The 141,647-nt window shown below is 53.3% G+C and overlaps 1 protein-coding gene across 2 annotated transcripts; it reads left to right on the top strand.

Annotated features, from left to right (window-relative positions):
* The first annotated feature begins 35,286 nt into the window (after positions 1–35,286).
* LMX1B (LIM homeobox transcription factor 1 beta) lies at positions 35,287–122,000 on the top strand. 2 transcript variants are annotated; one of them, XM_050760559.1, is made up of 8 exons: positions 35,287–35,425; positions 36,201–36,387; positions 112,146–112,378; positions 114,271–114,452; positions 114,653–114,730; positions 114,877–114,943; positions 117,219–117,362; positions 117,675–122,000. In XM_050760559.1, the coding sequence occupies exons 1-8, from the start codon at positions 35,287–35,289 to the stop codon at positions 117,830–117,832; spliced, it is 1,188 nt and encodes a 395-aa protein (XP_050616516.1). In that variant the 3' UTR covers positions 117,833–122,000. The 2 variants fall into 2 exon arrangements, with proteins under 2 accessions (XP_050616516.1, XP_050616515.1); XM_050760558.1 differs by having other exon boundaries at positions 117,219–117,383.
* Positions 122,001–141,647: the final 19,647 nt, after the last annotated feature.

The raw sequence follows: 141,647 nt of genomic DNA, 5'->3' as shown, positions 1-141,647 counted from the left end.
AACATGGTGAAGCCACATCTCTACTAAAAATACAAAAAAAAAAAAAAAATTATCCAGGCATGGTGGCATGTGCCTATAATCCCAGCTACTCGGAAGGCTGAGGCAGGAGAATCGCTTGAACCCGAGAGATAGAGGTTGCAGTGAGCCGAGATCGTGCCACTGCACTACAACCTGGGCTACAGAGCAAGACTCCATCTAAAAAGAAAAATAATAAATAATACAACTAGGATGTTACCGTTTGGGATCCACCCAGGTGGAAGCTTGCCCTTAAAGGTGGTGAAGGCGAACAGAGAAGCACGTATTGAAGTCCACCAGTCACCGAGCAGTATGAGCAATCCAGAAGCAGATCTTCCTCCCCAGGAACTTGGATTGCCTTGAACGTTTTAATCAACGGGGCAATCCCAGGAAGGATTCCCAGGCCCCAGGAGCAGGTTGGGGGTGTTGAGGACATGGGCTTTCCTTTGCAAAATGGAAAACGCTTTCCTTTGCAAAGTGCCTCTCAGGCACTAAGCAGGTGCTGAGCTTCCATGATCTCATTCACCAGCCCCACACTGTGGGTCCCTCTGGGGTTGGGGCAGGGATTAAATAAGATACTGCAAGTAGAGTGCCCGGCACGTACATTATCATCACCATCATCTTCATTATTGTTGCCGTCTGCGACCCTGAACCTTCATTGTCAGACCAAAGAGGCAAGCTCTGGTCCTCCTACACAGACCACATCTGCTCCAGGAAGAGTGGGCCTAGAATAGCAGCTACCAACCCAGGGCAGCGTTAGCCCCCAAGGTACATCTGGCAATGTCTGGAGGCACTTTGGGTTGTCACAACTGGAGGGAGGGTGCCACTGGCATGTAATGGGTAGAGGCCAGGGACACTTAATCATAAATGCACAGGATAGCCCTTCACAAGAAAGAATTAATCAGTCCCAAATGCCAACAGAAACCCTGGTTTAGAGGGTGCAGAATATGTAAGAAATGTGCCCTCAGTCCCCAAGGGTGTTGTCAGGGCAGTGTGGTGAGGGACCCCAGTAGGCCTAAGCATGAATCCTAGACCCCCTTACTGTGGCTGTATATCCCAGACAAGTGAAATTTCACCTCTGAGCCTCAACTGCTTGACTATAAAATGGGGCCGATGACACCCGCCTCTTCAGGGTGTGAGAGGATTAAATGAAGTCATATGTATAAGGGATTTAACTTGGTTCTTTGCAGTCAGAGCTCAAGCAATGGGAAATGTACTGGGTTGAACAGCATCTCCCCAAAACACATCCACCTGGAATCTCAGAATGTGACTTGATTTGGAAATAGGGTCTTTGGCAGATGTAATTAGTTAAGCTAAAATGAGGTCATACTGGATTAGGGTGGGCCCCAAATTCAAAAACTCATGTCTTTATAAGAGAAAGGAGGAGATTCAGACATAGAGACACACACACATGGAGCGCAGCACGTGACCACAGAGGCGGAGATTGGAGTGATAAGGCCACAAGCCGAGAAACACCAAAGGCTGCCAGCAACTCCCAGCAACTGGGAGAAAGGCATGGAACTGATTCTGTCTTGGAGCCTTAGAAGCAACCAACCCTGCTGTCCCTTTTATTTTGGACTTCTGGCCACCAGGAACGGAGAGTAAGTTCTATTGTCTTAAGCCACCCAGTTTGTGGTACTTTCCATGGCTGTCCTAACAAACTATGATGAGGGCTGTAGCCATAAGGTGACTGTCATTACAGTGATCTGTGGCATACCCAGTGGGCATCTCTAGGGCACACAGAGGTCTCCGTACCCTGAGAGTACTGGCCGGTGTTTGCCCTCCCACATGCTGCACAGAACCCTAACACCCATGGTGTACCTGGACCTCAAGACTTTCTCCACGGATATTGGAGAATGGCTACATCTCCAGGCACCTGGTTGATGTTTACTGACATTCTCTGGAGCTCACGGGGTACCCCTAGTGCCTATGAGATTTGCCTGTGATAAGCCACCCGTACTACCTGTATCTGCCACCCTTCGACGTGTCCAGGGTGCCAGCAGCACAGAGAGCGTACCCACACACTGCCAGTGTACCAACAACAGCTCCCCAAGTATGTCTAAGGAAAGAAGGACTCACACACAGCACACAGCAAGTCTGCACACCCTGTAGATATCAAGAGAACACTGGGGGTGACCCCATGGAAGCTACCAGTGTCCCACAAACCTCATCATTGGGAAGCAGATGGTGTTTAGAGCACGGGGTGAACCTGTGGAGGGCAGGTCGTGTCTACAGCACACGGTGGCTGTCTGCAGCCCCAGATCGCACCCGTGGCCCAGGGAGGATGTCCGCCCCACAGAAATGGCTCTCCGGAACTCCAAGTAGCTATGGCACATGGAAAGCAGAGAAGGAGGAAAATCCATTTGGGGCCAAGAGCTCTGTCTGAACTTTGTCCTTTTCTCAAGCAAAAGAAAATATTATTTCACCCTCTAAAGAGCCACACATAATAACAGGCGAAATGTCAAGACCAATGTTGATATAAACCCCCAAGGAAAACAAACATCTCCGTACCTTCTCCGCCGCCTCCCCACCTCACCCTGCTCGGCTAGTTTAAACAGATCCAGCGGTGGGCAGAGGGGAGGCGGGGAAGCGGGGAAGCCTGCCTGGCTCCCAGAGCTGTGAGAGAGGCCGCTCTGAGTTCAGGACGCTCCGAGTTCACCTAAACCGGGAATGCGTAGGTGAGCCTGGCCTGGGAAGGACACACAGAGTAGACCTATGGTTAAGAGATTGGCTCAATTCAAATCCCAGCATCACTCACTGGCTGTGTGACCTTGGGTAAAAAGCCTGATCTCTCTGAACCCGAGTGTCCTCATCAGCAATTACCTCTGGCCAGCCAGATCTCCCTGGGGGTGGTGAAAGGCCAGGGGGTGGGCCGTGCAGGGAGGCACTGAGGCTGTGGGACCATATGAATGAGCAATTCCTGAGCACCCACGAGGTGCCCCCTGTGGGTCAGCTACTCCACGGAACCTACCTCATTGAATCCACACAGCTCTGCAGGCGTAAATTATCATTCTTAAGTTGCAAGAGGAAAAACAGGTTCAGAGAAGTGAAGAAACTTATTCAAGGCCACACAGCTGGGAAGAAGAGCTGATTTTTTTTTTTTTTTTTTTTTTTTTTTTTTCCTGAGGCAGGATCTCGCAGTATAGCCGAGGCTGGAGTGCAGTGGTGCAATCATAGCTCACTGCAGACTTGAACTCCTGGGCTCAAGTGATCCTCCTGCCTCAGCCTCCTGAGTAGAGATTTAAAGCCAGTCCTGTCTGGCTCCAAAAGCCTCAGGTAAGGTTGACCTCAATTCATCCAGGACACTGGAAGCTGGGTTCTAGTTCCAGAGTTCGCAGAACTCTGCACCCCAGGATGTGTGTTGAAGAGGAGGATGTTGAGTGATACTGCCCAGGAGATCCCAAGTTTGTCTCTGGTTTGAAGCCTCAACTGACCAGCCCTTGGCTATTCGTCCTTCCAGCCCACTCAGGGGGCCCTTCAAACTTTCAGTTCAGTTCTCGGTCACCTCAACGTCTGCTCCCGGGTTCAAGCGATTCTTCTGCCTCAGCCTCCCAAGTAGCTGGGACTACAGGTGTGTGCCACCATGCCTGGCTAATTTTTTAAATTTTAGTAGAGACGGGGTTTTGCCATGTTGGCAAGACTGGTCTCAAACTTCTGACCTCAGGTGATCCACCTGCCTCCAGCTCCCAAAGTGCTGGAACTACAGGCATGAGCCACCGCACCCGGCTCCCCCGCCTTTTTTTTTTTTTTTTTTTTTTTTTTTTCTGAATTGAAGGCAATTCTACAAATATTTTTTGAGCCTTTCCTCCATGCCAACCCCTGAGCTGAGCACAAAAAGACCCAGAAGGAAATCCTCCCTGAGTCCTACCTTCCAGAAACTTCCAGTTCAGTGGGGGGAAGGGGCAGCAGACAGATATGACAAGACTGTTACAATATCATAAATACTCACTTTAATGGGTGCCTGTATAAGCTCTGAAAGGACTGCAGGAGAAGGGGCCCTAAGTCTTCCAGGGGGAATCAAGGGCAGGTGGTATTTGCATGAAGACTTGAGGAGGGACAGCAGTCAGCCTGGAAGGCCAGAGAGGAAGGGTATTGGAGACAGAAGGAGAGGCTCACATAAAAGCACTAGGCATGAAGGCCAGGTGCGGTGGCTTACGCCTGTAATCCCAGCACTTTGGGAAGCCGAGGTGTGGATCACTTAAGGTCAGGAGTTCGAGATCAGCCTGGCCAATATGGTTAAAACCCATCTCTACTAAAAATGCAAAAATCAGCGGGCATGGTGGTGCATGCCTGTAAACCTGGCTACTCAGGAGGCTGAGGCAGGAGAATCACTTGAACCCAAGAGGTGGAGGCTGCACTAAGCTGAGATTGCACCACTGTACTCCAGCCAGAGCAACAGAGCAAGACTCTGTCAAAAAATTTAAAAAAAAAAAAAAAGCAGCAGGCATGAAAGCCTGGAGTGCCAGTAGCTCATTCTGCTCTAGAGCATCAGAGACCGGCAAGAGAGGTTAATGAACCAATCCAAGATGCCACAGTGAGACAGTAGGACTGAGAAGTGGCAGGGACCAGATTACAATGGGCTTTATTGAGGTGGGTTTTTTCATGAGAGTGACAAGGAGCCACAGAAGGGACGTGCCAAGATCACACTTGCTTTTGAGAAAGGTCACTCTGTGCCCAGCAGGGAGCAGAACTTGGAAGGGGGGTGGTTAGAGATGGGAGACCAGAGAGGAGTAAGAGAATATGGCAGCCAGAATGGGGGTGCCGACGAGGGGAGTCCCGAGATACACAGGTAGAATGGACAGGACTTGGCACCGGACTTGCAGGAGGAGGAGTGGAGAATGAGAAGAGGAAGTCTGCAGCACGACTGGGCGTCACACCTGGCTGGTGGCTGACGGTGATGCCTCCCAGGGAGATGGGGCCCATGAGGAGACCTGATGGGGAGAAGGCCGCTGGGGTCTGGGGAGTGTCCCAGTGAGGACACCAGGAGGCAGCTGACCATGGAGGTTGGGTTGGAATGCTGGGGTACACCAGTATGGGGACACAGAAAAGAAGAAATGCCAAAATGTAGCTGGAGAAGGAGGAGCCAGGGGGTAGGTGGTGAGCCAGGGAAGAGGAACGTTAAGGGTATAGGATGAAGCCAAAAAGCCTGGCAAAGGGACCAGACAACCCACAGGGTGGGGGCAGCCGAGCCAGCCGCCGTTTCAGGTGAGAGATGGTAGCAAGCTGCTGAGAGGTGGGGGTGGTGAGGAAGTGGACAAGTGCAGGGGCCACACACCCGTCTTTTAAAGGCTTGCCAGGAAATGGAAAGAGAGATGGAAGACGGTAACCAGCAGGAGGCTTGGGGTCCAGGGAGGGTTTTCATTTCAAAATGGGAGACGTGAAGAGCTGCTGTGATTCAGAAGTTCAAGTCTGAGTCAGATTACCGGAGGCAGGGAGGACATCGGGTTGAGGTCTGAAGGCCACTGGGGATGCTGGAGCTTCCACATTGAGACTGAAGGGCAGAAGTGATGAGCGAGAGGGTCAACCCAGACAAGGCAGAGGGAGGCATGATGTGAAGTGAGGCCGGGGGACATCAGTCCCAGGTCGTGGGGGATCCCCAAGGGCAGGCTGAGGCATCTGGCCAGGCAGCAGATAGGTGGAAGGCGGATGAGCTTCAGATCCAGACCAACCTGGGTTTGCATCCCACTCGCCAGCTGTGTGACCCTGAACGGTGTCCCCACCTCGCCATTCCCTCATCCCTGACACCGGGAGGGCAGTGGTCCCTGCCCCACGGGAACAAACACACGAAAGGCATTCAGCGAAGGATCCAGCGAGCAGAGGACCTCGATAAATGTTAGTGAATAAGAATAATAAATACTGAGGGGCTATTGAAGGGTTTTTGAAGCCGGGAAGTGACAAGGTCAAATCTGTATTTTAGAAAGACCCCGCTGGAGGAGGAGGTAGCCTTGGGGAGAAACTAAAAGGTCGTGCCCTTCTTGAGGTATTTCTCTGAAGTCTGTGGGAAGTTTGTAGTGTCAGGTTAAGGATTTTATTGGTTCCATGTTTGGGTTTTGATTCGGCCGTTTCCTTGGGTCCTCCTGCATAGACACTGGTCTCACTGGCGTGTTCATCATTGACCTGGCAAGTCCAGCTTAGTGAGTTGGATGCAGTGGGGCTTCGAGGTATATTTCAGACATGAAATAAACTGATGGGAAAAGCAAATCCAGAAAAATCAATAAAAAACATGGAGGGTGGATTTTGGGGGAGGACTGGGACCAGGGCTGGCAGGGCTCAGAGTGAGGGGCAGTAGGCCTCCAAGGAGGGCTGGGGTGATTCTTTGCCCCGGGGATGTTCCTCAGGGGCAGCCAGCAGCAGTGATTCAGACACGACCGGCCCTCCTCTCCCATCCCTCACGGATTCAGCAGAAAAAGCTTCCACTCGGAAAGGCACTGATGGATCTTATTGGAGACTCCTGGGGCCCACGATGAGCCCAAGGGCTTGGGACTGGGTGAAATAGAAGAATGGCAGTAATAACAATAACATCAGCAACAGTAATAATAATATTAGCAACAGTAATAATAATAACATTAGCACTGGTTATCGTTCAGTTCTTACTGTATGCCAGCCCTGTGATGAAACAAATACTATTAATAGCCCCGTTTCACAGAGGAGTCTGTGGCTCAGAGAATTACACTGTTTGCCCAAGGCCTCAGCTTAGGTTAGAGCCTCTGTCTTGGAAGAGCCGCCTATGCTCTGGTCCATCCTGCTCCAGGAACCCTGACCCATTTGGAGCTCTGGGCAGCACTTTCTCCATGAAGCCTCAGGGAGAGTGCATTACTCTGCTTGTAACTCAGGCACAAAGTAGGAAGACCCCCAGGAGCAGGTAGCCTCCCCTTCCAGCTCTCTGCTAACCTGCTGTGTGACCCTGGGCAAGTGGCTTCCCTTCTCTGAACCTTGGCTGCCTCTTTTTCAGGCAAGTACGGCACAGCATCTAGTCCCCAGGACTGTCTTGTAGATTCCACTGGCTTCTGTCTGTCTTCGGCCTAGCACGTAGTAGGCACTCCACGGAGGCCAAAGCCTGCTTCCCAGGGCTTCCCTGTCCGGGCCGATTATCTCCATGGAATCCACACTGTGAAAATAAACATGAACTCAAGTGGCCCCGGTCTCCGTGGCAGCCAAGGGGAAGCTCGGTCCCCAGCCCATGTCTGTTCTAGGCAAGAACAAAAGTTTCCCTGTGAAGTTGCCCCCACCCCTGCTTCCCTTCTGGAACCAGCTGGGATGGGGGTGGGGGACGGAGGGGGCCGGGCCTGGAGCGTGGTGAGCTCAGCTGCCTGTCAAAACCCAGCCCCAGACCAACACCGCCCTGCTGAGGCAGGTGGAGGGCTCCAGGCTCAGGAGCCTTGGGGGCAGGAAGCTGGGCCTGGGGGCAGCATTTTCAGGCTCTCGGGTGGCACTAGGGATGGAGGATGCATGGATTAAAGGCCAGGGATGCGGAGAGGGGTTATCCTTGCACAAAGTACCACAGGGCGCATTCATCCATCTCACACCCCTTTGCCCACCAGCCTCCCCATGCAAAGTCTGACAGATCCCAGATTTTGGGAGCTGGCGGGAAGTGAGCTGGCCCTGGAGGACATGGCAGAACCAGCATGAAACTTGGCATATCAGGGAGGAATGGGTTCAAACTCCAGCTCCGTCATTATTTGCTGGGGCCTTGGACAGGTCGGGGCCCCCTGAGTCTCCATTTCTGCATCTGTCAGGGAATGGACGATCTGGTCAAGGACTGGGCAGCCTACTGGGGTCAAACGTGAGGCACAACAACAGGGGGCTCAGATACGTGCCAGCCTAGGAGGACAAGAGAGCTGGGTGACAAGGCAGGGTTCTGAGGAGGAGCAGAAAGCCCCTGAGAAAGGATCTACCCCAGGAGAACAGAGCCAGCAACAGCGAGTTGGGCTCAGCCCAGGCTGGGGAGCTGAGGGCAGTGTGGACACAAGGTGGTGCTCTGGGGGACAGATGGCAGTCTTGACAGCAGTGTGGACACAGGTCTCCTGACAGTGTGGAGAGAAGAGGGGCTGTGCAGAAGGAAGCCCCGTTTCTCTAAACTCTAGCCCTTCGTGTGCCCAAGCCATCTTGCTGTGGGGCCCCTAACCAAGTGTGAGCCAGTGGCCTTGCCGTTTCCTCCAAGGTCATCAGAGCACAGGAAGTCCACAGGGAGGAGCAGCTCCACGTGGACAGCAGGCCAAGTGGAGCCATGTGGATTAGTGGCAGCCATCATGACAGAAGCAGCATTGCTTGTCCCTAAGAGGCCAAGGAGGCTCAGAGGCAGTCAGAAGCTGCGAGTTCTGGCATGACCAGTGGTCGTGGTGGTGAACTTTGTCTGGCAGTGCAACGGCAGCATGGATGAGGGAGGAAAGAGGGGGTGTAAAATGTAACCAGAACTTATATGAAAACCTCAATCACACTGTTTAAAAAAACTGAATTAATGATGGTTCATCACCAGAAGATAGAAATACGGTTGATTTTTGTATATTGATCCTGTATCTGGCAACCTCACTAAACCTGCCTATTAGTTCTAGTTGCTTTTCTGTAGGTTACGATGGATTTTCTACCTAGATAAGCATGTCATTTGGAAATAAATGCAATTTTACTTTTTCCTTTCAAAATCAAGAGGCAACCAGGACTCATCTATGGGTGCATGTTGTCTTACCACTGGGATCGCCCTGAAACACCTAGAAGAATGAGGCTCTGCAAGGAGCTAGGTCTCCTGAGAGGAGAGGCAGATGTTCAGAGCGAGCCACATCCAGCTTGGTGTCCTCACAGGCTGTTGATGTCAGCGTTCTGGCAATCACAGCCCCTCCTGTGCTGGGTGGTCACACACAATATTCATGACGTCAGAACTGTGAAAGTGTCTGAAGTGGAACAAGATTTAAAGCCCACAGGGCGGGGCTCCCCACTTTCTGGGAAAGACATTTAAATCCTTAATAATGTACTTTATTCAAATATTAAACATTTCAATAAAAATTACAATGTAGGTTTTTCCATCTTTAAAACTTCCAGATTCGGCCCTCCTACCCTTAGAAACTTATCATTAGACAATTATAAAATCTGGCAAGCAGTGGTTCACATCTGTAATCCCAGCACTCTGGGAGACTGAGATTGGAGGATCACTTGAGCTCAGGAGTTCGAGACCAGCCTGGACAACACAGTGAGACCTCATCTCCACAAAAAAATTAAAAAAATTAAAAATTTTAAAATTACAGAAAAAAATTTAAAAATTACCTGAGCGTAGTGGCATGCACCGGTAGTCCTAGTTACTCAGGAGGCTGAGGCAGGAGGATTGCTTGAGACCAGGAGTTCAAGTTGCAGTCGGCCGCGATCGCACCACTGTACTCCAGCCTGGGCAACAGAGTGAGACTGTCTCCAAAAAAAAAAAAAGTATATATATATATATTCCACAAAGATATAGATTGATGATGAGAATGCCATCACAAAGTTATTTGTACAAAAATAATTTAGAGATCATCTGAAGAGCCAACAAAAACATGGAATGCTATGCAACCATTATGAATGGCTGTGCTGTGCAGATATATCTTTATAATGTGCTTGATTTATATCCAAGTGAAACAGGCTACAGAACAGTATTACAGAGCAATCCTATTTTGGCACTTATATAAATACACATATATAGGAAAATGTCCGGAATAAAAATATTTCAAAATATTTACCTACCTCTAAAAGGTGAGATTAAGAATAGCCTGGGCCAGGCATGGTGGCTCACACCTGTAATCCCACAACTTTGGGAGACCAAGACATGAAGATTGTTTGAGACCAGCCTGGGCAATATAGTGAGGCCTTGTCTCTACAAAAAATAATAATTAAAAAAAGTCAGACATGATGGTGCGTGCCTGTGGTCTCAGCCACTTGGGAGGCTGAGATGGGAAGATCACTTGAGCCTGGGAGTTCAAGGCTGCAGTGAGCCTCACGCCACTGCACTCTAGCCTGGGTGACAGAGCAAGACCCTGTCTCAAAAAAAAAAAAAGCAATGTTTTTCCTGATTGTCTTTTTGTTTTACCTGTACTTTCTTGTTTTTCTACAGTTAAATTTATAACAACGAATATAAACAACTCCCATTTATTAAGCACTTACTTTGTGCCAAGGGCATTGTGTACCAAGGGCTTTAGATTTATATGTTTCCTTGTCTACTTCTTTTAACTCTAGGAAATACATACTATTGTTTTATTAGCCAGGACTGTTTCAGCTGAAAGTGACAGAATACCCAATTCAAATTGGCTTAAGCAAAGAAAGAAAATTAATCAGCTTGTATCAATAGAAAATCATGATCAGTTTCATGCAGGAGCTCAAAAGTTATGCACATACTGTGGGCTCTCTTGGTTCTACCTCCTCTATTGCAGCTCCATTCTCAGACAACCAGTCCCACTTGGAAGCAAGATGGCTTTCTAGCAGCAGCTCTAACACCCTCAGACCAGCAAGGCCATAGAAAAGAAGTGTTTCAAGCAAAAGCCTGGAGATTCCTCCTATTGGACTGGCTTGAGTCACATGACCACCCACAGACGAATCTCTGCGGTCAGATGCTCGAGTGTTCTGATTGGCTTAAGCCTGGGTCACATGCCCCACTCAGAGCCCAGGATTGAATCACGGTTCAGGGTGGGAGAGAATTGGTTCTCCCAAAGGAAAAGCAAAATCATGGTAATGGATGCTAGATGGGGGAAAATAAAGCCATTCACAATTATGATCTCCAACTTACTGATGAGGAAACTGATAAGCTCAGAGATGGGAAATTGTTCAAAGTCAAATAAATAGCTTGGTGCAGTGGCTCACGTCTGTAATACCAGCACTTTGGGAGGCTGAGGCTGGTGGATCACTTCAGCTCTGGAGTTCGAGACCAGCCTGGGCATTATGACGAGACACTGCCTCTACCAGAAATACAAAAAAACTAGCCGAGCGTGGTGGCACATGCCATCTGTGGTCCCAGCTACTTGGGAGGCTGAGATGGGAGGATGGCTTAAGCCTGGGAAGTCAAGGCTGCAGTGAGCCATGATCCACTACACTCCAACCTGGGCAACACAGTGAGACTCTGTGTTGCAAAAAAAAAAATTAAGTAAGAGGGCTGGGATTTGAACCCATATTGTCTAACTCCAAAGACCATAAACTTATTTATGACATGATCTTGCCTCCCCTGATTATATATATAGTAATCATCATAATGAATGTAATCATGTCATAAATGAACTTGTTAACAAATAAAATAAAATCATAAGCCTCTGTCTGTGGAATTGTGGTGCGTGGCTGCTTAAGGTGCAGGTGGGGTCAGAGCATGCTTGAGATGCCCATGCCCAGTGCCTCCAGGCAAGATGATGGCAGTCATCCAGGTACTTCATAAGGCCTGGATTATCTTCCCATCAAGACAAGCTGCCAAGAGCAGCCCTGACACCAGCGAATGGCAAGCGCAGCTCAGAAAATAAGAGCAGAAGCTCCAAACACACAAGTTGTCATAACAATAGCTGATATTTATGGGTGGCTTATGTGTTAGGCACTGTGCTATTGATTCCTCATGACTCCCTGAAGAGGTGGGTACAGTAGCTGCCCTGAGTTACAGATGAGGAATCTGGAGTCCACAGAGTGAAGTCCCTTGCCAAGGTCACACAACCATCTCAGGTGGAGCAGGACTTAGGTGGAGGTCCCACTCCAGAGCCAGCCCTTAATCACATGCTCTAATGACTGTATGATAGTTCCTCTCTGCAGCCAAGAGGAAATTTTAGTGGTACCTGCAAAGTTCGGAACTGCAGAAAGCAGTTGTGCTGATAATACAACTCATAATATTAAAGGGGCCAAGGAAGACTGATCCCCCCGGCGGATGTCTTCGTCGAATTTCCCTGGCGTTTGCTGGGGAAGGACTGTGTAATTGAGACTGAAGCACAGCGTGCAGCCTCAAAGCCTGCTATTCTTTCCATTGTGATTTCAGCCTTAATCTTGAGTTCATAAGTATTTTATGTGGGGAAGGATGTCATCACTGGCAAAAAATAAATCCAATCTCTAAGTAGACGCTTAGCTTTAATGGGATATTTGCTTAGGAAAATGGTCATGATGCATTGTTACAGATTTTTCTCATTGCAAACAACAGAGCTATGTAGATGGTATGATCCAAATTTTTTTCTTAAAGGATGTTTCTACAGAAAAAAGACCAAAATAAGTCCAGGCACAGTGGCTCACACCTGTAATCTCAGCACTTTGGGAGGCAGAAGTGGGTTGATCACTTAAGGTCAGGAGTTCGAGAACAGCCTGGCCAACATAGTGAAGCCCCATCTCTATTAAAAATACAAAAAATTTGCCAGGCATGGTGGTGTTTCCCTGTAATCCCAGCTACTCAGGAGGCTGAGGCAGGAGAATCGCTTGAACCTGGGAGACAGAGGTTGCAGTGAGCTGAGATTGCGCCATTGCACTCCAGCCTGGGTGACAGAGTAAGACTCTGTCTCAAAATAAATAAATAAATATTAAAAAAATAAAAGCCCGGCATGGTGGCTCAAGCCTGTAATCCCAGCACTTTGGGAGGCCAAGGCAGGCGGATCACGAGGTCAGGAGTTTGAGACCAGCCTGTCCAATATGGTGAAACCTTGTCTCTACTAAAAACACAAAAATAGCTGGACGTGGTGGTGGGCGCCTGTAATCCCAGGTACTTGGGAGGCTGAGGCAGGAGAACTGCTTGAACCCGGGAGGCGGAGGTTGTATTGAGCCAGAGATGGCGCCATTGCACTCCAACCTGGGTGACAGAGTGAGACTCCAACTCAAAAAAAAAAAAAAAAAAAAAAAAAAAAAAAAGCTAATTCTGAGGGCTGGTATTATGGATTATTTTTATTTTCTCATTTGTGCTTTTCTATGCTTTCCAATTTTTCTATAATAAAGTATATTATATTCATAATTTAAATGTTATTAAAACTTTTTACAAAAGTTTGCTAGTTTCAGAGGCACCACACTTCAATTAACAACTTCAAGCTTTGTGGGTTTTTTTTTTAACTTTATTTATTTACTTATTCATTCAACAAACATCTGCTGATTTTAGCTGTGCTGGGCTCTCGCCCAGAGTGGATCAGATGCAGATTCCTTTGAGGAGCTGCCTCGCAGGAGGTGGGCAGATGGACAGTCCCATACCACAGTTGTCTGCTCAGACATGATGACCCCACTAGATGTGAGCTCCAGGAGGACAGGACCCTCTGTGGGTCATTTCTGTATCCTAGTACCTAGGATGGGGTCTGAAACAGGTGCTGCAGAAATATTTATGAACAAGTAAGTGAAATCAGGGAGACACTTGTTCAAATCTCAGCTCATTGAGCCCCAGTTTCCTCTTCTACAAAAACCAGAGATAATACCTATCCCATTGGGGTTGTTTGAAAGCTCAATTAACAATGCCTTGGCCAGGCACGGTGGCTCACGCCTGAAATCCCAGCACTTTAGGAGGCCGAGGCAGGCAGATCACTTGAGGTCAGCAGTGTGATACCAGCCTGACCAACAGGGTAGAATCCTGTCTCTACCAAAAAATACAAAAATTAGCTGGGTGTGGTGGCACACTCCTGTAATCCCAGCTACTTGGGAGGCTGAGGCACAAGAATCGCTTGAGCCCAGGAGGGGGAGGTGGCAGTGAGCTGAGACTGTGCCACTGCGCTGCAGCCTGGGCAACAGAGAGAAACTCTTGTCTCCAAACAGAACAGAACAGAACAAAACAAAACAAAAGCAATGCCTAGAAATAGTAATAGACCCTTGACAAAAAGCAGAAATAACTTGTTTCAAATTGGGTAGATGATGATGATGTGCAACGTCTGAGGTCAGGCCTTCCTCTGTAAGCATCGGGAGCTTGACTTGAAAAAATGTGGTTTATAATTTGGGAGAAGACTATGTAACTTATACTCCCATTTATCTAAGAAAAGTAGAGGCATTAAATTTGAAAATGGAGAGACAAAACAAAAACTTGAAGCAGCAACATTTCTCTAAAGGGAGAGAAGGAAGGAAACAGGGTGGAGGGGGAGACAGACCTTTCATAATATTTCTTGCTTTGTAGACCTGACTTGGAAACCAGGCAAATATTTAATATAATCATTAAATAATGTGAAATACTTGGAAAAGAAACTTCAAATATCAAAAGCAAAACAAACCCAAAAAGCTAACTTACGGCAAGTTGGTGACATCACCACACAGAGAATTACCCCAGGTCACTAAAACGCAGTCATTTTGACTGTCCCTCCCTAATAAGACATTCCCTAAAGAAAAAGCAAAAATAAAGACATAAACTACAAAAGAAAAAAAATAATAATCATAGTGTTGGGGTGCTGTGGTCTGAATGTGTCACCCCAAAATTTTCTATGTGGGGCCTTTAGGAGGTGATGAGGTCATAAGGACTCTGCCCTCATGAATCAGATTAGTGCCCTTCTGGGGGGAGCTTGTTCGTCCCTTTGCCCTTACACCATGTGAGGACACAGCTAGAAGGCGCCATCTTTGTTTTTCGCTTTTGTTTTTGTTTTTTTGAGACAAGACCTCACTCTGTTGCCCAGGGTGGAGTGCAGTGGCGCAATGTCAGTTCACTAGAACCTCCACCTCCCGGGCTCAAGCAATTCTCGTGCCTCAGACTCCTGAGTAGCTGGGATTGCAGGTGCGCACCACCATGCTGGGCTAATTTTTGTGTGTGTGTGTGTGTGTTTTTTTTTTTTTTAAACTAGAGATGGGGTTTCACCATGTTGCCCAGGCTGGTCTCAAATTCCTGACCTCAAGTGACCCACCTGCTTCAGCCTCCCAAAGCGCTGGGATTACAGGCATGAGCCAAGGTGCCCAGCTGAAGGTGCCATCTTTGAAGCAGAGAGCAAACCCTCACCAGATACCAAATCTGCTGGGCCTTGATCTTGAACTTCCAGCGTCCACAACTGTGAGCAATAAGTTTTTGTTGTTTATAAATTATCCAGTCTAAGGTATTTCGTTACAGCAACCCAGATGGACTAAGACATGATGGTACTGGCATTCTTATCTGAGTGGGTGAAGTTCAAATGAGACTCAACAGATGAGTTTATCTTTCACTGGGAACTGAAAAGAAAGGGTGTTTCTCATGGGAGAAAGAACAGACGAGGCTAAGTAAAAACATGGTAAACCTGAATTTCAATTAGAAATGTCAATATGAACTCATGATTTTTTAAGTACATTAGTAGACTTTATTTTTTTTAGCAGTTTTAGGTTTACAGAAAATTTCAGCAGAAAATAGAGAGTTCCCTTCATCTCCCCCACCCCCTCCCAGTTTCCCCTATTGTGAACATCTGTCAGTAATGGCGTGCTCTTTTTTAAAAATCAGACCAGTGACATTGCATAATGGCATACATTTGTTACAACTGATACATCAATAATGAGATGTTGACTAAAGTCCATAGTTTACATTCAAGTTCACTCTTAATTTACATTCTATGGGTTTGAACAAATGTATAATGACATATATCTACTATTATAATATCATACAGAGCAGTTTCACTACTCTAAAGAAATCCCCTGTGTTCCCCCTCTCCAGCCCTCCCTCCCCCAAACACGGGGAATCCATGGATTTTTTTTTTTTTTTTTTTTTTTTTTTTTTTGAGACGGAGTCTTGCTTTGTTGCCCAGGCTGGAGTGCAGTGGCGTGATCTCGGCTCACTGCAAGTTCCGCCTCCCAGGCTCACGCCATTCTTCTGCCTCAGCCTCCTGAGTAGCTGGAACTACAGGCACCAGCCACCATGCCCGGCTAAATTTTTTGTATTTTTTTAGGAGAGATGGGGTTTCACCATGTTAGCCAGGATGGTCTTAATCTACTGACCTCGTGATCTGCCCTCCTTGGCCTCCCACGGTGCTGGGATTACAGGCGTGAGCCACCGTGCCTGGCCCCATGGATCTTTTACTGTCTTGATAGTGTTGGTTTTTCGTATAGTTGGAATCATCTTTGTAGCCTTTACAGACTGGCTTCTTCCACCTAACATTTAAGGTTCTCCTGTGTCTTTTCATGGCTTGGTAACTCTTCCTTTTTAGTGCTGCATAATATTCCATGGTCTGGCTGTACCACAGTTTGTTTACCCAGTCACCTGTTGAAGGACATCTTGGCTGCTTCCAAGTTTGGGTAAGCATAATTTATGACGCATTTTACCTTTTAAAAAATGTATTTCTGAGCTCTATTCACTCAAAATGCCCAGAAACAATGACCAACCCAATAGTAATAGGCATTGCATAAAACAAGATTGTGCTTTCTAAATAATGTTCCTCACTGAAAGGAACCAGGACTCCTTAGAGAGACGGCTCATTCCAGGTTTGGGGTAGAAAATGTACAAGATGAGTCTGGGGGAACTTGCTGTTCCAGAAAACAAGGAAGCCAACAAAGCCAGCTGGGGTCAAAGACATCAAGAACCAATCCAAAGAGGTTCTCTCTGGCTGAATAGGATCATTTGAGCACCAATAAGAATAAGAATCACAGGGGGCTGAAACACATCAAATAACATTAAGTCCCTTTATTCATAATGACACTCTTTTTTTGAGAGAGTTGGGCGTGGGTCTTATTCTGTTGCCCAGGCTTGACCTCTGTGCTCAAGTAATCCTCCTACCTCAGCTCCCAAAGTAGCTGGGACTACAGGCATGCACTCCATGGCTAATTTTTGTATTTTCTGTAGAGACAGGGTCTTGCCATGTTGTCCAGGCTGGTCCCGAACTTCTGGGCTTAAGTGATCCTCCCGACTCAACCTCCCGAAGTGCTGGGATTACAAGTGTAAATCACCAAGCTCGGCCCCATAATGATATTTTTTAAAAAATCAATTTAAAAAAGCCTCTTAGGATGCTAGGAAACAAACTCATTATTTGAAAACCATTAAAGAACTAAGTCTTTCATTGTTTATAGTGTATATACTGGAAGAGAGCATACTGTGCCTTGGGGTAACTAAAGAGCTAACGAGGAGACGCCCTTTTTCAAGTATTCCAGCTAATAAATGAAGAAGGAAGATAGGATTAGAACATCAAATTAGCTGGGTGTGGTGGCACATGCCTGTAGTCCCAGCTACTTGGGAGGCTGAGGTGAGAGGATCACTTGAGCCCAGGAGATTAAGGTTGCAGTGAGCCAAGATCGCACCACTGCATTCCAGCCAAGGCAACAGAACAAAACCCCGTCTCAAAAAAAAAAAAGCATCATCATTTTGCAATCCTTAATGAAATAATGAATCTAGGCAGTGAACATCCACAACTACAAACTTCACCCAAAAACAGAGATCACAAGACATTAAGGGTCTCCTGACAAAAGGACACAGCACAATACCTCCTATGAAGTATTGCTGCCAAAAATTGAACCTGAATCTGATCAAGCCTCTAGATCTAATTACAGGAAATTCCGAAGACAGAGAAACATGTTAAAGGACCCCACAGGAATACAAGCAGCAGAATCCAGATTGGGAGAAACGCTGCTGGACAAACAATGGGTTTCTTCCACAAATATTAATAAATGGCAAGGGTGGAGAGGTGGAGAGAGAGACAGAGATGTGGGGAGAGAGAAACTATAGATTAGAGACTTAAACTAATCTAGAGTTAGTTTCTGGGTATCTAGAAACTATAGATTAGAGACTTAAAACACAACATGTATGAGACAATCAGGGAAATTGTAGATGCTGACTAGATCAATTTGATGACAATTTCTCTAGGAGTGATAATGGTATTATGGCTATTATTACCTCTTAAAGACTCCCTTATCTTTTAGAAATATATACCAAAATAGTCATGGTTGAAACGTTATGGTGCCTAGGATTTGCTTTTTTTTTTTTTTTTTGAGACAGAGCCTCGCTCTGTCGCCCAGGCTGGAGTGCAGTGGCCGGATCTCAGCTCACTGCAAGCTCCGCCTCCCGGGTTTGCGCCATTCTCCTGCCTCAGCCTCCCGAGTAGCTGGGACTACAGGCGCCCGCCACCTCGCCCGGCTAGTTTTTTGTATTTTTTTTTAGTAGAGACGGGGTTTCACCGCATTAGCCAGGATGGTCTCGATCTCCTGACCTCGTGATCCGCCCGCCTCGGCCTCCCAAAGTGCTGGGATTACAGGCTTGAGCCACCGCGCCCGGCCAGGATTTGCTTTAAAATAACCCAATGAGATAAGGGTATCGGGGTGGGAAGTAGAGGAAACAAGACTGGGCTTGAGTTGTCACTCTGAGGCTGAGTAACCAGTGCATTATTCTACTGTTATATATGTTTGAAATATTCCATGATTTAAAAAAAAAAAAAAAAAAAAAAAGCTTACCAGAAGTAAACATTTTGGAAAGCTCCTTTTCCAAAACAAAGCCAGAGGCAACCAGGATCTCTTGTGCCTCGGATGTTTTTATGTTGTCATCGCTGTGTGTAACATGTGGCCAGAGTGAGTGGCAGCTTTCTTCCCAGTATTCTTTCCTTCCTTCCAAGTGTGTTGGTGAGTTAGTTCCAAGCTGCCTGAGAAGGGGTGAGGAGGAGCCACATGGGATGTGCCTTCATTGGATCAGCCTGCATCCCAGGAAGGACCAGCAACCATGGGGCAGAGGGAACAAGGCTGGGTCTGGGCCCCAGCACTGCAGCTGACTTGGCAGGTTCAAGGTAGGAGCACTGCAAACCCAGCTACCTGGGCAGGCTTCTCTCTGGGGCATGTGTGGTGCTAGGGCACTCACGGCAGGCATAAATCTTATAGATAAAGGCAGAGTCATGTGATGATTAAGAGCTTGCTACTTGGGAGGCTTAGGCGAGAAGATCACTTGAGCCCAGGAATTCAAGGCCAGCCTGGGCAACATAGCAAGACTCCATGTCTATAAACATAAATAAATAAATAGGCTGGGCACAGTGGCTCATGCCTGTAATCCTAGCACTTTGGGAGGCTGAGGCGGACGGATCACCTGAGGTCAGGAGTTCAAGATCAGCCTGGCCAACAAGGTAAAACCCCATCTCTACTAAAAATACAAAATTATCCAGGCATGGTGGTGGGCACCTGTAATCCCAGCTACACGGGAGGCTGAGGCAGGAGAATCGCTTGAACCTGGGAGGCAGAGGTTGTAGTGAGCCAAGATCACACTACTGTACTCCAGCCTAGGTGACAGAGCAAGACTCTGTCTCAAAAATAAACAAACAAACAAACAAACAAACAAGAGCCTGGTCTCTGAGAAACATGGGTTCAAATTCCAGATCTACCCATCAGTACTTGCGTGGCTGGTGGGCACGTGCCTTTTACCTGCCTGAGCCTCAATTTCCCCATTTGTAGGTTGGGAACAATATGAGTGTATTAGTCTGTTTTCACACTGCTATAAAGAAATACCTGAGACTTGATCATTTATAAACAAAAGAAGTTTAACTGACTCACAGTTTCTTATGACTGAGAAGGCCTCAGGAAACACAATCATGGTGGAAGGCGAAGGGGAGGCAGGCACCTTCACCACAAGGCGGCAGGAGTGAGAAGAGTGAGGGAGGAACTTCCAAACACTATAAAACCATCAGATCTCCTGAGAACTCACTCACTGTCAGAAGAACAGCATGAGGGAAACTTCCCCCATGATCCAATCACCTCCCTCCCTCGACATATAGGGATTACAGGCCCCTCACTCGACCCATGGGGATTACAACTGGAGATGAGATTTGGGAGAGGACAGAGAGCCAAACCATATCAATGAGAATCTTCCTCATCAGGCTGTTTTGTGGATTCAGTGTAAGAGTATGTGTGAAGCGGTGAGCTCAGTGCCAGGCTGCAGTGATATCCAACATATGGTGGTTATTTCTATTGCTGTTATTGTTACGGTTATTAGAGCCTAGACAGAATATAAAGTAGGGCTTTTCTCCAAAAATTATTCCTTAGATTTGACTGCTTAGAGAGTATGCTGTATTATGGGACACATTCCCAATTACTTCATTTTGACCAATAGAATGCTATTTGGGAAAGATGCATTAGTCTGAAATGGCCTCACTAGATGCTCAATTTGGATGTTAATGGCAGTAACCTGACAAATGGGCTAAAAGAAAGATAAAGTAATTTTGTTGTAGCTTTAGAATTTCTCCAGGGAGTGTGGTCTCGTGCACACAGGGGATGGATATTGTTGCAAACAAGCCTTTTACTGCCCATTGTATAACACAATAAAAAAGGTGTGCAGATTATGAATTTATAACTACCAGAAGAATAAAAGTAACCTAGTAGCCTAATGTTCAGCAAACAGTTATTTTTGGCTTGGGATAATTTTAGCACCCTGTAAGAAGTTGTAACAAACAACCTAGAGAACTGGAGATAGGTGCGCTAGAAAATGATGGACATCTCAAAAAGTGGCCTGGTAATGACAAAGGACACAGATTCAAAAATGCAGATAGAGGCCAGGCAAGGTGAGTCACACCTGTAATCCCAGCGCTTTGGGAGGATGAAGCCGTTAGATTGCTTGAGCCCAGAAGTTCAAGACCAGCCTGGGCAACATGACAAAACTCTGTCTCGACTAAAAATACAAAAATTAGCCAGTGTGGTGGCACTCACCTGTAGTCCCAGCTACTCTGGAGACTGAGATGGGATGATTGCTTGAGCCCAGGAGTTCAAGGCTGCAGTGAGGCAAGATCATACCCCTGTACTCAAGCCTGGGAGACAGAGTAAGACCCTGTCCCTCTCTCTCTCTCTCTCTCTCTCTCACACACACACACACACACACACACACACACACACAAACACACACACAGAGCAGGTAGAGCACAAGCAACAAATGAAAAAATAAATTGAACTTTGTCAAAATGTAAAATTTCTGTGCATCAAAAGATACAATCAACAAAGTGAAATGGTAACCCATGAAATGGGAGAAAATATTGGCAAACCATATACCTGATAAGGAGTTAATATCCAGAATATATAAAGAACTCCTACAACTCAACCACAAAAAAACCAAACAACCCAATTAAAGAATGGAGAAAGGGGGCTGGGCATGGTGGTTCATGCCTGTAATCGCAGCGCTTTGGGAGGCTGAGGTGGGCAGATCACCTGAGGTCAGGAGTTCGAGACCAGCCTGGCCAACATGGTGAAACCCCATCTCTACTAAAAATACAAAAATTAGCTGGACGTGGTGGTGCACAGTTATAATCCCAGCTACTCCGGAGGCTGAGGCAGGAGAATTCGCCTGAACCTGGGAGGCAGAGGTTGCAGTGAGCTGAGATCATGCCACTGCCCTCCAGTCTGGGCAACAGAGCAGGGCTCCATCTCAAAATAAATAAAGAGTAAAGAATAGGGAAAGGGCTTGGATAGATATCCTCCAAAGAAGATATACAAATGGCCAATAAGAACATAAAAAAGATGTTCAACTTCACTAATCATTAGGGAAATGCAAATCAAAACCACAATGCAATACTACCTCACACCTACTAGGATGGCTACTATTTAAAACAAACAAACAAACAAACAAACAAAAAAACAGAATGTGGAGAAATTGGAACCCTGTGCACTATTGAAAGGAATATAAAATGGTGCAACCACTATGGAAAATAGTACAGCAGTTACTTAAAAAACTTAAAAATAGAATTACTATAGGTCTAGCAAACCACTGCTGGGTATATACACAAGATAACTGAAGGCAGGGACTCAAAGAGATATTTGCACACCCACGTTCACTGCAGCATTATTCACAATAATGAAGCAACAGAAGCAACTCAAGGGTCCACTGGCAGATGAATAAACAAAATCTGAGATATATACACATAATAAACTATTCAGCCTTAAAAAGGAGGGAAATTCTGATACATGCTACAACATGGATGACCCTTGAAGACATTATGTTAGGTGAAATAAGCCAGTCACACATGCACAAATATATACAATTCCACCTCCATGAGGTACCTAAGAGTAGTCAAATGCAGAGACAGAAAAAGCAGAATGGTAGCTGCCAGGGACTAGGGTCAGGGCAGCTGGGAAGTTATTCTTTAATGCATACAGTTCGTTTTACAAAATGAAAAGAGTACGGGAGATAAATGGTGGTGATGGTTGTATAACAATGGGAATGCACTTACTGTCATTGAACAGTACACATACAAATGGTGATGATGGTAAATTTCATGTTATGTATACTTCACCAAGATTAACAAAAAAAATGCAGGTGAAGGGTTTGAAATTAAATTGTTTCAGAAACTACAGGAAAAGGCAATATTCAAGGCTGGGCGCGGTGGCTCACACCTGTAATTCCAGCATTTTGGGAGGTTGAGGCGAGCGGATCGCTTGAGACCAGGAGTTCGAGATCAGCCTAGACAACATGGTGAAACCCTGTCTCTACTAAAAATACAAAATATTAGCCAGGCATGGTGGTGGGTGCCTGTAATCCCTGCTACTCTGGAGGCTGAGGCAGAAGAACTGCTTGAACCCAGGAGGCAGAGGTTGCAGTGAGCCGAGATCATGCCGCTGCACTCCTGCCTGGGCGACAGAGTAAGACTGTCTCAAAAAAAAAAAAAAAAAAAAAAGAAAAGAAAAGAAAAGAAAAACCAATGTTTATTTATATGATCTTATTTTAAGCCTATTTTTCAGGTTATTGCTATAAACATCCAAAATTACAATAAAAATTGTAATTTTGCAGGTAGTAGCAAACTCGTAAATGTAGTTTTTAAGTAGGTATGTGACAGTTTCATTGTCTTGAGTTTGTGAGGGTTTTTTATATACTTAAATTGGCCAAAAAATACTTGGGTTTTTTTGTTTTGTTTTGTTTCCAGAGACAAGGTCTGGCTCTGTTGCCCAGCCTGGAGTGCAGTGGTAACCTCAAACTCCTGGCCTCAAGCAATCCTCCCACTTCAGCCTCTTGAGTAGCTAGGACTATACATACATGCCCCCATGCCTGGCTAACTTTTAAATTTTTGTAGAGATGAGGTCTTTCTATGTTTCCCAGGCTGGTCTCAAACTTCTGGCCTCAAGCTATCCTCCTAGCTCCGTCTTTCAAAGTGCTGGATTACAGACCTGAGCCACTGTGCCCAGTCCTGGGGCGGGTATCTTTTAATTAGGAAAATATAAAGGTACCTCTCATTGCTCTTAGCATGTTTCGAGCATGTATGGAATCATCTCCCATCACCACCAGGCTCTCCCCCAGACACCCTTGGCTCTCTCAGAAAGTCCTGGACTGTTCCGGGCTCCATATAGACAAGTATCCAGAGCTCAGGGCTCCAAGATTCTCACAAAGCCTTCTCTCCTCTCCAACAGGGCACTTCCTAAATGCAGAGAGTATTTACTGTTTAAAAAGCTTGTATTTTGTTGCCCCCTACACACACATACTTTCTTTTTTTTTTTTTTCCAGAGACAGAGTCTCTCCATGTTGCCCAGGCTGGCCTCGAACTGCATTCAAAAGATCCTCCCACCTCAGCCTCCTGAGTAGCTGGGACGACAGGCCCAAGTCATCATGCCAGGCTCTGTTGCACCTGTTAATATTCTTTTATTTAAAAGTTAAGAGATGGCGGGGTGCAATGACTCAAGCCTGTAATCCCAGACTTTGGGAGGCCGAGGCGGACAGATTACTTGAGGTCAGGAGTTCGAGACCAGCCTGGCCACGATGACAAAACCCCATGTCTACTACGTGGTGGCACATGCCTGCAGTCCCAGCTACTCGGGAGGCCCAGGTACAAAAATCACTTGAGCCCAGGAGGCGGAGGTTGCAGTGAGCTGAGATGGCGCCCCTGCACTCCAGCCTGGGCGACAGATGGAGGCTGTCTCTAAATAAATAAATAAATGGGAAGAGCTGCTCAAACAAATGGTAGAAAACATATTTTTTAAAAAGCTCTTGTACCCCCATATCCTGAAAATGCAGGTTTCCTTTTGCAGAGTCCCCTCGGGACTGTCACCTCACAATTGCCCCCACAATGGGTCCCAGTGGGAAGCTGGCCTGTTGCTTTTTGCCTTGAGTCTTTGGCTGATCTACATGGGAAAGGTATATCCCCAACTACAGAACCAGCACAACGTGGACTATGTAATATACAAGGGTACATGTCCCTTCTCTGTCTCATAGATCCCCTTCCACTGCTTTGACACTGAAGGGCAACCTCCCCATCACTCCTTTCTCATCGTTCCTGGGTTTTTCTCTGAGACTGCGAGGGCATAGAATGAGGAATGAAAAAGACATGCAGGCCGGGCGTGGTGGCTCACGCCTGTAATCCCAGCACTTTGGGAGGCGGAGGCGGGCGGATCACGAGGTCAGGAGATCGAGACCATCCTGGCTAACATAGTGAAACCCTGTCTCTACTAAAAAATACAAAAAATTAGCCAGGCATGGTGGTGGGTGCCTGTAGTCCCAGCTACTCTAGAGGCTGAGGCAGAAGAATGGCATGAACCCAGGAGGCGGAGCTTGCAGTGAGCCAAGATTGTGCCACAGCACTCCAGCCTGAGAAACAGAGTGAGACTCCATCTCAAAAAAAAAAAGAAAGAAAGAAAGAAAAGAAAGAATATGACATGCAACCCCATCTCACCATGGAAAATCACAGTCACAGGTTGCTGAGAAAATGCAAGAGGTAGCTTTAAGCTAGCCTGGGAGGTAAAGGAAGGCTTCCAGGAGGAGGTGACCTTTACATTGAGACAGAAAGGATGAATAGGAGTAAGCTAGGAAGAGGGAGTGAAGAGGGCTTTCCAGGTGAAGGGAATGACCCATTGAAAGGCTGGAGGCAGGACAGAGTATGAGCAGCTTGAGAAACAGAACCAGGCCGATGCGCTCGGCACTCAGTGTAGCGTGGAGAGCCAAGGGGAGGGAGGAAGAGACAAGGCCAGGGAGAGGCCACAGGGAGGATTCTAGACTTGGAGGCTCTTGCTGGGTTTGGAAAAGCCCAAATTGCCGAGCTCTTCCAGGGAGAATAACTCAACTGGGCAGATTGTGTGAGCTGGAGCGGAGGTGGAGGTCAGGACGCCAAGATGGAATTTTCTGGCTTTTCTGCACACTGGGGACAGTTGCAGGGCTGTCTAGATCCCACAGAGCTCAACAATATGCCTGACTCACCACCCCTCTGAGGCTGCCCAGCCCACAGGTGACAGTGTCAGGGCTGCGGCCACCCGCCTTGTTCTGCCACTCAGCAACCTTGGACAAGGCACTCCTTCCCACAAGTCTCTTTATCCATACAATGGTAATGACAGCTATGTCCCAGGCTTACTCTAGGATTCCATGAGATCATTCTAGGTCAGAGGCTTTATCAATAAAGGTTACTATTATTACTATTACTGTTGTTGTTGATGTTTGCAGCCTGGCCCAACTCCTGGGCACTGCTTTGTCCGCTGGTTGCTGGTCTGTTTCAGGGACAGACACTAGCAAGGCGCAGGGCCGGCATGTTCGCTTTTTTGCATACATGCGAATCTTGCACTCAGAAGAGCCCCTCCTTCCACAGAGGGTCCAGCGGGGTTGCTTGGGGGACACATTCCAGAAAGAATAACTCTGTGTAACATGAAACCCTGAATCTGGAAACGCAGCCTCTATGGGAAATTGGAGGATAAGGTCTGGTCTGTGGACCGCCCAACCTCATTCCATACAAAAGGGATATTGAAACCCAAAGGCCTCATCCCTTGGCCTCCAGGACCTCTCACCGCTCACCTCTCAGCCTCTCACCGCTCACCGCGGCCTGAGAGATCTTCCTAAAAACCAAACTTGACCGGGACACTGCCTTGTTTCAACTCTTCCATGGCTCCTACTCAGGTTCCCCTGAGGTTTAGGTCCACACCCCTCATTGTGACCTACAGTGCTCTGTGGTCAGGCCACTGTCCACACCTACAGCCACACCAGAGCCTGCTCTGACCCAGCCACATGGGCCTCCAGCGGATCAAGTTCTTTCCTGCTCTAGGACCTCTGCACATCCGTGAGCCCTCTTCCCACTCTAACAGACCACTGCTAATTCTTCCAGATTCAAAAGTCCACAGACTTTGTTAAACCTCCAAATAATAATAGAAAGTAGGCCGGGCATGGTGGCTCACGTCTGTAATCCCAGCACTTTGGGAGGCTGAGCCAGATGGATCACCTGAGATCAGGAGTTCAAGACCAGCCTGGCCAATATGGCGAAACCCCGTCTCTACTAAAAATACAAAAATTAGCCAGGTGTGATGGCAGGCACCTGTAATCTCAGCTAATGAAGAGGCTGAGGCAGGAGAATGGCTTGAATCTGGGAGGTGGAGGTTGCAGTGAGCCGAGATCATGCCACTGCACTCCAGCCTAGATAACAGAGTGAGACTCTGTCTCAAAAACCTAAATAAATAGATAAATAAATAAATAATAGAAAGCAGTAATATTATCCCCACTTTCCAGATGAGCAGACTGAGGCCATCCACCTCAGGCCTGGAGTCTGGCTGGCCTGGCTTGAGGTTTAGTTGCAGGAGCCACTTGGTGATTTTGCAAGTGGCTCCTGCAATTAAACCTCAAGCCAGGCCAGTCAGACTCTAGAATCTTTAAGCACCCAAGGTGAAGCACCTGGTCACAGCTTCACGACCACAGGAGAGTGGAGGTCACTCGAGAAGAGAGGCAGGCCAAGGAGAAGAACAGGGCCAGGGTAGCACAGTGTCAGGGTAGCACAGTGTCATGACATGGAAGCCATTCTCAATGCATTCAAACCCAGTTCAGCCACTCAGACGCTGTGGTCTAAGGCAGGACATTCAACCTCTCTGAACCTCAGTTTTCTCATCTGTAAAATGGGGCTAAATAATAATACAAACCTCACAGGTACATTGTGAGTATTGGGGAATGACAGATGAAGTGCCTGGCCCATGGTGGACACTCAGGGCATGGCATGATGCCACCTTCCCTTGACGCATCTGGGGAGGCTGCACCAGTCCAGACCAGCCTAGCCCAGACTAGACTTGCATCACCCAAGGTTAGGCAGCCAGGGCCTGGGAACCATCCCTGCCCTGTTTTCTGTTTGGGGCTTTGTGTTTCCCAGCGTTTCCTTTGGAAAAAGTCCAGCTTCCTCCCCACTGGAAGGAGGCAGGAGGGGACTGTTCACGCCTGGGTCTGGATGCCCGAGGGAGCCTTGTGGGGAGATGACAAGAGCCTGGGGTTTGGAGTCAGGCCAGTCGGGTTTGAATCCAGGATCTGACCTTTACAACACTGTGTGGCCCTGGGCAAGTGACTTCACCTCTCTGAGGTGCCAATTTCCTCGCCTGATCTCTGCCTCAGAGGGTACTGGATGCAGATGGAGGGGTGGGGTGAGAGAAGGTTCTGGATGCAGTTCCCCAGTGTACATCCAGTGATCCCTTTTGGGGATGGGCTGAAGACCAGGGGAGAAGCCGAAGAACGTTGACAGAGTGACCAAGACAAATGCTCCCTGGCAAACGGAATCCAGTGGGTGTCCTGCCTGGGATGGAGGTGGGAGGGACAAATTTAGGTCCAGCTTGTCAGCATGCTGCTGGAATGAGGGTCCAAAGCGATCAGACCTCCTCTGATTATTCAGGAGAAAAATCCATGCAAAACTGTCATGTAAAATCTCATGATTAAAGTATGGTAAGAAGTATATAGGATGATTCCATTTATATAAAACTCAAAACTGGCAAAACCAAGATAGTGGTTTCCTTGGAGGGAGGTGGGTGGTGCCTGGGAGGGGACATGAAGGATTTCAGGAAGCCAGCAACATTCTCTCTCTTAATCTGGGTGTTGGTAGCATGGGAATGTCCTCTTTGTAATCCTATGCTTTGTGCACTTTTCTACAATAAAAATGCTAGAATAAACGCCGGGCGCGGTGGCTCAAGCCTGTAATCCCAGCACTTTGGGAGGCCAAGACAGGCAGATCGCGAGGTCAGGAGATGGAGATCATCCTGGCTAACACGGTGAAACCCCGTCTCTACTAAAAATACAAAAAACTAGCCGGGCGAGGTGGCGGGCGCCTGTAGTCCCAGCTACTCGGGAGGCTGAGGCAGGAGAATGGCGTAAACCCGGGAGGCGGAGCTTGCAGTGAGCTGAGATCTGGCCACTGTACTCCAGCCTGCGTGGCAGAGCGAGACTGTCTCAAAAAAAAAAAAAAATGCTAGAATAATTTTAAAACAAATCAAGGCTGCAGTGCTAGGAGGAAAGACTACCTACGGGGGCCAAGCTCAACACACCTGCAGGCTGCCTTCTGACTCTGGGCTGGAGACATGAGGCAGGCACAGGTGCTCTTGGCCCCTGACCCCCTTAGCGGGCAGGTACTTCCTCAGCCACACAGGAGGAACGCCCATCCTGCCCCACCCTGCTGCCTTGTCCAGAGCGGGCTGGACAGCCACAGTTCCTCTCGGCCAGATCTGCTGAGCTCACATTCTAGAGAAACAGACAAGCTCTGTCACTTAAATGATAAAGTCCCCCTAAAACTCACCCTTATTATACATTTTACTTTACCAAGAATGCCCAGAGGACAGTAATCAAAAGGCAGACTCAGGCTGGGTGTGGTGGCTCACGCCTGTAATCCCAGCACTTTGGGAGGCCAAGGCAAGTGGATCACCTAAGGTTGGGAGTTTGAGACCAGCCTGGCCAATATGGTGAGGCTGAGGCAAGTGGATCACCTGAGGTTGGGAGTTTGAGACCAGCCTGGCCAATATGGTGAAACCCCGTCTCTACTAAAAATACAAAAAAAAATTATCCAGGCATGGTGGCGTGTGCCTGTAATCCCAGCTACTTGGGAGACTGAGGTGGGAGAATCGCTTGAACTTGGGAGGAGGAAGCTGCAGTGAGCCAAGATCACACCACTGCACTCCAGCCTGGTTGACTGAGCAAGACTCTGTCTTTAACGAAAAAAAAAAGCAACAGGCAGACCCAGTTATATTTCCAAAAAAGGCTTCCTAGAATCTGGGTTTCACCAAGCCCACCTGCCAGCCCTGATCACCCCCACGAGGCTACAAACTCAACTGGTAGTGTCACTGGTGCCCAAGAGCCCCTGACATCACAGGGGTTGTGGTTGGCAGTGGAATTGCCCCAGCTCCATCCCTCTGCCTGGTCCAAAGTCTTGGTTTTATTTTTCTTTTCTTTTCTGAGGGCCAACAGGAGATGAACACACCTCCTAACATAAAGTGGTACTAACCAAAACAAATGCTCATCCAATGCATGCATTTGCACACTCATAAAAACATTACTAGACACCAAATCATTACAGGAAGGGGCGAACCTTCAATCCGCCGAGCCACAGCATTTTGAAGTGGATTTAAGATAAAGATAAAATAGGATGGGCACTGGCCCCAGCCCCACATTGGGTCCCCGTCCCCAGCCACGAGTGTATGAGAGAGAGACCAAGGAACTTTCTGGGTTTGTGACTCTGTGTCCAATTTATAGAAAATGCCTTTCTGCGAGTTATTCTTAGTGTCTTATGTGGCTTTTATGGTTTCAAATAATACAATCCTGGGCCTTCTCTGCTCTCACTCCAGTCCTCAGCTGGGGAAGCCCCCGGTTCCAGACAGGCTGCAGAAATAATCCAGCCCATCCATTTGGCAAGAAAGCCAAATATTCTTGAAGAAAATACATTTTAAAAATAAGTGACACCTTGAGAATCCCACATGGTTGCTTTTGATGTAATGGTCTAACGCCCCTAATTCTGTGTGCCTGCAAGGGTCCAGCTCTGAGCAGCTACTTGCAGGCCCAGGCTTTAGAGCAGGGCCAGTGGTGAAGGCTGTGCCAGGCCTCTGGGCACTGCCTGGAGGTCTCCCATGCCCAGCACACAGTTGCCTGGAGCTGAGCATCACCTGCCCTGAGCCCAAGGGGTCTGTTTGCCCTCAAGCCCTGGTTGGAGGAGGAGGAGGGAGCTGTGATTTCCCCAAGTCTTGGTAGCAAGGCCCCTCTTCCATCCAATTATTATTATTACTTAAGACAGAGTCTTGCTCTGTCACCCAGGCTGGAGTGCAGTGGTGCAATTTCAGCTCACTGCAACCTCTGCCTCCCGGATTCAAGCAATTCTCCTGCCTCAGCTTCCCAAGTAGCTGGAATTACAGACACGTGCCACCATGCCCAGCTAATTTTTGTATTTTCACCAGAGATGGGGTTTCACCATGTTGTCCAGGCTGATCTTGAACTCCTGACCTCATGATCCACCCACCTCAGCCTCCCAAAGTGTCCATCCAATTATTTACCAAATATGTATAGAGGCCTGGTAGGTGCTGGGTGCTGTGGTGACCACTTACATTTCAGCCTCTCCACAACCCTGTAGGACAGATGAGGAAGCTGAAGTGCGGAGAGTAGGACAGGACCTTCCTGAAGTCCCACGGCCAGATCCTGAACCAGATCTGGGTGGCTCCCCAAGACCTGCTCTTGACCACTCCTAGCCACTGCCAGACCTCAGCCCTGGGCCACCCAGCCAGGGCACCGTCTCCCTCAGAGCTCCAATCCTGAGAGCTGATAGCAGCCTGGGCTCTAAGGGAGCCCAGTCTCCTGACCCACGGTGGAGGAATCCCATGACTAACGACCCAGATCTTGTGCTGGAAAGTCATGGGTCTGTGGCCAGAACCCCTACCCACTGAAGGGGAAGCTGCAGGAAGGACTTAGGAGCTTTTCTGGGGCTGGCTGTCTCCCGGCTGCGCGCGCGCACACACACACACTTGTGTGCAGCCTCAGAGCCCGAGCTCTGCCTCACCAGCAAATTCTGCCACAAATCTTGTCTCCCTGCAGCCCCTCTCCCATCAGGCTGGAAAACCCCAATGGGAGGGAGAACCAGTTCCCAGTCCTGACTCAAAGGACCCCAGCTGAGCCCCATCCCCTCACTCTTCTGTGTGGGCCTCCACCTGGGTTCAAGGTCGCTGTGAGGTCTCCCACCGGCACAGCAAGACCACAGACACTTGCACCGCGCTGCGGCAAGGTGGCCCTGTTACTCTGTGACGATCACACATGGCCATCTCTAGCTGAGAAGGGGCCTGACCCTTTGGCCCAAGTGCTCTGGGGGTCCAGCCACGCTGGGGTCCAAAAAGCATAACATGGTCACTGCTGGCTGGAAAGTTTCCAGCGCTGTTTCTGGGTGTTCCCGCTCCACTTCCGGAGTCAGTGTGGTTCTCCCTGGACCCTAGACCCGGGGCCACCTCCCAGGAATATCAGCCCCCAACCCGGCCCACTGCTTGGGACGGCTCTGGTCCACCCAGTCTGATCGCCTCTCGAGGATCTGAGGCTCGACAGGGCTGATGGCGCCGGAGCAGCGTGGGACGACCCAGGCTTTCTGCAGCCCTGCCTCTCCGGGCAGAGTGGAGAGACACTCGCAGCTCCTGGTCCTTGTCTTCCTACTCCTCCGAACCTGGCCAGGACTGCACCCTGCGCTGCCCCAGATCCGTGCCTCCACCTGGGATGGTAAACTGGGAGGGGGCAGTGTGGCTTTGGCTCTGGTCAGAAGCACAAAACAGTCCAGACAGCCCGGGGCGGGATGGACAGGGCTGGGTGGGGTGGGGGAGGGCAAATCCTAGAGCCGTGCCCGAGGGAAGAGGGTAGCGCAGAGGAGAGGGGCTAGGGCACGGCTCAATGGAGCCGGGGCGTCCGCAGACTGGAAGGAGCCGGGACCCCCGGCCCAGAGCCTCCTTTTCCATTCTGGCTTCTTCCAGTGATTCGGAGCCTCCGACTCAGTCTTTCCCCAGGTGGAGAGAATCCGAGGCTCTTTCTGCCGCTGAAATCCGAGCGGGAGAGCATCCCGGAGCCGCCTGCGCGGAGCCAGCGGCCCCCGCGTCGTAGGCCGGAGGCGCCCGGGAGAATCTGCGGGTCCCAGGTCGCACCCGCGGTAGCCTGGCGGAGCAAGGTGCCGTTCGCCGCCTGCGGGCAGGAGCCGGCTCTGGGCCTCGGCCCCTGCTGTGCCGTCCGGTCGGCCGCTTCTTCGGCAACGAAAGCCGTGAAGAGGCGCAGGAGCCCCGATTGTGCTGGAGAGACCTGGGGCCTCTGCGCGTCTGCGTGCGAAGGACCCGAGACTGGCCAACTCAGCAGGGAGAACGGGACATGAGGAGTGACAAAGGGCAAGGAACGGGGCCTATAGGGAGGGTGTGTGTGTGTGTGTGTGTGTGTGTGTGTGTGTGTGTGTGTGTGTGTGTAGGGGGAATGAATGGACAGCGGGGAACGCATGGAGAGGGGCCCAAGGGGTGTGGACTCAGCAGCCCCACCCGGGATCAGAGAAGGCAGCCAGGCTCTGGCGTCCATCCAGCCAGCACCCCTACCTGGGCGCGGGCCGCAACGCGGCAGACCGCCCTATATCCGCCTTGGTGGCGTGGGATATGACTGGCAGGAGCGCGGGAGAGGCGCTGAGAATCCATGCGCCCCAGGACAGACCAGACGCGGCACGGAGTGGGACTGCCCACAAGTCCTCCTGCCGTGAGATCAGGACTTCGAGTTGCCGGGGGAATGCGCCTCTAGGCACAGTCAGCGGCCCCGGATCGGCACTGGACGCCAACACAAGGGTTAGAGAAGCCTGGGAGGCCAGGTCGCAGGGGCCCTCATTCAGCCAAGGAGGGGGAAAGGAGAGCTGTAGGGTAGGAGAGGCCAGTCACACGGAAGGTGAGGAGGGGATGGAACCCTGCGCCAGGAGTTGGGGGTGCAGGGCCTGTGACTGGAGAGGATTCCCATGTGCACCCTAAAGCAGAGGGAGAGGGTCTGGGCCTGGAACGAGGACTGTCGCCTGGAGGTGGTCGCCCAGCCCCGGTTGCAGGGACTGACCGCGGCCAGCAGAGGGCAGAAAGTGCCTGGTCCGCCAGCCGGCCCCGAGCCGGGCTCGGCGCTTCGGGGCTCTGGCTCTGAGCGCCGAAGCCTTGCCCGCCCGGCTTCTCCCTGCAGCAGCCGCGCCCGCGCCCCAGATGCCCGGAGAAGACGGCCCAGGCCCAGGCCCAACTTCGCGGGTCCAGGCCTGGGGTTTCTAGGTTAAGCAAAGAGGAGACCAAGATGTGGGAGAGAAACTCCACATTTACTCGTCCACTCTCCCCGACCTAGACACACAAAGGCGCCCAGAAACACAAGAAGGCACAAAGCCCCCCACCCCGCCCCCCCCACACACACGCTGGGAGACACGTTAGCACACAGAAGCATTCAGAACCCCAGAGATACGCACAGATACGCAAAGGTGACAGAGACACCCCTACAGAAAAGGATCGCAGACACAATACAGAGGTTGAGACACGCACAAAGACTTAGGCCCCTGCACGGACTGATGCAGACACACACACCAGACACAGGCACGAAGGACCCACACATTCACACACACACACGGGTGCAGGGAACTCAGACAAAGATCCACAGATTCACCCCCTGGGAGTCTGGAAGGTTGCGGGGACACACATACCGTGTGTGCAGAGCCAAGGTGCACACGGAGGCAAGAGCCGCAGGGGCGGGGGCCCGACACGCACAGACACACACAGATACCCACCGACACACACGCAGGTAGGGTGGGGCGGGAGCCTCTAATCCTCCACAAAGCCGGGCCCCTCCGCGGGGCCCCGCGGCGCAGGGAGCCACTTCTGACCCAAGCCTCCCGCAGGTTCCAAATCCGATCCGCCCTTTCGCCTCCAGCGAGGTCAGGGGACCCGCCCCCCCATGCCCTCCGCCCCCGCCCGGCTCCGCGCCGCTGCCTTGCTCCGGGAGGGGCCGGGGCCGCCCCGCAGCGAATCGCGGGGGTCAGTTCGCTGCTACCCCGGGCCGCACTCGCCCCCCTGCTCCCCGGTGAGACGCGCGTCGGTGGGGACCACGGGCCGCAGACAGCCGGTCCGACGCAGTGGCCTCTCGCACCGGACGCGGGTGCCAGGCCCGGCTGGCGCGGGAGTCGGCAGCTCCATCTCGCCGGCCTTTAGCGTCCAGTTGCCGAGGCCCACTTTGCCCAGGCTGGTCAGGGCACTGTCCTTGATCCGCGCGTCCCAGCGACCCCTGGCCGGGCACCCGGGCCACCAAAGGACGCCGATCTTGGCAGCCAACCTAATCTCTTTAGAGCCGCTACCCTGGGGCCACCACTCCCTCCCAGCGCCCCTCACTGCAAACCCTAGGAAGCCCGGGTCTTGCCCATGTCTCCCGCCCCTGCCCGGGGACCCCTTTTCCAGCCTTAGTTGTCCTCTAAACTCTCGGTCGCCTGAACCCAGGCCTGACCTTCCTTGTCGGCCCAGTGTCCCCCATTCTCGATCCCGGGGCCCCAACCTCCCATCGGCTCAGTCCTCCACCCAATCTCTGCCAGGCCCGGAGCTTTTCCAGACCCCTCACCCACACTCTGGGCCCACTCCCCGTTCCTGGGCCTGAGGCCCCCTTGGACGAGTTCAGGACCAGCCGTCCTCACCTTCTGCCAGCCCCCATCCTTCGTTCCCGGGAGCCGGCCCGCTCCGCGGATCAAGCCGCCCCGAGCAGGCGCCGCCGCCCGGGGGACGCCGACTCAGCCCCCGCGACTTACCTCGGCCGACAGTCGGGGGTCCCCGAGTGTCCACTCCGGGCCGGCGCCGTCCCCTGGCGGAGCCGCCGCGCTCCCCGCCGTCCGTGCAGTCTGGCCTCGCTCGGGGCCACTTCTCGTAGCGCTGGAGCTTTACAAAATATTAATAATAAAGAAGGCAGGGGAGAAAAAAGAAAGCCTTCGCTCCCAAACTCCCAAATCAATTTTTCAAGGGGGTGGAGCAGAGGGATTTGTTTCGAAGGCGATCAAAACTTCTGCGAGGGGCCCACGGGGCAGCCGGCCGGGCCAGGGCGCCGGGGCCTGCGCTTGGGGCCGGGCGCTGCGCTGGGCGCGGGCCGGGGGCGCGGAGCCCCAGGGAGCGCGGGGGGGGGCGGGACGGCACTATTTGACGTGGAGCCGGCGGCGCATCCCGGCGCAGGGATACGGGCCGCGGGGTTCAAATGTCAGGAAGTTTCGGGAGGTGAGGCGGCCCGTATCCCTCCGCCGCCAGCCCCAGCTCTAAACCCGGCGGCTCCGCGGGCGCACCATGGCACTGGAGTAGCGCGGGGAGCGCGCCCGGAGCCCCGCGGCCCGCTGCGCCCCGCCCGGGACCCCGCTGCGCCGCGCGCGCCCCCTCCCCCGCCCGCGGGGCCGCCCCTGCACCCCCACCCCCTCCCCCGCCCGCCGCCGCCGCCACCGCCACCGCCACCGCCGCCGCCGCCTACTCCCCGCGGCTGGGTCTGCAGCCGCCGCCGCCGCCGGGCTCCGGGACTGACAAGCAGGTGACAGAGAAGCCGGCGCGCGTGGCTGCAAGTGTCCCGGAGAGTGCGGCGCGGGCTGCAGCCGCCCCGGCCCGCCCGCACGACGCCGGGGCCCGGGGCCAGCGCGTCGCCGCTCCGCGATCGCCGGGAGCCGGCGCAACCCCTGCCCTGCGGGGGCCGCGCCTCCCCGGCTCCAGGGCCGCGGCGGCGGAGAGCGGGTGGACGGGCCGGCGGGCGAGCAGCCCGGCCGGCGTGGTCCGCAGCGCGCCCCGCGTCCCATGGATATAGCAACAGGTCCCGAGTCGCTGGAGAGGTGCTTCCCTCGCGGGCAGACGGACTGCGCCAAGATGTTGGACGGCATCAAGATGGAGGAGCACGCCTTGCGCCCCGGGCCCGCCACTCTGGGGGTGCTGCTGGGTGAGTGCGGGGTCGGAACGCCCGAATGGTCTCGGGCGTGGGACAGGGGCGTCCGGGCCAACAGATAAAGGAAATGGGTTTACAGGACATGGGGAGGGGGCAGAAAGACAGGACTACTGGAGTGATCACCAGAGGGCCGCAAGCACGCCTCCGGCAGGGGTCCTGAGGGGACAGGACAGCTGCAGTCGCCACCCACCATCCTTTACAGGCCTAGGTTCTAGAGCTGCCACTCCGGTGTGGTAGGTGGCGGGTGGCAGGGGTGATGGAGGACCTAGCAATCACCTTGGTGAGCTTGGGAGAGGCGCCAGGTCACCTGGGGTGGGGGAGATTCTAAGAGGAAAAACGTCTCCCTGGTCACTGGAACCACAGATTTGGGGGAGATCGGGGACAGAAGACCACGAACGCCACCGTGGGGCGTGTCAGCCAGCGAGCGTCCCAGCCTCACCTCGCCTGTCTTGGTCCCAGCCGGCCACCCTGCGCCGTGCCGTGCTCCTCATTTGTCTTAACACGGAGCGCGGATTCTCCGGAGAAGGGGAGAGCGCAGCGCCGAGCCAAGGCTCGAGGCCCGCGGCCTCCACGCCGGAGCCCGCGGACCGGGGCGGACTAGCCGGGGCCTCCCGGCCCCTGGCGCGGCAGTCCGGGGAGCGCAGGCGGCAGGAGGTGATCCCGGGCGGCCCGAGCCCTCGGGGCCGGGGGCTGTGGGCCCCGTGCGACCGGGACGCCGGGGCTGGGCCGGGCGGCGCTGACGGCCGGGCTTTCGCCCTGTGCGCTGCAGGCTCCGACTGCCCGCATCCCGCCGTCTGCGAGGGCTGCCAGCGGCCCATCTCCGACCGCTTCCTGATGCGAGTCAACGAGTCGTCCTGGCACGAGGAGTGTTTGCAGTGCGCGGCGTGTCAGCAAGCCCTCACCACCAGCTGCTACTTCCGGGATCGGAAACTGTACTGCAAACAAGACTACCAACAGTAAGCGCTTCTCGTCCTCCTTCCCCGCCACCGCCCGGCACTCGAGCCCGGTCAGCCCCCTGCCGGGCCCGGCCCTGGCCCGCTCTGCCGCCGGCTCTGTGCGCGACTGGGCCAGGCAGTTCCAAGGGTTCCGAGAGCTGCGCGTCTTGGGGCTGGTGCGGACCAACCCAGCCCAGCCGGCACTGATGGGGTCCTGGGAGCCTCCGGACGGCCCGCAGTTGCCATCGGTTGTCCCGGAATCCTGCGCTGGGCCGGCTGAGGGATTTGGTGCCTGGGTCCTGGGATGTAGGGTCTGGCCCTACGGAGGCCTGAATTGGGAACCCAAAATTTATTTCCAGAGGAAAACAGTGCTTTAGGGAGCCAGGCCTGGCAGACTGCTTCAAGGGCCTGGTGTGTGGGGGTTTGGGATTCCTGGAGCCTGGAGCCAGGAACCAGGAGCCAGGAGGTGGAGCGCTGGGCACTGAACGGCCTGAGCCGCAAGGGAGGCCCCCTTTCTGTCAGGCTCCCTGCTGCACTTTTAGTCCCTGATGGAGAGAAAAGAATGTCCATATTCCCCAAACCGTTCCATGCGGGAATTTTGCACTTGGCAATTTTCGTTGGTTGGAGAAGCATTCTAGGAAGAGGACCTCAAAAGGTGGCAAGTTACAATCTGGGGCTCCCAATGGGAGTGAGGAGCGGACCCAGTCAGCCCTCCCTAGAAGGCCTCCTTTCTGGTAGTGTGTATTAGGAGGGGGTTGGCCCGCTCTGCCCTGGTACAACCCAAACCTCAGGGCTGAGGCCAGAGATGTGGGTTGAGCCTTTCTTGCTAACTAGTTCTTAGCTGAGACTGGATTTGTATGGCCGGGGTTGGGGACAGATAACAGTACATGCAGGCTTTTTCTTTTGACCTGCTGGGTTTTCTGCCTGGCAATGCAATTGGGACGGAGGCAGTGAGAAGGCACAACTGAAAGAGGGGTGTGGGGATCCCCAAAGCCCTGTTGCAGACACAGTGGGTGCCTGCAAAAGTTTTTAATGATGGCAGAAAACCGTCCTGGATGAGGCTGCAGAGCCGGTAGGCTGCTTAGGTGGTTTGGTGCTCAGAGAGGGCTCTGTATGCCCAAGCCTCCAGGGAAAGAAAAGCTGGGCTGCCGGCGCCTCCTGGTGAGTGCAACCTACGTGCTCTGCCCAGGGATTGTCCCCAAATCCAGGGCCTAGTGGAAAGCAGCTCAGCCCAACTGTTAAACTGAGGCCTGGAAATAGTGCAGGCCAGAGCCCTCGAGAGTGCGTCGGATTTTACCCCAAAAGGTTCTGGCTGTGCCTGGTGGTCTGGGGGCTGAGCCTGAGCTGCTTTTTGCACCTAGCTCTTTCTTCCAGCTGAGGGATCTTTGGGTAGAGATTGGAGTCCATTCAGAGGGTCTGCTGTTTTGCTGGTCCCAGAGTGCAGCTGAGGCCTTCCTCTCAGTAGGAAGCACCCCAGATTTAGGCACACTGCCGTCAGTCGGCTTTGTGCTGTGCTCTGGACTAATATGATTCTAGTTCCCGGAGAGGGAGAGGCGGCCAGTAGGTTCAGCCACAGCCCAAGCATAGAGCAGCACAAATTGAATGGGGAAAATAGTTTGGGGTAGATGTGGCTGTGGGCTCTGGGCCGGCTAGAGGAGCCCCTCTGCCGGGTGCACCAGCCTCCAACCCCCTCCCCACCACGCCCTGCACCCCTGGCCACACTCTGCTTGCCTGACCCCGAGCTCTGGCAGTGCCACTTACACCCAGCTCAGCCACCAGCCTGGACGACAACACGGGGGAAAGGGGGCCCAGGAAACTAGAAACAGGCCTCCAAATCATTTGCACGGCTTAAGAGAAAAAAAAAAAACAAAATATGTTGAAAAGACTTTCCAATCGCTTGTACGTAGTCTGCCCTCCCCCCACTCGCCATAATTATTTATGGAGCTTCTATTTTTAAAAAAGAAAGGATACCCCCTGGTTCTTCAGGCACAGAATGGTAAAGTCATGAAATTTCAGCTGGATGTTACCTTAGAGATGAGCGGCTCACCACCTCATCTTACAAAACAATTAAACGTTAAACATTTGTGACTGCTTTGTCCAAAGTATATTTGTTTTAAAAAGAAAAAGAAAGTCACCTAAGAGCCGGCTTCTTCAGTGCAGTCCGGTGTGTTGGGAATGGTTTTTGGCACAGGGCAAATCTCAGGTCGGCAGACCTCACTCAGTCTGGATCCTGTGGGGCTGAAGCCTGGGGTGGGGAGTGCATTATTCTAGCTGTGGACAGTTCACTCCTCCTCCCTCATTCCGTTTTTTCCAATAATGCCAATTAGGTATCTGTGTTAGGCCGGCCGGCAGGATGTGCTGGGGGTGGGGTTGTGGGGTGGTTGTTATCAAGACAATCTTGGGGACAAATACCCAGTGAGTCGTTTCACAGGGAGATGGAGCGCCGCTCCAGGCAGGCAGCAGCTCACTGGAAAGGGATGTTCTTTGCACAATAAAAATTTTTTTATTTACATTTCTTTTTTTCTTTGAGAATTGCAGATGCATATTTATTTCATTTGTGTGTAAATGCTTTTCAGACAAGAATCCAGGCAAGCGGGCACAGAAACGTGCCTTCTTGATTTTGTCGAGTCTGTGCGTCAGCGGTATTGGGAAATTAACAACCCCCCAACCAAACACAACTTCTGAAAAATGTGTCCTCAACCCTAGTTGAGTTGCAGGGTTCCATCCTTAAAAAGAGGTTGCCGTTTTTAGTAAGTGTCTCTTCCTCCTTTCGATTTGTTCTCAAAGATCCCAGACTCCCAGAAGTGCCAAGTTCTTTTACGCACCACGGGGGTAATTAATTGACACTGGGGCACATTGAGCTGAATTTGATAAAAATCCTTTTGTACATCCTTGGCGGGCAGAAGAGAGCGCCGGCCGTGGAGTTTGGGCATTTTCACTCTTAACTCCAAAAGTCTGCTTTTTCCCCATGAGTGATTTTTGGGGGATCCTTCAACAACAACAACAACAAAAAAGCAGTCTTTTCGGACAGAAAACCGGTTAGGAAACGGAGAGGAAACGCAGCCTCCCCCAAATCAGGAACACCTCTCACCGTCCTCCACCGGAGAACAAATGAAAAATAAGGCACGTTCTCCCCTCCCATGTTTTTTTTCTTGGCGGCTTGGCCAAATAGAATTATGTAACTCTCTTTTCTTGCCGTCTGTCGCTCGTCTGGAAAGGGTTTTTATCCTGAAGAGGTGGAGAATTCCTGGAGGAGGCTCCGGAAGGGGGGAGGGTCGGTGGGAGAGTCCAAAAATCTGTCACAAAATGGAGTCTAATCGCTTGTAAGACAGCTCCCAGGTTTGGCGACCCTGGGGTGCAAGCGGGCGCCTTTGTGCACGGCGAGACGCGGGGCTGCGGCCCGGGCCGCACTCCTACCTCGGCGGCGGGGCCGCGGCGCCCTTCCGCCCGCAGGGCCTGCCCGGGCGGCCGAGCCTCTCGGCGGCACAGACTTCCAGGGCTCCGCCGGGCCCGCCGGGGGCCCTTTGGGCTCGCCTGCCCAGGTAGGATGTGCCCAGCTTGTCAGAAGGGGAGCATCCAGGCTTTGATTGAGTTTCACAAAAAGCCCTCTTGAGTCCTGGGGTGAGTTTTTAAAAAATTTCCCCCAGCTGGCTGTGGCTCCAGTGGCCCAACCGCTCTGCCCTGCACATTCCTTTCCTTGGAAGTGTTTAGCCCGGGAAAGACCTTCCTGGGAGGCTCACCTCTCCCCCCACACTCCCCATCCAACTCCCGCGTTCGGGTGTGGCCCAGGGGGAGAGCAGTCAGCCTCTGGCCTTCTCTGGCTACTTCTCCCAGCCTGGAAGGCCTCCCATAGGCTCCCCTGCAGGGTGCCACTTCAAGCAGCACCCCTTCCTCCGTGTGTACCCCAACCAGCGAGCCCCCCTGCCCCAACCATCAAACTCACTCAGGGCTGCAGAGCGCCTGTCCTGGAAACTGTCTGCTTGGGAGGAGGAGCCAGGACTTTGCCTTACAAAAAGGCTTCTATGGTGCTGTCTCTGGGGGCCGAGGCCCAAAGGGCCCACCCTGGCAGCCCAAGTCTGGGGACTCTCTGGCCCTTTGGAGGGTACCTCTCCATTTAACCCCAGCACCTTGGCTGTGTGCAATGGGGTAAGCACAGGCCTTCCTGGGGCTGCAGTCCCCTGCTGCTGAACGGAGACATTATTCACAGTGACTCCTGGCTCACCCTCAACTCCCCGGGCGCTGGGCTGGTGTGGCCTCATTTGTTTGCCCTATTTTTCTTGAGTGGGGTAAGTAGGCTGGGAGGATCTCCTCTGGGGTATGTGATTGGTGACTGTCAGCTCTCTCCTGCCCTGTCCATTGGAGCCAGACTTAAGAGACCACATGGCCCTGGCACCTACCTGATCCTCCTCTGAAATGGGGACTTAATCTGCTGGGGGCACGTATTCTTATAAGGACTTGAGATAAGGTACCCCAAAGGACTTGGCATCTTGCCTGGCTTGTTATTAATACTCTGGAAGTTATTGCTGTTACTGTTCTCACCATGAGCATGGCAGGGAATACCTTGTCTCCGAGGACACACACCACACTGCCAACAGGTTCTATACCCAGGTTCCATGGTACACAAGGTTTACCCTGAGCCTCTCCATTCAGGAAGGATGAGGAGCACCCTGGGGAAGCCATTGCCTTTCCTTTCATAGGACACTGTGAAAGTCTTGTCTTCTTCAGCCATGAAAAGAGCTTTAGACTCCGAGTCAGACCTGAGTTCACCTCCCAGCCCCAAATCTTAGCAGCTGTGTGATCTTCGCTAAGTGGTTGCCCATCTCTGAGCCAGGGCTTCATCAACAAACTGGGGATGATGATGTGACTTTGCGGGGTGGTTATGAGGATTACACAGGCACCTGGTGGAACTCCAATAAATATTCCATTCTCTGGGGGATCCGTTATCCTCTCCTGCACCTCATTCTCTGGGGAATCCATTATCCTCTCCTGCACCTCAAGAGAGGTAGAAAACCTGATTGCGTGGGTGTGCACAGATGCCAACTGCATTATCAGAAAGGGCTGCAACAGGGTGGCCGGGTGTGCTGGGCTCTTTCTCCTTGGGGGACAGACAGGGTGGTCCAGAGCAACAGTATTTCCACCAGGAAACAATTGGCATCTCCAGGGCCTGCATATAGCTTGGAAAAGCTTAATAATTCACATTTGAAGAACTGTTTGTACTTATTGTTTTGTGATTGAAGCCACAGAAAATAAAGCTCAGCCAGTGGAGAAGGGGGTAGGTGGGGGAGAGATCCGGGGATTTGTGTATTTCTCAGAAGGAAGATGAGGTTTAAAATGTGGAGAAACACCATTCCAGGAGCTCAGAAGTCCCCTCAGCTCAGGCTCTGTGGCCTTGTGAGGTTTCCACCCATGGGTGGCTGGCGATGCTTCTCCAAGGAGCCGCCTTTGTCCTGCGGCTCTGAAGTTTCTAAAAAATAAAGAAAAGGAAGGGGAAAAAAACCAGTCCTACTTTGGCATCAGTTAGGCTGAAGGATGGAGGATACTCTCACCAACATGAGTTATAACTTCCAATTTGTTGGACACCACAATCAAGCCTCAGCCAGGGGAGGGAGGAAGGGAGGGATAGTCCACTCATACAAGGAGCCGCATGTGAGCTGTCAGTCACTTGGGGGTGCCCGAGGACCCTGGCTCTCTGGCTGACCCAGCCGGAAGTTCCTCTGGCCCTCTCCAACCAGATTCTGTGCTGATGGCAGCAAAGAGCAAAACCAAAATTATATATATTTATTGCCACTGCAGTCAGAAGTGGAGAGACGGTGGTAGTGAGAGAGGGCTAAGGCTGAAAACCATATTTGAAAAAGTTGATTCACGAAGGTAGAGGAAGCAAAGTGGCAGACGTTTGCCATTTCATCAATCGGCTGGTGTTCTCCATTCATGTCATAAATGTCTCCTGTCATTTGATGCCAAAAGCAACATGATTTGGTTCCCCGGTGGCCTATAGGGTTTTTCTCTCTCGCTCTCTCTTTTTTTTTTTTTTTTTGCAGTAAATGTTTATTTGTTAATAATATACTTTAAACAGCCTAGCCTTGACCTCAAGTCTCCTGAAGCATCCATCTTCTCTCAGAAAAATGTTTCAAAGTTTGTGTAATTTTGGGGGGAAGGTGTAACTGACGGAGCAGTGAAGGGCCTGTGTTTGCTTTAACTACTGCTGCGGTGGGGAGTGGTGGGGCATAAGGGGCCACTGTGCTCGCAATGGCAACTTTCTTGGGTTTCAGGCCGGCTGACAGCACTTCCTCTCTGCCCTTTACCTTTGCTTCGCCTGATCAGTACAAATAAATTTCCACGTGGGCCCTTCCTTTGTTATTCCCTGGATAATACTGTATCCATTTCTGCTCAGCATCTTGACTGGCAGCCGCTGGACCTGCCCTGCTGACCTTAGGGCCCCAAAGGGAGGATGAGGGGCTGGGGATCTGGGGATGTGTGGGTACATTTGTAGGGAGGCTTTGTCTCAATTGGGAGCCTGGCTCAGACCAACCCTGGACGAATGTCCTGGCTGATGGCAGAGCACCTGGCTGGCCTTGGCACTTGGTGAACTGGGGGGAAGTGTTGCTGAAGGAAAAACCCGGTTCCTGGAGCCCGGTTCCAGAAGAAACAAAGATGTTTGCTTCCTGGCCAGGCCAGTGCGGTGAGAGAGGCTTTCCTGGGAACTGTGGGGAGGTGGCTAGCTGGGGAAGGTTGTAACGGCCACCCAGAGCAAGAGCGATGCCCACTGGGTCTGGCAGGAATGAGGAGGCCACCGAGCTGCTGGGTAGCTGAAGATGAGCTGAGCATGCTTGGACACAGGGCCGCCAGGGGTCCCTCCCCCAAGCACCTCCTGAGGAGCTTCAGCAGCAGTGACAGGAGGGGAGGAGCAGCACTGGGTTGGGACGGGACAAGTTGGGTGTGACTGCTCTTCCCCCTTCTCCCGCCTCCTGCCTTCCGAGGGGACTCTCTGACTCTTGTCATGTGACTCCTGGATTGCTATAGTTACTGGGCTGTTGGGTGTGGGCACCGGACCAGGACTGAGCTGCCCAGGCCTTTGGGGTTCCAGAGGATCAAGGTGCTCTGGGGTGACCTCCTCCAAATGGAGGGGTCCTGCAGTGGGGCACACTTTCTCAAAGGAAGAGCAAGCTTGTTGGCAGTTACAGAATGGGGATCCAGAATGTCTCCATCTTCTAGTGACAAAGGCCAAGGGCCTTTAGGGAAGGACTGACAGCTCTTCCTCAGCCTCAGTTCCCTTCTCTGTGAAAAGGGGATGGTAATTCCAATCTTACAGGGTTGCTCTGAGAATAAAGTGGAACAAACCCAGATGCCAGCCGGTGTTGGGCATGCAGTCAATGTATGTTTTCTTCCTTCCTGCTGGGAAATGAGCCCAAGGCAGCCCCGTCTGGCAGGAATGCATTGTCTGTCCTGTGTGGGAGGCCCAGAAAGTGCAGCCTCCTGAACAGGCCTCCCAGAGGGGTCTTGCCCACCCTTCTGCTCCTCACCCAGGTTGGGGGCCTGTGTTTTTATTTATTTATTTTTTTTACCTTGAAAAGGGAATGGGGCCCGTCTGGATGCCAGGGGCTGCTCCTCGGAGCCAAGGCCAGCCTGTGGATGGCCCCTCATTACTACTGAGACACGTAGGTCCCATTTTTTCCAAGAGGCTCCTGAGCATGGTCAGTGTAGATGTGAATTTGCAGGAGCACAGCCTTACTGAACAGGGAGGCAGGACGCAGTCGTGTATCTAGAAGGGCAAGGCATTGGCGTTTGTTGAGCCCCTGTGAAATTCACTGACTGTACCGTCCCAGCTCTGTGCGGGGAGGAAACTGAGGCTGAGCAGCTTGAACAACTTCCCCCAGGCCCAGAGTTACTCTGTAGCAGATTTTTCCCGGCCCAGAGTTACCCTGTAGCAGATTTCCCCCCAGGCGGGTCCAACTCCCAAAGCCGGATGGGTTCTCTAAGTCCTCCTATGCCGACCTTCCGGAAGGTGCAGGCTCTACACTGTTGCCAATCTCCCCCAGAACGCCCAGCCTGGCAAGGGTGGGGAGGAGGAGTCGCTACCCCAGGGCTGGGAGGCAGAGTGTCACTGACCTTCTCCGTGCGGATTGCCCCCTGTAGGGCCAGCCCTGGTCAGAGGAAGAAAAAGGTTAGAATAATTGCCTTCCCCTGGGCGGGAGAGCTTCCTTCGACGTCCGGACACGCGGATGGGGCGGCTTTCAGCGGCCTCCACCCGCCCATCCCTCCAGGCCCAACTCTCGGCGGTTCGTGCACCACGTTCTCCTTTCCTGGGAGTGGGATGACACCAAGCATAGGCTCCTGGGCTCCGCAGCCGAGTCGCGGGCGCCAGCGGCGGTTGATGAATTTCGGTGTCACCAAGGGTTTAGCCCGGATTTGGGAACCGCGCGCTCTAATACACGCACACGGTCCTGTCCTTTCTAAAGCGTAGCCCTTTCACCCGGCCGCTGATTTATGGAGGAATCCGATCCTGAGACTGGCTGGGCTGGAGCCTGGAGTCCGGGGCCCTACAGCAGCCTTCGGGCTCCTCAGCGTTTCGGGGACCCTTGGTGGCTTGGGGACTCACCTGGGCTGGGCTCGGGGTGCCCTACCGGGTGGGGCCTTCCGCGGTCCAGAAGGAGCCAGTGATTCTCCTAGGAGCCACTGCAGGCTCCCGCTGGAGGGAATAAGGCTGGCGGGGAGAGTTGGCATTTTCATTTCTTGTTGAGCACAGCCCTCGCCCCTCCCCAAGCCCTCCCGCCGACCCCCTCGGGCTGGCCGAAAGCAGCAAGTTAGGGAGGTTTGTTTATTGAGAGAACAGAAAATTAGGGGTTGCGGGGGAGAATCTAAGACCCTTTTCCCGCCTGAGAAATGTGCAAAGTCCCTCAGCTCCTGGAGGCAACCAGGCGGCCCGAAAGCTGAGTTCCTGAGTTCCCGGCGTGGACGCTAGGGCAGACCCCAGCCCCCTCCCTCCTGCGCCCCAGCCCGAGGGCGGCGAGCGGCGGGTTTTTTTTTTTTTTTTTTGGATTTGGTTTGCAGGGGGGAAATGTGGTTGTATCAATCCACAAATATTTACTCTTAACAGACTTGTATCTGTGGAGATTTCGAACAAAGACAGTTTAGGGGGATTACAAAAACCCTAAACCCCGTTTTTCTCCCGGACTTGGTGCTTTAAATGCCAATTATAGGCGAGCCATATCCAACAGCAACGGGGAAAGGCGAGCAGGCTCCGGGGAGGGAGGTGGGGGGCGAGTCCGGCCATTAAATGTAACTTTTCATTATGAAAAGGATTTCGCCGGTTTTATCTTCTAATAAGATTATGTCACGAACACAAGTACCTAGGATGGTGCTGAGTGACAGGGCTCTGTCGTTTAATCAGAGGCTGTGCCGCTCAAACCGCGGGGCCCTTTGTCCCACGGAGTGAACGACGGAAACTTGCAGTCCTAATCCCCTTATTCATGTCAAGCACAGAAAAGAAGCCGAGCACCTTACAACCGTGTCCCCTCCACCCCTTCCGAGGGCCGCGGGAAGAGGGGGCTCCGGCCCTGTAGCCCACTGACGCTTTCCGTTTCCGAGTGCGCTTGGGCCTCAGGAGCCGGAGCGTTGCTGCGGGGGCGGGGGAAGGGGTGGTTTTGCGGGTGCCTTAATTGGCAGCGTCTGGAAAATGGGGACAATGACCCCACGACTAGATGATGAATGGGGGGAGGGTTAGTGGGATGTTTTTGCCTTCTCTGACCGAGAGCACGGGTCCTGCTCTGTCCCCTTTTCCCAGGAAAGGTGGCACTCTGGGTGCACACCCACCACACCCCCATTAAAGCGGGATTGACCAGAAGAGAGGCCGAATGGAGATGCCAGGCTGGGGCCCTCAGCGGGGCAGATTTCGTTGGATCCCTGGGACTAATGTCGCAGCGCTCGCACTCCTGCAGGTCTCCAGGGTTGGCCATTCCCGGCTGCATGCTCGGCCCCTTTCTTCCGAGGGCGAATTCCTTTGTTCGACCCCCGCGGAAACCCGCTTCTCCGCCAGGCCCGTGGCGCCTTTCTCGCCACCTCCGCCGCCGCCGCCACCACCTTCGTCCCACCGTTTGCAGGGCTTTCCTGCGGCGCCCTGGCCGCGGAGACCCAGCCCCGTCTGCCGACTGGCCCTTCGACGTCGCCGCCGTGCCTGAGCCCCGCTGCCTGCTCGGACAAGCAGAACTCCGGCAGGCGCAGCGGGCGCCGAGGCTCGGGCTTTAGCCGCGGCGCTCGCCTCTGGGCGCAGTGGGGAGCCGCGGGCGTCGGAGAAGCGGCCGCGCTGTTCCGGGTCGCTGCACCGGCTGAAAAAACCAAAAGCAAAACCAACACCCAGCAAACGAAGCCTGCGTGCCCCCGGGGGCTCCGTTTTGCTCCCCTCATGGACACAGGGGTGGGGAGCTCCTGGGGTTTCAGCCCAAAGGCTCCAGTCAGCGGAACCAGAGGGGGGACTTCGGAGGAATTTGTCTCTGATGTCCCCGCTCCTTGGCCTCCTATTAGAGCTCGTAGAGGATCCGCTCTTGAGTCCCCGTGCGCCCTGGCAGCGGTCGGGGACGCCAGAGTGCACGCAGTCTCCTGCGCGCCCAGCCCAGACTCCGGGCGCAGGGAGGATCGGGCTGAGAGCAGGGTGTCACCTCATAAAAGCGACAGGCAAGGGCTGTTTTATAGGGAGGGAGAAGGAGCAGGAAGTGATGCTTCCATCTCTGACAGCGTAGGGACAGGGAGCTCCGATGGAGGAAACCCTTTCTGGGCAGGACGACTAGAGGGATAGGGCAGGGCCGGAGACCATGAGATTCGCTGCCATTAAGTATGGGACGGGCAGGCGACAGCAGGGAAGGGGACCGACGGAGCCAGAAGCCCCGAGCTCACCTCCCGCCTGTCCTCTCCTGGAGACCCCTCTGCAATCCCGGCTCATTCGGCAACCAGCCCTTCCTTCCAGGTCAGGGGTGGGGGAGAGACTTTCTCCCTCAAAACACTTGATACCAACTTTGTTTTTTTGGCAAGAAAAATAAGCCTTGTTTGGAAAGGGGGGGTTGGGGGGGCGTCGAGCGAGAGAGGGAAGGAGCGAGGAGGCGGCGGCGGAGCAAACTCTGCGGATTAGGTTTCAGCGCCTCCGCCCCACCCCCAGCCCCGCGGCGGTGATTTGTGTGCGGGGGTCTGTGACCCTGCGAGCATCAAACGGCCCGCGGGAACCGGCCGAGTTCAGAGGGACAGTGGGCCGAAGGGCGGCCTAAGACAACGCAGATGGTTCCTATCAGCCCGACCGGGACCGCAGCGTCCGCCCGTCCGTCCGGGCTCCTCCGCAGGGAAGAGGCCTTGGTCTTGGGGGAGGCCCCCGCCTGAGCGTTGATTAGGGTCTGGACGCAACAGTCCACGCCCAGTCGGCCCCAGTGGAAAGGAGGCCTCGGAGACTAGTGTCAGAGGGTTCCTCGGCCAGGTCGTCCTGATCTTACTGGGCTCAGGAGGAGCCTGATGTGCCTGGTCTCCAGAGTGACCTCTGAGCAGGGACCAGCAGGAGAGAGACCCTCTAGCCTCCTCCCAGTGGCCAGGTTACCCTGTCCCTGCCCTGCAGGCAGCTGAGGCTCATCCACGATATAGTGCCCCTCCCCTAGGTACCGTTCTTCCCTTTTTTACTCAGAGAGGTGCCCTGCCCTGCCCTCAGCCTGCTTACTTCTGACTTCATTGATTCTAGATAGAATGAATGCCCTGCTTCTTCCTGGCAGCTGGAGCCCTTCTGCTTGGCTTGAGCTAACTTTGAGGGACTCTTCTATTTTCTCCCTCCTGTCCCCAAGGGAAAGCAGAGAAGGAGGCTCACTCATGCCTTGGCCCAGAGCCTTGCCTTGGTGCTGAGAGCCCTGCTTGGTCAGGGTGGGAGGGGCTCTTCCCTGACCAGCCCTGGCCTCTGAGCCTGCTCCCCTTCTTTCCCCAGAGCTGGAGCAGGGCTGTCAACCTCAGCAGGCCCAGGCCTCCCTGGCCTGATTTCCAGGGCCTGGCCTCCTGCGTGACCTCCAGTGACCTCAGTTGAGTACAGCAGGGCCACACTCACAGGGACCTTGGGCTGCTTTAGGATATCCCAGCTGAAGGGCTCTTCAAGATCCCAGTAGAAAGGGGAAGACCAAGGTCCAAGTGCAGCCACGACTTGTCCTGTGGTAGCAGAAAAGAGGCGGAAATCCCAACCTGCATGCTACCAGGCTTGGGGGCTGTGTGGCAACTCCACAGTCCTTTCGAGAACCCTCTCCCAGACTCTGGCTTTAACACTGGCCTACTCTGTCTTCCCTGGGCCCAGGTCTCAGGGACGGGAAGGTTCTTCAATCCCAGCTCTTTAAGAGGGGGTGACAAGTGGACCTGGACAATGAAAGTATTTTGAGAGTTTTCTGGATAACATGGGGTCACGTGACTTGGGAATTCTGTCTACTAAACTGGGACCTTGGGGGACAAAAACCAGGTGAGGACAGTGCCACATCCCACCATCTTTCTTGTCTCTGACTCCCAGACACCCTGGGCTTGGCCCTTTCTCTCTATAGTGGGTCATGGGAAGGCCAGAGGCCTGGCTGGGTACTCAGAGGGCCAGTGGACTGCTGGGACCTCTTGAGACTCCGTCTCCCAGGGTCCCTGCCTCGGGGGAGCAGCCGGCTGGGTCATCTGTGCACGGAAGACACATCTGCCCTCCACATGTTGCAGGCCAAGCAGAGGACATGTGGTTTGGGTCGTGTTATCTTAATCATATTTATTAGCCAATCCTGGGGGAAAAAAGAGTTTGATATTGTTATGATTCGGAAAAGGTCCCCAAATCTACAAGGCGACAGATCAGGAGAGGCCACCAGCAACAGCCAGGTCTCAGCTGGGTTCAGGACATGGCTTTGGAAGTTCTTTGGGTTGTTCTAGTGCGATGGAATCCCTATGCTGCGAAACAACACTTACCGCTTTCATTTTCCCAAACAGAGATCTGAAGCGAAATTAATTACCCCGCCTTGACTGATAGTTGTTCTGTTGGAGTATGGTTCTAATCCTTATTAACATTCTCTAAAGTCAGGCATGAAATATGACTTTTACACCACACTCTTTGGCATATGTTTTTCTTTTCCAGGATATTTTTCAGGCTATCTCTAAGCCTCACTGCTGTTCATTATTTTTGCCATAGGTCTAAAGTTGCCATCCCCAAAGCCAGTCCCGCACAGAGCACAGCCAAGCGGGGAGGGGGGTGTGGGAGGAATGACACATCTCTGCTAGCGACGCAAATTGCTTCTGATTATTGAGCTTTGAATATTTTTCTCCATCGTGTTTTTATTAAAAACTCCAGCGTATTTACACTTGATAGTATCTTCAATTAGGTTAAAGAAAAAAAAAAAAGCAGGGGTTCCCCTTTCTATAGCAGTATGTAAGGAAAATAGTTGTTATGACCACAAAATTACCATCCAAACCTGGTTCTAGTAAAGCCAGCCCTGCTTTGACAAGCCCAGCAGGCTGGGTGCTTTTTTTCCAAGCGTTCCAGCTGCTAGGGAAACAGACCAGAGAGGAAGCCCACAGAAGCCTCCATTCTGCAGGGTACTTGGGGCACCTCTCAGGAGCTAACACTTCCCAAGTTTGTGAGCCGCAGAAGGAAGCCCAGCTGCACGATGCTTTCTGAAGGGCAGGGAAGACCTGGAGCGTGCACAACAGCAGCAGCAATAATAACCCCAGCTGATGCTTGTTTAGCACTTGTGATCCATCAGGCAGTGCTCTCAGCACTTTGCATTCTTTAATGACACTACGACATGGCTTCCGTTATTATTTTCATTTACAGGTAAGACAACCAAGGCACAGAGAAGTTAAGTAACTTGCCCGAGGCCACACAGCTGATAAATGGAACCCAGGCACTGTGTCATGAGAAAACTTTCAGCAGCCTTTTGGGAGGGTGGAGTCTGGCCTCTGACTGGGATTGGTGCCCCGGTGGTGGCCTGGTATTGCAACTCAATGTTGTTTGTTGAAGAAATGGCTCCTAATGAATGGCCGGTGTTCATTTCATGCTGCTTGTGGTAAGGCTTAGATGGGGATTCGCTCACTGAATCTTCTTACTGCTCTAGGGGCAGGTTTTATTAATATTATTTCCCATTTTGCCAACATCGAAGCTTGACTTGGGTGCAGTGATTTCCCCAATGGCAAGCTGATCATTGCCAGCTTCAGATGGCACCCTAGATCTTGATGAGACTTCCTAAAAGCACTATTGTTGGCCGGGCGCAGTGGCTCACGCCTGTAATCCCAGCACTTTGGGAGACCGAGGCAGCCGGATCACGAGGTCAGGAGATCAAGATCATCCTGGTTAACACGATGAAACCCCGTCTCCACTAAAAATACAAAAAAAAATTAGCAGGCATGGTGGCAGGCGCCTGTAGTCCCAGCTACTCGGGAGGCTGAGGCAGGAGAATGGCGTGAACCCGGGAGGCGGAGCTTGCAGTGAGCCGAGATTGCGCCACTGCACTCCAACCTGGGCGACAGAGCGAGACTCCGTCTCAACAACAACAACAACAAAAAAAAGCACTCTTGTTTGCCTGGGTTTCCAGGTGACAGAATTGGGGCTCAGAGGGGTGAAGCCACACACCTAGGGCCACACAGCCAGTGGGGGTCTATGCAGCACAGAGTTAGCATCTACGGGTGCCACAACCTGCCCTTGGAACCACTTCTCAGCTCCCGGGAACCCAGGCTTGAGGGAGCACCTGCACTGAGCCTTCTCAGTGGGTCTGACTTGGCCTGACCAACTCTCCTGGCAGTAGGCAGGGCACATTTCAGCCCTGGGGAAAGGGTTGTTATCTGTGACCTGTCTGGTGCCAAACAGGCATGGCATCATCCCTTCCGAGCCCCGTTTTACAGAAGAGGAAACTAAAGCACAGAGAACCTAAGTGTCTCGCCCTAGGTCACACAGCTAGTGAGCAGCTGATGGGAACCACACTCAGGTGGCCTGTCTTTGGGGCGGTGCCTCTCAGAGAGAGGCTGTGAATCATCATCTTCGTCATCAGTGTTGTCAGCTTTATGCATGACCACCCCTGAGTGCCTTCTCAGTACTTTGCCAATACATAGTGAAAGCAGCGAGATTCAGAGAGGGAAGGTGATTTTCCAAGGATTACACCACAGGATGGGGCCGGTCAGGGTCTGCCCTCCTGCCCAGGATAGTGGAAGTCCATCCCATGGATGGGAGCGTGGCCAGCCCTCACAGGGCCACCTTTACCCCTGCAGTGCTTTCCTGGCTCCGGGCTGCCGGTGCAGCAATTCAGGGCAGGCGTTGTCTGGCCTTTGAAGGGACGGCTGCCTGAATGTGTCACTTTGAACTGCAAAGGGGCCTGTGGTGAGGGCTCAGCCCCCTCCCACGTGCCCCCGCCTGCCCACCCCTCCAGCTCTGGTTCCAGTCGGCAGGCGTGGAGCGGAAGGGGCAGGCAGGGCAGTGGCCCCCCTGTGGGATGTCAGCCTGATAAGTGAGCAGCGACAGACCCCTGGAGGAGGATGGAGCTGGCCGCCCACTGGTTGGGCTGTCCCACGTGGCAAGAGTTCAGGCCAGTCCCCGAGGTGCCATCCTCCCACAGACATGCCCTTACGGCTGCAGAGAAACATCTGCCTGAACGTCAAAAGATTTAAATTAAAATAACAGTAATGATAGTACTAATAATGATTTGTAAAAGGAAACATCTTGCCTTGGGGCACAGGGAGTATCAGGGACCCAACCCTGTGCTCTGCTTGGGGAGTGCTCGTGGCTGGAGGTCAGGAAGAAGAAGAGGTATTAGGTAAGAGACCTAATGTCTATTAGGTCTGGGTTGCTGATTCCCAGGAGTCCAGCTGGGAGGCCTTTTGAGTTGCTCAGCTTCCTAGCCAGGTGCTCGCTCAGCTAGGCCAGGATGGGGCAGGCCTACCCTGCCCTCAGAGAGCTCCTAGGCTACCTGGATGGGTGGGGTGAGTTGGGGATGGGGGCGAGGGCAGAGTTGAGCAGAAATCAGGCCAGCACACTCTTGTGTGCCTGCAGATATTGGCTCTTGGATTTTGTGACCCCAGAACTGATTTCCTTGGGAGGCCGAGAACTTAACCAGATTTTTCACCAGTGCGTTGGAACCTCAGGTTTTACCACTTGCCGCTGTGTGACCTTAGGTTAGAGGCTTTAACTTCTCTGTGCCTCCGTTTCTTCAAAGTTTACTGAGGATCAGACCCCTGCCTCCGGGTAAGGATGATTCACAGAGGGAGCAGTTGCCAGTCCTCGTTAGGTGAGTGGTTCCTGCTGATTTTGTTACTGATGTTCCCACAGTCCTTTGTGCCGGGCCTCAAAGGGGGCCGCCTTTGACCATATGTATCGAGTCTCAGCTAGAACAGGGAACGGTAGGTGCTCAGTTCATACTGAAAGAAAGTATAAGGGTCAGGAGCTGGGCTGGACTCTGGGCTTGGCCTCTTTCTAGCTGTGTGACCTTTGACGAATTCCTTAGCTTCTCAGAGTCTCCACTCCCTCGCAAGCAAAATGCACAAAAAGAACCTACCTTCCAGGTTGTGGGAAGAGTGAGATGAGATGCTGTGTTCAAAGAGCCATACCAGTCCATTGGAGCCGTTTTTCTTAGAGGGAAGGGTTGTGGGCAGGGGCCTCATTAGTCACACAAGAAGGCAGCAAGAGTGTGTGCCAGCTTACCACGGGCAGGTGCCCGTAAGATGGGAGGCTGCAGCTTGGGAGGATTTGGGGAGGGCATTCCAGGAGGGGGCCCTGGCAGCGGGAATATTGGGGGTTAAATGGGTGGGCTGGGACAGTGAGTCTGGTGGAGGGGCTTCTGGGACTGGAGGCTGCAGAGCAGGGCAGGAGCCCGCAGCTATGCTCTGGCATTTGGATTTTATCCTGTGGGCAGGAGGGAGCCATTGAAGGTTATTGGACAGGGGAGTGACAGGAACTGGAGAGGCACTTTATGGAGCTGATGCTGACAACATGTGCCTGGGATTAGATCGGTAGGAGGAGGCTGTTGCCACCTTGGAGGTGAGGGTAGTTGCGGGAATCGGAGAGGGAACAGGGCACAGGGAAGGTCACAGAGGCCTGGGGCTTGGAGCTGGGGTGGCTGGAACCCAGGTACTCGGCTGCCTGGTTAAGGCCTTGGGGTCCTAAGCACTCTGGTCTGGTCCCAGCAGGGGTGACCTGGTCTGGTCCTTAGCTGGGTCCCTGGAAGAGCCGGCTTGACCTGTGCAGCCCCATTGGGCCCCACACCCAGAAGGGCCCTTAGCTTGGTTTAATGCTCTGCTCTCACACTCTTGAAATTTTTAATTTTTGAACAAGTGGCCCTGCCCCTGCCTTTTCATTCTGTGCTGAGCCCTGCAGGCAAGCCCCCAGCTCACCTGCCGTTCCTGCATGTCTCAGACACTTGCCCACATCAAGGTCTTGCTCAGGCTGTGGTGGTTGCCCAGGAGGCATCCCCTGGCCCATCATCCTTTCTTCTGGAAAACTCTCCCTACTCCCAAGGCCTGGCACAAGAGTCACCGGTTTCATGGAGTCTCTCTGGCTGTGAGCCCCACCCCTGTCCTCCAGGCTTGGGTCTGTCCTGCAGCACGTGTTAAACATGCAGAATCCTAGGTCTGTGAAAGAACTCCAACCCTCGAGGTGAAGCCCATGAATCTGCATTCCCAGATGGCCCCTGGGGGAAGGCTTGCATGCTGAGGTCTGAGAACCTCTGCCCAGGGCACCTCCGAGCCTGGCACAGGGCCTGGTACTTGGTAGGTGTGTCCGTGTGTCATGTCATTGTGCATGAATGAATGAACTGTGGTTACCTGTCCGTCTTGATGAATGAAGCTCCCTGGGCCTGGCTTATTGCCTGGCATGGGTGGGTGGGTTGCAGCATTCTGGCTCCACAAGACAACTGGGAGGACACCTGGCCGATCCTGGGGACTAGCTGGGGCAGCGTTCTTCTCCTTCCTGAAACCTTGGGACATGGGGGCCAGGCTAGGGGATAGAGGGGCAAAATTAGTACCCTCTGGGAGACGGGGAGTGGGCAGAGGCCACGGAGCCCACCAGCACATCCTCCCTGTAGCTCTCCCCTCCTCCGAAAGGACTGCCCACTCCTGACATGGTTATACAGCAGGCACATAATTATACAGCATGATGGAAGAAGAGGGTTTGATTGTTATTTCCAGAGCCTTTACCCTGTGCAGACTGATTTAAGGATCACATTATTTCAGTCAACCGTAAGCCTCATAGCCTGTGAGGCAGAGTCTGTTTTTATCCCCATTTCAGCGATATGGAGACTGAGGCACAGCAAGGGTAGTTGGCAGTCCAAGTTCACACAGCTTTGTGTGACCCCTCTGCCAGCTGACCTCTGAGATGCCTCGTTCCCCCTGTGGTTCCCGCTTTTGATACCTTAGGGATGCACCTGGCACAATAGGTACTCAGTGAATGTTTGGGGAAGGCAGGAGGGAGAGAAGAAGGAAGCCCAGCTCGCTCATCCAACCGGAAGGACCCCTGCTCCAGGCAGGACTGGAATGACGCCAGGACCCCAAATGAGCAAGAGAGTCCCAGCCTGGCCTACCTGGGATGAGGAGCGGGCAGGGAAACCCAGAGGAGAAGCACCAACTTTGGCAGGATGGGGCACAAGAGGGCACCTGGAAGTCACGGTGGTGAAGCCTGAGACTGGAAAGCCTCCTTGCCCAGCAGTGACTGGGGGACCATGGAGAGGCCTCAGTGGGCAGGTCTCTGAAGACAGCGTCAGTTTCATACAAGCATTCCAGAACCACATGTGGAACTTCCTCCCTCCACACCCTGTGTGGGTATCAGGAAGCCATGGGGAAGAAAACACTCGTGTCGTGCCCTCAGCTGCCACCATGGTGCTGAACAGGGCGAGTCTAGCCAAGGGACGGCAGATGCCAGGAGCAGACCTGGTGCACAGTAGGTGTTCAGGGACTGTCCCCGTGGAGATTTTCAGTTGCGCGCCTCCTGCATTAGCCCCTGGTGCCAGGTTCTGGGGCCCCCCATCCCCGGCCAATGCCACATCCATGAGCCACTATCTTGAGTCCTTTGACTTCTCTGAGCCTGAAGTTAGTCATCTATAAAATGGGTACAGCTGTTCCTACTGTCCAGGTTGTTGTAGGGATTAATTTTGTAGCGATTAATCCATGGGAGGGTCCTGCTGCAGGTGTACCTGGAAGAAGGGGTGCTGCCTGGGGAGGTGGGAGAGCTTTTACCAGGCAGGTGACATTTGGACAGTCAGGAAAGGCGAGGAGGAGAGATTTGCAGGTATGGGGTACAGTGTGAGCCAAAGCCCAGAGACATGGAAGCCTGTGGCCTGTTAGAAGCACAGGGCTCACCATTCCCTCTCCTCTCCTCTCTGCCCCTGGCTGGCCTCTCACCCTCAAGCTGGTGCCAGTGTGGCTCTGCAGATTGGCTTCTAAGCCCTAGCACCAGCTGCATGCCAGCCAGGCACGAGCACCATATGAAGCCTCCTGACATGCCTGGGAGACAGGTGTTACTGTCATTTCCATTTCACAGATGAGGGGACTGACACCCAGAACCCAGTGGCTACTTACCCAGGGCCACACGGCTGGGGAGCTTCACCACCAGGTCTGACTCCAGCTCCTGTCCACACTTCCCCCAGCCCTCGCACTCCTCTTCTAGTCAGCTGCTTGACCCCACTCGCTCATGGCCAACACAGGGAGCAGGCAAGATGTCCCGGGACTTACACAAAGGCAGGGGAGGTAGACCGCTGGGACTTGGAAGACTGAGAACAGCTACATAGAGGAGGTGAGCACGAGAAGCTTCTGCAAAACCAGTTGCAATCGGAGGAGATGCTATGGTGAGGGAACTCCAGGCTGAGGGCACTGCCTGGGCAAAGGTGTGGAGGCTGACACGCCCAGCCACGCTGATGATTGATGTCACAGCACAGTCACACACATGACCTTTGAGATTTAGGGGAATAACTGTTTCGGAGGAGGCTGGTGGTCTCAACCTTGGTTCCATCACTTTCTGCCATTTAGCTTGTTTTTTTTCACCTGTAAAATTGTTATTCTAAAAACCCAAATCAGGGGTTCCGGCGAGTGAGGAAATGATAGCTGCTAGATGATTATTATCCAAGTCTCACAAAATTGCAGCTCAGGAAACGAGTTCTGAGAGGTTAAGTAACTGCTCCGAGGCCACCTAGCTGTTTGGATTTGGGCCTTGACTAAAGAGCACCAAGGGCTGTGCATCTTAGGTGTCATGGGCTGTGGCCTCTCAAAGGAAAGGAGGGGAGGGCCTGAGGCTTAACTGAACACTTGCAGGCTGAGCCAGAACCTCCCCTGTGGGCTGCCAGCCCTTCAGGGGTGTGCAGGGAGAGGCGTCCCACTCCCATGGCCCAGGGACCAGCACTGGGGACGAATGATGGGAGTGACAGCCACTTCCTGCTAGAAGACAGCCCGATGAGTTCCCTGGGTATCCTTCATACTGGAGCCCTCCCCTTTATGACCCTTTTGGACCCAAGCCTTCTGCAGGCCCCACTCTCACTCAGGAGCTACGACCCCACAAGCAGCTTCCTCCCTTCCTCCTTTCTGATACTTGCTGAGAAGCTGCTGCGTGCCTTGTCCTGGGTACTAAAGACACAAGGCAGACACAGCCCTGCCCAGTGGAAGTAGCTTGTAAAGGCCCTGATAGAGGGAATACAGGACATTGTGGTCCCAGAGGACAGGGCTCCTCACCCAGTCTTAGGGGATGGAAAAGGGCTTTGTGGAGGAAGAGCTGTTGAAGCTGAAAGCAGAGGAATTATCCAGGGAAAGAGGGCAGGAGAGCAGGTTTCAGGCAAAGATCAGCATGCACAAGGGCCTGGAGAGGTCAGGTCACAAAAGGTCTTGAAGTCTGTGCTAGAGAGTCTGGCCTTTACTCCAGGGCCCCTGGAAGCCATGAAAGGGTTCTAAGCAGGGGGGTGTCATGTCAAATTTGAGGTGAGAACATGCACTCTGGCTGCTGTGTGGATTGCAAGGGGATGTGGGGGGCCAGAGAAGAGAGTGAATGGAGGCTGTGGACATGGGGAGAGGGGCGCTACAAGGTAGTGTTCAAGTTTGTGCACCCTAGTTCACATGACTGTGAGTACACCTGTGCATAGGTGTGTGTAGGGGGTGTCAGGGATTTGCGCTGAATGAGAGCCCGACCTTGTCCTCTAGGTCAGGGCTGTCACCCAGCATCCGGCACAGGGAATGGCCCATGGTAGAGACTCAGTGAATATGTGCAGTTCAGATCTCAGTGGGCACCAGGCGTCCATGTCTTTGTGTGCATGCATGCAGGCACACGTATGTGCGAGTGTGTCTCTAGAGATGTGTGTGCACATGACAAGTGGTGAGATGGCACCTCTCTGGCCATACTCCCTGGGTGGGACCCAGGAAGCCTTGGGCAAGAGGGTAGGCAGCTGTCGGCCTGGTCTGGACTGGCCCAACCTGGCAGACCTAGCCAGAGGTCACCAGCATAAGCTCTGCTTAGCTTTTGTGCCCGTGCTATCAGTCAGGGAGTTGTCGCTGCTTCAAGCATACCTGCCTTACCCACTGCAGCTGAGCTGATCACAGGCAGTGGTAGGTGGTGGCACTGTGCTCTGGAACCGGCAGCATCTGGAGAGGCAGGCTCAGCTCCTCCTTGGGGACTCTGGCTTATTCTTCTGAATTCAGATGCCAGAGCATACGGCAGGGGCGGCGCCTGTGTCAGTGTGTGTGTCCCTGTGTGTGCTGTGGGTGTGTCCCTGAGCCTGCACGTCACCCTCTGTGCCTGTGGCTCAGGGTGCCTGCCTGTCACTTTGTGAGCACAGCTCAAGGTACCCTGTATCTGTGTGCACTGGTGCAGTCAGGCGTGTGCGTGTGCATTTGTGTGTGTGTGGTTGTGGGTGATTCTGTGGTGTGTGGCATACGGGCTCATCCTGAGGATGCTGTGTGAGTCTGGGTGTCCGTGTGGTGTTGGCCATCGTGGGCTAATGTATCAGGGCGTGGGGAGGGTGTGCACCTGTGTCACTGTGGGCCCTGCGGGTGTGATGTATGGACGTGGGCTGAGTGTGACAGGCAGAGCAGCAGATGGCCCTTCCTGGACTGTGACGTCCCTGCGTCCCTGGCCAAGACTCTGAGAGCCAGCCCAGGTTTCGGCGGGAATTTCCTCTTACCTCTCTCACGTGCAGGGGAGGGCAGGGTGATGATGGGTGACTGGATTCAGGGACTGTGGTACTTGTCCCGTCTCCGCCCCCCGCCCCCCAACCCTGTACTGAAAACAGCAGCAGTTCCTCCCCTCCCCTCCTCTCTGTCTTCTCAGGAACTTGACCCTGCTGTAGCCTCAGGGCCAAAGGGATGGACACCCAGGGCCCCCTCCCACCACGGGCCCTAAACCCTCCAGAGGAGGCACAAACCCCACACCTCCCCCTCTGCAGCCCTGCCCGGACCTGCTTTGGCCCATGGCAGGGAACCTTGTCCAGGCTGGGATCTCAGGGTCTGGAAGCGCCCAGGCTGCGTGGGGAAGCATGGGGAGAGGGAGCAGCAGTTCCAGGGCAGGGGGCAGGTTCCCGAAGTCCGAGGAGCTCCTGGCCCAGGTGAGCCCCTCTCTGCTGGTGTCCCTGGCAGGTGAGTCTCGACAGGTATGCTCCTGTGGGGGCGCCCCACTGCTGTGCCCTCCCAGGTGCGCCTGCCCATCTCTCCCAACAGGTGTGCCCTGACAGGTGTGCCCGGATGGAGTTTCCCTGGGAGGAGCAAGGTGAACGGCGAGACCTCCGGGGCTCCCCAGGACTCCCCGCAGCCTCTGCACCAGCCTGCAGCCCAGGGGGCCAGCGCCCTCCCCGCTGCCACTGGCTGCCCTGCCCGCGGCCCTGCCACCCTGGGGAGCTGACCCCGACCCCACCCGGTCCCCCATGTCCCAGCTCGGGGGCTCACAAAGGGAGAGGAGGGAAGAGCAAAATCGCAGAGATTTGTCTTGTCTGGGGCTGACAGCGGAGCGAGTGATTGCCAGGCCCGCTTGGCAGTTTTTAATCATTTTATCTCTGTTCTCGGCTCTCCGGGGAGACAGCCAGTGCTTAGCAGTCTGCTCAGAAAGACCTCGGGGCGCGTGGCGCAGCGGCGGCTCGGAGCTCCCATTATTAGCTGTGCTCTTCGGAGCGCGCTCCGATCTCTCCCGGGGGAGCCGGTGAAAAATTAACACGGGCCGGCGGCGCGGGCGCCCGATGTAACTGTAATTACTCCATTGATATTCCTCACACAATAGCGCTGTCATCAGTCATTTACATAAACTTTCTCTCCCCAGGACGGGCGGAGGTGCCTAATCCTATTGGGCGCTTCCACTGCATGCATTATACATGGCAGCTCCTAGGTGCGGACGGAGGGAGGGGCGGATCGCCGGGCTCTAGGTGAGGAGGGAGGGAAGGAGGGAGGGAATAATTGGGAAGGAGAATTGGAGAGGAGAGAGAAGGAGGAGGAGAGGAGGAAAGGGGAGGGGAAAGGAGAGTTGGAAAGGAGAATTGGAGAGGAGAAAAGAGGCTGGTAGGAGAGGAGGGGAAGGGAGGGGAAGGAAGGGAATAATTGGACAGGAGAAAAGGAGAGGAAAGAGAGGAGGGGAGGGAGAGACAGTGAGGCAGGAGCAGAGCCATAAGCTATCCCCAGAGGATGGGGCCCCCAGATGGGCTGGAGCCCCGCTTTGCCGGGTGAGGGTCCCTCTGCATCCTGGGGCCAGTCCCCGAGGGCTTGGTAATGGGGCTCCCAGCCAACCTGCCCCTCCATCATCTGTCTGGCCTGGAGCAGGTGAATCTGATTCTCCAGGGGCCTCGAACAAAGCCTGGCCCATGCCCCACCCCTCTACCGGCCTAGAGGGTCTCCCCCTAAGCTCCACTGGGCTTGGGCTGGAGGCTTTTCAGCTGCTAAGGAGTTAAAACCTCCCTGGAAATTACCCTGTAATGACCTAATTAAAGACTTCGGGCCACCTACTCTGGGGTGAAAGCTAATAACACGCGCCCAGCAATAATAATCCCGGCGGAGTCCCCCTGTTATTGCGCAGCCTGGCCCCTTCCCACCAACTGCCGCCGACACTCTCCCCTGGCCCTGCCTGTGCAAGCTGTTAGTGACTGAGGAGGGGCAGAGGAGGGCTCAGGATGGGACCAAGGGGAGAGGCCCAGGATAGTCAAATTTCCGTTGCTGAATATTTAATGAGGCCCGCGCGGTTTATTTGGTTGGCCTGTCGATTTTTATTCTTCTGTCAATAGCTTCTCATATGCGGGGCTGTGATGATCTTTAGCAGGGCCTCTCCAGGGACGGCTGCCACTAAATGCAATTATGGATTTTATACCTCAATGTGTTTGATATTTCCACTGATCTAATTTGCAGCCTGGTAGTTTATTGTTTGGCATTTTAATGGCGCTCAAATGCTATGGGAAATTTGATTTCTTTTTATAATTCCTCCTTAACGCAGTTAATGCGGGTGGCAGGATGGCCCAGATTTTAGAGCCCAATGTATAGAAAGAAGGGAGGAGGAAAAAAGAGAACACCCCATTGTATATATTTAAAGATGTGTCCATTGAAGAGGGAGCCCTTTAGGCCCTGGGGCCCGGATGTTTGCTGCCTCTGGAGCAGGGACCTCTGAGGGCTGGCCTGGGGAGCTGGGGCTGAGGTGTGGGGGTGCTGGTGGTGGTACCAAGGTTCAGGCAGAGGGGCCAGCAGGCAGCCCTGTGCCTCAGGTATCCTGAGCTCTGTGTCCTGTAGACCTTGTTATGGGACCCCTCCAAGTGGCTTCAGGTGACTGTCCTACCCAGTCTGGGCAGCTGCAGAGCCGAGAAGACCAGTCCTTCCACTGGCACCAGTTTTTGTGTCCTGTATCTGAGGGCAGGGGCTGCACCAGTCCTGGGCCTTTGAGGATGGGGGTGATTCTGTGACATGCCTGTCATGTATGTGACAAGTCCTTGTGGGGTCTCACCATGTTCACCACATGTGTTCTCTTCCCAAGTTCCCAGGCCAGGGGTGTCTCTGCCTCTGTCCCTAGCTGCATCTCTCCTTCTTGTCCTGGCCTCCTTGGGAAGGGTAGGTGTGGGAGCGTGGCCAGGATAGACCAGGGCTGGTTACAATCCCAGAGCTCAGTTCCTGGAGGCTGTGCTGGTCCTTTTTTCAGGCTGGACTGAGGGCAGAGAGGATGCTGGTGTCCCAGAGCAAGCTGGAGGCTGCCATCTCTTTGGGCAGTTCCCCCAAGCTAAGCTTCCTGCTTTCCTGACAGAGAGTCTGCAGGCTGGGTGGCCAGCCAGGGGTGGCCTTCTGCCCTCAGATAGCAGGGTGGGGTCAGAGGGGACACTCGGAGAGCCATATAGCAGGACAGCTTGGGCTGGACTACCAGCAATTGTTCTGGACTTTCTAAAACAGCCTCTGGAGAAAAGAAGTTGAGAGAGACTCCGGAAGCGCTTCCAAGTGACCTGCCTGGAAGTGACCAGCGGAAATGGTCCAAGACAAGTACATTGAGTTTCTCCATGGGGCACAGAGCTGGGCAGGCAGCCTGGCATGGGGGCATGTGGAGGGAGCTGTGGGAAACAGCCGTGGGCCTTCTGGGGAGGTCTGTGCAGGCTCCTCTGGTCTGTGGGCCCCAAGTTCTGGTCTGGAAAGCCCCCTTTCCTGGAGCGCAGAGGAGTCTGAAGTCCAGGCCTCTGAGATTGTAGTCATAATTCAAGCTGCCGTTGACTGAACACTTACCCTGTGCTGAGCACTGTGCTAAGTGCTGGCAAGCATCACCTCTCTGCATCCTCAGGAAGCATAGGTACCATCAGTATCCTCGTCTTACGGAGGCACAGACTGAGGCTCTGAGAATTTTATGTCACCTGCCTGAGGTCATAGCTAATAGCAGGAACAGGACATGAACCCATGTATGCGTATCTTCATGGGCCCTGCACTCAGCCGTGGTGCCTGATAGTATGGTCTTCTCGGGCCTGAGCTGGGCTGGGCTGGGCTAGGCGCGCCTGCTCAGGGGGAGACCACCCCCACCCAGCTGGGTTCCTCCCCATCTTGCCTCTTCCCACTCCTGTTCAGCAGCTCAAGTTTCTGTCCTTGAGCCAGTCCCACCCCCAGAACCCACCAGGCTGCTTGCTGAGCTGCACTGGGGAGGTCCTGTCTTCAAGGGAATCCTGTGCCCACGGGGGCTGTCTTCTCCCTCCTCCTGGAGGATTCCAGTCTCACCATCTCTCCCACGTTTCTGCTGGATCCAATCCACCTTCCACACAGCTGCTGTCCACAGCACCAGCCCCTCCCCAGCCTCTTGCCACTCACTCATGAGCGGTTGTGGTCACAGCTGATGTGCCCCTACCCCAGTGAGGCCCTGGGCAGAGCACTTCACCCACATTCTCTCAGAACTCTGAGATAGGGACCAGCTTATCCCCATTTTACAGATGACGCAACAGCCTCAGAGCAGACCCATTCCTGCTGGGGTCCTAGCTAGAACTCACAGCTTCCCCCAACAACCACTTCCCGCCACCTGGAACAGTTCTTCCACCCCACAGCTCTGTGGTGTGTCTCCTGGCACCTAATGCCAAGGCAATCTGTGCTCATATGTTGTCCCTGGTCAGTCTAGGAGGCTGGAGCAGGGTCTGTCCTGCTCACAGTCTGCCTGCTGCTGCTACAACAGGGCCTGGCACACCCGAGCCTGGGAAAGATTCCTGAGCACGCAGCTGGCTGAGCGGACCAGTGAGTGCATGTGTGCGTGAGTGAGCGAGGTCCCCAGAGCCTGTGTCCCAAACCTCTCCTCACAGCCATTCCAAGATCTCCTGGCCCCTTCCAGAGAGATTGCAGCCCCGATGCCAGGGCTTCAGGTGGTTCACCGTCTTTCTTCCACCCGCCCTCAGTGCTATCACCAGAGCTTCAGCGCCACCGAACTCCCACTTTCCCTGTCTACACTGTTCCCTCCACCAAGAACGCTTTTTCCCTTCTCTTCACTGGGCAAACTCTGCTTCTCCCAGGTCATCCGCTGAAGAGCCGCCTCAGTTGCCTGGAGGGGCTGGCCCTGACTCCTCTGGGCACCCCCAGCTGCCCCAGCCCTTGTCATGTGGTTTTGCCACCGTCTCCCTCACTGTGCGGGCATTCCTCGAGGGTGGGTCTCTACTGCCATAACATAGACACTGGGGAGGGTCTGCTGAGTGAACGGAGTGAAACAAGGGGGAAGAAACGCTTCTGTTGATCATCTCAGATCGTTCTCCTTGTCTTGGAGGCATGAGACAGACTGGCTTTCTGCTCTTTCAGAAATTGCCACCCTGGGGTGGAAGGGAAAACAGATTGAAACCCCATCATTCCTGGGTGTGGACTGGGACCCCGTCCAGGGATGATGGATTGGCAGCCTGGGAAATCGGGAATCGGCCTCACCCTGAGTCTAGGTGTTAAGTGGACTGCGCCCTCTTCCCACCCCCAGTCAGTGAAATCAGACCTGAGTAATCTGATGTTCCACTTAGGAAAGAAAACAGGATTCCCCAGCCTGGGAGGAGCTGAGGCTGCCGTGGGCAGGGGGACAGCTTGCTGGTGTCAGTATGAGCCATCAGGGACCTGATAAGATCTTCACAGCTTGTTATCCCGGGTCAGGTTGACTTGTGTGCACAGCTGGGGGCTAGGGGTGGAGGCCGGGGGGCAGTTCTCCAGGTAGCTGGATCAGCTCTCAGTAACCTGCCTGTGGTGGGGTGAGGAGCTGGGTACATTCCAGACAGCTGCAGGAGGAACTGGGGGTCTCAGGGCCTCTATCTGCCCCTGGGAGTGCCAACTCTCTGACTTTGAGGCTCAATGCACCTTTGATAGAGCCAGCAGAACAGATGAATGGGGACGGCATGGTGCAGTGGGTCATGCAGACTCAGCAGTGTGACCCTCGCTCAGTCACTTCCTGCTGTGTGTCCTTGGGCAAGTCACAAAACCTCTCTGAACCTCCGTTGCCTCCTCTGTAACTGTGGAGCACAATCTCTACTCCCCTGGATTGTTGACAAGATTTAGTGATATCCTGTTTGTCCCTGACATAACTGAGCAGCTCAGCAAATTAGGTGTACGTATCAATCATTCATTATCCCAGCTGGGACACTTTTGAAGCAAAAGGGGATGTCATTAGTAATTATGCTGGGACCACAGTTATAAGCCAGGACTGTCCTGAGCATCCTGGGATCTCTGGCCACCTGTCAGTACAGGGCCACAGGGTGTGTCCATGGACTCCCCTATCTTTCCTCAGTACTTGTTGGTGGGTGAGGGGCTCCTGGGGTCTTAAAAAGGGACGAACTTGAATCAATACAGTATAACCTTTATGGAGCACTTCTTGCATGCCAGGCACTGTGTTTTCTCATTGAATTGTCACAGTAGCCCTACCAGGTAGACGCCACTTTTATGCCCACTTTGCACATGAGGAAACTGAAGCTCGGGGTCAAATGACTTGCCAAGGTCTCACAGCCAGAAAGGGGCAGAACCAGAAGCAGGTCTGGCCGGCTCCGCCATGGGAGTCTCAGCCACTGGCCCGCACTGCCCAGCAGCAGAGAGGAGCAGAGGCCCGGCTGATAAAGGCCATCTGGAGGCCAGGTGGGAGTCATCTCACCCTGCCAGGTAACGGGGCTGGTGGGCCCGTGCGGATCTCTCCGGGTCCTGGGTGTCCTGCGCCCCCACCGGCGGGGCATCTGCAGAAGTCGTTTCCCAGGCTGGAGAGTCTCCCCCATCAGCTCAGCAGCTGTCAGGATTAAAGAATGAGATGAGGAGAGAAATCCATAAAGTGCGAGTTTGGAAAAACCTGTTTGTTGGGTGAGCTATTGATCAACCGACTGGCCCCTCCCAAGTCAGCATTTAAGCTTAATGGCCAACAGAGGATGGTGGGGTCAGGCTCAGAAGAGGGAGGGGGGAAGTTCACTCTCTCCCACACTATTCTTCTCCCCATCACTGGCTCCCTTCTCCAGGACGGGGGTAGGGAGTGCCCGCCCTTCCCATGGCCTTAGGACAGTTATCTTTGGGGATCAATTGTTCCCTAGTCTGAGGCTCCTTGTTTCATTCTGCAAAGCCCCGTGGCCCCCTGCATTGTGGGATTATAGAGTGAAATGCTCAGAATGGCCCCTCCATGAAACTGCACGGGGAAGAGAATAGCTTTGCCCTCCGGCTCAGCCGAGTAAGAACTCTACTTTGCCACTTCTGGCCGTGTCACTGCCCCTCCCTGAGCCTCGGCTTCCTCGTCTGTAAAATGGGACCACAACCCTCGCAGGCTATGTAGTCGGGGGTTGAAGCTGAGGGAAGTTCCTGGCTGCAGCTTCCTTAGGCGGGAGCTGGTGGAGACAGGCGTGTTTCACCTGCGATTCTCTCAACCAAGACAGGCCCTTTCAGCAATTATGTTGAGTTCCTTAGAATTCCTGCCAAGCGCTGACAAGGACGGAGGGCCTGGGGGCTTCTCCTGCCGTCCCAGCCCACCTGCTGTCAGTCTGCCTTGATAGAGCCCCCACCCTATGGAGGCACTCGGCTCCTCTGTCCCACCTGGCCCAGCGGCATAGGCGTCCTGCTGCGCTGCGTTGTTCCAGCTCGCTTTGAATCGTGTCCATCTAGCTGGGTTGCCCCTGCTGCTTCCCTGCCCCGCTGGAGGTCCCTGTGGAAGAGCATCGCTCAGACCAGGGATCCCACCTCCCAGAGACCACCTCTCCCACACCAGGTGCGCACCTTTCTCCAGAACTCTACGCTTGATCCCTGGCAGACCTCTTCCCTGGCACCTCCCCTGGCCCCGTCAGCCCTGCAGAGGGACATGGGGAGTACTCAGACCCGGAGCCTGTCCTTGAGGAGCACCCAGTCTTGTCAGTCTTGTGAGGGAGACATACGTGGATCCCAAATCCCTGCTGCGCTTGAGGTCTGCCCTCGGGCCAGGCAGGGAGCAGGGCCATCTCTAACCCACCCCTTCCTGCAAGGGACATCGTTCCCAAGCTGAGCACAGACTGAATTTCAACCCACTCACCCCTCTGAGGAGCATCTTGCTTAGTGAACAACCTACACAACCACACAGGGCAGCCTGCTGGGGGAACAAGATCCTTGGAGGAGAAGTCAACAGTGTAGATCCCTTAAGTCAGAGATGGTGCTGGCAAGCAGCACACAAGGAGGGAGGGCAGGGGATGATGTCTCCGGAGAACCATTCCAGGAGGAGCTAGTGAGGAAGTGGGCTCTGTCCTCGGAATTCATGAGTTCCATGTGTAAGAGTTGGAGTTGACTCTCGAGTCCAAAGGGAACCACAGGGGATTTCCAGCAAGAGGGCTCTGGAACCCAAACTGCTTTGCGGAGGATGGGGTGGGGGAGAAGCCACTGAGGGAGGGCGGTCAGGGAAACAGCCCCACCGTGCCCCTGAGATAGAAGTCCAGTGCGGGTAGGGCCTGCTCTGGCTCACAGAGCGTGCTTGGTACCGTATCTGCCACCTATTAGGCACTTGAGAAATACTTCCTGAGCCGATTATTAAACCAGGGGAAAGGGTTGGAATCCTGGCTCACTTCTCATTTGAGGTCTGAGATCCCTGCCTTCTTGGCAGTGTAATCAGGGCAGAATGTTGGGCTAAACTCTCTTCCTCCTCTCAGAAAACCTTTTTGCTCTATGGTGATATGAAGTGACATGTCAGGGTAAAACACGGATGACAAGAGGGAAGTCTGCATGTCTTAAAAAAGCAGGAAGGTGTGTGCTGACCCCTCCCACTCTCATTTCTCTATCCACCCACCTACTCATCCAGCCACCTACATATCCATCCATCTACCTACACATCCACTCATCTATCCACTCATCTGCCTACCTGTCCATCAGTCTTCCTGTTCATCCGTCCATCCATCCATCCATCCAGCCAGCCATCCATCCATCCATCCATCCATCCATCCATCCCTTCCTCCCTCCCCCCATCTGTCTTTCCATCCATGCAGTAGTCACTGAGGATCCACTTCATACAGACCCCATGTTAGGCAAATAAAGACACAACAGTGAAACCTACAGCCATCACCTGCCCTCGGGGGCCCATAGTCCAAGGGACAGATTGATTGGCCAGGTGGCCAGGTACAGCCTGCCCCTCTCCCATGGGGCCAGAGCCAGGTTGCACACCTGTAAGATGAGCCCCTCAGCCCCTGGGTTCTACTTCTGGCGGATGAGCAGAGTCTGCCAGAGACCATGTTCCCAGAAACAGACTCTTGGTCCAGTCAGCAAATTTTTGTCAAGCTCCTGCCCTGTGCAGACCCTGCCCTTTCACTGAGACACAGCAGACAAGGTTCCTGTTCACGCTCACCCTCTGCTCCTTGTGCTGGCTCTGGAATCGCTAAGGTACATTGAACAACCGGCTCCTAACACTGAGGTCTCAGTCTAACAAGGGGGTAGGGGAGTGGAACACACAGACAGTGTGATAGGTGCTCTAGCGTTAAGGTTCAAGGGGTTGCTAAAAGGAAAGACTAACACATTTTGCTTTGGTGGATCAGGGAAGGTCTTATGTAAGAGGACACAAATGAGATGACTCTTTTGATCAAATAGCCTCTTAAAAATTATTACAAAAGCAGTATGGTGCACACCTGTTCCCAGCTACTCAGGAGACTGAGGCTGGCGGATCACTTGAGCCCAGGAGTTCAAGTCTGCAGTGTGCTATGAGGGCCCCTGTGAGTAGCCGCTGCACTCCAGCCTGAGCAACAGAGTGAGACTCCATCTCAAGAAGAAAAAAAAAAAATGCTAGGAAAAATTCAAATAATACAGACTATATAAGCAAAGAAATAAAAGATCCTTCCCCCTATTCCAGCTAAGCCCAGTCCCTGAAGATAAGCTCCCTTAGAAGGTGGAATAAATTCCTCTGGACATTGTTCTACACATTTACATTCTGTTCTACATGCATAACTTTGGGACACACCAGGACTGTGCCGCACACACTGTTTGGCAGCTTGCATTTTTCACTTCCCCGTTCCTTTCACCTTGGCGCCTTCAGCTCCTCCTCACTGTGCCCTGGCACAGCATTCATTTAACTAGTCTCCTGATGATGGACAGTGGGGTTTGCATCCTGGCCTTTTGACCCCTTGACTTTCACTCAAACCTGCCTGGTTTAAGAATGGTCAGTGGCTCAGGTTGCCGAAGTGTTGTGTGCTTCCAGGGGAAATCCATGACCCAGCAGTTCCTTCCAGGAAGCCACGCAGGGAGGACCCTTGGAACTGATGGCTCCTGCACAGGGCAGTGTGGAGCCCTGGCCCAAGCATGAGGTTGCTAGCTTCTTGGGGAAGCCCAGGGATGTTAGCATAACCCCAGGTCCAACTCCGCAAGCCCACACTGTGTCCTTCGGGAAATCCGAAGCCTCAAGAGCAGCCAGCCCGTGGCAGTTCCAGGCATGGACTGGGTGAGTTCACAGGGACACAGACCTCTCTCCCCAGAGATCTGACATCTGCCCCCAACCCTCCATCCTCCTGTCCCCAGGGAGCTGCCATCTGTGCCCTCCCCCTCTGCTCTGCTGACCCTGGCAGCTCCCTGGGTGATGGGAAAGGCCCTGACTCTATGCACTATACATTTTTATTTTTTCAGCACATTGTGAAATTCATAACACCCAGTAATGACTTCCTCACTGAACTGGGAAAAGGGAAGGGAGAAAAAAGGGCCTGGAAGAAAAATGAACCAAGGCAGGTGTGGACTCCATTTGTAACAATATGGAAATTGATTGTTGAGTCGGAGGAATATTTTGTAGTTTGCTTAGCTGTGCTCAGCACTAATAGCCAGGAACATTAGTGAACCCAGGGAATGAGTTATGGGTGCATTAAGGAGGCTTCGAGTCTCCCTGGCCTCCCTCAAAGGCAGGTCCCAGGCCTGCAGGTCTGCCCACCCTGGCACTGGCTCCTTCCTGCCCTGGGAGAACCAGGCCAGGCTCTGTGCTAGAGCAAAATGCAAGCACCGTCTTGATGGAGTGTTGGGGGCAGGATCTGGCTTCAAATCTCAACTCCTCCCTCCTGTGAGCTGTGCTACCCAGGGCAGGTGACTTGGCTTCTCCCAGTCTTGATTTTCTCATCTGTAAAGTGGTGTTAATTATCCCTCTCAGGGGGCATGAGAGGACTGAGGACGATCATTAGTATAAAGCAAGGAGCACAGAGATTGGGCATGTTGGTGGCACAGCAAGCTGGATGGATAGATCGATGGACAGGTGCGTGGGTGATGACTCTTCAGGTGAAGGTGAGGGCTGGAATCTGGGGGATGCTGGGCTGCCCGTTGGAGGCACCAGGGGTGACAAGGCTGCCTAGGACCATAGAGGTTACCAGGACTGAGGAGGCTGTGACAGTAGGGACTGGAAGTTGGGTTCAGATAATTGGGTGGAGGGAGGCAATGGCTTGCAGCCTCCTCTGCACATGGGCAACTCCCAGAGGCAGAGGTCCACCCAGATCGAGCCATGCCACATGGGAGGCTCTGGTGGTCCTTTAGAGGCAGCATGATCTGAAGTCAGGGTCCTCACACCTGCCCATCTAGAACCTGGCCTGCTTGCCTGCTCCCTGTCTTGGTGAGAGGCACCTACCATCTTCCCAGGTTCTTACATCTAAGCTACCTGTGTCTTCCTTAGTCCTCCCTCTCCCTCACCCACAGGCTGAACATTTGATCCCCTGACCATCACTCAAATCTGTCCCTTTCTCTCTGTCCCCTTCGCCTCCCCTATCCCAGGCCTCCCCATCCCTCTCTGAACAACTGCATCAGCCTCTTCCTAGCCTCAGTGCCTGCTGTCTGCCTCCCTGGCCCTGAAGTCAGAGTGAACTTTTCAAGGTCTGATACTGTTACTCGCTTGCTTAAAAGCCTTCCATGCTCTTACCACCCTTTCAGGGACTCAAGACCTCTAGGAATCTTCCAGAGGCATCTCTTCTGCTTTTTCTCCCTGTGTCCTCCCAGCCCCGTCCCTTGTGTGCTCTAGAACCAGAGTTCTCCAACTCGAGCAGGCCTCAGAATCCCCTGGCAAGCCTGTTCAACTATGGATTGCCACCCCTACTTCACCAGTTTCTGATTTAGTGAGTCTGGGCTGGGGCCCAAGAATTTGCATATCTAACAAAATCCCAGGTGATGCTGAGGCCACTGATGGGGGAACCTTATCTTGAGAACCTCCGTTGTTTTATTCTTTTTTTTTTTTTTTTTTTTGAGACAGAGTCTCGCTCTGTCGCCCAGGCTGGATTGCAGTGGCGCAGTCTCGGCTCACTGCAAGCTCCGCCTCCCAGGTTCACGCCATTCTCCCGCCTCAGCCTCCCAAGTAGCTGGGACTACAGGCGCCCGCCACCACACCCGGCTAATTTTTTGTATTTTTTAGTAGAGACGGGGTTTCACTATGTTAGCCAGGATGGTCTCGATCTCCTGACCTCGTGATCCGCCCGCCTCGGCCTCCCAAAGTGCTGGGATTACAGGCGTGAGCCACCACGCCCAGCCTTATTCTTATTTTTTTGAGACAGGGTCTTGCTTTGTCCCCCAGGCTGGAGTGCAGTGGCGTAGTCTTGGCTTACTGCCATCTCTGCCTCTCGGGCTCAAGTGATCCTCCCCATCTCAGCCTCCTGAGTAGCTGGGACTATAGGCATATGCCACCATGCCTGGCTAATTTTTATATTTTTTTGTAGAGACCAGGTTTCGCCATGTTTCCCAGGCTAGTCTCAAACGCCTGAGCTCAAGCGATCCACCCGCCTCTGCCTCCCAAAGTGCTAGGATTACAGGTGTGAGCCACCGAGCCTGGCAGAGAGCCACTGTTGCAAGCACACCAAATTTTGTACTGTTCTCAAACATCAGTTTCATCCCTGCTTGCAAAGCTTGGCACCTGCTGTGCCTGCTGTTGAGAATGTTCCTTCTTCCCCTTCTCAGCTTGGTGAGCCCCTGTTCATCCTCTCCTACAACCCCCAGCAGAGGCAGCGGCCAGGAGCCCCTCTGTTCAGCAGCCTTTTGTCTCTGTTGGTCCTACACGCTGGGGACTCCTGAGCCCACTGAGGAGGGCTGGGCATAGGAGACTTCAGATAAGGAGCTTCCTGCCCTGCCCCGAAGTTGGCAGCATGTCCTGGCACGTCAAGCAAGGGACTTGGCTGCCAGGGATGTGGGCCATTTGTAGGGTCACAGACCTCGGTCATCTTTTCCAGGGGCCAGAGGGAGCGGAGGCCTCTGGGAAGCTGAGACCAGAGCCGCAGCTCTGGCCGGTCAGCTGAGAGGCAGGCAGGAGCTCCGAGGGGGCGGCCTTGTTTTGTTTTAATCATGGGTGAAATGCTGATGTGGCCCTCCCTGGGGACGATAAAGGGGAGGCCAGCCCCACGGGCGGTGGAGGCGCTTCTGCAAACAGCGAGGGAAACCCGAGTCAGCAGTGGTCAGGGAGAAGAGCCAGTCGTCCTGGAAAGAGGATGTTAATGATGCCGGGAGGGCAGCGGGAAAGCCCCAGGCAGGCCCGGTGGCCCCCTCGCTCCTGGCCCGTCGGCACTGCCCACCGCTCAGGCCAGTCCCTCACCCTTCCTGAGGCCAGTGTGACCGGGGCAGGCAGGAGCTCACTGGGAGCCTCCAAACAGCTGGAAGTTGTTGGCCGCAGCAAAACTTGCCGGGCATCCTTTCTGTGGGTGCCCTGGGCAGCCCTCCTCGGGCAGGGAAACTGCTCGGCATACCTATTTTAAACACCAGTGTAATGGTTTATGGCCCATAGAGGGATAATTACGGAGTGCAGAACCCAGCTTTTATGGCCCCTCCTCCCCGGGGCGCACTTAGCGAACAGTATGTGTCATGTAGCCAATTTAGATAATGATTCTGATAAAGATAAACGGAATTGTTTATTATAAGTAATTGGGTCTGCTAAGGCCCAGATGAGGCGATGATGGGGAAGGACTCCGTAGGATGTGGGGACATGGGGACAGGGCCTGGATGGGGCTCCAGGGTGGAGGAGAAGGGCCTGCCCCCCTCTCCCTCCCCATCTCTCTCTCCCCATCTCTCTCCCCATCTCTCTCCCTCCTTCTCTCCTCGCTGGGGCTGACTGATCCTCCTCCATCCTGGGCAGAGGCTGCTCCTGGGCATAAATAAATCATGGGGTTTTCTGTTGAGTCAGCTGAGTGGGGGAGGCACCTGGAAGGAGGGACTGGGGGTGGCTCTAAGCTGCCCCAGGCAGAGCAGCCTGGCCTATCCATCCCCAGACCCCGAGGGCTGCCATCCTCCTCAGCAGGCAACTGGCAGGTGCAGGGGGTGGGGCACAGGGGGCGGGGGTCAGCCTAGAGCTGAGACTGCAGGGTTGTCTCAAGGGGACAGTGGCCTCCTGTTGGGGGTCTTTGTGAAGGATAAACAAAACGAAGGCCCTTGGAGCCCACCCCCCACAACACACACACCTGAGACCTCTAATTACGCCTTAGCCCCAGGCAGGGCCGTGGGAACACTGCCCTGTAACCCACTGCCTGACCCCTCTCCCCTGGGCCCCCGCTCCTCTCCTGAGGCTGACTCAGTTCTCGCTGCAGGGAGGACAGGGGTCCCACAGACCCAGATTCAGGAACATGAACAGAGATTAGAGCCTCTGAGAACAGGGTCCCTGTCCCCAGCATCTCTGAGATGAGGATCCCACAGACCAGGGTCTGAGCTGCGAGTTCAACAGGCCGAGTCTGCTCTGAGGAATCCCACAAACTAGTGAGTCCCCTGTGAGTAGGACCTTACAAGCCAGGGTCCTAGGTGGAGGATCCCATAATCTAGTTTCAATGGGGACCCTGCAAGCCGGGGCTATCGAGACAAAAAAAAAAACCCAAACCAAACCACAGGTCTCAGATAGTGGCCTGAGATGGGGTGGGCCTGCCTGCAGTGGGATACTCCAAGGCTTGGGGGTCCCAACAGCCAGGACCCTTGAGGCAGGGTCCTTACAACAGAGGCCCAGTGGCCCCTCAGACCCAGGTGGAGGGGCCCAGCTTGGCTGCCTGAGGCTGCAGCTCCCCCGATTGAAACCCAAACCGGAGGAGCTGCCTGTCAGGGTGCCTGTGATCCTGTGATCCGAGGCATGATTGAGAGGGGGCGTGGCAGGAGGGGGGCTGCAGGCCCCCAGGCAGCCCCTGTGTGGAGCAGCAGGAGTCTGAGGAGGAGAAAGGGGGGGATTTTCTCTTTCTTCCTGGCCTGCTTATCTGATCACAGAGGAGGGAAGGGCTCCCGTTCAAAGGCAGTCTCCTTATCAGCTGGGGGTTTGTTTGGAGCGATAACTGCACCTGGCAGGGAAGCCTTCCTGCAGGTGGGGGCGCGGCTGCCTGGGCGGAGCTGGCTCCAGGGTGTCCACGCGGGAACATGGCTACCGCTAATGCTACATGAGTGTGCACCCCATGGTCTTTGCAGTTCTATCCGTGTGTGCATGTCTCCAGGCCAGTTTGTGCTCCCACCTGTGCGTGACAGTGTGTGTGTGGGTGGGCACAGAGTACATCTGCCCTTGGCACAAGAAAAAGAAGGGACTCAGATCTGGGCTTGTACTGGACTGGGCACTGCTTGGCGTCCGTCATGATGGAGGTCCCTGCCAGTCCCACCTGCGTCCTGTCTCCAGAGTGAAATACCTGGACCCTGTGGGAACAAGGGGATGGGTCAGGAGCAGAGGTTGTGGCATCACAGTTCACTTGTGGGCACAGCAGGGACAATGGGAAAGAGGCTCCATGGATGCTGAGGTGTGGCCCCAGAAAATGTTGATGGAGAAGAAAGAGCCTGTGGAGAGGCCAAGGCACGGACTAGATCAGGGCAGCAGGATGGGCCAGCTGAGGGCTGGGCAAGACTGAAAACAAACCCAGCAAAGGCGCCCAGGGTTGCCCGAAGATAGAAACAGAGTGGGGCCTGGGTCTTTTTGTGCTAGGAGCTGACTTAGCTTAAAACCCATCCCCCATCCCAAATCCAAACCCATTCCCCTCTCAGTGCTTTGTTTCTTTTTTGAGACAAGGTCTCACTTGATCACCTGGGCTGGAGTGCAGTGGCACAATCACAGCGCTCTTCAGCCTTGACCTGCCAGGCTGAAGCAATTCTCCTACCTCAGCTCACCCCGATGAGCTGGGACTACAGGTGAGCGCCACCACACCTGCTAATTTTTGTATGTTTTTTGTAGAGATGGGGTTTTGCCATGTTGCTCAACCTGTTCTCGAACTTCTGGGCTCAATTGATCTGCCTGCCTTGACCTCCCAAAGTGTTGGGATTACAGGCTTGACCCACCATGCCTGGCCCTAAGTAGATGCATTTTAATTCAGCTTTTTATTTTGAGATAACTGTAGATTCATAGGCAATTGCAAGAAATAATAGAGAGGTCCCTGTACCCTTTGCCCAGTCTTGCACAGCTATGGGACAACATCACAGCTAGGACGTCCACATCCACACAGTGCCAATTGTACTTAGACTTCTCCAGTGTTGCGTGTGTTTGTGCATGGAGTACTGTGCAAATTCATCACATGTGAACGTTTCTGAATCTGCCCCCACAGGATCCCTCCTGTTGCCGTTTCGTGACCACACTCCCATCCTCCATCCCCAGCTTCCTGGGTTGTGTTGTGTTGTATTGTTATTTAATCTTATTAAATGGCACCTCCACCTCCCAGGCCCCCAAGCTGAACATTAGGACATTGTCTTGGTATCTCTCATCTCTACTCCCCACCCCCTGCATCAGGCCAATGGTTGGCCATCCAGGCTTAGATATTCACCCTACTAATCATTTCTGGAACTCTCCCCTTCTCTCCATTGGACCTGGGCTCCCAGCCCCTAGGCTTGGTCTTGCCAACCCACCCAGTACTCACTGCCATACCCCGATCCCCTATAGCTTCACCATTCTTAGGAGAAGAATGTGGAATATACCGCTCTTGGGGCCCTACTCATCCCACCAGTCTCTACTCTCTGTGTTTGTTCTAGCCCTTCTGAGCCACTCCCGAGATGCCACACTGTCCTGGCAGCTTCCTCCTCTTGGGCAGCTCCTGCCCTTGGCGCAGGTTTCAGCTGAGCATCCTATCCCGGGAGCCTTCCCTGACACTCTGCTCGGGGTTGCTGCCCCCTGGCTGGGCTCCCACAGACCCCTGTGCCTCCCCCACTCCAGCCCTGGTTTCACGTATTGTCATGGTCTGTTTACTCAGCAGCCTTCCCCAGAGACAGCAAATAACTTGGAGGCAGAGACTGTGTCTGGTTTAGTGTGGTGAGCCTGTCTATGAGGTGGGGAATGGGCACTTGAATCTAGTTTGTGTGAATGATGAACAGGTAGGTTGGTGGTAGTTACCAGGTCTGCCCCACTCGGGGTAGAGGCAGTCAGCCAGGGGCTGGAGCAGGTAGAAGGAGGGACTGTTTGCCTCTCTCTTGCCCAAACTGTAGCCACACATCCCAGAATGGAGCCTTCCCCATGTGCCCTCTGTCTTTTCCCAGTGACTCTACTGCCGAGGTCTGAGTACTTGGCTCTAGAGAAGGAAATGAGGAGCAACTGCTGAGTGCCTGCTGGATGCCAGACTCTGAGCATGCCACGGAGAGCCGGGTGGGCCCATGAGAAGAGGAGTGGGCAGCCTCGGTATCTCTCATCTCTACTCCCCACCCCCTGCATCAAGACAATGGTTGGCCATCCAGGCCTAGACATTCACCCTACTAATCATTTCTGGACCTCTCCCCTTCTCTCCACTGGACCTGGGCTCCCAGCCCCCAGGCTTGGTCCTGCCAGCCCACCCAGCACTCACTGCCATACCCCGATCCCCCACAGTTGTGACACCCAGTCCCGGGTCTGTTGCTTCCTGTTGTGACCTGGGGCAAGTCCCTTTACCCTGTGAAATGGTGGTGTTAGGATCTTCCTCATGCACTCCTGGGAGAAGCAGAGGAAGAGGTGGTGGGAGTGAATGTGACGAAGACTTGTGCTTTGCCACGGGATAATCAACTTTTTGGAGGTTCCCAAAGATTCACTGGCCTCGGGCCACTGTCAGGAGGTTGTCCACAGCTCAGCCCTCACCACTGCTCGGCCCTGGAGGCCTTGTGAGCCTTGTCCCTCACCCGATGTGGTGGTCCCCTTCGATGGGGGGATCTAAGGGTCCCGGCTGCCCTAGACCACCCCTCCAGCATTGGAGGCAGTGGCAGGTGCTGGAGGAGGATGCCGGTGGGGCTGAGGGAGCTGGCCAGGGACACCTGCCCAGCACAGAGGAATTCTGTCTCAAGAGGGAAGACAAACAGATGGGAAGGGGAGCTTTAAGGTGACTGTGTCATGGAGTGGAATCCCGGCTTTGTCCCCTACTAGCTGAGAGGCCCTCCACCACGTAAGCAGCAAGGAGGGAGAGGTTTCTCCTGTTTTGTTCACGGATGTATTCTTAGCACCCAGAGCAATGCCTGGCACATAGTAGGGGCTAAAAAAAATGCTTGTTGAATGAATGAATCAACCTTGGGTGAATCACTTTGCTAAGCTTTCCTTGGAAATGGAGATATAATTGTGCTGTTTGTTTTGTTTTAGGTATTGTTTACATAACATAAAATTTCACATAACATAAAATTCACCATTTCAAAGTGTACAATTCAGCAGTTTTTAGTGTGCTCACAAAGTTGAGTGCTACTGTTTTGATCATTGAAAGTAGTGCCTGGCGCAGCTACACTGTGGATGTTGGACTGTCTTTTCGTTTATGATGCACACCTGCTACTTCCCAAACGGGTATAGACAGCTTCCGAGAGGAGGCGAAGAGTCAGTCAGGTTCTCAAAAATAAAAGCAGAGGATCAAATCCCTAGAGTGTGCTGGGGAAGTATGTCAAATGCCCAGGCCAATCTCCACTAAAGTCGAGGATTAAATTGAACTCTGAGCATCCTGGCAGCCCAGACGGAAGGAAAAATGGGATGAGAGAGAGAATTCACATTGACCACAGGAGGCTGATGAGTTCATTGGGAGAATCTTTTTTTTTCTTTTACCAAATTTATTTTTTGCAGTTTCCTTAGATGAGGAATGGAAAATAGACAGGTGTTAATGAGCACCTCTGTTGAAGTGAAATATTAAACAAGATCTTCAGGCCGGGCGCAGTGGCTCACACCTGTAATCCCAGCACTTTGAGAGGCCAAAGCAGGCAGATCACTTGAGCTCAGGAGTTCAAGACCAGCCTGGGCAACATAGTGAGATCTGGTCTCAGACAGACAGACAGACAGGTAGGTAGGTAGGTAGGTAGGTAGGTAGGTAGGTAGATAGATAGATAGATAGATAGATAGATAGATAGATAGATAGATAGAATAGATAGGATAGATAGATCTTCAGAGGCTATCTCCCCAGGCTCATGGTTTCAGACAGACAAGGACAAAGGCTCAGAAGCCACTTGGAGGAGACATTTCTGAAGGTCACTATGCTGAGGAAGGAAGGGATGTGATGTCTCAGGGAACTCTTGGGACATGGGGAGAGGTGGGAGCCTAGCTGGAGGGCCGTGGCGTGTTCCTCCTGCCCATCCCTCAAGCCTTCACGCTCTTGGCAGGTGAGAGCTGAGTTCTCTGACAGGAGTCTAAAACAGGTAGACTGCAAGGTTTCTCAGGCTCAGCACGTTGATGTGGTGGGTCAACTCATGCTTTTGTTGCAGGAGGCTATCCTATGCATGTAGGGTGTCCAGCAGCATCTCAGCTGCCACTCACAGGATGCCACTGGCACTGCATCCCCTAGTGCATGGCCATCCAAAATGTCTCCAGACATGGCTGAATGTCCCCTGAGGCAAAATCTAACTGAGAAGCACTGAGTAGGGAAAGACACCAGGTCCTCTGACCTTCTGTGTGCCAGACCCCCAAACCTCCCTCTACCCCAGATCTGGCTTTTGCCTATCACCTGATGGGAGGATTCACGCTCTTAAGGATGGCCCTGATCACCTAACACTTGCCTGGCCCTACTGCCACCTTTTAAACAGCACTTGTGCAGTTTTCTTCAATATTTTATTGCATTTTGTTCTGAGATTTGGAGAAAGTAAAACAAGTGAGAACTGGGCAAAATAAAAGCACTACTACCAGTAAGAAGAAACGTTCTTCCCACAAAGGTAGACGTCACCAGCTTGCCAAAGTGAACATAAGACTGTCAGATGGTGAAGGGGAATAATGACATTTAAACACATGAATATGATAGAGCATAAAATGCTGGCAAATATCTTTCTCGGTCAGGTATCTGATATGACGCACAACATGCATGAAATAGGCAAAGCATATTTGAGAATCTGACCATACTTTCAGTTCTCTGCAAGAAGAACTCTGCTTACGTGCAAGCCTGCTCCCCAGTGGTGACGTGTTTCCAGGATCACCTGATCCTTGGGAGCAGGGGTTGCCTGCCTGCTTCTGGGGTCAGGACTGGGGTTGAGGGAGGAGATCCAGAGACTTTGGATCCCAGAAGCCTCCTCAGGAAGGCTGGCTGGGCGTCCTCACCACAGAGTCCTTGCCATTTCCACAGGGGCATGCATGCCCTGGCTCTGCAGCTCCCGGGCCAGAGTTTTGGAAGTGGGAGGATCTTGATGCATCCGTTCATTCATTCAGGCAAGCATTCGGCCACCAGTGAGGACTTGCTTATGCGCCAGCCAGCGTATGAGATGAAGAACGTACCAAGATAAGTCAGGGAACCGCAGGGAGCTCCCGGTTTTGTGAGATGACCTAGGGCTGTCCATTTCTGTGATGCAGGATGTTCCCTGCATCAAGGCACCCAGCCTAGGGGTGAGTGGGGGACTGGACTCCACCTGGTACTTTGCTCACCTGGCACAGGGCTGTGTCTGGCCAGAAGAAGGGGTGCCTGCCTCACTTAGCAGCACAGTCCAGTGTGGGCTAGCTGTCCAGTGATTAGAGTTTCCAGAGGAGGATGGGCAAGGGGCTCTACTTAGGTCCTTGCTTGGGGCAATAAGCAGCGGGATGGGGAGGTCTCAGAAGAGGGACCAAGGGACCTGAGTGGGAACAACCAAGCCGGAGACTCCTGGGTATGAAGAGCAGAGAGGGAATCCCCAGCCAAGTGCAGAGGTCAGGGGGCTGTGTCTGGGGAATGTGGGGGCTGGGTTGTAGGAGTGCAACAGGGCAGGAGCGGGTGAGTCTGCACAGGGTACCAAATGCCAAGCTCGGGGTTTGGAGAAAGGGAGTCAAGAAGGTTCTAAAATGAGGGAGGGACTTATCAGCTCTAGATCCCTTTGACCAGGGTGTGGGGAATGGGTAGCAGCAAGCCAGCCTCAAACTGGGCTGGCCCTCCCCGAGGCTGCCAGGCCCGGGGCACCCCTCTTGCTGACCCCCTGCCCTCCCTGCCGCCTGCCAGCCCCCTCCCTCTGGTCCACATTCCCAGCTCCTGATTAGATTTGGGAAGGACTAATTAGATATAATTCATTATCCTCAAAAATGAGATCAGAAATCAGGAGCTCTCCTCAGAAGAAGGTGGCCTCGCCCCTCATCCATCATGCCTCTAAGTAACCAATTTAAAGGCAGGCGGCCGCACGCGGCAGCGTTATTACCTTGTCATAAATAGTTAGGGGAAGGCCCCCGAACGAGGCAGCTTTATAAATGGCTTTTATCACATTAGTTTGCAGTTATTTGTCATCCACTTTGCTTAAGATAAATGCCGAACAAATAATCAAATTATCAAGCCCAAACCTGGGAAAGTCATTTGCATTAATTGCAGCAGGAGAGACCGGGGGTTCAAATTCGGAAAGCCCCCTGTCCCTATCAGGCCTAGTTTGCTGTGGAGGGAAGGAGGACTTCCTGGGGACATGAGAAGTCCGTACGGGAGGCGAGAGGCACCCAGAGGCCCCCCATAGGATGAGGCAGGCCTGATCCAAGTCTGGGATACAGGGTGGGAGGGGCCCTTCAGAGGGCTGAGAGGCGGGCGTTCTAGGGCTGGGGTCTGCCGGGGCATCCTCTCCCTCATGCACGCACAGAGAGGCATGCAGACACATGCAGACGCTCAGACGCACTCACAGGCACACTTCTTACTGTCTGTTGCTGGGAGCCGGGGCCTTTTGTCTAGCCCCAGAAGGGCCCTGTCATAGGCCTGAATGGGCCCCCTACCCCCAGAGAGAGTGACAGCTTCAGGCAACTCGTGCCCCAAGCCTGTCTGGTTCTTGTCCTGGCCACCAGTGCTGGGCAGGTGGTGAGGAGCGTCCCAGGCCTGGGCAGAACATGTCCAGGGGCGCTGCTGACCCTCTCCCAGCTGGGCTGGGAAGGCTCCCTCCAGCAGCGGCCCCTTAGTGGAGAATGGCAATTTCACGCTGTCCCCAGGAGGCCGTCCTGTGCTCCAGCTGGGCCAGGGCTAGGTCGGCCTTGCAGGCCCCCATCCCTCCTCATCCTATCAGGGCGGGCATGGCCCATCCAGCCTCTCCACACACTCTCAGGCCAGGGGCTCTGCTGGCCCTGATGATGCTGGCTTAGCTTCAGAGGTAGTCATGTGTGGGGGCGCCTACACTGGCCTTAGAGATTGTCCTGTGTGGGAGTGTCTACACTGGCTTCAGAGGTTATCTTGTGTGTGTGTCTACACTGGCCTTAGAGATTGTCCTGTGTGGGAGTGTCTACACTGGCTTCAGAGGTTACCTTGTGTGTGTGTCTACACTGGCCTTAGAGATTGTCCTGTGTGGGGGTGTCTACACTGACTTCAAAGGTTGTCCTGTGTGTGTGTGTCTACACTGGCCTTAGAAATTGTCCTGTGTGGGGTGTCTACACTGGCCTTAGAGATTGTCCTGTGTGGGGGGTATCTACGCTGGCCTTAGAGATTGTCCCATGTCGGGGTGTCTACACTGGCATCAGAGGTTGTCCTGTGTGGGGGTGTCTACACTGGCTTCAGAGGTTGTCTTATGTGTGTGTCTACATCAACCTTATAGTTTGTCCTGGTGTGGCCAAGGCCATATTAGCTTTCTGTGGTCCATGTACAACTGCTTGGAGCTGCCCAAGAAGTGACTTCTAAGGCCAGTGTAAATAGTATGGCAATGAATGTGGATGCTGCAGCCAGGTGGCCTGGGGTCGAACCCCAGCTCGACTACTGTGAGACTTTGGACAAGTCACTTACACTCTTTGTGCCCCAGTTTTCTCATCTGTAAACCGGAGTTAGTAGCAGTAGCCACCTCCACTGGTCACTGTGAGAGTTAACTGAGTTAACATTGTGAAAGGCTTGTATCAAAGCCTAGAACATGGTAAACCCATAGAAGAGTTTGAAATCCATGTCAGGGGGATTGCAAAGGCTGATGTGAACCCCTGGGGTGATCTCCACTCAACTGTTCTATTTATCTGCCCCTTCTTTCACCTAACAACAGTATTTCCCGAGCCCTTAGTGTGGCTGTGGAGGCAGCTCCAACCAAGCCAGCCGAAGTCAATGCCTGCTGTGGTTCTTGGGTTGGACTCAACACACATGATGAAAGAGGCAGTGACGGGGCATTTCTGGAGATGCCATGATAGGGGACCCACAGGCGGCTGCTGGAGAGTCAGAGCAGGAGCGCTCAACCAGTCAAGGGACCTCAAAGAGGATGTCCCTACAAAAGCAACGCCTAAACTAAGAGCTGGGATCTGGGATGGGTAAAGGGTAGCCAGGGGAAGAAGAATGGAAATTTGGAAAACATCCCACATGGGACAGCCTCACACAGGGCAGCCTCTAACCGTAGTAGTCATGCCCACACACAGGACAACTGCTGAGGCCGGTGTGGACACCCTGACACAGGGCGACCCCTCAAGCCAGCATGGACACCCCATGCAGGGTGACCCCTCTGGCCAGTGTGGATGCCCCGTGCAGAGTGACCTCTCGACCTCTCAGGCCAGCGTGGACGCCCTGTGCAGGGCGACCTCTCAGGCCAGCGTGGATGCCCCGTGCAGGGCGACCTCTCAGGCCAGTGCGGACACCTCATGTGTGACCCCCTTCAAGGCCCTGTTGGCTTCTCTCCAGGAACTCTGTCTGTTGGGGCCAGAGTGGGTTTCTGAGCAGTAGGACAGACTAGGCAGCCAGGATGGAGCAGCTGCTCTGGGTATGGTGGGCGGAGAGCCACTGGGGGCACGGAGGCTGAGCCCAAGCACATGGTTGCTGTCTGTTTATGGGGCAGCAGGAGCAGGTTTAATGGGCCAGCCCCGGAGGCCATGGAGAGGCAGCTTTCAGAGGAACCCTGGACAAGGGAGGCCCCTCCCTCCTGCCCCAACTGCCCCAGCTCAGCTGGGCCACCAGGAGCCTGGGGCTCTGTGGAGCCCAGTGGGGCCCCGCCCTCCCCACCCGCCAGCCTGCAGTGTGGCTGTGGCCCGAGTTGAGCAGGCACCTGAGAATGCCAGGCCCCAATGGGAGGTGCTGTGCCTGCCCCTCTCTATCCTTGGAGACCTGAGGGTTCCCTGCAAGGTGTGGCTGCTGCAGAGGGGAGGGGGGACGCCTGGCCAGGCCTGCAGCGCCCCCTGACCCAGTCGCCCCTGCAGCCCTCAGCCGCCTCAATCAGTCATCTCCCTACCCTCCGAACAGCTGGTGCTTCCAGGGAAATTACCTAATGAATCAACAATGCAGGGATTGTGGAGGCGGAACTGCAGCAGGAAAGGGCCTTTCTCCTGCGCTAGGCCCACTGGGCATGGGACACCTGCGGGGCAGCCAGCCCCCTTCAGCCCTCCCCCACCTAGCACCCTGCAGGATAAAGAAAACTGGAGTCAGACAGACACAGGGCTGCTGCTACCAGTCCCTGCTTTGCTGTTTGCCCGCTGTGTGTCCTTATGCAAGTGTCTTTACCTCTCTGGGCTTCAGGTTTCTCGTCTGTACAAATGGGGTTAATATGGTGCCTTGTACTGGGAGCCTGTGCTGATTAAGAGTAGTGGCCCCTGTGTGGTGCTTAGCATAGGCCCGGGACAAGTGACTGCTCAGTACACGGTGGCCTGATAATAATAATGATTATCATCACTATACCTTCTCAGGAGACATTCGTTTGTGTGTAGTTCCCAGTGATCCTTGTCAGGGAATTCCCTCTGAGCCTCAGTTTCCTCGGCTATAAAGTGGGGCCAGGATCTCTTTGCTTGAGGGTAGTGGCAGGGACTGGTTCCTGCCCCTGGAGACCTCCTGGCTCCCAGCCCAGTCTGGGAGAGCAGCCCTGAGAATTCTGCAGAACCAGTTCCCTGGTCTAGCCGTGGGAGGCTCCCACGCCCTGCCCTCGGGAAGAAGGAGGCCTGCTCCCAGGGTGGGCACAGGGGCCCAGAGAGGTATGGAGGTATGGATGGAAGTGTGGGCTGGGCTGGGAGCCGGTGGGCGGCCTGTTGGAGCAGGCCCTGAGCTGGGCACAGAGGGCCCATTGTTGCTGGGCTCAGCCAGGCCAGGCCCACGAGAGCGGCCACCGCTGCCGGGTTTCAAGAAGTGTCTAGACAGGGCAGCTTAGGCCCTGCCTAAGCTTCCTCCAGGTGGGGCTGTGCCACTGGGGGCAGATAGGGAGCCTGGTGCCCTCAGCTCAAATGGGACCCGACAGACAGAGGAGGCTGGAGCAGAGGCAGGACTACCCGTCAGGAAGACAGACAGACACAATCCAAACACACTGCTGGCAAGGAGGGTGGCGTTGGCAATGGTGACTCACTTGGGATCTGGAGAGGAGCTTGGACCTGGGAGTCAGAAAACTCTGGGTTCCAGTCCTGGCTCTATTGCTGTGCAACCCAGGGCAAGCGAATGTCCCTCTCTGAGCCTTATTGGCCTCAGCTGAACAACCTAAGGCTTAAGAATGTTGAGGCTGGTGCAGTGGCTCACACCTGTAATCCCAACACTTTGGGAGGTTGAGGCAGGTGGATCACTTGAGGTAAGGAGTTCGAGACCAACCTGCCCAACATGGTGAAACCCCATCTTTACTAAAAATACAAAGAAATAGCCAGGCATGGTACATGCCTGTAGTCCCAGCTACTTGGGAGGATGAGGCAGGAGAATCACTTAACCCGGGAGGCAGAGGTTGCAGTGAGCCGAGATTGCACCACTGCACTCCAACCTGGGCAACAAGACAAGACTCTTTCTCAAAAAAAAGGAAAAAAAAGAAGAAGAAAAAAAAAAAAAAAAAAATAGAATTTTGAGAGCAGAGGAACTTGGGTTCAAATCCCAGCTCTGCCACTTCTACAGTTGTGTGACCTTGGCAAGGGATTTGACCTCTTTGAGCCTCAGTTTTCTCATTTATAAAATGTGGATAATAGTAATCCTTGTCTCTAAAATGAGATAAACACATACGATGTTTGGAGTAGTGCCTGGCTCCTAATGAGTATGAAGTAAACATTAACGCCTGCCTCCATTGTTATCACCATTTCAATTTGTTTTGGTTGACACCAGGCTTGTGGATCGCTTGCCAGGCAGTGTCTGGCACATAGTCAACACACGGTACTTGAGAATGCTTTTCCCAAGATGATGTGCTTGGCCCTTGCCCTCTCCTTGGCTTTGGTTGCCCTGCTTGGGAAATGGGCTCATCCCAGACCAGGCCACCCATGGGGCAGGGGCAGCAGGCCAGCTGTCTTTGGGGAATCCCGGGGGCCTCTCTGCCTCCCAGTATGGGGCTATTTTTAGCCAAGTGGGTAGGAGTTGCTGCTCTTATCTCTGCCTGGTATTTTTGGCACATCTTGACTGCCAGGGCTCCTCTGCCTCCCATGCCAGCTGCACCCACGGAGCCCAAGTCTGAGTCCTGTGCCAGGCTCTTGTCTCCCAACCCCAGCCCAGGGGATACCAGGTGGAGGATGCCTGTCCAGCCAGCCCTCGTCTGCCTCCAGCCGCCTCCAGGCCACCCACAGCTGGCCCCAGGTCTGAGGCTGTGGGGGGTGTCTCACATCTGTAAAGGGGAGCCGCGCCACACTCCCCTCCCCCCACGTTCTGTGTAGTTTCCATGGCGGTGAGCACAAATCCCCCAGCCCTGCACAGAGGAGCCTTGTTTGTTTCGCCCACATAACTTGGAGACCAAATCACAGGACCAGGCCCCCGAAGTTCCCCCAGGCAGCCCAACCCAATCCCCCACCCAAACAGACGGTCAGGCCCAGGGATTGGGGGGGCAGTATACCCCTTCCCCTTGAACCAGGCCAAGGGACCATGTGGGCAAGGAGCCAAGAGGTGTCACCTCCAAGTTCCTTCCCTGCTGGGAGTCTCACTTCCCTTGTCTGTAGAATGGGAACATGTCGCGGAGATAGCACAAGGCCCGTACTAGGTACTTAATAAATGCACAAGTTGGTGGGCGCGGTGGCTCACGCCTGTAATCCCAGCACTTTGGGAGGCTGAGGTGGGCAGATCATGAGGTCAGGAGTGCAAGACCAGCCTGACCATGTGGTGAAACCCCGTCTCTACTAAAAAATACAAAAATTAGCTGGGCGTGGTGGTGCACGCCTGTAATCCCACCTACTCAGGAGGCTGAGGCAGGAGAATCGCTTGAACCTGGGAGGCGGAGGTTGCAGTGAGCTGAGATCACGCCATTGCAGTCCAGCCTGGGTGACAGAGAGACTCCGTCTCGAAAAATATAAATAAATGCACACGTTGTGCAAGTATTTCCTGACCTTGACCAAAGTAATTCAGCTTCCTGAGCCTCAGTGTCTCCACCTACGAGGTTGGGATGAAAGTTATCTCTCTCACTGGAGGGGCTGAAGGAGTAAACACAGGGATGCCTGTACCGTCCTTAGCGCTGTGCTTGCGCTGGGCAAGTGTCCATTCAGTCCGTTCAGGAATTGCTTGTCTTCTTCCTGCCTGTGCTGCTGTTCTTGTTAGTTTTATTATTATTATCCCCAGGTGGAGGTGGAGTGTTCCTCCATGCCTTCGCGCCTCTCTGGCTTCCTCCAGCTCCCTGGAGCTGCTGGCTGAGCCGGTCCCCCTCCTCCACGGTCCATCGTAACCTGATTTGGGGGGAGGGGCGGTGCAGCCTGGCACGGCCCATTGTTGGGCCTCCCCCTGGAGCCGGGGCTGGGGTGGGCGGGGGCGGGGCTGCCAGCTGTGCAGTGACATTCCGCAGCCCTGCTAACCGCTGCTCCTGACTCTGGTGGCTAAATTGAGTCTCGGTTTCCTTAAAATGACTATTTATTGCTTTAATGCAGTATTGAGTATTTACTGAGTGTTGGAGAAAAGGCTCACCCAGTTTGGAGCTCGGCAGCGGCGACCAGCGGGGCTGCTCTGGGAGGGTGAGTCTGGAGGAGGCGGGAGGCTCCTCTTACCAGAGAAACAAAAGCGCCTCCGGTGTTCCTTGTGCTGGGCTGCAGGGGCGGGGTTGCCCTGTCTCTGATCTGGACCACTCCTTCCCCTGGGTGATGTCTCTTTGGGAGGAGGGGCTCACAGGACATCCTCCCACCCGCTTCACCAGCCGTGGAGAATCGCTGGCCTTTGAACAGAGTAGGCACCAGCTGCCCCCTACCAACCCTCCGGGTAGCCCTCTTCTTCGGTGGGGCCAACCCATGCCAGCCCGGGGCAGCTCAGCTGTGTCCCCCTGCATGGAGACCTCCGCACAGCCCCAACAAGGCCAATGTGGGCCCTCCCCAAGGGCTACACCGTTGTCCCCAGGGTGAATGCAGACGCTGACCGGAACCCAGAAGGCAGCATGCGCAAAGAGATGAACAAAGATCAGAGGAGGAGGCCTGTCATGGCAGCTCCCACGCAGAGGTTCCCGAGCCAGGCGCTGTGCTGAGGCGCTCTGCCCTGCGCCTCAGTAACCCTCAGAACAACCTACCAGGCAGCTTCTATGTCCGGCCTGTTTTACAGATGGGAAAACTGAGGTTTGAGAGATTTGCTGAGAGGCACAAGACAGGTCTGAACCCAGACCTAGTGCTCTGCTCACCACCTCCTGGGGGCAGCCCGCTGGAAGATGCTGGGAGCGGGCAGGCTCCCTGAAGGAAGCGCCCATCGAATCCAGCCTGGAAGGATGAAAAGCATTCAGCTGACAGCCCCGGAGGGGCAGGGGCAGGCCCAGTAGAGGGGACAGGGAGAGCCAAGGTGCAGAGTTGAGGGCACAGACCTCAGAGTCCAGAGCAGCTGAGCCAGGTGATGGAGGCTGATGGGATTAGGGAGAGCCTGCCATGGTGTGGCTGGAGCTGCAGATCCATTTCTGGAAAGAGGAAAGGGAGGCAGGAAGAGAGACAGAGGGTGGAAAAGTAAGTGAGGGCAAAGAAAGGAAATTGAGGGCAAAAGGAAGAAGGGAAGTGTGAAAAACAGGTTGTTAAAATAATAGCAATGCTGCCAGGCGTGGTGGCTCATACCTGTAATCCCAGCACTTTGGGAGGCCGAGACGGGCGGATCACGAAGTCAGGAGATCAAGACCATCCTGGCTAACACGGTGAAACCCCATCTCTACTAAAAATACAAAAAATTAGCCAGGCGTGGTGGCAGGCGCCTGTAGTCTCAGCTATTCGGGAGGCTGAGGCAGGAGAATGGCGTGAACCTGGGAGGCAGAGCTTGCAGTGAGCCGAGATCATGCCACTGCACTCCAGCCTGGGCGACAGAGCAAGACTCTGTCTCAAAAAAAGAAAAAATAATAATAACAATAGTAGCAATGCTAATAATAACCTTGCTGGCGCCGTTCTATGTGCTTTACGTATGCGTGTTCTATGTGCTGTATGCTGAGAACACACTGGGTAGTCAGGGCTGCTCTGTCCTGTTGCATGTAAGTGGAGAGACTCTGAAGACTTCTGAGCAGGCTGTGATGCACTTTGATTTTCATTCTGAAAGAGACAGGAGACAGCAGAGGCGACAAGGAGGCCTGGGCAGGGCAGGTGTACAGGGATGAGGGCCTGCAGAGGGGCCGCGTGGGAAGAATGGGAGGGGAAGAGGCCTGGGCAAAGGATTCAAGGTTTCGTCTCTCTCAGCCCTGGGAGAACAGTGGTGTCACTTCCAGAAGAGCTGGTCAGAGGGAACTGAGCTTAGGCAGAAATGACAAATTGGTCATTTTTTTTCTTCTCTGTATTTCTTATAGATTTGTCCTTTTTTATGTTACAAAATCATTGTTGCTCGTAAAATAAATTCAGGCAAAGCAGAAGTCAAACAAAATGGGACAGTCTTCATCCATTTCCCCCACCCCTTTCCCAGAGGCAGTCAGTTGACGGATGGGTCATGTTCCAGGCCTTTCCTACAATGTAGGAGCATGTTCTGCGCACATCCACTTGGTTTTCCTTTTGACGGGATCCATATTTTCTCTTTTTTTTTTTTTTTTTTTTTTTTTGAGACGGAGTCTCGCTCTGTCGCCCAGACTGGAGTGCAGTGGCGCGATCTCGGCTCACTGCAAGCTCCGCCTCCCGGGTTCCCGCCATTCTCCTGCCTCAGCCTCCGGAGTAGCTGGGACTACAGGCGCCCGCCACCACGCCCGGCTAATTTCTTTTTTTGTATTTTTAGTAGAGACGGGGTTTCACCGTGTTAGCCAGGATGGTCTCGATCTCCTGACCTCGTGATCCGCCCGCCTCGGCCTCCCAAAGTGCTGGGATTACAGGCTTGAGCCACCGTGCCCGGCCGGGATCCATATTTTCTCTAAACTGCTCTGCTCTGTACTGGCTTTTCCCACTGAGCAACACACTGAGAACGCCTGCGCACATCGGTACACACAGATTTGCTGTATCTTGCAGCCACGACGTAACAGTCGAGGGAATGGGTGAACTTTGATTTATGAACCCATTTCCCTACTCACAGCCCTTTGGGCAGCTGCCAGTGCTTTGCCGTCACACACACCATACATCAGTGAGCATCCCAGTACATATATCTTAATGCACATGTGCCACATGACGGGAGCTGGAGTGTCAACACACTGGGCGGTGCTGCCTTGGAGGCATCTACAGAGCAGCCCAGGAGGCAGGCCAGTAAAGGGGTCCGGATCCCCCGAGAGGGTGGGAACTTGACGGAGGGGTCAGTGCTATAGATCTGGAGGTGGTGGTTTGAGAGCTTTTGGCATTAAATGACACTCAAAGCCATAAGAGAACAAGAACCCTGAGGGTCCTGGCATTTAAGAGCAGATGGAGAACTAGGAACCTGCACGTCTCTGGGGAGAGACCAAGACCGTGTGCCTTCATAGAGTTTCCAGAAGAAAGGGATGGCCAAAGGTGGCCGGTGGCAGAGGGCAGTGTGAGCTTAGTTGTCCAGCCCCTGGCACAGTGCCTGGCCCATAGTAGCTGCTCAGTAAGCGAGGGCCGGTTGAATAAATAAATCAATGAATGAGACACTTGGGTCTGGAAGGTGTTGTTTTTAGCCGAGTGGTGGCTTAGGGAAAGCGGAGGCGGCTGAAAGCAGGTTGATTGAGGAAGGAAGTGCAGGTGATGATGTAGTCTGGGTGTGGCCAGAGCAGGGGCTGGCCAGGGAGGGTGAGAGGAGGGCAGTTTGAGGGGTTGAAAGGAGCTGAGTGTCCTGCAGGTTAGGAAACGGGGGGCGGAAGAAGAGCTGCTGAGGAAGTACTTTGTTGTTTGGGGCTCAGGGACAGAGACTCTTACTGAGACCAGGGGCCTGCAGAGATCTCAGCATTGCAGGGAAAGGTTCATCTGGGTTGGAGAAGGTGGCTGAGTCAAGCTGTCACTTCCTGAGCACCGTCCTGGCCACTCAGCGCTTACTGTCTCATCACACCTTCACCAGAACGCTGCAGAGGCAGATCATAACCTCCCATTTTACAGACAAGGAAATTGAGGCTCTGGAAGGGGAGTCATGGGCCCAGGGTCACAAAGCTAAGACACAAATACAGAAGCAAGATTGATTGATTGATTATTTCGAGATGGAGTCTCCCTCTGTTGCATAGGCTGGAGTGCAGTGGCACCATCTCAGCTCATAGCAACCTCTGTCTCCTGGGTTCAAGCAATTCTCCTGCCTCCGCCTCCTGAGTAGCTGGGATGACAGGCATGCGCCACCACAATCAGCTAATTTTTGTATTTTTAGTAGAGATGGGGTTTCACCATGTTGGCCAGGCTGGTCTCCAACTCCTGACCTCAGGTGATCCACCCACCTCAGCCTCCCAAAGTGCTGGGATTACAGGCATAAGCCACTGTGCCTGGCCCAGAAGCAGGATTTAAATCCACATCTTTCAGACCCCAAAGAGGCCCCACTCACCTCTTGTCCCCCTAACCCCACATCCACCAGGCCCTCCTGGGTGGTGCTTGGCAGAGGATGATAGAAAGGCAGGGAGAGGGGCCTTCTGGAACCTGGCTCTTTGTATCCACAGTTGGGAAAAGCATGTTTGCACTTGCCCAAGAATGCTTGACTGGGTGAGGAAACTGAGTCACGGCCAGACTCATTTGCTGTTTAGAAATGGACACGGAAGCGGCAGCAGGCCTGGGGTCCAGCCCTGCCAAGGGGCTCTCTGGCAGCTTGAGCCCTGAGCAGTCCTGGACCCCGAGGGCAGAGGGTGAGGGGATGAGAGGAAGATTGTGGCTGGCATGGGCAGGGAAGGCGGAAGGGCATTCCACGTGGCGAGGGTACACCTGAGAGGGCATGGGCTGCCTGGGGCCAAGACAGTGAGGCCTGAAACAGGGCCTGGCCGCAAGGGTGGAGACAGGGATGAGGGCTCCTGTGGATATGAGGACTCCCGGCGGATGAGGGCTAGGGAGAGGGAGGGGCCAGCCCGTGAGTCGGGGGCCCTGGCCTCGCCACCCACCAGTCTCAGACTGTGGGTGGGTCACTGCCCTCTCTGCCTGGGCCTCCCTGGACTTCTGAGAAAAGAGTTTCCTTGGGGTCTACATTGTGTATTTGTATGAGCGTGTGTGTGTTTGTGTGTTCACGTGTGTCTGGCCTGCTTGGGCATCTGTGTGGGCCTGGGGGTCTTCGTTTTGATGTGTCCTTGTTTGTCCAGCATCTCGTGTTCAGGTATGTGAGTGTCTACCTGGGGCTTTTGTGCTCCTCTGCGTGTGTCTGTGCACACTGTGTGTGACCCCAAGTGCCTGTGTGTGCCTCTGTATATGGCCATGTGTTTCTCTGTGTAAGTAGGTGCCATTCTGGTCACCTCATATGTGTGCACATGTGTTAAGGTGTGTGTCCATGGGATGAGGGCTGGGGTCATTTGTCTCCAGGGCAGGGAGAAAAGGAGGTCATCAGAGCCCAAAGTTCCTCTGGATCCGGGCAGTCCTCTCCTCTGCCCTTCCCCCAGGATGGCCCCCAGGTACTCCCCAGGCCACGAGGCAGGACAGGAACCACAGTGGCCATGGTTAGAAGTGGAGGAGGCAGGAGAGAAATGAAGCCTTCCGAGGAGGCTGAAGGCCGGGCTCCTGGGCGGAGGATTGGTGACAACTAGGGGCGAGGTCACCCAGCAGACAGCGAGGAGACCCCCATCCTAGCAACTTTTCCGGAAACCTGGCACTGAGAGGGCCCTAAACCAAATCCCAGTTCCCAAGAGAGTCCCCGGCGTGTGCCTCAGTCTCCCAGGATATACCAGCTGGGCCCCCAGAGCAGTCACCTGACGCTGGGTCTGAGTGACCCCCTCCAAGGGGCAGAGCCCTGAAACAGCCCCCACAGCCGCCTCCCATGGCTAGACATGTGCGTACATGAGTAGAGGCAGCAGACTCCCCACGGGTGGAAACGTGTGCTTGTGCATGTACAAATGCATCAGCAGTTTGTGTGTGTAAATGTGTGAGCACACTCAGAGAGCAGCCTATAGAATTGTGCACATACGCATCCTTGGTGCGTGTGAGCGTGCATGTGAGTGTATGTGGCCAGTATGTGTGCATATGGGTGCAGACGAGCTCAGATTTGCTGGCATATTGTGCTGGCGTATGTGGGCACGTGTAAACAGCAGGCTTGGGCAGATGCAGATGGACAGGTAGGTGTGAGTAGCTAGACATGCTTGAGTACAGGTATGCACACATATTGTCATCATACACATATGTATTGGCAGGCATGTGTGGGTGGACACTGGTGAGGGCTTAGACTGTTGGCACAGGCAGTACAGGTGTGCACACATACATGTTACCTGGGTGCTGTGGGTGGCAGTACAGTCAGTCCTCCCTCACCCTCCTGGATAGGTTCTTGGAAACTGTGACATTAAGCGAAACCACAGACAGCAGGTCCTCGCATAACGTTTCCATATAACACAGATGAAAAAAGTTTATTTCATTATATGGCATTTCTTTTAAAGTCGCAGTTTCCAAGAACCCATCCACAAGGGTAAGCAAAGACTTACTGTGCATGTCACAGGTGAATTCTTGTGGGTGTGGGTGTGGGCGTAGCTGTGGGTGGGCATGAGGATTGGGAGCACAGCTCACACAGACCTCCCACACTAGCTGCCACCACTGTGGTTGTCTGGAGGGGAGTGCAGCAGGACAGATACACAGCCAGGGGCCATCCCAGGCGGCAGAGAAGGAGGCAAGAGAACCATTAGCTGGGGAACCTCCCCTATTCTCCAGAGTTTGGCACCCGGGCACAGCCCCATGCCTAGCTCACCAGCCGTCAACAGGAATTCAGTCCCACCCCAGTAAACCCAGCTCTGCTTCGCCACCACCAAGCTCCGAGCTGGGGGGAGGGGACCCCGCTCGGAAATCGGTCATAAATTTCTTGAGATGCTTTAATTTTTTAAAAGCCCCACGTAGATGCTTTGCATTGCGAAAACCCACAAATATCAGCTAAATGAGGTGCGCCGGCAGAAGGCCTGCCAGGCCCACAGCCCTCCCCTCCCGGCAGCTGGGCCCGGGCTCAGCTGGGGCCCCTGGCCTGGCCAGCCAGGGCCGAGGGGCCCATCTTTGTTCCGAGCACAGCTCAGACTGCAGAGTGGCTGGGTAAATAGTCGCCGCAGTAATCGCAGGCTGATTCCAACTAATTAAATCCTGCGCCAAGAGCCCACTCCAGCCAGTATCCCGAGAGGCCGCGAAAACACAGACACCCCAGGCGGGGCACCGCTCCAGGCCGGCTCTGGCTCTCTAATCCTGTATCTTTTGAAAGATAGGCGCGCCCCGGGATGAGGGGTCAGCGGGCCTGCCCTGTGCCGAGCGGTGGAATTTTTCAATAACCAGCAGCTGGGTCACCAGGCACACAAAGGCAGTGTAATATCCTGTGGGCTTACTCGGGGAGAGAGAGTGAGCCAGCTCCCTCCAGGCCGGGGCAGCGGCCCCCCACAGCCCAGGCCCCCAGCGGCCCAGAGGCCACTTGGCCAGGCCTCCACTCCCCTCCCTCCAGAAGGGCAGAGGGAATCAAGGTCGGCAGTCTCCACCGCCCCCTTCTCCTGGACTGGGACTTCCAAGTAAATTCATCTTCCTTATTAAAAACCAGCCTCGATGCTCCCGGGCCCCAGCTGTGGCTGTGGTGGGACCTGCCTGGGGCAGGGCTGCTGGGGCCGGGCTCCTTCCAAGGGATCAGTGGATGCTTCTCACATAGGGAGGCCACACCGCAAGGGGTGAAGGTCTCCAGCTCTGGAGTCGGAAGGACCGCGTTCAAATCCCTTGGGCCTGTCTGCTGGAGGTCATCCCGGCTGGCCCAGTACTGGCTGGTGACTTTGCGCAAGGCGCTCAGTTGTACTCTCTGTAGAATGGGATCATGAGTTACAGTGTGAGGTTATTAGAGGGACCAAATGAGAGCCAGTGTCTGGCAGCTCCCCCTGCATTAGTTTCTCCCACGGAATAATGGAGATCAGGGGCCTCCCTCACAGGCTGTAGGGTGAGGCAGGGTCTGTGCCCATGCGGGGCTCACACACTGTAGAGGGCTGTTCTTGGCGGGACCTGTGCAGCACATGTGAGAGTGATTAGAAGCTGCAGAGACTCAGTTTATTTTATTTTATTTTATTTTTTTTTCCCAGAGAAACAATAGTTGCCCCTCTCCCGAGTCTGGAATGCTTTACGCCCCGGGTCTGGGAGCCCTCATTTAAATTGGCTGCGAAGGGACAGGCACTGTGAGCTCGGGAGGGGCTGTTAGGGATGGAAAGCCGGGGCCCAGGAATTTACAATCCGTTACTTGAGGGATGTCCTGCCTCCCTCTCGCCCCATTCAGGCCTTCTCAGACCCAGCATGTGCCGTAAAGATGTCACATGGGGTGCGGGGGGGCTGAGGAACAGTCCAGGGCCTGGCCTTAGGGAGGGGGGCGCACACAGCCCAGGACAGAATCCTGGCTGCACCATGTCCTGGCCAGCTGAGGCTGGCAGGAGCTTCCCTCCCAGAGGCACTGGTAAGCAGGAGCCTTGACTTTTATCACTTGCCGGACCCAGTGATGCCAGAAGTGAGGCCAGTGACGTGCCCAGGCACATGGCACCCGGCACAGGACTTGGTCAGAATGGTGCACCTCTTGCTGCCCGCCTGTGGACTCCTCGCACACACAAAGCAAGAGGCTCTTTTCGGCTTTTGCCCGACCACACGCTGACCTATCTCTTACTGGGGGCTCTGGCACTTTGTAGCTGTGAGGCTTGGCACAAGGCTCAGTTTTCTTATCTGAGAAATGGGAAGACTCATTCTCCTTGCCTTCCAGGGTGGAGAGGAGATGAGAACTCCAGGAGCTCGACCCAGAGCCTGGCTCACAGCAGGTATCCATGCTGGGGTCTGGGGGAGCCCCCGACACCACAGGGAGCCCCTCTCTAGGGAAAGGGCGTAGAGGGGACCTGTCAGAGTGAATGGGGAACCACCCACAGAGGGTAGGGAGGGCTCTGCCTGCTGCTGGCTGGACTTTCTGGATGTCTGACACACCAGGCCCCACAAACAACTCAGCACCAAGGAGTTGGGCAGATCTGAGAGCCGCACAGGAGGCCAATGGGGTCAAGCTCAGGGCCCAGTGTAGAAAGAGGCTAACCTAGGGCTCCCTCAGGCAGGGCAGAAGGTAGCTGTTGGCACCATCAGGGAGATGGAGATGGACAAGGGGACACAGATTTGGGGCCAAACAGACCAGAGGGGTTTTGAGGGGGTCGTTCCCCAGGCACCCAGCTTCACCAGGTCCCCAGGCTCTGAGACACTCCACCCCACTCTGGGCAGAGAGGGAGCATCAGGGGCAAGGCTAGGGGCCAGCACTGTGCTCCCTGGGCACCTCACCTCCTCCCTGACTCCTGGAGATTCCTAGCCCTTGTCTGGGAGATGAGCATTTAGGAATCTGCTTGTGCAGGGGTGGTGGGAGGGGCGGGGGTGGAGGGCACATCCCCACGGGGAGATTGGATGGAAATGGCCTGCCAGTGTGTGTGTGAGTGTGCGCCTGTGGTGGGAGCAGAGTAAACAGCCGCTGCCCTGTCCTCTCTGCGGCCGTGGCCAGGTACACAGGCCTGTTTGGACAGCTGCCTTGTCTGTCCGTCTGTTTGGGAGATGCTGGCTGATAGATGGGGATGGGCAGACTGTTAACCCCTCGTTGCCTGCACTGCTATGTGTGTCTATGGGGTACAAGACAGCCAGAAGGTGGTCCTGGCTGTGCCCCCAGCTCCTCTCTAGGGGGACACCTCTAGTTCTGAGTCAGGGACAGAGTGAGGAGGGCTCCAGGGCATCAACAGCTTGCTCCTCCCCCCACCAGGGAGCCAAGGACAGAGGAGAACGGGTTCTCCCCCAGTGGTGACTAGGGCCGGAATATGTCTCTGAGTGTCTGGAGCCCTCCTCTCCCCAACACCGTGCCCTGCGGAAGCTCCTCTTCCTGTATTAAAAAGTCACTGCCAGGCTTTCTCAGGGCTGCTCCTCTTCAGGGACTCCTGCTCCGCCTGGGGTGTGAGGTGGAGGAGGTTGGGGGGGGTGTTCAGGGACACCAACAACAGGCCCCTGCTAAGTGTGAACAGGCAGAGATGGGGCCTGGGGCCACCTGTGGGGCAGCTAAGCTCCATCTGTCTCCTCTTTGGCATCAGAGAGCCTGGCGTGGGGAAATCCCCGACCCAGGGATGAACGGATGCTGTGCTGGCAGTCAGTGCAGTGAGCCAGGTGACTGCCCGCCTGGCATCTCCACGTGGTCCCCCATCTGCCACCCTGTGCTGCCATCTCAGGCAGGGCTCCCCCATCCACGTCCACCAGCCACCTGACAGGGCCGAGAGGGCCACCCCATTTCTCCCATTCACCCCCAAAACCCCTGTCCACTTCAGGAACTCCCTGCATGGCTATGGTAACCCACCCCTCCCACTTCCGCAACCCCAGCCAGGACCCGCTGTGCCTCTCACCTGCAGGGCACCAGCCTGGAACCTCTTAGTGAGTCTCCCCACAGAGGATCTTTCAAAAATGTAAATCACTCAAGCCACTCCCTACTTAAAACCTTTCAATGACTTCCCATGGCTCTTGAGATTAAGACAAAAATCCTTTAAATGGCCCACAAGGCCATCAACAGGGCATGGGTTAAATAAATTAGGGTTTGCCCTGCAATAGAGGATCAGGCAGCTGTAAAACCAGGTGCTCTTGTCCCGATGTAGAGTCATCTCCAATCATGGGGTGGGGGTGGCGGTTGTAGAGCATATTAGTGTTTGTATGAAAAACAAAGTGGACAAGAATCCCAATCAGTCCTCATTACCAAAACAAAACCCCCAAAATACGCCCCAAACCAGGCCAGGGAGGGGAATGACAGATGCACTCAGCTTGGTGTATGTGGGTTTATGTATGTGTGACATATCTCTGGAGGAGGGTCAAATGAAAGACCTGGGTTGCCTCTGGAGAGGGGACCGATGGCTAGGCATGGGGTAGAGGAGGATGCAGAGAACACCCTTTTGTATTTGTACATTTCAGTATTAAATTATGGAATGCATTACCTCTTCGAAAACAAATTCAATTATTTTTAAGATAAAAAATGTTAAGTAGATAGTGTGTAAGACCCTGCACACACAGGCAGGCTCCTGCACTCCCCCAGCTTCCTCTCGCTCCAGGCAGCCTCCCTTCCCTGCAGCCCTCTGCACCTTTTATTTCTCATTGATTCTCATTGTTTCGCAGGACCTTTGCACTCAGTGTTTCTCTCTTGCCTGGCCTCTCCGTCACCTCCCATCTTTGCCTGGCTGATTCGCCTTCCTCTTGCCGTCTCAGCCCAAATCTCTGTCTTCTGAAAAGTGGCCTTCTCTGACTCGCTCCCCACCACAGTCCCCAGGATGGGCTGTCTCCCAGCGACTTGTTCGCTGCTGTCCCCAGCACCCAGGACCGCACCTGGCACACAGTAAGCACTGCATCAGTATTTGGGGAAATGGATGAACTGGCAGGAAGAGGAGGATACCCTGGGAACCCCATGCCATGGGGCTTGGGAAGTGCCCATCTGGCCTTTGAAGGATGAGAAGCATTTTGCCAGACTCACAGTGGGACAGTATTCCAAGCAGAGCGCAGGACAAGGTGCAAAGACCAGGTGGCTGACTTTCTCTAGCAACCTGTCTCCCCCCTCCTCCGCCCGAGTTCTTGCATGCCCAAGCTGGGTGTCTTGAACAAGTTACCTCCCCTCTCTGAGCCTCAGTTTGCTCATCAGCAAAGTGGAGGTGTTGGCAGAGACCACTCAGATCTCTCGGAGTTGCCAGGGGTAGGGTCCGCAGATCCCGTAGGGAGAGCTTGCGCACAGTTGGCGCTGGGTAAATGCTGGGGAACTGCTGCGGGCGAGGGGAAAGGGTTAAAGCTAGGCGCTTTTTAATTGTCAAATGACTACGGGCGATTAGCACTGGCAGCTTCCTCAATAATCGCTCTTCTCTGTACCTGCTGGGAGCTTAATTAAAAAACAAAGAGGCTCAATTTAAAGGCCATTACTATGCTAATGCGGCCGGGCGGGCGGTGATTAAGCGGCCGAGGCAGGCAGCGGGCGGCTGGGGCGGGGCGTGGAGTGATCAGTTACCCACTAAATGGGCGGGCGGCATGCCCTGCCTGTCCCGGAGGCCGGGCCCCGACCTGCCTCACCTGCCCTTTGCCTGTCCCCAGCCAGAGTGCAGGAGACCTAGGGATGTGTTCCTCCAGACTCTCTTCTCCATCCCTGGGAGAGGGTCCCTGTCTGGCAGGAAATGAGTGGCACCCACACTTTCATATACCTCCTTTTAATTCCTGCTCCTGCCCCCTCCTCTCCGGGCTCCCCTGGGCTCAGCAGGGAGTCCTGCCCCTCTCTGGCACCCCCGTTTCAGGATATTCTCTCAGGCCTCTGTGGATGACTCAGCCAGGGGACTCATCTTGCCCACCCACTACTGGTATGTCCCCACAAAAAGCCCGGCACAACAGGCCACTGGCTAGAAGCAGGTGTCAGGCTCCCAAACCTCTGGGTCATTTGCTTCCCGGTCTCCAACTACCTTCCCAACCTCCAGGAAGGCAGGAGAGTGTGGTGGTTACCAGCCCTGACCCGGGACCCCAGCTCTGCATTTCACCAGGTGGGCGACCCATGGAAGGAAGAGACTCCTACCTCCGGTAGTGGTCTCGGTGAGACCCCTAAGTGTGAAGCTCTGAGCACAGGGCTGGGCTGGTTCCCGTGGGTGTAAGGTCTACTAGGAGCGTCTGCCAGCTTCTTTCACAGCCTGGGTTCAAACATTCGAGCAGAACACAGGGCATGTACTCAAGGACATTGCGGGGAGGAGGAAGCTTAGTCCAGATCTCAGGAAAGAGACTTGGTAGTAAGACCCTCCATGACTGGGCTAACAAAGTTGGTGCTATCTCTGGCTGCATTCAGAGGAGCATAGGTTGGGAAATAAGGGAGGAGATGGTTGGTCTTTCCCTCTGGAGGACAGAGCTACTGGATTTCATGCCTCAAGGGCTTACGTGTAAGGATAAACTCAGGCTCATTCAGAGGGTGATTAGAATGTGGAGAAACTGCTGGGTGCGGTGGCTCACGCCTGTAATCCCAGCACTTTGGGAGGCCAAGGCAGGTAGATCACTTGAGGTTGGGAGTTTGAGACCAGCCTGGCCAACATGGTGAAACCCCATCTCTACTAAAAATACAAAAAGTTAGCTGGGCGTGATGGCCTGTGCCTGTAATCCCAGCTACTTGGTAGGCTGACACAGGAGAATCGCTTGAATCTGGGAGGTGGAGGTTGCAGTGAGCCAAGATCGTGCCATTGCACCCCAGCCTGGGTGACAGAGCGAGATTTCATCGCAAAAAAAAAAAAAAAAAAAAAAGAAAGCAAGAAAGAAAAAGAAAGGAAGACTGGAGAAGCTACCACAGGAGCCTAACCAAGAAAGGGAGGTGTTACTGTCTTTGAGTCTCTGATGGGCAAGAAGGAGCTCCCTTAGTCTGTGGTGCCCCAGCTGAAGCCGGACATTTGAACCCAACATATGACACCCCCAAATCTGTCTCGACCCCATGGTTTTTACCCTGAGCATGTTTTTATCACCTGCCTGGTAAAATTTGTAGTAATAAACTTTGGTAATTTTGTTAACATTGAAAACCACCCATCCTGATCCTGGGGAAAATTTAACTTGGTAAAATCATCCATACAAAATGTAAATAACAAGTGAGATGACCACGGTAAGATGTGTCACCGGCCACAAATTAACCAAAGACTCCATCAGCAGGATCCAATACGGGCAAGAACCTGATGCTAGAGCAAAGCTTTATGGAAAATTTTTCATGAAAAATAATTTATCTCAATGAAAATAATTTCAGGGAAATAATGGGCAAAGTAGAAAATTATTTGACCGTACTAGAAAGAACATTGGTCAAAAAATTGCTTTAATGGCGTTTGTTCCAGAAAACACTTGCTCAAAGAAGGTTTATTAGTGTTGTTATAACCCTAATTAAAATGCTGTGGTCTATGTACAGCAGTCCAAAATCCTTAAAGTCAGAATGGCAGAGTCAAAGTATCAGCTGGGTCAGCCACTTGGACACTCTAGTGGTACCCTGGAGATCTGACACTCCGCTCACATGGAATACTGCTTTCCCATTCTACCAGGAGCCCCCTGAAGACTGTGACCCTGCTGATTCCCCATCACCTAGCACAGAGCTTAGTCATGGTGGACGCTCGCTAGTGCCTACAGAATAGACAAATCGGCCGGGCGCGGTGGCTCAAGCCTGTAATCCCAGCACTTTGGGAGGCCGAGACGGGCGGATCACGAGGTCAGGAGATCGAGACCATCCTGGCTAACACGGTGAAACCCCATCTCTACTAAAAAAAAAAAAAAATACAAAAAACTAGCCGGGCGAAGTGGCGGGCGCCTGTGGTCCCAGCTACTCGGGAGGCTGAGGCAGGAGAATGGCGTAAACCCGGGAGGCAGAGTTTGCAGTGAGCTGAGATCCGGCCACTGCACTCCAGCCTGGGCGACAGAGCCAGACTCAGTCTCAAAAAAAAAAAAAAAAAAAAAAAAAAAAAAAAAAAATAGACAAATCATATAGCGAAAGTTTCTGCCCTTTCAGGAGGAACTGAGTCACTAGTTGGGGTTTGGCACCGAGCAAGTAGCTAAGTATTTGTTGGACGGATGGAGGCATGGATGTTTGTATGGGTAGCTGGTGGAGAGGGTGGATGGATGGAGGATTGGTAATAGATGGGTGGGGGATGGGTAATAGATAGGTGGGGGATGGATGGGTAAGTGGAAGGATAGATGCATGCACACGTGGATATTTGTATGGGTGGATAGATGGTTGAGGGGGTGGGTGGATGGGGGACAGGTGGATAGATGGGTAGGTGGATGGACGGATGAGTGGATGCATGGGTGGATGGATACATGGATGGATGAGTGGATAAGTGGATGATTTGATGAGAACAAGAGAGATACGACCTGTCCTCCTAAGCCCAACATACAAGGTGTCCAGCCTGATCTTTTTTTCTCGCCCACACTCCAACCTGACCCACTGTCTCCCAACCTGATCCACTATCTTCCTAACCCTGAAAATGGCCTCCATTTCCTTCATGCCATTGCTGCTTTTCAACTTCCCCCTCCCAGAATGGGCTCTCTGCTTTTCCACCTCTACACAGAGCCTGACTCTGGCCTCAGACACACACATTCCCATCCCAGCCCCAACACTTCCCCCTCTGGAATCCTCTGAACTCTTTGAAGTCTCCAGAAAGTCCTTCCTGCCACACCACTCCGCCCTCCACAGGCTGAGTTTGCATGTCTTCAGACTGCTGTGGATCTCCCACCCCTTCCTGGGCACCTGGCTCTGGGCCTGGCCTATTCTGGCCATGCAGGGCCCTGGAGAGAAATCTAAAGGCGTCTGCCTCCCATGGCCCAGGGTTTCTCACCTTCCATGTGCATTGTCAGCCCTCTGGACTGTGGGTGCCATCATCACCCTATAACCGTGGTGCCCCCAGCCCAGGCCAGAGGCCCAGCAGCTCCGTGCTGATGAGGCAAGTGTGGAGTTGTTTTGGGAGGTGGCCAGGGCAGATGAGGTTAAAGCAGGAAAGGGCTTCAAGGACAGGGAGGTCCAGGAAACCAAGCACAGAGACTGGGAGGATGAGCAGGAGCTGGGAGACCCAATGTGCCAGGCTCAAACCCCAGCTCAGACACTAAGCAGCTGTGTACCCTCTTCAACACCTTCTTCTCTAGCAAAGAGAGGAATGATGCCTGTCTCGCAGGGGTCTTATAGAGGAGGAGCCCATGGGCAAATAAAGCCCAGAGCCTGCTATGTGGGAAACAGTCAGTACATTATAGTAAGCATAATAATGAATGTTGGATTTGGTAACCAGGAGCTGGTGACCTCAGTGAGAATGGGGGAAGGTACCTGGGATTAGCTCAAATGGTTTGATGAGCAGGTGGGAAGAGAAGGTTCCTACTGCAGACCAGGAGAGGGCCTGGCTCATAGTAGGTGCTGGGTATATGTTAGATAAGTGGGTGAATCACCAAATCATCAAATGTATTGAATTCACTAGTGAAGGGGCAGAAAGAAGGGGGAAGAGGGTAAACCCAAAGGTCATGAAATAGTACAGGTAAAGCCCTTTGCACAGTGCCTGGCGCATCATAACTCGCAACCTCCCTGATGCCCGGTTGGCCCAGGACTTCCTGTGACTCTTCTAGCCTGGACTAGAGTCCCAAGTTCAGCCAGAAAGGATGCAGGGAAGGATGGTCAGAGGGATGTGGTGCTCCACCTCCTACCTGCACCTGACCTGTCTGTCACCAGGGAAGGTCTGGTCCCCACAGAAGCCTCAATATCCCCATCACCCATCAGAAGTCAGAACCCCAAAGGTGGGAAACCAGTGGTCAGGTGCCAAGCCACATGGACACGGCTGCCCACCCTGTAGCAGTGTGTCTGTGTGATGTGTATCTCTGGATGTGTCTCCATCCTAGCAGCCCCCACACAGCATCTCCAGCCTGCACCTCTCCCCGAACTCCAGCCTCACACAAGTAGCTGCCCCTGGACCTATCCACATGGCTGCCTAGAGGGCAGCTCAGACTTAACACATCCAGGGCTGCTCTCCCTGTTCTTCCCCTGCTTCCCCACAGACACCATGTCCTTTAGTGGCAACTCCGTCATTCCAGGTGCTCAGACCGGGAGATCTTGGACTCATCCCCAATGCCATCCTTTCTCTTGCTTCCTCTCGGGCCCCTGTCTGCCTTTGCAAGGCTTCCCCCGCCCTCCTGGCTCTGAGCCGACACCTTTACTGTACTAACTTCCCAAAGCCACTCCCTGCTCCTCCCTCTAACCCGGTGCCCCCCTACAGGTGCCTAAGGAACCTGGTTAAAATGCCAATCAGGGCCGGGTGCAGTGGCTCACACCTATAATCCCAACACTTTGGGAGGCTGAGGTGGGTGGAACATTTGAGGTTAGGAGTTCCTAACCAGCCTGGCCAACATAGTGAAATTTCTCGGCTAATACAAAAATTAGCCGAGTGTGGTGGTGCATGCCTGTAATCCCAGCTACTTGGGAGGCTGAGGCAGGAGAATCGCTTGAACCCAGGAGGCAGAGGTTGCAGTGAGCCAAGATCACGCCACTGCACTCTGACCTGGACCACAGAGCGAGACTGTCTCAAAAAATAAATAAATAAAAACTTTAAAAAATAAAACACCAATCAGATCACAGCCCCCCCCCCCACAACCTTCCCAGGGTCCCTATCTCATGTGATCTGTCCCCTTTGCCCCCCAGCTCTACCTGCACTTTGTCCCCTGTCACTCATCTGCTCCAGCCACACCCCAGATATTTGGTCCCCAGGGCCCTTCTTATTTATTTTTCATTTATTTATTTATTTATTTTAATTTTTGATAGAGATGGACTTTGGCCATGTTGCCCAGGCTGGTCTCAAACTCCTGGGCTCAAGCAATCTACAAGCCTCGTCCTGCCAAAGTGCTGGGATTACAGGGGTCAGCCAAGGAGCCTGGCCTCCCCAGGGCATTTGCACTGACTGCTCCCTCTGCAAGGAACCACCTCCCCCGATATCGTAGATACCATCCCTCAGGTGCCTGCTGGAATGTGTGTCTCATTCATAACTGTCCCTTCTAAACCTGCAGCCCCATCTCTCTTCCCTGTCTCACTCTTCTTTGCCTTGTAGTCACCATTCGTCATACTCTATATGAAATGGATTTATCTACGTGTTAAAATAGATCAGTGTTACTGTCCTCCCGCCTATGAGAATGTCCTCCACCGATAAGAAGGAACTGGGGGTGGGGGCATTGGGAGGGGCTGTCTCTCTGCTAGCTGCTCTAGCCCCGCCTCCAGACAGCGCTGACCCACATATAGCAGGCGCTAAAGAAATATTTGTGGGGCCCGGTGCGGTGGCTCACGCCTGTAATCCCAACGCTTTGAGAGCCCGAGGCGGGTGGGGGGATCACGAGGTCAGGAGATCGAGACCAGCCTGGCCAACATGGTGAAACCCTGTCTCTACTAAAAATACAAATATTAGCCGGGCGCGGTGGCTCGTGCCTGTAGTCCCAGCTACTGGGGAGGGTGAGGTAGGAGAATCGCTTGAACCCAGGAGGCGGAGGTTGCAGTGAGCCGAGATCGCGCCACTACACTCCAGCCTGGGTGACAGAGCGAGACTATCTCAAAAAAGAAAAAAAAAAAAAGAAAAAAGACAAAAAGAAAAAGAAAAGAAAAATATTTGTGGAATCGCCAAATGTGCATGTGGGCCTCCCTGGCCAGGCTGGCCCGGGATGGCTCCCCGGGCTCCCGGCTGTGCCCGTCCCTCCCTGTCCCTGGCCCGTGACCTCCAGCCCCGGCTGGGGGCTCCCGACAGCGCCCCTGGCGCGGATCAAAGGGCCGAGGGGCCGGCGGCCCCGCACAGCTGCGTCTGCGCCCGGGCCGCAGGAAGCGCCGGGGCAGCCCTCGCTGCAGGCCCGGCCCCGACGCGGCGAGGAGGCCTGGGGAGGCCGGGAGGCTGGGAGAGGCCCCGCGAGGCCCGCAGAGCGCGCCCGCCTCGCCTCGCATTCCAGCCGCGTGATTGACGCGCGTACCGGGGCCCCAGCCCGCGGCTCCCGCCGCCGCCCGCCCGGCCCGCGGCCGCCGCATCAAAGCAGATGTTTGCAGCTGGTTTGAGTTGGATCCCCATCAACAGGCCCTTTTTTGTCTCAAAATAAAAAACAGCTACGCCCGGAATGATAAGGACGCGGCAGGCACGTGGGGGAGATGTCAGCGAGTCCGGCAGGGAGGAGGCCAGGCGGCTCCCTCTCCAAGTGACAGGCTGACTCTAGCAGCAGCAGCCGCGACCCCCGGAGTGTCTAGGGTCCTGTCCCCTAGCTCCTGTGAACTGCAGCTCATCCTTCAGCCGGCATCATCAGAGCCCAGTCCCGCCCACAGTCATAACCTCAGCCACCACACTGAGTGCTTACTGTCCGACATGCTCTACAGCCATGCCGTCCTGGGCACCTCGCCACCAGCCTAGGAAGGAGATGTGACACAGGGACGTCAACACATTATGATGATTACCCGTAAGGTGGGAATTGGGATCGCCAGCTTTCAAATGGGAAAAACCAGGTCAGAGAGCAGGGGTGGCTTGTCCAAGTCAGCCAGCCAGGAAGTGGCAGAGCCCGGATTCAAACCCGTTCCTTCTGCTCCAGAACCAGGTTCTTAAGTATGTGTCATGTCACCTCTGCTTGCCCAGCATGCCCCAGGACCCCATCCAAGCATGTGTTCTACGGGATGAGATTCCATCTAACTCCATGCCCCAAGTGTCTTCCACGCGTCCAGCCCAGAGTCAGCCTCCACGGGTGTTTGCTGGGTGAATGTGAGAGGGTGTAGCCGGTGGGAACAGAAGGGCTGCAGTTGCAGGACCAAACCTCGTGGTCCCCATGGAGGGAGGAGGGTGTTCCCAGCAGTGGTTGCTGCAGGGGCCATGGGTCTTGGGCATGGAGCGGCCCTAAAGGAAATCAGCCTGGAATCTGCCTAGTCCCCAGTGCCGCGCATACCCGTAAAGGGACAGACAGACAGACAGACAGGGAAAGCACAAACCCAACAGTGCAATTACGGGGCTTCAGACAAAAATGGGAGGTGGGGAAGAGAAAGTTCCAGAGACTTAGATTGGGGAGGAGAAGACAGCACACACCTATTGAGATCCTTCCTGTGCCAGACGCTGGGCCAAGCCTTCCCACGTGGGTTAAAATCACCAGATTCTCAATTACCCAGGGAGGGACAGGTCAAACCCCCATTTGACAGAACAAGAATCTGAGGCTTGGAGAAGGGATGTGAATCACCCAGGGCTGTGCAGCTGGCGATGGAGGTGTGGGAGCCACTGAAGATGGAGTGGGGGCTGACAGAGCTCTTGAGTGAGCAGGGGAAGGAAGGCACACAGGACAGAGGGTCTGATTGGCCCCCCTTGAATCAGATGTCCAGGCCTGGTCCAATCACTTCCGGTCATAAGAATCAGTACAAACATGGTACCCCCGGGGTCTTTCCCTTGGTACAGGGGATGAGGGTGCTTTGGGGGTTGGGGACTCCCAGCCTTGCAGGAAGCATGCGTGGAACTCCACTGATACAAATTTAACAAACTGGACCCAAGTTGTGTCCTTGTAAAGGGGCTGGGGGCGGGAGGGCGAGTTCACTTACCTTGTTACACGGTGGCAGTTTCAGACCCTTAGGAGCAGAATGCCTGGCGTTTTCTTGTGCTACCTGGCTGCCCATTTCATTTCACACAAGGTTGTTCCTTCATTTGACAAACACTAACCACCTCCTCCATGCCAGTAAATTAGACCCAGTGTCTGATTTCTAGGTTGGTCGGAACATCAGACGCACAAATAACTAGAGAGAGGCTGGGATTCTGGGTATCAGGGAAGGCTTCACAGAGGAGGTGACACTTGAATTGGGTCTTCAAGGATGAAGAGGAGTTTAGCAAGAAGCAAAGGAAGGGGGCAGAGAAGCCAGGCCTTGGAAGCAGATGGAATTTTAAGCACTAAGGAGGCAAGAAGGGACTTGCTATGTTCAGAGAGCGGTTCAGAAGCCTGGCAGCGAGAGCCGGGTGTCACGGGGTGGGTGGGGCCTCGAGTGCCACAGCGAGGTCTTTGGGCTTATCCTGACATTTTGGGGTGCTCTTGGACATTCAGAAATGAAGAGGGTTTGTAATCTAATTTAACTTGATGAGGAGGCAAGACCAAACCTTGGGTGTGTCTCTCCTAACCTTCTGGTTTATCTCTGAAGTGGGAGGTAGCAGTGTCCTGGACAAAGGCTGGGAGTTGCCCCTAGGCTGTGGCAGAGGGGCTGGACGGGGTTGCCTTGAGGGCTGGAAGAGGCCCGCTGAGAGTACAGAGACCTGAGTGGAGCGTGAAGTGTGAATTGTTCTGAGAACCCAAGGAAGAGCCACATAAACTGTAAAGGGCAGTGATGGGGTATGGGAATGGCACCCTCAGAGGAGGGTAGGAGATCTTGACTCAGCAAGGGTGGCAAGCAGGAAGTCCGGGAAGTCCTGGAGAGTTGATAACAGTGATCATGATTGCCGTTTATTGAGCCCATCTCCTGTGTCCAGCCTTGTAAAGCAGTCGCTGTCATCATCCCCACTGGACAGTTAGGGACAGAGGCTCAAGAGAAGGGACTTGTGCAAGATTCCAGTGCCAGGAAGTGATAGAGCTGGGATTCCAAGCCCAGTGCATGCTGTCTGGACCCTAAGATCTGGGCATGAAGACCTGCTTGGAGAAGCTGGAGTGCTCCCAGAACATTAGGAAAACCAATGTTATTGGAGGTGAAAGAATCAGCCATACTCTGTGCGTCTCTGCAGTTGTCAGTGATTTAAGTCGAGACCATCCTGGTTAACACGGTGAAACCCCGTCTCTACTAAAAAATACAAAAAATTAGCCGGGCGTGGTGGTGGGTGCCTGTAGTCCCAGCTACTCAGGAGATTGAGGCAGGAGAATGGCGTGAACCCGGGAGGCGGAGCTTGCAGTGAGCCGAGATTGCACCACTGCACTCCAGCCTGGGCGACAGAGTGAGACTCTGCCTCAAAAAAAAAAAAAAAAAAAAAAAGAGAAATTAATCAGATTTGTAATCCATGTTCAAATGCTCCTGAAAAAATTGGTTTTCAGAGTTTTGTTTATTAGCCTTATAAGTTTAATAAATTGAGCATTAAACAAATAAACCCATAAAAACTCAGAGGATATGGAGCTATCTTCTCACAGCCTGGACTCTTCAAAGGAGGGACATCCCTGAAAATGGAATTTCTTACTCCATAATATCAGATGACACCATGGAGGGGAAAAATGTGTTTGGAGGTGGGGGAGATGTGTATGGCCAGCCCCACCTTCTGGAGGCTGGGCTCGTGCTAAGTAATAAGAACTTGGGGTGAATCGGGCCCCAAGTCTCAGGAACAGACAGACACGGGCATGGTAGCCAGGGCCCAGGATAAGGGCGGCTTATGAGCAAAGGCACATGGAGATTCACAGATCAGGAAGGGAGTATCTGGAGTATCTGGTGATGCTGCTGTGTGACCTTGAAGGAGTGACCCGGCCTCTGCACCTTTCTGTGCTCATCTGTAAAATGGGAATGGAAACAGCATCTTCCTTTGAGGGTTCTGTGAGGATTGAATGAGGTGATGCAGGTAGCTGATAACTGAGCATTATTAGTCCTCAATAATGTTCTGAGACTGATAATGGAGCCAGGAGTGCTCTGTCCAGATCAGGCCAAACAAGCTAGAAGGACTGGCCAGAACCCGGGGTGGTGAGAAGGAGGCACAGTGGGGCCCTGTAAACCCAGTCAGTGTCAGGGAGGCTGCCTCCAGGAATTATGGAGACCCTAGCAAAGGTGAGCAACAACGGCGTTTTGGGCACACACCGAACAAAAGAAACATGGAGTACCTTCTTCATGCCAGCGTGGTGCCGAGGGCTTTAAATACATCCAGCCCCTGCCAAAACCCCATGGTTGGGATGATCATTCCCATTTTTTTTTTAATTTTTTAAATTTTTTTAATTTTTTGAGACGGAGTCTCTCTGTCACCCAGGCTGGAGTGCAGTGGCACAATCTCGGCTCACTGCAACCTCCACCTCCCGGGTTCAAGTGATTCTTCTGCCTCAACCTCCTGAGTAGCTGGAATTACAGGTGTGCGCCACCACGCCCGGCTGATTTTTGTATTTTTAGTAGAGACGGGGTTTCACCTGTTGGCCAGGCTGGTCTTTTCTTTCTTTTTTTTTTTTTTTGAGACGGTGTCTTTCTCGGTCACCCAGGCTGGAGTGCGGTGGCGCGATCTCGGCTCACTGCAAGCTCCGCCTCCCAGGTTCACGCCATTATCCTGCCTCAGCCTCCCGAATAGCTGGGACTACAGGTACCTGCCACTACGCCCGGCTAATTTTTTTGTATTTTTAGTAGAGATGGGGTTTCACCGTGTTAACCAGGATGGTCTCGATCTCCTGACCTCGTGATCCACCCATCTCGGCCTCCCAAAGTGCTGGGATTACAGGCGTGAGCCACTGCACCCAGCCCAGGCTGGTCTTGAACTCCTAAACTTAAGTGATCTGCCCACCTCAGCCTCCCAAAGTGCTGGGATTACAGGCGTGAGCCACCGTGCCGGCCTGATCATTCCCATTTTATAGATGAAGAATTTGAGGCTCAGAGAGGTCAAATGCCTTGCCTAAAGCCGCACAGTGAGGAAGTTATGGAGATTGTGCCCGCCATAGCCGCTGCTTTACACCGACAACTCGCTACATGCTGAGATGCAGGCAATGTTGTCCAGCCCATTGTACAGATGAGTGAGCTGAGACTCGAGAAGACAAATTACTTGCCCGGTCACCAGCTAGCAAGTGATGGGACACGGCATGGAACTCAAGTCCCTGTGATTCCAGTGCCACCTGTCTGTGGCTGGGCCTGCTTCTCAGTGGCTGGCTCCATAGTCCTCCGTGGTGGGAGGCACGAAGAGAGGGGGAATGGGGACTCACAGAGAAGAGGGGACCCCGCTGGTATCCCCAACCTCTCCCAGACACGCCATTAGTCGCTCTCACCCCAGCACAGTAGACAAAGGCAGCCCCATAATTGGGAGTGAGTATTTCATGCATCCCCCCCGATGTTTTATTGGGTGGAGAGATGCTTGGAGACCAAATGGATGGCGCACGCTGTTTATAAAGTGCGTGCAGTTTGTTTTATTTCCCGAGTTTTTGCAATCTAGATAACAGATGATGCCCTGAGTGGCTGGCGCTGCCTCCGTAATGGCGGCACCGAGCCTTTGGAGAAGTATTAATAATAGATTGTGTTGATGAGTTTGGAGAAAGTAGCAATCGACCCCCTGCTGCCAAGGCATTAGCGGCTGTTCGAAACACAGCCAGCATTGTGGCTTTGACTGCAAATGCAGGTCACCCGCCCTGCTGCCTTCTCCCCAGCCTGAGAAGGTCTCCTCTCCAGGAGTCACCCAAGGTGTGCTGACCCTGGCCTGGGACCCTGAGACCCTGGCCCTGCCATGCTAGCAGCGACATGGCCAGTGTCTGTTCACTCAGAGGCCACAGAGGTCGAAGGTCTCCTCTCCAGGAGTCACCCAAGGTGTGCTGACCCTGGCCTGGGACCCTGAGACCCTGGCCCTGCCATGCTAGCAGCGACATGGCCAGTGTCTGTTCACTCAGAGGCCACAGAGGTCAGGCTGCAGATCTTAATGTGGCCACTAGGTCAGGTGGAGTGTAGGGAGGGGACAGAGGGGCAGTGGGGGTTGGGGGAGGACCACCCTCCATGTCAGAACACCAGGTTCTACAAACCCAGGCTCCTTCCTCAGCCCCTCGGTAGAGCTGGACAGCCAGCCAGATTCCTAGGGCCTCTGCCTCAAGCTATCACTGACAGTTGGGTAGGTTGTGCCCTGAACAAGGGGATTCAGCCAGAGGGCCAAATTAAAGCCAGAATCCAGCCCACATTCCCCTTGCAGAGCCATGCCCTGCAGGCTGGTGGGGTCCAGCATGCCCAGAGCAGAGCCTGGCCTCAGCCTCAGCTCACCCCAGGCCCTTACTCACCTACTCTAAACACTCATGGAGGCCCCCGCTTGAGGATCAGATGGGACCAGGTCCTGTCTCACGGAACCCCAGTAAAGTTGGTAGAGTTGGGCACCAGCAGGGACATGCATTGTCATTCTGCTATGATACCCGTGCACTGAGTTACATGCTCAGCATCCTCGAATCCTGACAACAGCCTTCAGGAAGGGCTTGACATCTCCATTTTACAGGAGTAAACTGAGGCTGGGGGAAGCTCAGGGGAGCATAGAGAAGGCCACCTCCCCCAGACTGGGGCATCAGAGAAGGTTTCCCAGAGGAGGTGGCATTGGAGTTGGGCATTGCGGGATGAGTAGGAGCCTGCTGGGTAGAATAGAGGTGGGTGGCAGGGGTCACTGGGGGTGCCCCCTGCTGAGTGCTCTGGCCAGTGCCCAGGCAGCATGCAGAGCTCAAAGCGGCCCTACCCACTTCACTCCACCAGCTCGCCGTGGGCGGTTCTGATGGCAGCCCCGGGAAGGGAGGCAGGCGAGTGCCTCCCATTTATGGCCATTTCTGTTCCAGAACCGATTAGTAGAGAATTGCAGCTGTAATCTGTGCCCGTGATGGCGGGCCATAAAGAGAGATGGGATGTGCACAGCGCTCCCAAGGTGGCGCCCGCAGACGTGGCCCGGGGACGCCGGGAATGAAAAATGGTTTTAATTCCCTCCCAGCAGCAATAATTTGATTCTTCATAAATTTTTCCATCAAAGTGTTGTTGAGCTGAGTTCCCACAGAGCAGGACACGTGACAGGGTGGAGGAGTGTCGGGAGGAGCGGTCAGCAGACACAGCAGAGGAGGGGCCGTGCTGCCTAGCCCCTCCCGCTAGTGCTGGCCAGGGCCCAGAGACCCCCTCCAGCCCCCGCCGCCCTCGTTTGTCTGCAGAGATGATGGGAGATGGGACCACGTTGTCATACGGGAGCTGGATTAGGCCCAGCCTGGGAGTTGCCTCCAGCATTTACCCATGTGACTCTGAGCAAGTGACTCTGCCTCTTAGCACCTCAATTTCCTCATCTCTAAAATGGGGCTAATGTTCATTCTCTTCTTGTAGGGTTGTTGCAAGGATTAAATGCATCTCTGCACATAAGATGCTTAGAGTAGGGCTGGCACTGTGTACGTGCTCAGTGAATATCTGTTTGTGATGGAGATGCATAAGCTGAGACAGAGGGATGGGAAGGTGTTAGCCAAGCCAAAGGACAGAGAAAGATGTGTTGAAAGGCTGCCATGATGGTGGTCTGGAGAAACTGCAGGCTGTTCTTTGGGGCTGCAGCCTGGGGAAGCAGAGGGTAGAGAGGGAAGAGGCAGGATGATGAAGGGCCTTGAGTGCCAGCCTCAGGAGCTCAGATGGTCTCCTAAGGGCACTAGGGAGCCATGGAAGAGTCTGGAGCAGGGAAGCAGCTTGATCCGATTTGTATTTTAGAAAGATCCCCCGGCTCCTGTGTGTATGACGACCCCTGTGTGGGCTGTGGTTTGAAGGATTGAAGAGGCCAGGAGCCCAGAGAGGGGACCAGGCAATTGCTCAGGCAGGAGAGGAGGGGCCCAGGCTGGGCAGTGGGTTGGGCAGGGAATTGCTTGGATGTGTTGGTGAGGGAGGATCAGAGGAGAGGGAGACCAGGGAGCTGAGGAAGAAAGGATCCTTTCCAGACAGGGGCTGACCTGGCCCCCAGGGAAAGTTTGGGTGGAGCCTGCACACTGCCCTCTAGTGGCCACCATGTCTCTGAGCTGGAAGGGCCCTGAGCTGCCATGCCCGGGACAGGTGACTCTAGGCAGGATGCCAACGCCCACCCCAGGGCCTCTGGGGGCCTGTGGGCAGAATAGGGCTGCAGGGCCCTTCTGCTGTCTGGCCCGGTGCCCAAGGAAGGCCTCTCCCTCCCACCTGGGCCTGAGGGTCAGGGCGGCAAGAGGGAGAGGCCCTCGAGGGGAGTGGCCTCTGGGAGGGACTTGTGAGCGCAGCCAACACACCCGCTTTGTGCATCCGCAGGCTCTTCGCGGCCAAGTGCAGCGGCTGCATGGAGAAGATCGCCCCTACCGAGTTTGTGATGCGAGCGCTGGAGTGCGTGTACCACCTGGGCTGCTTCTGCTGCTGCGTGTGTGAGCGGCAGCTACGCAAGGGCGACGAGTTCGTGCTCAAGGAGGGCCAGCTACTGTGCAAGGGTGACTATGAGAAGGAGAAGGACCTGCTCAGCTCTGTGAGCCCCGACGAGTCCGACTCCGGTGAGGCCTGGCCTGAGCTGGGGGCAGGCCTCGGGGACGGGGCTCACAGGGGTGTCCTGGAGGGGAGCCCCGGCTGGAGAAGCTACCTCCTCCTTCCAGGACTTGAGCTGCATACAGACAGTGCATGCATATCCAGATGCACATGCGCACCGATGTGTCCACCTGCGTGCACATGACACGAACGTGCATGCCCCCGGGTTCACTGCCCCCGAGACCTACACATCCATACACATAAACACATGTGTGATCACGTGTACACATAACACATAAAATGCACGCCCGAATACCCCTACCCTGAGCCTGGATACATGTACATATATGTGGAGATATGTGTTCACCTATCTGGGAATGCAAAAGCCACAACCAGGTACACACACACAAGTATACACACTTAAGCATACACACACATACACACATGACACAGCACACTTGTGCACTAAACACCGACCCACATGGCTGCACATACATGTTTGTCCACATGCTCACATGTACTGTGGATTGTGCTTGTGTGCACACACACCTCTTGTTCTCTGGCCCACCCCCCTTGCCGTCTCTGCTTTGATGCCCCCCCCTCCAACCCGCAGCCCAGCTCCACAGGGATCTTCACCAGCACCCGGTCCACAAGCTGGGGATGCCTGAGAGGCAGGGATCTGATGTGCTCTCCCTTGTGCCCTCCCCTCCTCAGCCCCCTGGAGCCTTCAGTGGGAAGCAAACAGCCCCGAGCCAACCTCTGTTTCCCAGCCGAGAGGAGGGGACTGGGTCTTCTCTGCTAGAGGAGAAGACCCCATTTCCCAGGGTGAAGGACCCTCCCTACTGTGCTCTAGCCCCCAAAAAGGACAAGGCCAGTTTGAAGCCCTCCTGGCAGACAGGGCGAGCCCAACCAGGAGTGAGCCTTAAGGAGGGAAAGGCCAGGAGGTGGCTTCGGCCCTTGTTCCTGGGAGCAGTGGGGAAGGACTGGAACAGGAGGCATGGAGAGGAGGTGTCCCGGTCTGCCAGGCCCCATGGGTAACCTGGAGCCCTCTGGCAACAGGATCTGCCACATGGGAAGGGATTTCCATGGCCAGGGCCTGCGTGGAGGCAGTGAGCCCAGCACCATCTGTCCCTACCCATCCCTGGGCAGGGCACCGCTGCAGCCAGCCCCATGGCTCCTGAGGAAGAGCAGAGGCTGGCCAGGCCCAGCAGAGGGGGTCTCAGTGGGAGCAGATCACCCTCCTCACGCTCCAAGGAGAACAGGACTGAAGAAAGGAGACCAGCCTGGGTGGGGGCAGTGGGAGGCCCAGTGGTGGCTGGGGAGGCTTGGCCATCCATCTGGGGCTGCTGGCATTTCTGAGACCCAAACCTGGGGCAGGGAAGTGCCGTGTGTGTGTGGTGGGTGTGGCTGTAGCGCTGGTCCAAGTGCATATGCTTCTGCACGCTGTGTGTGTCTGCCCAGATGCGTGCAGGCCTGTACGTTCCTGCCTGTGAGCCTGGGCCCGTATGTGTGAATACGCCTGTGAGTTGCATGCGCGAGGCCTTTGTGGGCCCATGTGCATGTGCCAGCGGGTGAGTGTGCATCGTGAGTGTGTGCGTGCATACGCTGTGGTCACTAGCACTCTTGTGTGAATATCTGCGGCGCATGTCTTTGCTTGCACACTTTCGTGTGTATCCACACAGCCATGTGCATAACCATGTGTACTCGCAGGGTAGAGCAGGCAGGAGACGAGGGCCCAGGCGAGGCAGGGCCTGTGGGCCGGGGGAGGGAAGGAGACCTTATCCTGGGGGCACTGGGGAGCCATCGCAGGTATCAACAGAGGAGACAGGCTCCTGTTGAGCAGCAGGTTGCCTAAGGGGACAAGGCTGAGGCCCAGGCTGCCCCCGCCCCTTCCTCACAGGCCGGGTTGTGTCCCCCACAGTGAAGAGCGAGGATGAAGATGGGGACATGAAGCCGGCCAAGGGGCAGGGCAGCCAGAGCAAGGGCAGCGGGGATGACGGGAAGGACCCGCGGAGGCCCAAGCGACCCCGGACCATCCTCACCACGCAGCAGCGAAGAGCCTTCAAGGCCTCCTTTGAGGTCTCGTCCAAGCCTTGCCGAAAGGTGAGGGGCGGCCGGGGGGCAGGGCTGAGGCTGGTGCCCGCACACCCACTGCCTTTCTGGAGACCACCCCCTGCTCCTGCTGGGGGCAGGGACATCCCTCCATCCTCCATCCCCTGCACATCCCATCATCCCCCTAAACCCGCCATCTCCCAGCTGCTGCCCCTGGATGGCCTGACCTGATCCCCCTCTCTCTGGGCCAGGTCCGAGAGACGCTGGCAGCTGAGACGGGCCTCAGTGTGCGTGTGGTCCAGGTCTGGTTTCAGAACCAAAGAGCAAAGGTAAGAGGCCACGCCCTCCACCCGCCCTGGCCCCGGGTAGGGTGGGAGTAGAGGGGGCAGCCAGAAGACTGTGGTCCAGGGGGCGTAGGGCTGGCTGTGCCTGGAGGCGAGGGGCAGCACCGGCCTGAACCGCGCTATCCCTGCAGATGAAGAAGCTGGCGCGACGGCACCAGCAGCAGCAGGAGCAGCAGAACTCCCAGCGGCTGGGCCAGGGTGAGCCAGGGCCGGGACTGGGGCTGGGCCTGGGCCCGGGTGAGCTGGGGCAGGGGCTGGGGCTGGGTGAGCCTGGGCCAGGGCTAGGGACAAAGGGGCCTGGCATGTTTCTTTTAACAAAACTTCTGAAAAGCCTTCCACCAAGGCCATCAGATCCCAGGGGACTTCTGCGAGATACAGAGAAATAGAGAAGCCATGGGGACTAGGGGACCCAGGGAGGAGAGATGGCAGAGTGGCGGCCTGGAGGGTTGGCAGAATTTCTGCAGTCAAAACAGCAACGGTCTCCTCACACTCACTGCGCGCAGACACGGGTCTCGGCCTTCAGCACCCCCCATCTCGCCCTGTCCTCGCAGATCACTGCAAGGAAGGGTATCGCCATGTCCCATTTCACAGATGAGGAAACTGAGGGACTGCCTGGGATCCCTCGGCCAGTAAGGCACAAAGTTGGACCTCAGCCCCAAGCCTGGAGCTCAAAGCCTGTACCTTTAACAGGATGGCACTACCCCCCTGCTGGAATTCTGCAGACAAAGCTTGTCAGGGCGTGAGGGGCCTGCTGAGTTGGGAGGGACCAGTTTCAGGGGCATGAGTCAGGCCCCCTCATCACTGGGCTTTACCAAAAACCGTGTTTCCATATCAGAATCTTGAGCCAGGGTTGGTCTCCTGGGCCTTCAAGGCCATGAGGGAGGAGCAGGGAGCTCCCTGGGGCTGCTGAAGTGGGCGGGAGACAGCTGCCTGCGCCCCGGTGAGAGGGAGGCTTCTGGGCAGGTGCCAGGGCACCAATGGGCAGATACCCGGGCACTGGGGGCCAGGCTGGACTGGGCTTCTAAGGACACAGGCTTAGCGCCTGCGTCTTCCTCGCTTCCCCCTCTGCCCCTCCTGGGGCTGCAGTCACTGCCTCTGGTCTCCCAGCCAGGTCCTGGACTGTGTCTCACCCCTCAGTGTTCCCAGCTACTTCCTGGACACAGCCTCCCTGAGAAGGTCCCACAGTCCCCCCAGCTCATCCCAGCCCATGCCGTACCCTCCATCCTGCCTCCCTCCATCCTGCCCACATGCATATGGCATGCCCGGCTTCTCCTCACCCTTCTCTGCAAATGGCACCACCATCCGCCCTGTCGAGCCAGGAACCAGGAGTCACCTCTGACCTTTCTCATCCCATACTGCTGAACCGCTGAGGTGCCCAGTTGGGGAGTGAAGTCTTCTCATGTCTCCCGCACCCTCCTAGGAGCTGTCTCTTCTACAGCCACCTTGACAGAGATCCCACCCTTCCTCTGACTTCCTCCCCCACTGGCCCCAGCCTGGGTCTCCTCCTCCAGCCTTTCTCACCCTTGTCTACCAAACCCTCTCGCGGCTCCCAGCGGTCTCGGGGACCCCCACCCAGCTCGGCGCCCCAGGGCTCCCCATGACCTGTGGTCCCTCTCGGCCAGTCTCCCCCCACACCGACCTCTCTCCCTGGCTCTTGGCCCCGCGTGCTGCACCCTCACTTACCCGGCGGTCTGTCTCGTCCATGCGTTTGCCGCCCCTCAGCCTGGCTTGCCTCCCCTGCTCCGGCCTGTCCAGCCCCTGCGAGTTCTTTTTTTTTTTTTTTTTTTGAGACGGAGTCTCGCTCTGTCGCCCAGGCTGGAGTGCAGTGGCCGGATCTCAGCTCACTGCAAGCTCCGCCTCCCGGGTTCCTGCCATTCTCCTGCCTCAGCGTCCCGAGTAGCTGGGACTACAGGCGCCCGCCACCGCGCCCGGCTAGTTTTTTGTATTTTTTAGTAGAGATGGGGTTTCACCATGTTAGCCAGGATGGTCTCGATCTCCCGACCTCGTGATCCGCCCGTCTCGGCCTCCCAAAGTGCTGGGATTACAGGCTTGAGCCACCGCGCCCGGCCGTAAAGTCACATCGGCGTGAGGGCCCTTTCCTCCAGGAAGTCTTCCCAGGGCCTCTTTGGCCTGGGTCTGGGACCTTGGTGCTCCCAGATGCAGGGCAGAATCACTATTGCCTGTGTGCGGTCTGCCTCCTCCCTGGATCCCCTGGAGGGGCGAAGTGGTGGGAGGAAGGAAGAGAGGGGAGGGGAGGCCTCTGGCTTTTGGTAAACTGTGTCTGGAGGAGGAGCTGGAATGTGCACCTGGGGAAGGGGATGGGGAGTCAGTGTCCGGACAGCTTCAGCCAGAGTGGGGTGCCTGGGCAGTCAGAAGGGGGTCAGACTGGGGAGGCTGCGGTGAAGCCGGGCCATGGGGTGTAGCTGGGAGGGCGTGGGCCAGGCCAGTGGGTGAAGGCTCACTGTGCCCCCAGAGGTCCTGTCCAGCCGCATGGAGGGCATGATGGCCTCCTACACGCCGCTGGCCCCACCGCAGCAGCAGATCGTGGCCATGGAGCAGAGCCCCTACGGTAGCAGCGACCCTTTCCAGCAGGGCCTCACGCCGCCCCAAATGCCAGGTGACCACATGAACCCCTATGGTAAGCCGCCCTACCTCCGCCCGCCCACCCCAGCACAGCCCCTGCCCTCTGCCAGGCCAGGCAGACCTGGGGACATAACAGCCACCTGCTGCCCCAGGGCTCAGGCAGCATGGCCAGCACAGCCCTCCTGTCTCCTGCTGACAGGAAGGGCCCCGGCCCCTCTTGGCCTGCACTAGCCAGCAGGCCATCCTATCTCTCCCTGGCCTCCAGTCACACAGTCTACAGGGCAAAGAGGGCCCCCAGGAGCCCCAGCCTGCACCCCGGTCCTGACACCCCTTCTGCCCCCCGCAGGGAACGACTCCATCTTCCACGACATCGACAGCGATACCTCCTTAACCAGCCTCAGCGACTGCTTCCTCGGCTCCTCAGACGTGGGCTCCCTGCAGGCCCGCGTGGGGAACCCCATCGACCGGCTCTACTCCATGCAGAGTTCCTACTTCGCCTCCTGAGGGCCAGCTGGGCGCACGGACGCTTGGGCAGGGGCCTGGGGGGGACCGCCAGCCTGGCCACCCCCGCCCTGCTCTCCGCACAGACTACAGACAGCCATACGGTGCCCTCCCCTCGGCCGGCAGGGCCTGACCACTGCCCGTTGGGTACAGCCAGATCGGTAGATGGGCACAGCCTGGGCAGGGGCTGTGTCCTGCCCCCAGAGACCTTGTCATCCCCAGGGACCCAGAGCTCTCGACGGCCACTCGCCTCCCAGCCCCACCTTGGCCTCCATCACCTCCTCCCCATCTCTTTTTTGGGAAGCTTAAATTCTCTCTATTTTTTTAAATGTCCTCTCTGTGTCCATGGCCCTCCATGCAAGCCCCAGGACAATGGCGTCATGAGGCAGTGACCTGAGAAGCGTGTGTACCTGTGCCCCAGCAAGGGCAGGGGTGGCCTCTGCGGGCAGGCCCACTGCCTGGTACCGCACCCCCCCGCCTGAATCTGGAGCAGCAGTGGGGAGGGGCCTGAGGGGGAGGCACTGTCCGGGGGCGGGCTCGGGGCCTGAGCCTAGGCAGGCACAAAGGGAGAGAGCCACGTGCAGACACATGCAAACTCACAGACAAACCCAGGAAAACACACACACAGCTGTGTGGGGACACCAGAAGGGACAGGGATGCTCAGCGGGTCTGCCTTGCCTTGTCAGAAAGGGATAAGGAGGCCAGATAGGGGCAGGGGACCCCCCCACTTCGTAAGAGCGATTGGAGAGGGAGGAAGGGGAGAGGAAGAGGTGAGCTTGAAGCACTGGACCCAGTTGTATCCCAGCCTGGGTCCAGATGGGGGGCAGGGAGGGCAGCCCCAGGCCCCGCCAACTCTAGAGGCAGATGGACCCCCCAGAACCAGGTAGCATCAGGCCAGACAGCAGAGCCTCCATGTGGTCAGGGACTTCAAAAGCACTTGCTGGGCACCCCATCTGCAATGTGGTCCTCTCCCCAGCCACCGCTGCCTCCCCTTACATACCTCCAGGGACAAGGAGCTCACTAGGTCAACAAGCCCAAGGCAGCTGTGCTGTCCTGCATCCCAGAGCCGGGCTTCCCTGGCTCTCCCTCTTAATACTGTCCCCCTGCAGGCCTCTAGCTGTCCCTCTAAAGATGTAGAGCAGGTATCACTTCACCTTCTCACTGATGTCAGCCGGCCAGAAGTGAGCAGGCACATCACCTCTCCTGCTGTGGCACCCTGCCTCTGTTAATGTGACCCAAAACACAATGATTTGGCCACATGACCTTAAGAGATTCCCACTGCCCTGCTGTAACTAAATCCCCGGGCCCCACACACAAGGGACAGCTAAGCCACATCTCTTCTCTGTGTATATGCAGGATGGGGGCACTTACTGTTTAGACTGAGGGAGGCACTGTGACCTCCTTCCTCTTCCATTCCCTCTTACTCGATTGATTCCAGCCTGTGGAATTGCTCTGCACCCTGATTCTGTGACCACTGCTCTGCTCTCTCCCAGCACATCTGCCCAGTGAGGAGTTGGCACTGGGTGTCTCGCCTGAGGTGTGTGGACCACGGTGGCCTCTGCCTATTTGACATTGGCCCATTCATCCACCCTCTTTGGGGGACACATTCCAATTGCATTTCCTGCCCCCTTCCTCCAGGGCGATTGCAGAAGATGGTGTCAGGCGCCCTGCTGGAAGCCAGGTGCACTAGGTCCAACCCCAGCCCGCTCAACTCTAACCCTGTCCGAGCAAGGAGGCTGGGCTGCTGGGACCTGACTGGTGAGCCCACCCTGTCCCCTGGTGACCACTGTGTCCCCTTGTTCAGGTGCTCACAACCCTGCCTTTTAACTCTGAAGTCAAGCCCTAGGCCACCACCCTAAAGTCTGCCTGGTCCAAACTTTGAGCAAGTAAGGATGATGAATGTCCCTTTCCACTTTTGGGGCCCTCTGCCTGGATCTCTGGAATCCTCCAAGCTCAACCTGTTCTGTGGTTTTGCTCCCCCGTTTGCTGGGGAACTCAGTCCCCCCAGAGTGTCCTGGGCCAACCTCCTCGCCTGACATGAGGCCTCGTGCCACCCATCGGGCCCCAGCAGCCAGCTGGCCCTTCTATAGCTCTTACAAACAGAGCTTCTCCAAGGACCTCAGATGATGTCCTGGACTTCTGCTGCCTCAGCCCCCCAGGGTCCGTGCCACCATGGGTCCCTGGACAGCGGCTGCGCTGGCTTCTGGAGAGACACCCCTCTTTCTCCCTTTGCACATGCACCATCTGAATCGTGCCAGGGACATTCTGGGCAGATGCAGGGGCAGACACCCTACCCCTACAGAGGACCCGGCCCTTCTCTCTCAGACCCGATAAGTTGGAAGGGAAATCAGAAGCGGTCATCTCATCCGCCCCTTATTTTATAGCTGGAAACCCTGAGGCAAGAGAGGGAAAGAGGCCTGTCCAAGGTCCAGGTTATTGACAGAGCTGAGCTGAGAGCAGGGACGTTGTGCCCCATTGTCCCCTGTGGTTTGTGAATGACCCAGGTCAGGGGGTCACAAATTGTTCTTAGTAAACTTGCCAGCCGCTGGGGTCACATCTTCCCATTCCGGGGCCTCACAAGCCCCCAAATCCAGTCGGGACCCCATGCCAGGAGCTGGTCTAGGGACAGCACACTTGTGACCCACAGACAAAGCCAGAAGGGACCTCAGAGAGCTCCTCGTGCTGCAGGCACCCTGTCAGCGGTGGCTCGGGGCCCTTTGTGCTGTGCCTTGCTGCCCACAGGCTCCCAGACACCAGCGCCCACCCCGCCCAGCCCCAGACTGTGTGTGGCACACAGATGAGCAAGTTGCATGGCCTGCCCTTGGGGGGGTCTCTCCTAGAAGGAAAGCCAGACTGTCCGGCCCATCCAGAGTCCAGACATGGCAGGGACCCATTTCTCAGAGAAGGGAGGCAATGTGTTCAGGGCCACCCAGCAGAAGCCTGCAGGGCCAGGCAGCCTTCTCCCACTTCATGGGAGCAGCTGCAGCCTCGGCTGGGAGCTGGGCAGGGAGTAGCCAGGACCACCCCTCGCCCCTGCCATGACATGGAACCTTCATCACTAAGGGGGCTGGGGTGGGAAGAGGGAGATAACTGTGTGGTCTCCAGAGCGAAAAAGAATGAGAGGTGGGTGGGGGGGGGTCTTGGCAAAAGGCCAAGTTCCACTTCCCTGCTGGGGAAGTCAAGCCGCAGAAAGGAAAGAATCACCCTAGGTGACACAGGGCAGAGGAGGGACAACAAGCCGGGCTCATGGCCCCAGCCAGAGCTTCATCCGCCGCCTCTATGAAGCCTCCCAGGTACTCTGCTATCTTGGGAAACGCACAGGGAGGTCACCCAGAGACACTGCTCACAAGGGTCAGACCAAGGTACCAGCACAGCCTGGAAAGAGCCTGGAGAGGGGGTTGGTGCACGTGGCTGGGCATCTTTGGAGGCTTCCTGAGGGTGGGTGAATGTGGGAAGGCCCTGGCACTGCATCAGATGAGCAGGGCCCGACAGAGACAAGCCTCTTCTCCTTTGGGAAACCCTGCAGCCTCCTAGCAAGAGGCTGCCTCCCCACCGCCCCCATCTGAATGCCCTTTTCATGTCGCATGCAGGGAGCCTCGGGAAGGAGGATTGCCTGATGCCTGCCTGGCTCCATCCTTGAGCTCTGGGCACCACCTAGGGTGAGGGAGAGCCTGCAGCTCTAGGGCTAAGTCTGCCCTGTGGGGAAAGGGCTCCACGCTCGTACGCACGCGCTCGCACACACACACTCACACCTGGATGCACGCGGAGGCTCACAGACCCACACGCAGGCACATGTGGCCTGGGGACTGGGGGAGCAGGAAAGACCACTCCGACATTTGGCCCTTGGAAGGCGCCATAGCCAATGAGCCTCTTTGCTAGATCCCCCGACCCCACCTGGGGGTCGCATGGGAGCCCAGCCCAGCCAGGTGTGGGGATGGGCCACCGGCATTCCTGTTTTCCTTGTACAGACAGACTCTCACTGCCCACCCGCCATCCCCAAACACATTTTATTTAATAACTTGTCATTGTTAAATTATTTATTAGCGTTTACCACACCGCCAACCCCACCCTGCCCTCCACTCTCACCTTCCACCTCTTCCCACAACAGCAGAAATGGAAACAACAAAAAGATGAGACATCAGTATATTTGTAAATAAACCAACCTGTACACGCCTGTGGTGCTTCTCCTTGGTGGGCAGGGCCTGGGTGGAAGAAGGGGCTGTCCTGGGCCTGGGCCGGTCCTGCATGCGACATTAGCAGATTTGTTGACGGCCACCAGGGACAGCAGGTCAGGAGGTGGGAGGCCTTGAGGTCCCTGTTCTTGCCCAACCCTCCCATGATTCTCTTCTCTTCCACCCTTGTCTCATCCCAACCGTGAGTCATCTCCAACCTTAAAAGAAATGCATTCGCCCCATCTCCATTTCACTCTACCCCATTCTCCAACACTTCATTCATTCAATCAACCAGTGTTTATGAAGGCCCCTTAAGTGCCAGCCACCAAGCTGAGAACTGGGGATTGGCTATCCCTGCTTCAAGGAGATCAACAGTGTGATATGAGTTCACTTGAGGTACAAAGAAACCCTGTTACTCAGGTACCCAACCTTGTCTGGCGGGTGGAGAATCATGGAAAGCTTCCTGGAAGAAGCTACATATTAAGCTGAGATCTGAAGTTACCTGGCACTGGGGGGACTGGGAGTGAGAAGGGGTGTCTGAGAACATTCCAGGCTTGTCCAAAACCTCAGAGGCAGGCAAAATCTTGTGAATCTCCTAAACTGCAAGAACAACAAAGTTTGAGGGCAGGGCCAGACCATTCAGGGCCTTGCTGCTAAGTAGAGAACAGATCCGATTAGATCAGGGTGACTGGATAGAAGCTGGGAGGTCAGTTGGGTCACCAGGTGAGAGGTGATGATGGCTTTGACTAGCGTGGCAACAGTGGGGAGAAAAGAGAGGGCAGATTCCAGAGATATTGGTGAGGGAGGAGTCCAGGCGACATCTAGGTCCCTGGATCACAGAGATGGGGGCACAGGAGGCACAGGGGGTGGGGAGATGTGTGGTCTGGACATGTGAGCTGTGGGTCCCCCAGGCATCCAAGTGGAGACATCCTGGGCCAGGGCTGGGCCTCAAAGTGACCGGACAGGATGCTGAGCACCCAGGTCTTCAACCAGGTGGCTGGCCACTGAGGCATGAGATGGATGAGCTCCCCAGAGGAGTAAGGCATGGGAGAAGGAAGAAGCTGAAGCCAAACCCTGAGGAATCGTGAGGACTTGGGATGGGATGTGGCTGTGGGGTCTCCAGAGATGGTGGCAGGGATGGGGAGTGTGGGGGTGATGGCAGAGACGCGAGGGGATTTGGTTTTCAAGGTGCGTTCCTTGAAATTCTCAGGGTGTGTGTGCATGTGTGGACGTGTGTGTGTCTATGGAATAGCTCTGTGGACCGGTTTGCCTGGATATGTCCTGCATGAAGCTGGAGGTCTGCAGGTGACAGGCCATCGTGCATGGCTGTGTCTCCTGGCGAGGCCACGTGTCTTTGCACCTGGAGACGCGCGTCCCTGGTGTGGCGGTCTGCTGGTGGGGATGTTTGCATCCCACACGGGGCGTCATTGCCTATCTTTGCATGTTTGCATCTGAGAGGCCTCTGGGCCTCCTGTCCACAGACCTGACGCCCCAGTGTTCTCTCCCTTCCACCAGCCCTCTGGTTGCTCCCCGGCCTCTTCTCCCCACACCTGTGGCGCAGACCACCCAAAGGCCATCTCTTATCCCTCTGGATGCCCGTGGGCACCAGTGACCCCTAGGGCCAGGCCCTGCCCTGAACCCTCTTCTGGGCTCGCCATTCACAGCCCGCCCTGGGCGGTTCCAGCTGCCTCCAGAGTCTAATGACGTGGAGGACCTCTGGTTCATGTCCTCATCTATACCCCGACAACCCCAAGAGGCAGGTCCCCCTGTTTCCGAGAAAACTGAGGCTCGGAAGGTGAAAGCGACCAGCCCAGTGCAGCAAACCTAGCAAGGGACAGCAGAACCAGGGTTCGAACCCAGGTGCAGCTGCAAACCCATGGCCTGACCACCATCCCAGCTGCCTCCCCAAGGCCAGACTCTGTGGCCCCGTGATCCGGTCCTCCAGGTCAGGCCCAGGGCCCCGGGAACAAGGAAACTCCTACCTTCAGAGTGCTTCACTGAGGCTCTGAGAAATCAAGTCGCTCAGCCCAGACTGCACAGTACAAAGGCAGGATTAATGAGGCTTCCTGTCCAAGCCACAGGCCGGGCCCATGTGAGGAGCCCTCTAAGCTCCACCCTCGCCCATAATGGGCTGACAGCTCTCTTGCCTATAGCAACCATTTAAAATCCTGTCACTGAAAAATGTGGGGTGAGGGGTGAAGGGGAGGAGCTGTGCTAATCCATCTCTCCCTTGTCACCTGCCTGTCTTCTTCCCCTAGCCCAGAAGGTAAAGGCATGGATTGGTAGAGAAAATGTATGCTGAGTCCCGGGGAATAAGCGGTCACCCTCTGAACCCCCTTTCTGGGAGCAGATTTTTAATTTTGACTCTGTCACCCAGGCTGGAGTGAGGTGGTACAATCATAGCTCACTCTAAACTTCAGACTCCTGGGCTCAAGCAATCCTCCAACTCAAGCCTCCTGAGTAGCTGGAGCTACAGGCACACATCACCATGCCCAGTTAATTTTTTAAGTTTTTCTGTGGACATGAAGTCTATGTTGCCTTCGCTGGTCCTGAACTCCTTGTCTCAAGCAACTTTCTTGCCTTGGCTTCCCAAAGCACTAGGATTATAGGAGAGAGCCGCTGTGCCCAACCCAGGGGCCAATGTTAAACAGGACGGACACTAGTGGAATGCCTGCCCCTGCCAGCCTCAGACTTTGGCCCACTGGCCCTCACAACTCAGAACAGCTCCTAGCCCATTGTACAGATAAGAAAACTGAGGCTTGGAGAGTAACTTGTTCCGGAATGATTCCTCCCAGGAATTTGGGGTTGGAGGTTTAGGCCATGGATCCTGTGGAGTTGAGAAAGGAGAGATCCCAGGCAAGGAACATGACTCTGAGGTACCCTACAAAACTTATCTTCAATGACTCTGAGAGCCCCCAGTCCTGCCTCTGGAACCCCTCACTGCTGCCAGCCCCTGTCACGCATCCCAGACTGGAGAAGGTGAGGTATGTGCAGCAGCTGTACAGATTGACAATCAGCCTGGACAGATGGGCATGCGGGGAACAGTCAGGAGGAGGGCTACCGCATAGGGCCATGCAATCCCTAGCGCCATGTGAGTGGCACCCCGGATACAGGCAGTGCAGTGGCAGGTCAATGCCTGGCCTGCAGGGTGGTCAGCTGGTGGAGAGGCAGAGCGTTGGGAGAAGGCTACTGGTTCCTCTTGCTTCCTCATCAGCAGGGAAGGGAGCACTTGGGAAGCACTCTCACGCACCTGACACTGATTGAGCCTCCTGTGTCCTGCCTCACTGACACCTTGCAGCCCTGGGGGCAAATTATGTCCATTTGGAAGACGAGGACACTGCCCTCCAACCCCCATTCCTCCAGGATTCCCTGTCCTCCAACTGCCACTGGTCTGCCCCAGAAGCCCTCTTTGGCATGAGTGTCCCCTGACTCTATGCCAGGCAGACTTTGACCCCAGGCATTGATGGACACAGGGACTCTGTTCATGGCTTTGACTTCAGAGCAACCCCTGCAGCCTAACAGGAGAAGGGAGACCTGCCCTGGGCTGCTTCTCACTTTGCCCTTCAGCCCTGGCTTGGCAGACCCTCCCCAGACCCAGCCCACCTGGGCGGAGCCTAAGAAGGAGTTAGGAGAAAGACTTACAGGGACTCAACGAGTGACAGGCTGATGGCTGTGCTTGGGAAAGCAGAGAAAGCCTCCTAAAGGAGGGACGTTCGGGCTGAGCCTGCAAAGATGAGTCAGCATGCGTGGGGTGAGAGGAGGCAGGCAGGTGGAGCACAGGCTCAGAGGCGGGAGCTGCAGGAGTCTGGGGGAGCAGGGCACAGGCAACTTGTATTCAGAGTCTGAAGGCTGGAGGTGGCAGAAGGTGAGAGCCCCCGCACTACCACACTGGGCATGCCAGGGTCAGTCAGGTCCTTGGCAGCAAGAGACACTTAACACGTCACATCCTGTTCTTTGATTTAGCAGAGAATAAAAGGAGCACACTACGAGGTACTGGAAATACAAAGGAGTGTATGTATTCTCAAACATGGCCTAAAGAGGAATGACAAAAACCTCTCTACCCACTTCCCAAAGAAAATGTACATTCTTAATTCCTTAGAGTCCTGGGTGTTCCCCCACCGTGGTGTCAAGAGCCTTCATTCCTTCACTGGGAAAACTGATCCCAGTAGCTCAGCCATAGCACAGAAAGCCCAGAATCCCGTGGGAACGGGCCCAGGGGCAAGCGGCCCCTGGTGCATCTTCCCTCTGCATCGAACGTGCAGGTGGCTTGCTGTGGGGAGCATTCCGCTTTCACTCCTCGCCCCCAACCCCCGTCCCCGTATCAAATCTTGGGGCGCTTTGCTGTTAAATCCCCAGAACAGACCCGAAGAGCGTTTGAATTTCGCTACAAACCTGCAGTCACCCGTCAGGCCACGAGGTGGCGATCGGGAGTCACTCAGGTGTAGCCCACGTGGCCGGCGGAGCGCTGAGGGGCGGCGGGGACTGCGGAGGGCTCCTAATCGTGGCCAAAGAAGGCGGGAGCGAGGACGCCGCCTCCGCGGAGGCTTCTGTGAGCCTTGCACTACGTGGGTGCTGCTCACCGAGGACGCCGTGGATTCCTCACGCAACCCTGAGTGGATGGAAGTGCGCATTCCCATTTCACAGGACAGGAGAGCGGGCGCAGAGATGTTAGGGAGCCTGCCCGAGGCCACACAGCTGGGAAGCGGCAGGCTGGGGTCTGAACCCGGGCTGGGGCAGTGCAGAGACAAACGTCCGGGAGGAAAACAGAGGGAGATGGGCAGGGAAAAACCAAAAACGATAGCAACCGCTTTGGAGCCTTGTTATGCCCAACCCACGGGCTCCTCACGCCGACCTGTGCGGCGGGGACGGTTGCCACCCGCTTCATTGCTGGGGATGGTGAGGATCAGGAAGGCTAAAAGCCTGGGGGGCGCTGCTTACCCGGAGCACCCTGGCCCCTGCCTACTGCGCTCCCCGAGCCCAGAGGGAGGGCCATGAGGAGGAAGTAGGGGACAGCTGAGCAGCCACCGCCCACCTCCCACCCCATCCCCTGAGCTGCCACCTCCTACCCCCACCCGCAGCCCCAGCCCAGCCAGCCCCTTTTCCCTCGAGCAAGGTCAACAGGCTTAGGCCCTCCCCAGACCCCAGAACAGGTTCCCCTTCCCCAGGACCGCTTCGGGGCACATGAGGGGGTCCCCGACCACAGCAAGACTCATCCATCCAGGGAATGAGCCGTCCCCTGTGGATACCTCCAGAGCAGGTGGACACCTCCTTTAGGCCAAGGAAGCTTCTGCCAGCTGTGTTTCCTGTCACACCAGCCTTCCCTGCCCCATCTCTGAGGCTGATGGGCAGCTGTCAAGGGAACAGACACCTGGGCTTCCCGGGACCGCACGGACCGCGCCAGAGGCGGCATCGAGGCCTAGGCAGTGGGAGCTTGTGCCTGCCAGTCAGTCAGCTCTGAGCCTGGCGGCCAGAGCACCTCATTCCCTGTGACCCGTCCAAAGCCGAAGTCGGGGCCCCTTCTTCGATGACAGTGCAGGGATGCGCTCAGCCATGTTCCTCGCCACGCGGGGGAGCCCTAGAGCTCACGGCCAGTTCACAGGCAGAAGGAAAAGAGTCAGAGAGAGGGGCGGCCCCAAGGCTTCAGTTTAGGGAGGCATTAAAGGGCTAACAAATGGCCAATAAAGCACTAATTGCTTAAGCTAGTTTGAGTCTCTGTCACTTGTCACCAAAGAGTCCTGTTTAAACCCCACACCATCTCATAGAGTTTTGGAGTGAATAAATGAGATATTTTTAAGTTTCTGGTATAAAAATCAGTGCTTAAAAAAAAGTAGTAGCTAAAATGATTCTCAACCGCACACAGTAACTGTCTTTGCACTTTCTCCTTCACATTTCACAACATCACTCTGCCTCACTTATACAAACATGGTTTGCGAAAACTCTACACCTCACCTGTGCACTGGTATTTTGAGCTGGTATTTAAGAGGAGGCATTGCTTTGGCGACATTTTTTCCACAAATTGCATCCAACAGGATATTGTCAAGAGATTTCCTGGGAACAAATGAAAATGATGATTTTTGATGTAAAATACACAATGGACAACATATATCATCGCCGCAAGAGAGGTTCCTGCCATCACAGCTCTCGTGGTCCACCAGCACCTGCCTGGTGTGGGGTCTCCGCTGGCTCCCCTCACACACACAGAGCAGGGACAACTCTCATTTACCCACAGCTGGAACTTGAGTCTGTGCCTCAGGGACAGGCAGCGGGGTACTTCACATGCTACAGAGTTCAATTGAAAAAGTGAATTATTGGTGCTGAGTTACTTATAAGCAAATAATCAGTTTATACCCATCACAAAAATGTCCACAAACAGAATGATTGTGACAAGGGAAGAAAACTGCAATCATGCTCTGCAAAAATGAAGTGAAGCTGCAATTCTGTAAGAAGGCAACTTATTGCATTTGATCTTTTTGCTTATAAAACGCCCGGCCAACACCTAGTAATAGTGGTAATAACGAAGATGAACACAATGACGATAGCTGCTGGGCTTTGAGTACTTACCACGATGGGTCAGTGCTTCAGACATTATCTCTTTTTTTGTTTTCTGTTTTTTTAGATGGAGTCTTGCTCTGTCACCCAGGCTGGAGTGCAATGGTGCGATCTCGGCTCACTGCAGCCTCCGCCTCCCATGTTCAAGTGATTCTCCTGCCTCAGCCTCCCAAGTAGCTGGGATTACAGGCATGCGCCATCACACCGGCTAATTTTGATACTTTTTGGTAGAGACGGCAGTTTCGCCACGTTGGCCAGGCTGGTCTCAAACTCCTGACCTCAAGTAATCCCCACACCTCGGCCTCCCAAACTGTTGGGATTACAGGCATAAGCCACCGCACCTGGCCCAGGCATTATCTCATTTAATTCTCACTCAGAGTGTTATTATTATCCCTATTCCATAGATGAAGACACCAAAGCTCTGAGGGGTGAAAGGGCTTGTTCAAGGTCACAGAGCTGGTGGACAGCAGTTCCTGAGAGCAGGTTACCAGCGTAAATAAGCAACTCTGCCTAGAAGAAAAGCCAGGACAGACCCAGACAGGAAAAGCCTCAAATTTTCTGCAACTATGCCATTCTGTGGGGGGGGGCAGCCTTCACCAACGCAGGCGCCAAGCCCAGGAGTGCCTTGGAGTGGCCTGAGGGACAGGCGTAAAGGCCTCTTCACAGTGAGGACTCAGAGGCAGGGCTGGGAGGTGTGGCCCCTCCTAAGCTGCTCCCTGGGCACCAGCCAGCAGGTTGGTTCAGACATGACAAGACAAGAGGAACAGGGAGAGAGGGAGACTGAGGGCCGGAGAGCCACGCTCCTTCTCTTGGCCCATCCCAGCCCTACACAGGAACAGTCTGGGCTCCTTACATCCTTGCCTTGTGCTGTTCAGAGAGGAAGAGCAGAGCTCAGACTGGTCAGCAGCTTGCTAAGGTCACATGACCAAGCACAGCTAGGAAATGCTTTACAGAGCTGGAAGGGAAAGAAAGAGAATGGGTTCACTTTTTACAGAATAAAGGACCTTCAGGAGAGGGCATTGGGTAGTGTAGGAGCCTAGAAAGTTGGTGAACAGATGGGCATGGTGGCTCATGCCTGTAATCCCAGCACTTTGGGAGGCTGAGACAGGTGGATCGTCTGAGCTCAGGAGTTCGAGACCAACCTGGGCAACATGGAAAAACCCCATCTTTACCAAAGATACAAAAAATTAGCAAGGTGTGGTGGCATGCACCTGTGGTCCCAGCTACTCTGGAGGATGAGGCAGGAAGATCACTTGAGCCTGGGAGATGGAGGTTGCAATGAACAGAGATCATGCCACTGCACTTCAACCTAGGTGACAGAGAAAAACCCCATCTCAAAAAAAAAAAAAAAAAATTGGCCAACAGTAGGCAGGTGATATGGTATGGCTGTGTCCCCACCCAAATCTCATCTTGAATTGTAGCTCCCTTAATCTCCACATGTCATGGGGGGGACCCAGTGGGAGCTGATTGAATCATAGCGGGGTGGGGCGTGGCTTCTGGTGCTGTTCTTGTGATAGTGATTACGTCTCATGAGATCTGATGGTTTTATAAAAGGCAGTTTCCCTACACACGTTCTCTTGCCTGCTGCCATGTAAGACTTGCCCTTGCTCCTTCACCCTCCACCATGATTGTGAGGCCTTCCCAGCCATATGGAACTGTGAGTCCATTAAACCTCTTTTTCTTTATAGATTACCCAGTCTCTGGTATGTCTTTACTAGCAGCATGAGCTAATGCAGCAGGTCAGGAGAAGCAGGAAGGAGCAGGGATCATCCCATGGGGAGGTTAGGTATAGGAACGGATGTAGGAGCTGGGATTGAGAGGCTGGAGAAGGCTAGACTGGGACCACTAGGGAGCGTGGCCATACTCCTTGGCCCCTTTCCAAATCACTGGAGAAGGTAGAAGGTAGGTATATATATACACACACACACATATATGTGTGTATATATACACATATACATATATATACATATATGTGTGTATATGTATATATTTGTGTGTGTAGCTGCTGATATATATGTAGCTGCTGTATTGTTTGATACAACAAAGTTTATTATTGTTTTATGTCCTTGGAGAAGGATGTATCCTTCTTCATTAAGTATTGTCCCTCTTTGTTCTGTTGAATGCTTTTGGCCTTGAATTCCACTTTGATAATATTGTTGATACTCCTACATTATTTTTTGTTTACCTTAATCTACTCTATCTTTGTCTTTGTACAGCCCTTTATTTAACAATCTTCTTTTGCCTTTTTGTTTGTTTCTTATCTTTCTTACAAAAAAAAAAAAAAATGCAAGGCCGGGTGCGGTGGCTCACATCTGTAATCCCAGCACTTTGGGAGGCCGAGGCGGGTGGATTATAAGGTCAGGAGATCGAGACCACGGTGAAACCCTGTCTCTACTAAAAATACAAAAAATTAGCCGGGCGCAGTGGCGGGCGCCTATAGTCCCAGCTACTCAAGAGGCTGAGGCAGGAGAATGGCGTGAACCCGGGAGGCAGAGGTTGCAGTGAGCCGAGATCGCGCCACTGCACTCCAGCCTGGTGGACAGAGCGAGACTGCGTCTGAAAAAATAAAATAAAATAAAATAAAAGCAGCACAATACTGGAGTTTATTTTCACTTTGTTATATTTGATACATACACAAAGAAAATATACAATTGACGTAAGTTATTAAGCATAATAAAATGAATACCTATGCCAATGCCAACCATAAGAACTAGAATATTGTCAAAACCACTAAGCCTTCCTGTGTATTCCGCTCCATTCCATCTTCCTATCGCACCCCTGAAGATAATCACTATATTACATTGTATGTTTATCAGTGGGTTGTTTTTATTTATTTATTTCTAATTATTATTATTATTATTATTTTGAGACAGAATCTCACTCTGTCCCTTAGGCTGAAGTACAGTAGGGCAAATACAGCTCACTGCAGCCTTGAACTCCTGGGCTCACATTATTCTCTCACCTGAGCTTCCCAAGTAGCTGGGACTACAGGTGCACACCCCTGCACCAAGCTAATTTTTTATTTTTATTTTTCTGTGGAGATGGGGTCTCCCTATATTGCCCAGGCTGGTCTTTAACTTCTGGGCTCCAGTGACCCTCCCATCTCAGCCTCCCAAAGTGCTGGGATTACAGGTGTGAGTCACCGTGCCTGGCCAGTTGCCTTGCTTTTTAAAAAATAACTTCTGATCCCCTAATTATATATTGTTCAGTTTTGCTTGTTTTTGAGCTTCATATGAGTGATATCATATATGTGCAGTCTTCTGCTAATTTCTTTTTTCCCTCAAGATTGTTTCTAGCTTTCACCCACATTGCTGCATTCACATTGCCACCATTCACTAAGCTATGTATTAATGACATTCCATTTGTTTTTGTTTTTGTTTTTGTTTTTGAGATGGAGTTTCTCTCTGTCACCCAGACTGGAGTGCAGGGGCACAATCTCGGCTCACGAGAATTTATTTTTTGGGTAGAGATGAAGGAAGGATCCAATGTCCTATTTTTCCATGTGGATAACAAATGATCCCAGCACCCTACATTGAATAGTCCAGACTTTCCTGGCAATCTGAAATACCAGTCCTGTCATATGTCAGGTTCCCATCAGTATATTTATTACTGTTACATTGTTCTGTTGGCCTATTCCTGTGCCAGTCCCACATAATCTTAACTACTAATATTTTATAATGTCTCTATTGCACTTAGAACCGGTTCTTCCACCATTTCTTCTTCAGGAGTGTACAACTACTCTTGAGCTTTTTCTCTTCCGAATAGGTTTTAGAAAATTTGTAAAGTACCTTGAAAAATTCGGTTTGGATTTTGATTGAAATTGTAAACACTCTTTTGATCAATATAAGGAGAATTGATAAAATTATGGACAATTTTAGTCTTTCCCCCCTTGAAAAGAATAAATCTCCCTGTTGTTTAGGTCTTCTTTTTTTTTTTTCTTTTTTTTTTGAGATGGAGTTTCGCTCTTGTTGCCCAGGTTGGAGTGCAGTGGTGCAATCTAAGCTCACTGCAACCTCCGCCTCATGGCTTCAAGCGATTCTCCTGCCTCAGCCTCCCAAGTAACTGGGATTACAGGTGTGAGCCACCACACCTGGCTAATTTTGTATTTTTAGTAGAGATGAGGTTTCACCATGTTGGTCAGGCTGGTCTCAAACTCCTGGCCTCAAGTGATTCACATGCCTCGGCCTCCCAAAGTGCCGGGATTACAGTCGTGAACCACCATGCCCAGCTCTTTAATTTTTAAAAATAAAGTTGTGTCATTTTCCTGTATCAGGTCTTACACAACTTTTATTAGATTTATTTTTAGATTCCTTTCTGTCTGTTGCTATTTTAAATATTGTCTTTTCCTGAATTGTTTACTTTTATAAACAAGTGTGGAGAAAAGCAATTTAGTTTTGAATATTGGTCTTATATCCTGCCACCTCGATTAACTTTTTCATTAATTCTAATAACTCTCAGTAGATTACTTTGGATTTTTCTACGTAGATAATAATATAATCTGGAAGTAATGATAGTTTTGTTTGTTTCTAATCATTATACATTTTCTTTCTTTCTTTTGTTTTAAACACCTTGGATAGAACTTCCAATAAAATGTTGATTAGGTAGCTATCAGTTGGGATCCTTGCCTTGTTCTATTAAGGAGAATGCTTTTTACTTTTTACTGCTAGGTGTGATTTTGCTAAATTTTGCAACTTAAAAAAATTCCCTTGTATACCTAGTGAGATACAAATTTTATCATGAAAGAGTATTGCTTTTTATTAAATGCATTTTTGCACAGATTTTCTCCTTCAACCCACTGTCACTGCATATATTTACACATTTCATGCACATAAAAATAGTATTATATGACATATATGATATTCTAATGTGTAATATAATGTTTTATATAAGTAATATATAAGCTACATTTCTGATATTAATATGATGTTGATATATAATATGTATTAATGTTTAACCACCCTTGCATCCATGGTATTAACCCAGTTTGGCCATGCATTTTAAAGTGTTTTGTTGTATTCAGTTTTCTACTATTATTTCGTGATCTTTGCACCTAGGTACATGCATGAGGTTGTCCTGGTTTGGGTGATAAGGTTATATTTGTTTCACAAAGTAAGCTGATGAGTGTTCCCTCATTTTTTTTCTCTAGAAGAGTCTATATAAAATGATAATATCTAATCATTGAATGTTTAAAATCATTGGGGCTTCGTGTTGTGTTTTGTTTTGTTTTTAAACCTTTTTTATGTGTGTGTGTGTGTGTGAAACAGAATCTCATTCTGTCACCCAGGCTGGAGTGCAGAGGGGCGATCTCAGCTCACTGCAACCTCCACCTCCCAGGTTCAAGCGGTTTTCCTGCCTCAGCCTCCCGAGTAGCTGGGACCACAGGTCTGCATCACCACACCTGGCTAACTTTTGTATTTTTAGCAAAGATGGGGTTTCACCATGTTGGCCAGGCTGGTCTGGAACTCCTGGCCTCAAGTGATCCATCTGCCTCAGCTTCCCAAAATGCTGGGATTACAGGTGTGAGCCAGCATGCCTGACCAGTGCTTGGTGTTTTCTATGTAAAAATATTTTAACTACCACCTAATTATGTTTAATGGCTATGAAACTATCCAGGATTTTTATTTCTTCTTGAGTTGGTTTTAGTAGGTTTTGTGTTTGAAAGAATTTGTCCATTTCATCTGTTTTTAAAGGTATTAATACAAAGCTGCTCAGGATATTCTCTTATCTTTTTAATCTCTGCTCCATCTGTAGCAATATTTCCTTTCCCATTCTTAATGATACTTATTTATGTCATGTATCTTTTTATTCTTTATAACTATTGCCAAATGTTTATCTATTTTGTTAGTCTTTCAAAGATTTTCAATTTTTCACTTTGTTGATTCGCTCTATTTTGTCTTTATTTTTCTATTTAATTGGTTTATTGTATCCTTTCTTCTACTGTCTTTGAGCTCTGTTGTTCTTTTTCTAATGTCTTAAGTTGTATGCTTTAGCTCATTAGTTGTTAGCCTTTTTAAAAAAGCATTTAAAGCTCTAAATTTTCCACAAATTACTGCTTTGCATCATTACATAAGTTTTGATATGTAATTTTTTTTTTTTTTTTTTTTGAGATGGAGTCTTGCTCTGTCACCCAGACTGGAGTGCAGTGGCGTGATCTCGGCTCACTGCAACCTCCGCCTCCCGAGTTCAAGCCATTCTCCTGCCTCAGCCTCCCAAGTAGCTGGGACTACAGGCATGTGCCACCACACCCAGCTAATTTTTTTGTATTTTTAGTACAGATGGGGTTTCACCGTGCTGGCCAGGCTGGTCTCGAACTCCTGACTTCAAGTGATCTGCCTGCCTCAGCCTCCCAAAGTGCTGGGATTACAGATGTGAGCCACCCTGCCTGGCCTGATATGTAATATTTCCATTCAGTTCTAAGTATCTTTTAAATTTTCAGCGTGGGCCAGGTGCGATGGCTCATGCCTGTAATCCCAGCACTTTGGGAGGCCAAGGCGGGTGGATTACCTGGGCAACAAAAACAAAACTTGGTCTCAAAAAAAAAAAAAAATTTCAATGTAATGTTTTTCGTATTTATAAACATATGGGAATTTTTTATTGCTTTGTCTTTAACTTTTAACTTAGTTGCATTGTGAGTCACAGAAACATGATCTGTATACTAGTTATTATAATTTGATCAGAATTACATTATATTTTTGTTGTTGTTGTTGTTGTAGTAGAGACGGGGTTTATCATGTTGGCCAGGCTGGTCTCAAACTCCTGTCCTCGTGATCTGCTCACCTCTGCCTCCCAAAGTGCTGGGATTACAGATGTGAGCCACCATGCCCTGCTGAGAATTACATTGTGTTCTCTGACCACAATATGCAGTCACTTTTTATAAATTCCCTATGTGTTTATGAATACATTTGTATTCTCTAATTGTTGGATTTAGGATTTATGTCCATTTGTTCAAGTTTGTTAATTAAGTAGTTTTAACCTTCTATATCTTTCTTAATTTTTACTTTGAAATATCAATAGTTAGAGGAGATATGTTGAACTCTTCCATAATAATTATAGATTTATCAATTTTTCTCTGTGCTTCTATCCCTTCTAGCTTTGTATATTTTGAGGCTACTTTATTAGTTGAATTGTTATATCTTCCACATGCGCTAGAACTTTTATCATTATTAGGAACTTTATTCATCTCTTATACTAATATTGACCTTAATGACTATTTTTTGATGCTAACAAAGCCACTCTTATTTTGATTGGTATTTTTCTGACATACCCCTTTGAATATCTTTATTTTCAGCTTTTCAGTGTCCTTGCATTTTAGGAGTGGCTCTTGTAGGCAATCTATACTGAATTTTTAAATTACATCTTACATATGATAATCCTCTTTTTTTTTTTAACTAAGGAGTTTAGTAGCACATCTACATTCCCCAAAAACTAGTGATACATGTGGACTTGCATTTGTCATCCAACTTTGTGCCTTCTTTTTGATTCACCCATCTTTTTTATAGTTTTTGTTACTCCTTTTACTTTTTAAAAAATTGATGGTGGCTGGGGGCATGTGGTAGTTTACACCTGTAATCGCTGCTCTTTGGTAGCCTAAGCTGGGGGGATCTCTTGAGGTCAGGAGTTGGAGACCAGCCTGGGCAACACAAGGACACCCTGTCTCTACAAAAATTTTAAAAATTAGCTGGGTTTGGTGGCATGCACTTGTAGTCCTAGCTACTCAGGAGGCTAAGGCAGGAAGATTCCCTGAACACACGAGTTCAAGTTAATAAAGAGCTATGATTGTGTTACTGTACTCCAGCCTGGGTGACAGAGGAAAAAAAGAAAAGAATAGAAAAGAAAAGAGAAAAGGAAGGAAGGGGAGAAAGAGAAACAGAGAGAGAGGAAGGAGGGAAGGAAGGAAGGAAGGAAGGAAGGAAGGAAGGAAGGAAGGAAGGAAGGAAGGAAGGAAGGAGGGAGGGAGGAGGGAGGGAGGGAGGGAGGGAGGGAGGGAGGGAGGGAGGGAAGGAAAGGAAGGAAGGAAGGAAGGAAGGAAGGAAGGAAGGAAGGAAGGAAGGAAGGAAGGAAGGAAGGAAGGAAGGGAGGGAAGGAAGGGAAGGAGGGAAGGGAAGGAGGGAAGGAAGGAAGGGAGAGAGAGAAAAGGAAGGCAAAGGAAGGGAGGAAGGAAGGAAGGAGTTAAACTTAATATAAAAAAGGAAAAAAAATGACGATTTTCTCTCTTTTATTCCACTTATTTTCCTGTACATATTTGGTAGTTTCATACTCCTTTCTTATTCTTTTAGTAATTACCCTGGAAATTTTGCCTTGCGAATTTAAAAAAGTCTAAAGTTAATAATTATCTTATCCTCCTGAATAATGCAAGGAACTTAAAGCATATTAACTCCAATCATGCCTTCCAACTTGCATACAACTGATATCCAGTATTTGAGTTCTGCTCTTTTTTGTCCTCAAAGTAGACATTATTATTACTATTGATACTATTTTATACAGACAATTCTTACTTAGATTTGCCTACATGTTTGCCAACTCTTTTGTCATCATTTCTTCTTGCATATCAGAATTACTTTTAGGGATCATTTTCCTTTCATTTCCTTTAGTAAAAGTCTAACAGTGGTAAATTCCCTCAGTTTTGGTTCATATGAAGATAACATTATTTTGTTCTCATTCTTTAAAGATAGTTACACTGGTTGGGCGTGGTTGCTTACACCCAGCACTTTGGGAGGCCAAGGCAGGAGGATCGCTTGAACCCAGGAGTTGGAGACCAGCCTGGGCAACATGGCAAAACCCCATCTCTACAGAAAATTTAAAAATTAGCCAGCCACGGTGGCACGCACCTATGGTCCCAGCTACTCAGGAGACTGAAGAGAGAGGATCACTTGAGCCTGGGAGGTGGAGGCTGCAGTGAGCCAAGATCACTCCACTGCACTCCAGCCTGGGTGACAAAGTGGGATTCTGTCTCAAAAAAAAAGAAAAGGTAGTTATATTGAGTGTACGAGTTTAGGACGATAATTGCTTTGTCTTAGGACTCCGAAGATATTTTTCCATTTCTTAGGGATTTCCATGGTGGCTGTTGATAAGCCACTAGTATTTTGTTTTATTATTTATTTATTTATTTATTTTTGAGTCAGAGTCTCGTTCTGTCACCCAGGCTGGAGTGCAGTGGCACAATCTCTGCTTGCTGCAACCTCTGCCTCCCAGGTTCATGCAATTCTCCTGCCTCGGCCTCCTGAGTAACTGGGATCACAGGCGTGCACCACCACACCCAGCTAATTTGTTTGTATTTTTAGTACAGACAGGGTTTCACCATATTGGCCAGCCTGGTCTTGAACTCCTGACCTCAAGTGGTCCACCTGCCTTGGCCTCAGTTACTAGTATTTTAAATGTCATTCTTTTGCAGTCAGCTTGTTTCTTTTCTCTGATTGATTCCGAGGTCTTCTCTTATCTTTTGGCCTCTGCAAGTTTATTACAGTGTGCCTAGGTGTGAATTCATGTTTCTTATAAGTTCTGAAAAGTTATCAGCCATTATTTCTTTGAATGTTACCTCACCTTTTCTGCCTCTATTCTTTCCTGTGGGTCTCAGTTATATAGTAGACCTTTTCATCTTTCCCTCCCTCTCTCTTAAGCATGTTTCATATTTTACATCTCCTTTTTCTGTGTTGCAAATTATGCAGAAATAGGTACTTTGGTAGATCCATTTTCTATTTGGTTGGTGCAAAAGTAATTGCAGTATTGGCCATTACTTTTAATGGCTAAAATCGCAATTACTTTTGCATCAACCTAATAATTCATAATTATCTCTTCATCTGCATCCGATCTGCTATTTAATCATCTGATGAGATTTTTGTATCATCAATTATAACTTTCATTTATGCAAGTTCTGCTTTGGTTTAGTTTCCAATCTTCCTGGACATTTTTGATAGATTTGTATTCTGCATTCAGTGTGTGTGTGTGTGTGTGTGTGTGTGTGTGTGGTGTGTGTGAATTCATCTTGCATTTCTTATTTTCTGCATAATTATGTTATTTTCTGTAGTTGGTCATTCCAACAGCTGAAGTATTTAAAGGGGTATGTCTACGCATATTGTTTTATTTGCTGACTCTCACTCATAGCGGTTTATTTCCGTGCAGTTTGGTGACCACTGACTGTGAGCTCATATTTTGTTGAGCTTAATCTGTGGGAATCCTGAGGGCCTACATTGGAGGTACATTCCTACTGAGGCATTGGCATTTGTTTCTGCCAGGAGCCAAGGAGCTGCTATTAACCTGGGAGGACTTTAACCACCTTTAAGTGACCCTGGCACAAGGCAGGAGTCTCAAGTTCTCTCACCTTGCCTCTGCCCTAGACTTAATTTCTCTATCGCAGTGCTTATTTCATCACTTAGCTCTATTTTCTTGTTTCCCTGTTAGTCCACGTTTCATGCTTTAGTTTCAGTTCCCCACTGTATTGCCACGCTTTTCTTGGCAGATGACATTTAGTCCTTAGAGATTTCCATTACTCTCTAGGAAGTCCAGCAATGTATTAAAATGATGGTTTTTTTATTTGTTTTGTTTTCCTAATTCTTATTTTTTTTTCTTTGGAGCGGAGTTTCGCTCTTGTTGCCCAGGTTAGAGTGCAGTGGCGTGATCTCAGCTCACTGCAACCTCCGCCTCCCGGGTTCAAGTGATTCTCCTGCCTCAGCCTCCCGACTAGCTGGGATTACAGGTGTCCGCCACCATGCCCAGATAATTTTTGTATTTTTTTTTTTTAAATAGAGATGGGGTTTCACCATGTTGGCCAGGCTAGTCTTGAACTCCTGACCTCAGGTGATTCACCCGCCTCGGCCTCCCAAAGTGCTGGGATTACAGGTGTGAGCTACCGCACACGGCCTTGTTTTCGTAATTCACGCAGAATCCAGTTATAGTTTCATGGGGTGATCTTTGAGAGCACTAGTCCGCCATCTTGCCAAAAGTAGAAATTCCATGGTGCTACTGGGATCCCCATTTGACAGATCGAAAACTGAGGCTCATAAAATCAAATATCTTGCTGGAGACCACACAACACTCAGGCTGAGTGTTTTAACCAGAGGCTGCTGATCCCCAAATAAAAGGAAATGTATTTTCAGGGTTGCAGCCTTGGCCAATGCTCGGGGATAAACCCACAAACTTCTGCTAAGGAGGAATGAGGAGACCCAGCCCAGCCCAGAGTGAGAAGGCCCCAGGCACCCAGCACCAACTCAGCCAGTCTGCACGGGCCACTCAGCCTGCACCTCCTCCCACCCTGGGAAAGAGCCAGCAGGCGCTTCCGGCACTTGGGTTTCCATGGCAACCAGTCACCCTGTGCGATGAGATGCAAAAGCCACAGGCAGTGAGTGGAACATTCCTGAATCTGGAGCCCTCATTACAGGTGGGTCTCCTGCAGCCTTGGGGACAGTGTGAGGGGGGCTCAGAAGAGAAAGAATTTGTGTGAAGGGGTCATGTTCAAACTAGCCACAATGCCACTTGCTAGCCCCTTTCTTTTTGCCCAAACCCCAATTATGATGGCCCCAGAGTCCCAGGTCCAGGGAAGTCCAGAAACAGGCTGGAGTCTAGCCTGCAGCTAGGTGCCACACAATACCAGCTCTACCTTTTTCATTCAGCAACAGCCTTTTCACACCTCCTCTGGCCAGGTCCTCAGGATCCTCTGACAGATGAGGGTCCCTGCCTGCGGTGAGCTATCTGGCTAGTGCAAGACTCAGACAGGCCCTAAAAGCCAATTACAACCAGGAGACGAGAGAGCACAGAGGCCATGAGAGCACAGAAGAGCGAGTGCTCCCTGCAAGGAGGCTTTCCAAAGCAAAGATGTTTGAGCCAAGCCGCAAAAAAGAAAATTAGCATGGTAGAAAAGGGAGGGAAGGGCCAGGTGCGGTGGCTCACGCCTGTAATTCCAACACTTTGGGAGTCCAAGGCGGGCGAATTACCATGTCAGGGGTTCGAGACCAGCTTGGCCATCATATAGTGAAACCTCATCTTTACTAAAAATACAAAAAATTAGCTGGGCATAGTGGCGGGCGCCTGTAATCCCAGTTACTTGGGAGGCTGAGGCAGGAGAATCGCTTGAATCTGGGAGGTGGAGGTTGCAGTAAGCCAAGATTGTGCCACTGCACTCCAGCCCAGGGACAGAGTGAGACTCTGTCTCAAAAAGAAAGGAAAGGAAAGGAAAGGAAAGGAAAGGAAAGGAAAGGAAGGAAGGAAGGAAAAGAGAAGAGAAGAGAAGGAAGGAAAGAAAAGAGAAAGAGAGAAAAAGAAAGAAAAGAAAGAAAGAAAAAAGAAAGGAAGGGAGAGAAAGAAAGAAAAAAGAAAGAAAGAAAGAAAGAAAGAAAGAGAAAGAAAGAAAGAAAGAAAGAAGGAAAGGAAGGAAGGAAGGAAGGAAGAAAAGAAAAGAAAAGGGAGGGAAGGGCATTACAGGCAGAAGGAAGCACAACGTGGTGGGCTCAGAGGAACAAAACAGCAGTGACTTTAGTAAAACAAGGGGAGGGAGGCAGGAAAGTTGACCACAGAGAAGAGTCACAGCGGAGCTTGTAGGACACTGCTGTGAACTTGGGCTTTATCCTGGAAAGAGTGGGCAGCCTTAAATGGTTTTAGAAGAGTGTGACATGGCCTTATTGTCTTTATGGCATTGAGGATGGATAGGAGACAGGGAACCCAGCAAAGAGCCCCTTTAGATAATGCAGAAGAGAAGTCACAGTAATGAACACAAAGGTGTAGCTGAGGGGATATGCAAGGAAGGGGCGGATTTGACTCAGTGCCATGGCTCACGCCTGTAATTGCAGCACTTTGGGAGGCCAAAGTAGGTAGATTGCTTGAGACCAGGAGTTCGAGACCAGCCTGGCCAACATGGCGAAATCCCATCTCTACTAAAAATACAAAAAAAATTAGCTGGACATGGTGTACGCCTGTGATTTCAGCTACTCAGGAAGCTGAGACAGGAGAATCACTGGAACCCAGGAGGCAGAGCCAAGATCAGGCCATTGAACTCCAGCCTGGGCAACAGAGCCAGAACCCGTCTCAAAAAAAAAAAGAGGGGGCGGCAGACTGGAGCAGCTGGACTTGGTGAGATATTGGGGCAAAAAGGATGGCAGCATCAACCT

This window comes from Macaca thibetana, chromosome 15 (genome assembly GCF_024542745.1).
Source record: "Macaca thibetana thibetana isolate TM-01 chromosome 15, ASM2454274v1, whole genome shotgun sequence".
Classification (NCBI taxonomy): domain Eukaryota; kingdom Metazoa; phylum Chordata; class Mammalia; order Primates; family Cercopithecidae; genus Macaca; species Macaca thibetana.
This window is presented reverse-complemented; position numbering and strand designations above follow the sequence as displayed.

Excerpts from the sequence above, each read along its gene's own strand:
- LMX1B (XM_050760558.1), top strand. The coding sequence starts at position 35,287 with ATGGATATAGCAACAGGTCCCGAGTCGCTGGAGAGGTGCTTCCCTCGC. Across the intron at positions 35,426-36,200 it reads CACTCTGGGGGTGCTGCTGG|GCTCCGACTGCCCGCATCCC; the intron begins GTGAGTGCGGGG and ends TGTGCGCTGCAG. Across the intron at positions 36,388-112,145 it reads TGCAAACAAGACTACCAACA|GCTCTTCGCGGCCAAGTGCA; the intron begins GTAAGCGCTTCT and ends GTGCATCCGCAG.